The following is a 144,179-nucleotide window of genomic DNA, read 5'->3' as shown; positions in this document are numbered from 1 at the left end:
CAGAAATTACGAGGGAGTCGTTGAAACCAACAGATCTCTGCTGCTTCAACGAGGACTCTCGGTTGCGAGGGGAGTCGCTCGCCTTGAACAAGGACAAGCGATTATCCTGCTAACAAACTTCACTTCGAAATACCAACATCTCAGCCGGGGCACCTCACTCGCTTCCCTAGAGGACACCGCAGAGGTCAGTAATGCTCTGACCCTCTCCGATACAAGCTCGACAATTTCCGTGACGGAAGAGGCTGCTCCCGCATTCGATGTAAACCCTGCTTTGTCTTGGGAAAAACAGGACCGACTACAACACCTACTTCAACGCTATTACGGCTCTTTCTCGTCCTCTTCGAAAATCCGGCAAACCCCGATTGCGAGACATCGAATCATAACTAACGAGGACGCACGCCCCCTCCGACAATCTCCTTATCGAGTTTCATTCAAGGAGCGCGAGGCAATTCAACATCAAGTTAAAGAGATGCTCTCCGACGACATTATTCAACCCTCGAAAAGCCCTTGGGCGTCGCCTGTCGTTCTTGTGGAGAAAAACGATGGCACCCTCAGGTTCTGCGTTGATTATCGCCGGCTAAACAAGATCACTAAGAAGAACGTGTATCCTTTGCCCCGAATCGACGACACTCTAGACCGATTAAGCCACGCGAAATACTTCTCTTCGATGGACCTCAAGACGGGATATTGGCAGATCGAGATCGACGAGAGGGATCGGGAGAAAACAGCCTTCATAACCCCCGACGGGCTGTATGAGTTTAAACTCATGCCCTTCGGCCTCTGCTCAGCGCCAGCAACGTTTCAAAGAGTTATGGACACTGTGTTGGCAGAGCTCAAATGGCAGACCTGCCTCGTATATCTCGATGATGTTGTCGTGTTCTCCACGCACTTCGATGAGCACCTACGGAGACTGGAAACGGTACTCGAAGCAATTAAGTCTTCAGGACTAACACTTAAGACGGAGAAGTGCCACTTCGCTTACGAGGAACTAAAATTTCTCGGACACATCGTTAGCGGAAGTGGAGTTCATCCGGATCCCCAGAAAACTGCAGCTATTGCACGCTTCCCGCAGCCAGCCGACAAAAAAGCTGTTCGTAGGTTTCTAGGCATTTTCGCTTATTACAGACGTTTTGTCAAGGGCTTTTCTCAACTTGCCGAGCCCCTCATGCGCTTGACGCACGATGATGTACCGTTTACCTGGGAGTCAGAGCAAGCAGACGCATTCCGGGAGCTTCAGCAGCGCCTACAGTCGGCCCCGTTACTGGCCCACTACGACGAGAACGCCGAAACAGCAGTTCATACCGACGCCAGCTCTGTAGGCCTCGGCGCCGTTCTTGTTCAACACCAGAACGGACTTGAGCAAGTTATCGCATACGCCAGCCGCGCTTTGTCAAAAGCCGAGAAAAACTACTCCATGACTGAAAGGGAATGCCTGGCCATCGTATGGGCGATTTCCAAATTTCGGCCTTACCTATATGGCAAGCTTTTCAAGGTAATCACTGATCACCACTCTTTGTGTTGGCTCGCCAGTTTAAAGGACCCCTCTGGACGCCTCGCACGCTGGAGCTTGAGGTTGCAGGAGTTTGACTTCATAGTCCTACACAAGTCGGGACGCAAACACTCCGACGCCGACTGCCTTTCGCGTGCACCTGTTGACCCACCACCAGAAAACACGGACGACGAAGACACGTTTCTATGTGCGATTGGTGCTAGTACCTTCGCTCAGCAACAACGAGCTGATCCAGACCTAAATAAGCTGATCGACTACATCGAAGGCAAAACCACCATAGTCCCAAGAGTCTTCAAGCGCGGCGTATCCACATTTTGTCTGCGAAACGACATGCTCGTAAAAAAGAATTTCGCCCCTAACAAGGCGCAGTACCTACTCGTGGTCCCCACAGCCCTCCGCGACGAAATCCTTCAAGCGGCGCATGACGAGCCAACATCGGGACATGTGGGATTTACGCGTACCCTCGGCAGGATCCATGAACGCTACTTCTGGCCACGCCTCGCTACCAACGTCGCTCACTACGTACGCACTTGCCGAGAATGCCAACGCCGAAAAGCGCCGCCTACAAGACCTTCAGGACTGTTGAAGCCCATAGAGCCGCCCATGCAGCCCTTCCAACAAGTAGGAATGGATTAGCTGGGTCCTTTTCCTACTTCTGCTACCGGTAACAAATGAATTATCGTGGCTACCGACTACCTAACCCGCTTCGCTGAAACACAGGCCCTTCCCAGCGGCACCTGTATGGAGGTAGCACGATTCTTCGTGCATGCGATCCTCCTGCGACATGGTGCTCCCGAGGTCGTCATCACAGATCGAGGAACAGCCTTCACGGCCGAGCTCATGCAAGCCATTCTGCACTTCAGCCAAACCGCTCACCGCCGGACAACTGCCTACCACCCCCAAACAAATGGCTTGACTGAGCGCCTCAACAGGACCCTCGCAGACATGCTATCAATGTATGTGGACGTCGAACATACAACGTGGGACGAAATTTTACCTTATGTTACTTTCGCGTACAACACGGCAACGCAAGAGACGACAGGAATGACGCCATTCAGTCTCGTATACGGAAGAGCGGCCAAAAGTACACTAGACGCCATGTTACCGTACGTTCAAGACGACGTCCATCCCGACGACGTGGATGCGTTCCTCCAACGTGCAGAAGAGGCCCGTCAGCTAGCAAATATCCGAATTGAAGACCAGCAACAACGCGACGCCCGACGCTACAACCTTCGACGAAATGACGCACAATACCAACCTGGCGACCAAGTTTGGGTATGGACCCCCATTTGCCAACGAGGTCGCAGCGAGAAACTCCTCCGTCGCTACTTCGGCCCGTACAAGGTCGTCCGCCGTCTTGGACAATTAACCTACGAGGTCGAATGCCCCAAGAAAACTCGCCATCACGGCGACGCCATTCACACCCAGAAGTTGTTCATGTAGTCCGCCTCAAACCATACTATGCCAGATAGACGTTGAAAGAACATATGTGCCCGTCTATTTCCGCGAAGATTTACCTCCACGCATCGGGTCGCTGCTTCCTTTAAAGGGGGGAAAATGCCACAGCTAATGGCGAATTCGGGTGGTCAGTCGCCGGCAACTTATTTTGCCGGAAAACCGGCAATAGTGTTCGCGTGGTCAGTTTCCGGCCGGCGCGCACCGTTCGAGTGGTGGTTCTCCAGCAAGCACCGGCAACTTTCCGGCGCTTTTTCCGCCCGAGCTCCAAACGGCCGGGCGAGCAGGCGCCAGACTGTATCCGGTGTCGTCACTTCCGAAATGGGAGAGAAGGTCAGTGAGAAAAAATGGACGAAAAAACGAAACTGATCTTAAGTCACTTCTGCAGCCACTACTCGAGTCAATCGAAGGCGTTGGGAAATAGGTGGCGACCTCGCTAGCGCTGTCGCGCGTGCAAGAGGCGAAGTAAACTGCCACCGTCTGGCGTTTGGTGTTCGGGTGGTGAGGGTCACGTGGTGTGCCGCCGGCGCGTCTCTGGTTGCCGGTTCCGCCGGCTCGGTCTCGCCGGCGATTGACCACTCGAATTCGCCATAAAAAACACCTCGATGTTCGCGCATGGCAGCGCGCCTCGGTTCTTTTCGGTTCTGCACGAGGCTCGCGCCTGGCGCTCTCTCGTGCCCCGCGCAATCTCGAAGAGCTGCCAGCAGATCGACCGGACCGGCCTTTCACCTTTTTCTCTTTGATCCTGCTTTGCAGTACGCTCATTAAACCCTTCTTGGGTCCTACCACTGCCAACGTCTCCTTCGCCTACGTGACAATATATTTTCTCTAACACAGTGTATCGAAATAGTGCAAAAAGAAAACAGACAGCTCTGGCTGGCATTTCTGGATATCAAGGGTGTCTATGACAATGTGAACCAAAGGAACCTGTGGAACATAGTGGAGAGCTTAAACCTAGATAAAGGACTAACAGCAATGTTTAGGAACATTTACAAAGATGATAAGGTGGTTATAACATGGGAAGGAAAGGCAACAGGTAAAATAGAAATAAGACGAGGCCTTAGGCAAGGGTGCCCGTTATCGCATTTGCTGTTTATGTTGTATCTGAGAGGATTGGAGGATAGACTAGAGAAGAGTGGGCTTAGATTCGACCTTTCGTACAGTAAGCTAGGCCGAAAAATTAAGCAATCCTTACCGGAATGGATCTATGCGGATGATATCGTACTAGTGGCTAACAACAGAACAGAGTTTCAGGAAATAATGAGCATCTGTGGTAGGGAAAGAGAGGAATTAGGTTTAGAATTCAGTAGTGAAAAATCAGTAGTCTTGATTTTTAACGATGATGAAGTTGAGAGGCTGAAATATACAGAATATTACAGTTGAGAGAGCTAGTAAATACAAGTATCCAGGAGTATGGATATGTGATGGTGCAGAATATCTCAGTGAGCATGAAAACTATATAATAGGTAAGGGCAAGAGAAATGCACCTGTAATGAAAAATAGAGCACTTTGGAATTACCACACGTATGAGGTGGGGAGAGAGAGAGAGAGTAAACATTTATTCGCACCGAACAATTCGTCCTGGGTCATTTTCTTTACCACTCATCGCTCAGCACGTTCTTGACGCGCTGAACTAAGAGCGGCCAAAGGAGGAGTTCGGTCCCTGCAGGGGTCATAGTGCCCGGCTTGACTTTGGGAAACGCAGTGCTATGCATGAAATCCGAAGTGCATGCAAGACTAGAAATAAAACAGCGCGGAGTAGGTAGGTTGGCTTCGAGGGCACATTGCAAAGCGCCAAACCAGGCAGTACAAGGAGAATGGGATGGGCGTCATTTGAGAGCAGGGAAGCGGTGAGCAAGATAGAATTTGAGGATAGGTTGAGGCACATGGATGGGGAGCAATGGGCACGAAAGGTTTTAAGCTATTTATACATGAGGAGTATAGACACAAAATGAAGACAGCGCACTAGGAAATTAAGAGGAAAGGTTTTAGGTTATGGTGGAGTTTCGGAAGAGCAGGTCTCAGTTAAGAAGAAAGTAAAGGCCACAGAAAGAGATCGGTGGCTAGAAGGAATGCAGACAAAGACGGCTCTGGAAAGTTATAGATTAAACAAGACGGTTATTGCCAAAGAAAGTATTTATGACAATTCCAGGGGAAGCTCATTGTTGTTTGAGGCGAGGACGGGTGTTCTGCGAACCAGAACATACAGAGCGAAGTACCAGGAAATGGGTACGGTGTGCACTGCTTGTGAAGAGGAAGACAAAACGGCTGAGCACTTGATGCTCTACTGTAAAGGGCTTCACCCTACCGAAGACAATATAGATTGAATGAAGTCATTGGGTTTTAGAGACAGCGAAGGAAGAGCGGAATTCAAGACACTAGAGATTACTAAGCAAAGATTAAGTGAATGGTGGCAGAAAGCAAGAGAAAACTAGGTATTTTCTTATTAACTGACGGCAAGGGGGATTTATAGCCTCCCTTTATTTGCAGTGCGGAGTGAATATAGTTTTTACATTTAAATACTCTAAGCTTAAATGGTAAAACAAAATGGCTGCGTGGCCTAAGCCACCGCCCGATCCAAATACTCAGCCGGATTCATCCATCCATCCATCGTGCACCAGATTCGGAAAGAGGGCTTGGCATGCTCTCTTGATCAACCAGAAGCGGTGAAGGGGTGACGGAGGGGTAGGGGTTTTCGCAGGACCAATAAAGAGGTTTTCCACCACCACCACCGAAAAGAATCCCCTAGCGGTGGTAGCGAGAAACAGTTCTGATCAAGTGCATATGCTTGTATATGGTTTCAATAAGCGCGTAAAAGTGAAGTGCAGTAACTCTTTGTGGTTGAAAATAGGGTGCACGTGATGTTTCGATCATGATCATGCAGAAAGATGTAGAAACAACTGCATCTCCACGTGGTGAATGATGTTGATTGGGGCGAAGCTCTAGTGGTGCTTGTCTGCGTAGACGCTGAAGCCGCAGCATGCCGAGCCTTTCGTTCATTTTCATCCATGTCACGCCGCGGTCAAATGCTCGAATGCGTATATAACCAGGTTCCATACCACACATTCTCTTTCTGACATGGATGAAAACGAACGAAAGGCTCGGCATGCTGCGGCTCACCGTCTACGCACACAAGCACCACCAGAGCTTCGCCCTGATCAACATCATTCACCACGTGAAAATGCGGTTGTTGCTTTTTTTTTGCCCTACACGAGCACGGGAGCACGTGCTCAGGTGCTCGTGACCCGACGGCGGACGGACATACGGACATGACTAGCCCCTGTATCCACATGACGGACCAAATTGCTGCTTTGGTCCGCGGGCCGCGCATCACGTGATCTTACGTCACCGGTTTTCGAAGTCCGCCGGCGGTCCGCGGCCCGCGCTTCTGAGAAATGCCAAGCGACTTTTCTCGCCCGGACCTTCGTGGCGGACCGCGGCGTTTTTAGTATAATTGAAGCGCTAAGCCTGGCAACAAGCTGACTTTTGTTGTTTGGATTAGAATCCAAATCCAAAGTCGTTTTCTTTTGGCGCCAACTGTTGAAGAAGAAGAAGACGAACCTTTTGTTGTGCGACGATGCAACGTTTTACTTCATCGCGCTCATGGAGCAATTCCCCGCTCCGTGGGACAATAATCGCGACGACTACTCAGATAATCATCTAAAGGTGTCCCCCATGCAATAGTCAACACCAGGGCCACCGTGGCCAAACGTCTTTTTCGTTCAACCTCCATCTTGGCTCCTTACAAATAGCCTCAAAGCAGCTCGCTGCATGCGTTTGGCGGAGCTGTGAGGTCGAGGGTTAGATCGACCCGTTCGCTCTGTCGTCTGCTCTTTTGGTCCGCCGTGTGGATGCTCATTGCAGCCGGGCGGCCCGCGGGCCGCGCCTCACGTGATCAATCGGTCCGCGGCCCGGTCCGTCGTGTGGATACACCTTTAAGGAGCTTCGCCCCTAAAAACGAATAGACCGCTCGACTCTGTTTTGCTCAGACAGAGTGTGACAGCTCTGACGGCAGATTCCCGGCCCTCGGCGCAAGGATTATGTCGACCGTTCTGCTAGTCGCACTCTTCCACCATGATTTTGGATGAGCGCGATTGAAACATCACGTGTGCCATATTTTCAGTCACCGAGAGTTACTCCGACACACTTATCAGGTTTGTTTCTCGCGACTACTGCCAGGGTATTATTTCCTGCTTCTGGTTGGTCACATTTGAATTTCTGAAGACGCCCTGGAACACGCCCAGCCCGCTTTCGGCCAAAGGCGCCTCCTCATTTGTCTCCTATACTTCCCAACGAATGGCCAAACTCTCTACATATACGGCTCTGGCTGGGGGCACATATAACCTCTACTTCTTCCGAGTCACACATCTTGCCCCTACAGTTTACATTAGTTCAGATTTTCACCTAATGTTTCCCTTTATGCAGGTGTACTCGTACACGTCTGGGTGGTGAAAGCGTTAAATCTTGACTTTTTCGTTTGTCAAACTTTAACAGATTAACAGGTTAAAAATTTAATCGCGATTAAATCATTATTTGATTGATCGGTAGCTTATTAGATCTAGTTATAGATCTAATAACCTACCGACCTAGTTATAACGGAACGTAGAAAAACATAAAAAAACGCCCCTGTGTGAGTGGACATTGCCTCGTTCAGCAGTCTGAAGAACAATAGCCGGGCTGGAGTGAACAGGCGCGATCTCTTACGGCCTTTGCACCGGGAGTAGTTGCTCCCTGTGGCGGCAGCTTGGTGGGGGGGGGGGGGGGGGGGGGGGGGTAGGGGCGATGCTGTAACCCTACCGCTCCTACAGCGCTTTAATTCCTTCTGAGAGGCACGTCCTCCTCACCGTGTCGTCCTCTATGCTCCGGGGTAGAGTTCGATAAGTTTCTAAAGATTAGCAAACCACATAATGTCCCCCTGGGAGTATAACTCAATCGCACAAACCGCGTAAGTGTAGCTTTCACGGCTTCTTTTAAAACAAATCTGCAAGAATAAAAAAAAAACACCTGGTATATTGTTGTTTTCTACAAATAACCTCCAAACGTGACTTCTCATCTGTATAAGAAAAAGAGCAATTGAATATTAAGTATGTACCAACTTTTATTAATTTTTACATGAGCTGCGCTTTACGGCACTCCTGATTTCGCTAAACTTAATTCCCAGGGAAAGCAGGATTATCGACATTCGTTTAACGAGTGTCGATGAAACGTTAATGTCGACAAAACGTCTGTCCATGAAACGTGTATCCACGAGAAGGTGGCCGTGGAACGTGTTATCACGAAACGCAGGGAGAATAAAAAAAATCTGTATTCTACCTGCAGTTCTGACATGATTTTAGAATTTCGGAGATAGACGCGGCCTCATTCTGCCGGGAGATAGACACGGCCTAATTCTAGAGGTAATCTGGAAGAGTACCTTTAGGAAAACGATCAATTGTCGCGAAATAGGTTGCAGTGCACTTACGTTGACGAGACGGGACTTGAAAGGTGTAATCCGGGATGCATGTCGACACGGCCACGGCAGAACCACCACTCAAACACGAAAACGAGAAGGAAGGTGTCCGTGAAGTTTCAACACGATATATCACAAGCTGTCATTTGTACAACCGAACATAAACGCATCACAATATATTCTTGAACTTCTTTGAAGAAATTGCTTGCAGAAGCAGAAGTCCGCAGCAGCCCCGCAGTACGAACAGACGCCAAATAGCTCCGGCACAACGCGTTCCGAGATTGCCAACAACTAATGCGTCATCCGTCAAACCACGTAACCACGCGCCTTCTACCACGCTTTCAGCTAATGGAGAGAGAAAAAAGGAGAGAAGGATAGGCCAAAACCTGAGTGGACAAACAAACAGCTTATCTTATGGGGCATCAACGACCACAACGAGCGGATTTGTCACTTGTACCCAAGGTTGCTAGTGCAGTGAATGCTATGTGTGGCCTTGGGCTCCAGGCAGGTGCCGTGTTCTGCTTTATCACCAGCTTCTAGACTGTAGTCACGTGACCCTAACCGGAGACATGATTAGCCTCAAACATGCATAGAGTCTACTCTGCTGTCAATACCCAGTGAACACACAGCTCTCTGAAGTCCAGCTTTTGAACTTCCAAAGAAGCTATCCAGCTCGAAAGTGACCCAAAACGATGCGTGTTTGAAGATACTGTTTTACGCTGTATAACCCACATTATAATTTTAAATGAAAAAAATAGGCACGACTATTTTTGCGCACGATTTCCACAAATAAATAGATAAATAAAGATGTATTTTTACTAATAAATTTAAAATTATGTGTAGACTGTCAGGCTCGCATTTTAAATTAAAATTTTTTTTCCGAAAGAGTTACACATAAAAGACACCCCGGACAGCACATCTTCCGACTTTCAACACACGATGAATCGCAGCGCTCACAAACGGAAGGTTGCGACGTTGCGCGAACGGTTTTTGAAAGATGCTGCGTAGGGTACTCCGGGCGCAACGGCTTCGCAGCCGGTCGAAGGGAAAAGGATTCGGGACGACGAAGTAGCGTCTTGTATCTTCGGTAAGCTGACGCTTCGTGTTTCCCCGCTCAATTTAGCAGGAAAACATGAACAAAATTAGTTGCACCGCAAGATTTAGCGGGAACATTGACGTCACGTGACATACGTACCAATTCAATTTCTCGCTAAATTTAGCGGGGCGGTTACACCGACGGCGACGCCAACACCGGTTAACTCGGAAACGGGTGCCTAAGAGCTGCGATCTAAAATCCATTTATTGATTAACTCGCTTTCCGATCATATGCACTTCTTCATATTGTCACACGTCGAGCATACAACCAAATTTCATGTCTTACAATCTTCAAAATGCGCGATTGATTAATTGGTCCAAATACCTGGAATAACTTCACACTAAGGATGTTAACAATAGTTAACCAATTACATGAGATTCATGCAATATAGATCAATCAACTAGTGTCTTGGCGAGTACATATTACTTTTAGCTTGCACAACCGAAACGGGCCCATACATCATTATCACGGGCTATATTTGCACGCGTATATGGCGATATATGGCCATATTTAGGCACTTATATGGCCACATCTGGCAGTAGTTGCAAACTTATAGGGCAGAATATGGCCGTATTTGCTCCTGTATATGGCGGAATATGGCCATATTTGACTGCTTATATTGCCATGTATGGCCATATATAAAATATATCAGGGCCATATCTGACCTTTTCGCACGGGTGCAGGACGTGAGGCCGGCTGCATTCAGGGACTTATGCGGAACACGTCCTTCTCTTCGTCTCCTTAATAGACAGGTTTGTATAGACAAGCATTTATTATTGTAAGCCGAAACTTATTTCTATCGGCTTCCTACAGTAAGTGTAATTCAGGCAAGTATAATTGCACACATTTTTAATCGCAGTGGTCGTGGAACAGTGGTTCAGGATGGCTCAGGGGGCGTTGGGAATGGTTGTGTGGTCGCACCCCTTCGCGGCTAAAGAAGTCCCATTGCTCCTCCGCGAAAGTGAAGGCCACAAGAAAAACGCTCTCTAGCCCGGTAATGGAAGAACATGTCGGGACAGCACTGAGCATTTCGCTTCATTTTATTTTACAACACTCATTGCGGGGTCTGCCAAAAACGAAAGGAAAGCGCAAACAAACTCTACGAGTTGTGGTCCTGGGCCGGCTTGCTATACTTCGTCTCACCTTAGCACGGACTAACTGTGAAGGCAAGCGCGAGAGGCTTGACTGCCTGGATTGGAGCACTCGCTGGACGAGCGCCCGTGCAGCCGCCGAGGCTTCAACCAAAGCAACTATAGCTCAAGTTTTTAGCATGCCCGGCAAACAATATTTCATGCTAAGGTGAGACGAAGTGTAAGGAGTATTCACTGGGCGCCATATTTCTGGGTGATGTCTAGAGCGCATGTTCTGAACGAGCCCACATTAATAGGCTGCTAAGACCGGCAATCTTGAGGGTGCGGAATGCACGTTACAAAAGAACTGTGGATGCTCGTCATCAGCACGCGCTCAGCAGTCGTGCACACAGCTATGGCCACCAGTGAATACTTCCTATAGAACAGCGTATCAGCTGAGAATGAGTCAAAGAAAGCAGTGCAAACGGTGGGGCGCGCGACTGTCTTAAGACGCGGCTTCGGTCCCGCTCAGCTCGAGCGCGGGTTCTGGCATTGCTTTCTTTCCTACAGTCTCAGGTGAGACGATGTTTCTAGCAAGTCGGACCTGGCTGCTTTAATTAGCTGCAAAGGACAAGAGCCATGGTGTGTGTAAACCGCAAAGTAGAAGCTTGAAGTTGTTACATTATTAAACCAACACTATGAAAGTTGATCGTCTCAAATTATTCCTATTCGAATAAATTAAAGAAAAATTAATTTAAAGAAAGACGACCTAGTGAGGGTTTCGCACATGTGCAACGCTTTTGATAGAGCATTTAACGAAAAGGGGATGGGGTTTATTAGACCGTTTTCCTGAGCCTCAGATTTGAGCCACGATGACTGGCCTTACTATGAGGACCAATCACTGCGGTTTGCATATCATACTCTCCATGAGTTGTCTACGAGTAGAGTGACGTTAAAACTGAAAATCTCAAATCCCTGCACGATGGCGAACGAAACAGAACCAGCGCGGTTGGAACGTTGAAACCTTAAAAAAATGTTTGTTAAAAATCTTGGATTGCAGGAAACCCCTTTGGTCGCCACCAGCATATGGAATTCAATATTTGCACCTTTCGTGGTGTCAGAACATGGCGGGCAGCATTGAATAGCTTATTTATAGGCACTAGTGGCTCTAATAGGCACTAGGTGTTTTAGAGAACTTGCTCGCGACTCTTGTGAAGCGCTTCTCGTTGTTTTTGTGGTTTTTTTCTTGTTCTTTTTAATTGTAAGATTAAAGGGGTCATGAAACGATTTTCCTACTTCCTCCTTAGCTGTAATCTTCAACTCAAATGCGAATTGTAAAATCACGTCGTCGTGACATTCTTCAGCACTGGTGCGATGACTCCTAGCTTCCGCCGTGCTTTTTATGCACGCCATAGAACTTGTCATTCGCCAGTGACAATAAGCTCCTTCAGGGCGCTCATTGGCCACGTACGCGAATCCAAATATTTGTTGACGGATTTATTGTTGACGAGCGCATACGTCCGAGTGACGCAGTTCTCGTGTCCAATGCGTGAGCTGGGCTCGGCTGACGTCAGGTTGGCATCGCTGACGCCCTTTGGGAACCGCGGATGTATCATAGTGAAAAGGCGGAGAGCTTTCGAAGGAAAGAAGGCACAAAATAGTCCGCTATATTTTCAAATGTTCGCACTGAAAAGCTGGCTTCTTACTATCTACCCTCTTTCTTTTGGCCAACTAAACGATATGCGATTAGTAAAGCCCCAATTTAATATCATATATCCCAGCCAGAACGGCGTCACGCGCTTCTCCCCGAGCTGCTGGGAAAACTCCCTCCTCAGTAATAATACACCCGGTAAACTGTCCGCGTTGAAGTCGAAGCTCCACGCATTGGCGACATTCGCACCTAGTAAAGAAATCGTACGCGTGTATATTCAACTAGAGGTACACACTTCGCGCGGTGCCGGTGCTTGACGTTTGCGCGAGCGATGTCTTCAGCCACGAAAAGGGAGCAACGGCTCGGCGACGTCTTCGTGCAAATCGGCTTGGTGGCCGGGCGTGTCGTACGGGATGAATACCAATTGTTTTGAGCAGTCACAAATTTCTCTTTTAAAGGCAGACAGATATCGCCAGTACCGCGAACGACAGTTCTGAAATAGAGGTCCCACGCCCGTCGTCCGCTGCCATCGCCGTCCCCGCGAGTCCCACGATACGCGAAACGACGCACGCACAGAATGCTTCCGGTTCTCCGTGCAACTTTTTTTGTTTTCAATCAACGTATTTGCAGCTTTTTAGAAGCCACAAAAAATTGTTTTCATATTTTTTTTGTTTTGTTTTTAATATTGATCGTGTGCCTTCAGTGACCAACGACTTTGATTAAACTTGGTGGTCGCGTCGAGACCTTAGAAAGCGGCCCGTGACCACGGAAAAGAGAGTGAGCGAGACTCGAACCGGCCAGTTCTTGATCGGCGGTTTTCGGGCGGAAAGAAACCAATTGTCGAGCCGCAAAATGTGTTCTGGGTAGTTAAGCTCTCTTATGTCACGTACAACTAAAAACCTCGGCGAGCATAAATACCCTGTCAGTGTCCCCTTAAAGGAGGACCAGCAGAAATATTCTTCCGCCTGGCGGAAAGTCCTCCTCGCCCTCTTTCTTTCTTGTATTGCAGCACGGCGAAGAGAGGGGAAAGGTCCCCTTTTGCGCCGGCTTCTTCTGAGAGGATAAGCCGAGAAAATCCCCATTCTGAGCGACGGGCGATGGGTGCAACAGCAGCGACCTCGTGAGTTAGAGGTAGCTTCAGCTCCTATCGCGTAATCTGCCCCATTTTTTGGCGCTCACCAAGCCTAGCTCCTCGGGTGTCGGTTTTACGGAGCTGCAAGGCTGCGCCCGCGCAGTCACCGAACTGCCGCTTTCGAAGGACTTTAGTTTAGCCCGTGGCAAAGTAAACGCATACTTGAGAGCTGTGATGCATCCCGGCACCCATTGAAGGAACGTTTCATAGATATTTTCGGTTGATCAAGGAGCTCAAAACACATGCGCGAGAAGTGGTGACTTGAATATGTAAGGATGACTCACATCTTCACAAAACATTCCATCTTCAAGAAAAAACGGCTTATCACGCTCAAACCTGCCTCAAATTGGGATCGATGGAAAAGAAAACGATGTACCAGGCGCGGGCATCTTCTAGAAGGTCTCTGTTTTCTAGGAGCGAGCACAAATTATTGAAGAACTTTAGGAGACTATGTTTTCAGGCCACGCTATATTTAGCGGGAGCTCGCGCTGCCACTTCGATGCATTCTCTGAAGCGCGTGCCTGAAGTGGCAGCGGGCCTTTGAAAACGATTCACTAAAATGTCCTGTTGTGTGCCTAACTCGCAGAACATGATGGCCAGCAAAATGTATGAAATTCATATTTACACATTCCCAACAAGCACCTGAGGTGAGAGGGCATCAAGGGTGGATGTCAATTTTAGAAAGTTTTAGTGGGTCGCTTTTAGCCACTTAGATAACCGTATATGGTCCGTACCCCACAACGAAATGTAAGCTAGACTCGCTGTTTACATTCTTCATCGAGTGCGGCTATGGAGCGAAAAGACAATATTAAAACCCTTTTTGACAAGTCTAGCGTGTCGTGTTATGGTTCAACGTTGCTTGTATCGGTACCATAGCACGGACCGCCACTTCGAAGTATTTGCGGTGTCTCAAGGAAACTAAGACAAAAGCAGACAACTTTTTTTTAACGCGACACAGAATTGTATTTAACATTGTAAAAAAACTTTATGGTACCCTACGCTACGCAGTTAGCACAAACTATCACCGGTGTTTCCCACTTTTTTTTGTTAGAAGAGAACGATGTTTAGGAAACTGTTAATGCGAGTATCCAACCTAAGCGGTAGATTTTAGTGCGAGTCGATACATTGCTGGGGAAAATAGCAAAAAGCGCGATGTCGTGTTTGCGCTAACAGTGTCGCGTAATGTACGCATACCGCTGCACAGTCAACGCTAACGGAGTGAATCGGTAAATTTAGTGGCCCCCCAAAAAGTGGTGTTATTTTGTTTTATTTTTATGTTTGAAAAGTTGTTATCTTTAAACAAGCAATTCGGTAAAGAGTGCTTCCGTTGGGCACCAACTTACGAGGCATCAATTTGTTCTTATACACTAAATTCTGCATGGCCCTTGCGTAAAAATGTCAATATTGTGTTTCGTGCTAGCTGTGTCACGCACAGTAAGAAAACAAGTTCATTGCTCGAACATTTAAACAAGGCCTTTCTTACGCTTTCTTACGCCAAATAGACGTTTTGTGAGTGCGCTCTATTACTGGTGGTTCATAAAATAATCTACGTTGTTCATTTAGAGGAAGGAAGTGGTGGTGAGGGGAGGGGGAATTGAATACAAAAGACAACTCAGGGAACCTTGATCTTTGTAAATATTTCGCTCAACCTATAATCCTGAGCTAATTAAATCACTTTTGCTTTGTCTGTTTTAGAACTTGTTAACAGTCGCGCAAAAGGCCAAGATGAGCGAAAAGTCAGATGCCCCTGTTTATTTGAGCAAGAAGCTTATTTATGCGAGATAGAACTGAAAAAGCGTACGTGTGTAACCGTAGCAATCTCCGACCAAGCCTGAACCTCACTTTTTCGCCATTTCATCGAAAGCCGTTTCACCGAATGAATGGACACTTCATCGAACGCCGTTTCATCGAACGCCGTTTTATCGAATCGCCAAGGGCCGTTTCATCGAACTTCTCAGTTATGGCTCTGTACCGAGTTTTGGGGCATAACAGTGCCTTATAGATGTTTCACCTTGCATTTGTTAAGACTAAGGTAGTCACTTGAGAAATTGTTTTGAAGGTGGTGTCAAATTACTAAAAATAAAAGCAATTGGCATAAAAAGAAATAAAAACAATTGGGTATGCGACTCACTGAAAAGCCTTACTCATGTACATACATGGCTGAAACCACGACGCTGCAAATCAAGGACAGACACTTAAAACATTTTTAAGCGTCTGTGCTTTCTGTTTTTGCCTCATTTTTAATTGTTTCATGTGACATGGAGAGGGGTCATTGTTTCATGGAGGCTTTCTTCTCGAAGCAGGATATGTTCACGATGGAACTTATCTCGCCACTGCACCCAGTAATATAAAAACAGAAAAGAAAAAAAAAAAAAAGAGAGAATGAGATGAAGTTGTGTATAAAAATTAAAGTAAATTCCAAAGTATTACAGACTGTAACATTGTTCGATGAAAAGGCGTTCGATGAAACGGCTTCTATGAAACGGCGTTCGATGAAACGGCGTTCGATGAAACGGCTTCGATGAAACGGCATTCGATGAAACGGCATTCGATGAAACGGCGTTCGGTGAAATGTCCGGACGCACTTGTAGCGGTACGCGTGCATTACGTGGCACTTTTAGCCCGAACGCGACATCGGCGCTTTTTACTATTTCTGCCCAGCAACATGCATTGTCTAGCACTGAGCTCTGCCACTTAGGTTGGATAGTTGCATTGACAGTTTTCTAAATATCATTTATTTCTAAAAAAACAAAATCAGAAAGACCGGCAATAGTTTGTCCGTGCTAACTAAAATGTGTTTGCACAGACAAATTACAAACGCGTATTATGTTAAAAAAAGGCTACAGTTGATTTTTTATTTTTCATTTTTATTGCCTCAGAAATAATTTAAAGTGGCAGCACGTGCTATAGCGCCGATTTAAGCAACGTTGAACTATAACATCAGACGCTTCGATAGCCGCACTCGATCAAGAATGCTCAAAGAAAGGTTATAGCTTATAAATTGTTGTAGGGTGCGGTTATCCAAGAGCTAAAGACGATCCACTAGAACTTTTTAGTATCGACACACACCATAGCTGTCTTCTCACCTCATGTGGTTGCTGGGATGCGTAAATATAAATGTCACATACATTCGTTGGCCATCATATAGTGTGAGTTACGCACACAATGTTTGTGCTCGCTGCTAGAAAACAGAGACCTTCTAGAAGATGCCCGCGCCTGGTACATCGTTCTCTTCTCCATCGATCCCAATTTGAGGCAGGTTTGAGCGTGATAAGCCGTTTTTTTCAAGATGGAACGTTTTGTGAAGATGTGAGTCATCCTTACATATTCAAGTCACCACTTCTCGCGCATGTGTTTTGAGCTCCTTGATCAACCGAAAATATCTATGAAACGTTCCTTCAATGGGTGCGGGGATGCATCGCAGCTCTCAAGTATGCGTTTACTTTGCCACGGGCTAAACTAAAGACCTTCGACAGCGGAAATTCGGTGACTGCGCGGGCGCAGCCTTGCAGCTCCGTAAAACCTACACCCGAGGGGCTAGGCTTGGTGAGGGTCAAAAAATGGGGCAGATTACGCGATAGGAGCTGAAGCTACCTCTAAGTCACGAGGTCGCTGCTGCCGCACCGATCGCCCGTCGCTCAGAATGGGGATTTTCTCGGCTTATCCTCTCAGAAGAAGCCGGCGCAAAAGGAGACCTTTCCCCTCGCCTCGCCGTGCTACAATACAAGAAGAAAGAGGGCGAGGAGGACTTTCCGCCAGGCGGAAGAATATTTCTGCTGGTCCTCCTTTAAGAAAAACACGTATAAACGGAACTAGACGAGTCCTTCATCTATTCGATAAAAAAATAAGAACGAGTCTTATAATTAGAATGCAATTATATGCAAAGGTGCAAGCGAGCTGGACAAGAATGAGGAAAACAATCCCTGGAGAAGGGGAACAAGAGGGACAAAAGACAAACACAAATCTCCAAACACAGCTAGGTGATTGGTGCGCGACCGAAAAAATCCGCCTGGTCCGGGTATCGAACCCGGGACCTCTCCAACACAGGTGGAGCGCTCTACCAATTGAGCTAACCAGGGGCTAGACATCAGTAGAGCAAACGGGTCTTATCAGCTGCCACCAGTCTAACACCAACAAGGGTGAAGCTTGCAATTTAAGGTTATAATTAGAATGCAATTATATGCAAAGGTGCAAGCGAGCTGGACAAGAATGAGGAAAATAATCCCTGGAGAAGGGGAACAAGAGGGACAAAGGACAAACACAAATCTCCAAACACAGCTAGGTGACTGGTGCGCGACCGAAAAAATCCGCCTGGTCCGGGTATCGAACCCGGGACCTCTCCAACACCAGTCACCTCGCTGTGTTTGGAGATTTGTGTTTGTCCTTTGTCCCTCTTGTTCCCCTTCTCCAGGGATTATTTTGCTCAAGAACGAGTCTTGGATGCATTACAAGTCTAGAAACTTGAAATGCATAGAGGTATGTCTTTGCAAATATCAAAACTTGCACTTTTTGCTTTCTTATTGTGCGTTAAGTTTTGAAACATGCGTATCATATTTTGCACTAAAAAAGTGATGATGAATTGGCGATTTATTTGCAAAAAGAACGAAATACGTAACACGCGCACAGATGCGACATTTGCACCGCAAACAGGAGCGTTAGCACAGCTGTGACCGGTATTATGGTTGGGGCCGTGGGACCACCGCCTTAACAGCTCGGCTGTTAAAAGCCACACACACACCAATTGCAAAATAAAATGACCTCTTCAAGCAATACTGGACGGCGAGCCGCATGTCCAACTTGGACACTTCAACGACTTTGCCACGAGAACAGTGTTGGGGACCGAAGAAGACCCTGGAGTCGTGGTTAATCGGCGTGTTACACAGACTGCGACGCCATACCGGACGTTTACGAGGTTATATGCTATAGTGACTGACTGGCCTTTCGTCTTATTTCTCAGCGCATACTCCGGATGTTACTCATATAGGCGACGGAATTAACGAAATGTCCGTCTTCTTGTTGTGTAGTATAGTTGCAGAAGAAAAAAAGGTAATTTTCATGTGAAATAGGGCCCGATAAGGTGACGCTGCCGTCGCTGTATGAGGATTCATACAGGGCTGCTCGGTTGTTTTTGCTTGTGTTTTTTCCATTTTATTTCGCATATAAACATTAAAATACGGCGACTGCGTACAAGTCACTGCCTGGCACGGGTAAGTTAATTGTTTGCGAAAAATAGCGACCTATTATTTTTCGCCGAGGCAAGTTAATTGTTTGCGAAAACTTCTATTCCGTTCAAAATTCCGCGCAGGACCCCTTTAATTTGGTAGACGTAGAACGCAATGGCTGCAGTAAGCTAATTAAAGCGACAGAGAATGGGACATCACAGTTCTCTACATGGAGGGCTCTTCTTTGATGCTTTGTCACGTGCCCTGCTACGGTGCCCTGGTCGGTTCGCTGTATCCCTGTCGTTAACGTTTAGGATGCTAGACTGAGAAAAAGTTGGCATGGAGGAACCACGCGGAAGCTCCGCGTATTTTCTCCTCTCCGCACTCGCGATGCACCCACTTCAAGTTGACATGAAAAAAAGAAAAGATATGGCACTCGAATGCTTTACTACAGATCCAAATTATGCTACGGTGATAACGTTCGGCCTCGGAGAACTTCCACACCATACATAGAAGTACTACCTGCACAACCAAGCTTCAACTGAAGGTATTTCTATTTGATAAGTCAAAGATAGAGACAGGGCTGTTATAGTTACTTTAAAAATTTACCTAAGATACAGTCACAGGTACTCATACAAAAATGCACCAAGGTACTCACTTAAAAATGTACCTAGGTACAGGTACAGTTACTTCAAAGATACTTCCTTTATATCTCTCCCTCAAATTTGTCAATATATTGGAAGCAAAGCTTTTTATACTAAGGATACACACAAAAACGAATTCGATACACTTTATTGGTGTCAATGCGATGTGCACATCGGAGTTGAGTCCTCACGTGCCTTATTCCCATACTTCAATTGGTTCATCGAGGCCACAGCTTCCACTGTTGAACATGTCACGCCGAAAGTGCTGAAACTCGCTGGTGGACATTCTTGCCCTCAGGGCCGGTGCTGACGTTGGCGGACCCAGAAGACGTCGGCCGCATGAAGAAACGCACGAGTCGAGTTGAATATGCACCTAACCTTCGCAACGACGAGCGAAAGGCTTCTAGCTTCCTCGATTTTTTTTTTTTTTTTTTTGTAGTTGTTGTCCTTTTTGTTAGTCGGAAGAAAAATAAGCTTTTCTCTTCTTTCGGAAATTTTTCAGTTTTGATAACTGCAAAATTTGAGTCCGATTTATTGAGTGGAAACTCTATTATATACGTCGATATTACACTGCTTTATGATTGTAATTATAATTTATTTTCAATTATATTTCATATTGTATTTATGGCAGAAGAGAGCCACCAGCAGGTCAAGATACAGGCAACAGAAACTGCGCACATCTTTCAAGTTATCTCCTCCCTTGTATAGCTATCAGAGGAGCTTCAAACATGCAATGAAGTCGATGTCGGTTTGAGATGAACGAAGCTTCGGAACTCCATAAACAAAGTTCCGAAGTTATTCGATAAATTAGTGTCGCTAGAACGGCACCGCTAATTCACCGTTCGCTCAAATGAACACCGCCATTTGCTAAAGTGTCGTTTTATGAAACATTATGGGCGGGGCTTTGTTTTCTAAAACGTCGTTCGATGAAGTCAGTGCCTCCCAGGTCGTACACAACTCAACGTTAATCACAGCACAAGGAAGTGTGTTAACACTCCAATATTTATAGTTTCTGCCATTTTGACGAAGGGAATAGAAAAATACCTGTAAAAAGTAAGTTCATTTAGTTACAAGTTACTGGAAAGTGTAGCTAAGATGCAGATACAGAAACCAAGAAATGAAAGTACCTAGGTTTGCACCTCAGGTACAACAAAAGTACCTAGATATCAATTTCTAGTTACTTGCGCCTAGATACTTTACAACGCTGGATGGAGGCATGCCTTTATTCATGCTTTCTGTTTTATTTCCAACCTCCACCGCAAGCCGATAGGTACACAAACGGGCTGGTGTTCCCATCGAACGAGGTCGTTTTAACAACCATATTTGATACATATTTCAAATGGTTCCCATCTTTGTGGTGCTTCCATCGCATCCTGTGGAAACGGGTTGCCATATCTGGCCACCATTTCATCATAAACAATTTTGAGCAGTTCGAAGCGTCTGAATGTGTAGCGGTATCCCCCTTGGTTTATAGAACAGCTGAGGTACCTTCCGGTGTCGTCTCCAACGGCATCCATGTCCAACCCGTCGAAGATAATGCACTTATCATGGGGCCACATGTCAAGCAGTTCCCTTACCTGCAGAATATTTTCCGGGTGTAAGAGATTTATGAATTTAACCTTATTCATTCACATATACAGAGTGGCGTTTGTTACATCTTTATCACAGCGAGTGAGCAAATTCAACAAAGGTGTTTAGTGTAGACTCATATCTTACATTAGCACAACACATTTGTAACATACTCCGGTCTCTCGCTGGGAGAACAAATATAAGGAGTGCCAGGATAATTCACCTGGAACTTTAAATGGGTCACTATCTGCTAGAATTTATACACTACAGCAAAGTGAATTAGGCGCGTCTGGCTACAATCTGCGTGAGCCAGCTCTAGCCACACGCTCTCACAGCACAAAAGAGGGAATAGCTCACAAGCGCTGCCCTTTCAGCCACCCGACAAACGTTAGCTTAAACCCAGCAACCTTTTAAAAAGAAGACTATCTGAGGTGAACGTGACTTTTGCTTGCACTTTAAAAAAAAATACAATTTTCATGCAAGTTTAAGCCACTTAACCAGTGCTTGAAAAAAATTTCTACAAATTCTGTTCAACTTTGATCCTTTTCGCTCTGAAATCGGTTTGCGTCATTATATGGCAAGAAAGTGCCTTTCCGGATTGAGGAACCAAGCTCTCGCGAGTACTATACTTAAATACTGCCCTTAGTAGAGCTTTGTATCAGAACATTAGCTATGTATTTATTTTGTATGCATAGGCAATTGTCATTTGTGGTATTTTTTTAGTTACTTCTTTTTCACGGACGTTTTTATGTATAAAAGAAAACAACCTTATCTAGTCCTTAAAGATTCACAAAGAACTTGTCAGTCTCCAAAACGTTTCTTCTTTGAGCTATCTTCGACTCTGACTTCATCTCCTTTGCTGAGGACAGCATGGTTTGAATATGTAGCACAATATACAGCAAGAGGGTTATATTTGAACCAAACGATATTTTAAATCACTATAATTTGACTCTACGTTGTGCAGGAAGCATTTGTACGGCGGCAGCCGCAATAGGTGAGGTATCGCAGCGGACTCCGCGTGTTTTTTGCGGTAGAGTTGTGACGTCATTACTTTAGGTGACATCATGGCGTATCGAGACGTAGCAATGTCACGCTACGTCAAAGTGTCACTTGTGAGGTCACAGTCTTGGGAGACCTTGTGGTGTCGCGTGACGCTGCAGTATTATGTGGCATCGCATTATCATGAAATGTCATGGTATCATGTTACGTCTCGTGGCACCATGATACGATTTCATGGTATGCGTCCGAAGTATGGGATCCCCAGCAGACTTGTGTCGTTACAGAACGTGAAGACGTTCAGTTTCTGGCGACCCGTACAATGTATTTAGATTTGAGCCTTACTAGATCGTTAACAACATTAAGCCGTAAAAACAACCTTCAGCCATTAGAGCATGGCAGAACATACCAGCGACTTAAGCGCTTCTATCAGTTCTCTAATCAACTTCTCAGAGTCGACAAATCGAACTATCCTCAGATAGTTCGAACTTACCACGCCTTCACCGTTCGAAACTAGAAACTGCAGTTGGTGCACGCAGAAATTTAATCGACCTTTTCTTGCAGTCATTGAATCAGCGATTAAGTTTCTTGGTGTTATTGTTTTTTGTTTTTTTTAGTAATTAGTCAGATGAAGAGAGTTCAAAAGTGTCGTATGACATGTCATAGTGAATATTGGAAACGTGCGACAAGACAGTGACGTCATGTGCGGTGCGACTCGTAGCAGAGCCATTTTGAATGGACGCCACGCTTAGCAGCCGACCTCATTTTCTAGTCAATGTCGACTTTTATTTATTTATTATTTATTTATTTGAAATACTGTGGACCTGTCGGTCAGGAGGGAAAAAAACAACATACAGAAAATAAGTAACTTAGTCATGCACTCACCGTGTGAAGCGAGCGCAGGTAGGTTGCAGCTACCCACGCATGCACAAAATATACATTTCCACATGCAAAACTTAAGCAAACAATTCATTCAGTTGTGCTTCAAATAATTCAGGACTACAACAATTGACAACTTGCTCTGGCAGGGTGTTCCACTCAATAATAGTCCGACTAGAGAAAGAGTATTTAGATACATCATTTCTGTACTGGTAGGGTGCAATTGCTTTTGTATTGTTCGTTCTTTTGGAGCGTGATGTTGAAGGTAAAATGTACACTTCAGGATTAATCTTTGTCAAGCCATTAGCCACCGCGTATAATTCCTTTAGTCTACACACTTTCCTTCTTTCCTCTAAACAATCAAGCAGAACTTCATTTCTTATTGCCGTAACGGACTCTGTGCGCCTATGCTCAGAAAAAACAAACCGAAGTGCCACATTCTGTATCCATTCAATTTCCGCAACCTGCTGCTTCCTGTATGAATCCCATACGCACCCCGCGTATTCCCGAAATTAGACGTACATAACATTTATACGCAGCTAATCGAACATCTCTATTTGCGTGTCTAAGATGCCTTCTAAGAAAGCCTAACTTCTGATAAGCCTTGGCGCATACGTAATCCACGTGACTATTCCAGCGCAGGGTATTTGTTGGAACTTTCGCGAGGACGGCATCGGATTCCCTCTGCGGGAAGGATGCACGCGAGGAGCGAGCTGAACCTCACACCACGGCTTGTCTCGGCGGAGACGATTTACGATCGCGCGCGGGGGTCGAGATGTAAACTTCGTACCCGCAGCGGCCGGATGCAGCCGCGAAGATCAACAGCTGGGAAAGTGGAGACGGACAGAACGAAAGCTGGAACGCTACCGATCGGAGAACGAGAAAGTGGCTCGTCTGTTTGGAACGTGTGTAGTGTGTGTAGTTTAAAATAAAAGTGTTGGGGTTTGTTGAGACTGATCGATATCTCGGAACGCCAAGAAGCAACAATTCCCTCAACAAAATAATTGGTGCCGAAACCCGGAAAAAGAGACTACTGCACTGCAAATGAAGCCGACGAGCAACGTGTGATCGAATCGCCAGCAGACAGGGAAGAGAACGTAACGACTCTACGAGCGAAATCTGGTAATCAACGGCAACATCTACGATAGACCGACACAAGCGAGCAACACTGCAAGCCAGGACTCAACGGCAATGGACGTCCTCAAGAAAAAACGAAAAACGCATTGAACGCAAGTAACGAGGCTCCTCAGCGAGGTACAGGATTTATTACAATCAGCTACGCCGACCGTCGACGATCTCGATATATTGATCGAACGTCTAAGCCTCGCTCGAGACCAACTCAACCACGTAGATGCCGCGATCGAGTCGTTGATTTCCGAGAAAGAAGCAGAAGCGGAATTCACGCAAATGATAGATTATTCTGACAAGATCGTCACGTGCCTAGCGAAGCTCAAAAGGAAATTGAAAAGCCCGGAGGACAGCCAGCGAACGAGCGGGCAACCGAACGAAGAGCGGGAAGCAAGAAAGGTGACATCCAAAATCAAGCTTCTCAAATTAGAGCTCATCAAGTTTAACGGACACCGAAGAAATTGGCAGCCCTTCTGGGAGCAATTTCAGACCGCCATCCATGAAAATCCCGAACTATCGTCCTCAGAAAAATTCAACTACTTGAGGTCAGCCCTGACTGGTGATGGAGCAGCCGCTATCGCAGGACTTCACCCAACCGCTGAATGCTACGCCCACGCCATCGAGCTCCTGCAGCAGCGGTTCGGGAACCAGGCGGAGCTGATCCAGGACCATATGACAGGGCTCATGGATATCAATCAGGTGCCGTCATCGCGCAGCGTCAGAGCTCCGCGGCGGGTCTACGACAGCGTTCAGGCTCACATCCGGGGCCTTCGGGCGTTGGGTGTGACGGATCAGTCATACTGTGCCATGCTCTACCCGGTTCTGCTTCGTGCGCTTCCGGACGACATGAGGCTGGAGTTCAACCGCAAGATGTCTTCGGGGAACGCCGAAAACGCCACCGCCGGGGGAACATCAGCAACCGACATCGGCTCCGACTCAGCAACGGAGCAAGGACCCGTTAAGGAGGTGTGCGCGCTGCTGAACTTTCTCAAGATCGAGGTGGAGAGCCGGGAGAAAACATCCAAGGAACAACCCGAAGACGCCGGCGGTAAGCCTGCACATTGTTTCCCCATGCATGAACATCCGAAGAGGCGCCTAAACAACGCCAAGACTCGGAACGCTACCGCTACGGCCTTGCATGGCAGGATGGACAGCATGGAATGCTTTCTTCGCAAATCAAAGGCGCACAGCACACCAGACTGTAACGCGAAGATCAAACTCAAGGAAAAGAAGCGCAGGCTGAAGCCGATCGCAGGTGCTTCCGGTGCACAAAGCCGAACCACACGGCAAGAATGTGTCGCGGCACGCTCCGTTGTGACAGGTGTCGAGGAAGGCATGTATCCACTATGTGTGATCCAGATTACTTGCCGGGACGAGCTGCCAGCGGATCGGATGAAACGCGGAAGAAAGACAAGACGCCTCTCAACCTGCATGTGAGCGAGAAGGGCAACAAACCGGCTGTCCTGCAAACGGTTACCGCGTGGGTGGAAAGCAAGAACAGAAGAAAGTTGGCCCGCATTCTCTTCGACAGCGGTAGTCAGCGCTCCTTCATTACAGAGGAGCTGTCGAGGGGTCTTGGTTGCAAGCTTCTCGGAACGGAGGTTCTCACCGTCGGAGTGTTCGGTGGCAAGACTAGCGAACAAACTTACCGTAGAGTACAAGTAGTTTTGAGTAATCGTCTAACCGGCCAGACATACGAGATAGACGCCCTCGAGACGCGTTCTATCTGCGAACAAGAACTTCCAGGCCCGGATGAAGACATCCTGGTGAATATGGAGGAGCTCGGACTAACGGTTGGTGACGACCTGAACGGACTCGAATGCAACGGAGTAGGAATCCTCTTAGGATCGGAGCACTACTGGGGATGCGTTACGGGAAGAGTCCGTCGACTGAGCGAGAACCTGACGGCAGTGGAGACCGCCTTTGGTTGGGCAGTACATGAACGCTCCCAGGCGACTGCAGCTGTTGTCAACTGTTCTCAAGTGATCGTCCTCAGAGCTGCCGTGAGCGACCAGGAGAACACGGCTGTCCTGAGAAGATTTTGGGAGCTTGAGAGTATGGTACTTGTGGACGCAGAGGTCCAGGATCACTCCGATAGCGACATCATGCAGCCCTTTGAGAGAGGCATCACCAAATCTGATCGAAGATACGAAGTCAGCCTCCCTTGGAAACCTGATGTAAAGCTTGATTGCAACCGAGAGATGGCTTGGAAGAGACTCGAAAGCCAACGAAAGAGGCTAAGCAAGAATCCTGAGCTCATGCAGAGATACGATCAGGCAGTCCGGCTTTACGTCGAGAACGGAATGGCTGAGAGGGTCGAGAGAGACAATAACTCGGGTGAACGGGTGTACTACATGCCCCACCAGGCTGTTCTGCGAGAAGGCAGCAGTACGACGAAGATAAGAATCGTTTTCGACGCGTCTTCGCACGGATTGAACTGCAAGTCACTAAACGACAACCTGGAGAGCGGTCCGAACCTGAACCCAGACCTTGTTAGCCTGCTTCTCAACTTCAGGCAACACCCGGTGGCACTGGTTGCGGACGTCGAAAAGGCCTTCCTTCAAATTGGAGTAAACCCGGAGGATCGCAATGCTCTGCGGTTCCTCTGGTACAAAGAACTTCCTCAACCGAACCAAACAACTCCGGAGGTGGAAGTCTGGCGTATGACGAGGGTCATTTTCGGAGCCTCGTCCAGCCCCTTTCTGTTGGCCGCGACCCTACGACATCATATCAGAGAAATGGAGAGCGTATTCCCCAAGACAGCAGAGCGACTGGGTAGATCGGTCTACGTTGACGACCTCTTGACGGGCGCGGAAAGTGAAGAGGACGCCCGGACATTCTGCAACGAGGCGATCGAGATATTTGGAGCAGCGGGGATGAAGCTCCATAAGTGGGGCTCCAATAGCGCAGCCCTGTCGAAAATGCTTGAAGACAAGGGTCCCGATGAGAGACCATTGGAACAACAGACGGGTGTGTTGAAGGTACTCGGTCTGACGTGGAAGCCGAATGAAGACAGCCTTTCCTTTTCGGCAGAACACGTGATTGAGTTTGCCCGCCAACGAAGAAACACCAAGCGTTTCGTGCTCCAGACGACAGCACGACTGTATGACCCCCTTGGTTTCCTCTCCCCCTTCGTGGTGCGAGCCAAGATCTTGTTTCAGGAAATCTGGAAGCTGAATCTGCGCTGGGATGATATACTGCCGGAAGAACTGATGAGTGACTGGAACAACTGGTGCGACGAGCTCACCACACTTCAGCAAATTAACGTGCCCAGATTCTACGACAGCGAACTGAAGGGCAACGTTGTACATCGAACGTTGCACGTATTCTCGGATGCCAGCACCTCCGCATACGGATCGATGATCTTCATCTGCTCAACGGATGACCACGGAGAAACGACCGCGACACTCTTACTGGCTAAGTGCCGCGTGTCGCCCCTGAAGGAAATCTGCCTTGCTAGATTAGAGCTCATGGCATGCTTGATTGGATCGAGGCTGTTTAAGTACGTAAGGACACACCTGGAAATCAAAGTGGATGAAGTCCACTTCTGGACGGATTCCATGATCGCTCTGCATTGGATTAGGGGAGAGCCATCCAGGTGGAAGACGTTCGTGAAAAATAGAGTACAAGAAATTCAAGCAAACAGCGAGAAGGCAATGTGGCACCACTGCCCGGGGAAGGAAAATCCTGCCGACCTGATGACATGAGGGTTGTCCGCGGATCGACTGCTGTCTGCACCGCTCTGGTGGAACGGGCCAACTTGGTTGCTACTGCCCGCGACAGAGTGGCCTGGGGAGAGTGACGAGGAGCTTTCCCACGACGGGCTCGAGGAGAGGACTACAAGAGCAGAGCTCTTCGAGGTAACTGCAACTGTACCGGAAGAGTTGCTGGATATCTCAAGGTTCAGCTCGGCCTTGAAACTCCACAGAACAACGGCCTGGATTTTACGGTTCATCTATAAATTCAGATCGTCAGAAAAAAGGATGGGACCACTGACCGCCGAGGAGATCCACGTAGCGCAAACACACTGGATAACGAGAGCACAAAGACCAGCGTTTTCCTCCGATATTGATTGTGCAGCAAAGAGAATGTCGCCCCCACCTGGGTCGCTCTTGCGTGACTTTCGCACTTTCATCGATGAAGAGGGATTGCTGAGGATCAGCGGTCGACTCCAGTCATCGAACCTGACGCAAGAAGAACGCCACCCCATTGTACTGCCTAAGGAGCATCGATACTCAACGTTGCTGACTATCGACGCCCATCGCCAGGTACTGCACGCGGGAGACAGGGACACTCTCGTGCAGATGCGCGAGAAGTACTGGATCCTCCGCGGAAGACAGCTGGTAAAGAAAGTAGTGCGTGCGTGTGTGACCTGCCAGCGACTCAACGCGACTCCTGCAAGTGCTCCAACGGGACCCTTACCGGCGGATCGTACAACGCGAGCGGACCCGTTTGAAGTAGTGGGCACAGACTTTGCGGGACCCCTGTATGTTAAGGCGAACGACCTCACCAGCAAATGTTACGTCTTGTTGTTTACATGTGCGGTTACCCGAGCGGTACATTTAGAGTTAGTGACAGACATGTCGACAAAGAGCTTTCTGTATGCCTTTCGCAGATTTGTGTCGCGGAGAGGGGTATGCCGCGTCATTTATTCGGATAACACTTTGAAATTTAAACGGGCCTCAAAAGAACTAAGGGAACTGTGGAAGACACTCCGACACCCTGATGTGATTCAGCATTTTGCCAATGCTGGCATAGAGTGGCGATTTATTGTCGAACGAGCGCCATGGTGGGGAGGTTTTTATGAGAGGCTCGTGCGCTCAGTGAAGGTGTCATTGGAGAAGGTGATCGGAAAGAAATGCCTCGGCGCAGATGAATTGGCCACGGTTCTCACCGAAATTGAAGCCGTGGTGAATTCGAGACCATTGACCCTTGTATACAACGAGGTGGGAGAGGGCGACCCTCTCATGCCTGCGAGCTTTCTAATCGGTAGACGGCTGACGGCGCTGCCGGCGGCCGGGGGAGAGCCGCTCGCTTCGACACCGGAGACACTTCGCGGTCTGTGGCGAAAGCGAAAACGGATCCTAAATTTATTTTGGGGGACGTGGGGGGCGGAATACCTCCGAGAACTGAGGTCTGCTTATGCTAGTCACCAAAAGCAGCCCCCTCCGCCCCGAGTGGGCCAGTTGGTCCTTTTGAAAGAGCCACTTCCACGACTGCTTTGGAAGCTTGGAAAGGTTGAGAAGGTATTTCATGGACGCGATGCAAGGGTTCGTTCATGCGAGATTCGCGTACATCGCGGTACAGTATTGCGAAGGCCAGTGCAACTAATCTACCCCTTAGAAATGACGGAACTCTAGAATGTGCTCGCGCCCATTCGGTGGGGAGTGTGTTGGAGCTTTCGCGAGGACGGCATCGGATTCCCTCTGCGGGGAGGATGCACGCGAGGAGCGAGCTGAACCTCATACCACGGCTTGTCTCGGCGGAGACGATTTACGATCGCACGCGGGGGTCGAGATGTAAACTTCGTACCCGCAGCGGCCGGATGCAGCCGCGAAGATCAACAGCTGGGAAAGTGGAGACGGACAGAACGAAAGCTGGAACGCTACCGATCGGAGAACGAGAAAGTGGCTCATCTGCTTGGAACGTGTGTGTAGTATGTGTAGTTTAAAATAAAAGTGTTGGGGTTTGTTGAGACTGATCGATATCTCGGAACGCCAAGAAGCAACAATTCCCTCAACAGCATTAGCTAAAACAACTCCTAAATACCTAAATTCTTCTACTTTATTGAGTTCGATTACGCCTATAAAATAGCGGAAGTCTGAGACCTTTTTTTTATTTGTAATACAGCAACAGACAGTTCTATCAAAAGTAATTACCATACCCCAATTCTTACTCCACGACAAGATGTCTTCCAGGGACTGGTTGAGAATTTCCTGGTCTTGAACTAAAGCCACTTTGGAAAAGACCATGCAGTTGTATGCAAACAATTTAACTTGAACCGAAGGAGGGAAATTTGTTGCTATATCATTTATATAAATTAAGAATAAAAGGGGCCCTAAGATTGATCCTTGGGGTACTCCTGAGTAAACGGCTAACGGAGGAGAGTAAACTTTATTACAGCTAACATACTGCATTCTTCCTTCTAAATAAAAATGTATCCAAGATACCAAAACCTGATTTAATCCCAACAAGTTTAATTTGTGCACTAATTTGTCATGGGTTACCCGGTCAAATGGTTTAGAGTAATCCATAAATATTACGTCAAACTGACTTCGTTCGTTTATTGCTGATGCAAACTCAAGTGTGCACTCTATATGTTGCGTAACTGCCGAAAGACCCTGCCGAAACCCCTGCTGGTGTTCATACAGTAAGTTATTTTCCCCTAAGTATTTATTTATATGTTTTGAAATTATGTGTTCCAAAAATTTGCAGCATGTCGTTGTTAAGGATAGGGGGGGATAATTTTGAATGTCCATCTTGTTTCCGGACTTGTAAATGGGCACAATTTTCCCACAAAGCCAGTCTTCTGGTAACTTGCTCTGAAGAAGGGACGCTTGAAAAATTAAATATAAATACCGCGAAACCCACTCTGCATATCTTCTCAGGAATGCATCGGGGATATTGTCTGGTCCGGATGTTTTCTTATCGTTTATATTCAAGAGTAAATTAAAAATACCACTTTCAGACAAAACCAACTCTGACATTGGTGAGTCGTTGGGTACGAAGACAGGGTCTACCTGTGGGTCACGTAACACCGTAAAGACAGACTGGAAGTATTTGTTGAATTCTTCCGCAATCGCAGAAGGACAAGAGACAACTTCATTATTGAATAACACTTGCGCAAGTTCTTCCTTCGGAGTCGAAAATAAACGCCAAAAGTTCTGTGGGGATTCCCTCAATAACCGTGAGAACACATTACCACAGTAGCTTTCCTTTGCTTGCGTCACAAGATCCTTTAACTGTCGTCCCAAATTTGCATAGATCTCAGAGGTGTTTCTAGTTTGTTTTGTCTTCGGCGTTTTATCTTTCGTTTTAGTTGCAAAAATTTCTCTCGTTATCCAAGGATGCCTTCTTTGTGCTCTCACTTTCCTTGAAGGAACAGAACGACATATACAGTGGGATACAATATTTTTAAACTTTCTCCGCAGCTCGTTGACATCAGATAGATGACTGAAATGATCAAAATGCTCTTCTAAGCAGTCAAATGGCCTAAGTTGCTCTTGCGCCATAAAACCCTTCTAAGTAGTCAAGAACAGACACATCATCCGCGTTTTGGAAATCGGGAACTAAATATTCGGGACGGGTGTTTTGGGATGTTTTTTTCGAGAGTTCGGTGAAAATGCCAAAATCTTATGATCTGACACTCCATCTATGATATCAATCTCGTCCATTTCAACCATACTGCTAACAAGAAATAAGTCTAATTTTGCTTGACCAGTATTTGTTTCTCGGGTCGGACCGATCACTAACTGTCTCAGGTTTAAACAAAGCAATATCAAGAAGCAGTACTGAGGACAGTACCTTAATTTTACCCACTCGGCTAGTTGTCCAATTAATACCGGACAGGTTAAAGTCCCCTCTCAAATAATTTTTGCTTTGTCAGTAAATTGCAGAGCTATGTAGTCGTATAAATTTTCTAAACACTTTGGCGCGGTATTTGGGGGCCTATAAACGGCACCTATAATAAATGTATGTCCGTCGATTGTTACTTTACACCATAATACCTCACCGTTGATAAGGCAATTTACTGGAACCAAATCTACCTTGTCTTTAAAAATGATAGCCACCGCCCCGCCTCTTGATCCTGTCTTTCCGAATCATTTTGTATGGAGGTGGGACAATTTCATTGTCCCCAATACCATTTTGCAGCCATGTCTCCGTAATAACAACAATGTGAGGGTCATGAAACAACAAAATCATTTCTAGTACGTCTACTTTATTTAATATACTTCTAGCATTGAAGCTCAATATCTTAAATAATTTCAGCGGGTGCTTACTAAATGAGTTGTGGCGTCACTTATTGTTAGGGTGAGCTTGTTGTTTGTTTGCCTTACACATCTACCCATTGATATCATCTCACAAAAGAAATATTGTCGCCCATCTTTATCCTATCATGAATTAGAAAAACATTTCTTCGTTATCACGGTGCCGCTTGCTGCATTCCCACAATTTCTTGCGCCTTTGAAGTGTCATCCAGGAATAGTCGTGTTCCATTGTTATCTTACTCCCTTTCAGTAGTCTGCGTTTCTTTAGAAGATTATCTTTTTCTGCGGAATCCAAGAATTTAACGATGACAGGTCGATCCCTGTTCGTTTTTCGTCCAACGCGATGCAAGCGTTCGACAGCGTTAACACGAATTCCAAGCGTTTCTTCAAAAACACCATCTAGCAACTTTGATTTTAACGTATCTGGCATTTCATTGTTGTCTTCCAAATCCCAGAAACCATAAAGTTATTGCGGCGGCTATAATCTTTTAGACTGCGAAGCTTCCTCTGACACTCAAAAAGGTCTTGCATTGACGAGATGCCTTGTTGACGACCTACGACTTGATCTTTAACCTCGTTTGTGTCTTGGACTATTACTTCAATCTGTTCAACTCTTTTAGCTAAGCCGTAGAACTTGCTTTCAAACTGTTGCTGGCGAGTTTTTATTACTACCGAGATCATTTATAATCACGTTTTGTGTAACCAGAATAGCTTTCACCATTGCCTCCATCGTAAGTGGGGTATCAGTGCCCCCCTCATCAGGTCCCGGATTCGATTCAATGTCCCCGCATAACAATAGGTCAAAAGTGACATCAATACACTCCTGCAACAACAACACACACTTCCTTGCCTGAGCACAGCGCCAAATAAAACGTATGAGGCAACAGTCGGCTCCAACGTTTTTCACACAAGACTCGGCGATTGAGAACGCATTCCTTTGATGCTCTGATGAAAACCGCCGCCATCATCTCTTTCCTATGTCTACTGAATACGCGCAAGCGAGCCGATAGCGTTATTTGAGAATAAAAGAAGCGAAATATACTTCTTTTTCAGATTTTATCATTTTGTGTCACTGGGAAAGTGTCGGCCCGTTGTGATTTGCGACGCGTCGAACGCACACAGGCTTCGTATAGGCATTTTCGAGCGCAAAGAAAACGAAAAACATGAAGGTGCGTCGTAGTCGTGGCCGCTTACAATTGCAGGGAATACGCTTTGAATTCGAGATCAGAGAAACTCTCGCAGGTTAAATGACGTAAGAACAAACACAGAGCAGCGTTGGACTTGAATCATTTTCGAGTATCAAGGTGCCGAAAGCTTTTAAGGCTGGTTTATACATTTACGTGCCAGTGCGTTCTGACGGACAGAACCAGCTTTTAAGCCGCTTATGACCGCCATCCTCGCTGCTGCGCAGCCTGTCGTAAGCAGTCACAAGAGGCTTAAAAACAGGTGGTGTCGGTATCGCAAGCGTGTGGATCAGCTTTTACTGAGGATCGAGATCGGGAAGCGCGGCGGTGAGAAGGCGGGGAGGTGGCCAAGCCGCTGCGGGTCAAGGCCATAGGGGGTAGAGGCCTGAGTGGGCAGACGTATAATGTCTGTAATCTGTCTACAACTTGTGTTGTCACAGCCTAAAAAAAAAGTTGTTCTTCGATTTCCGCACGATGACGTCGTACAAGTGTCACGCTGTCGACGGCCGCGATCCTGGCGGCGTCTCAGCAGCAGTGATGAGTGTGGCAGGTGCCTGTACTTCTGAAGGTCACTTTCCTGCATGCATCCTTGGGGTACCCCAAGGATGCTACCTTGGGGTACCCCAAGGTAGCTTTCTGGCAGCACTTCAACGACCGGTCGCCAGGATCACGACAACCCACAACATGGCACACCGGGTTTCGTGACGTCATTTTTTGCTCCTTCGGGAGCACTTTCGATGCACGGGTGAAACGGGACGCTGAGGGAGTCGCGTTCGAGGCGCCGTACTTTATCTGCCGAAGCGGATCGGCGCGCTTTCTGTAGGCGCAGCAAGCTCCCAATACATATCTGTAGGGCAATCTATGGGCTTTGGAAATGTTGAGCTTTTATCAGAACAATTTGTTAATATTCATGTACGTGTTGTGTTAATATATTGTTCCGTTCTTTTTTCTTTTACCCTTTGAGATATTTTTTACGTATACCTCGGATGTGGGAATATTCTTACAAACTTGTATGGCATACTCTTGCCTTAGCACTTAAAGAGCCACCTAAACTAAAAAGAAAACATTTTTATTTATCTTCGGAGATTTATCGCCACCTGGTACAGTGGCGAATCGAGCGTTTTTTAAATATATAATCCTCAAGAGCGCGGTGGCTTATACTATGTTGGTGTCTACGCAAAAAGCGCAAAAGATAGAGGCCAGGGTGATCGGGAGGAGAGAATAGCCGCATATGACGCAGATTGTTTCATTCCACGGGTTTTCTTTTCTTCTTAACCTCTCCATTCTTGGTGCACCTACCTAAATTTGCTGGTAACGTGTAGCTTTATAGAGACGTTTCTCGTATACCGAGATTTTGCTATTCACACACCGGCGAAACAAGTGTACATCTCAGTACCAGCACCACATACGACGCTGGTGCTTGAAGGCATTACAAAATAATGCTCTTATCTTGAAATACGCAAGAAGAGCAATATCATAATAAGACATATGTGGAGATAAACATATGGTTGATTTGAATGCATGCATAGTGCCAAAGACACTCATATTGAGAGGAACGCTTCCACTACGATGAAGCTCTATAGCGATCTTGGCGCGAGTGGTTCAAAATACCCCTCCGAAGCTTCGGAGATTTGAATAGACCGAAATGAAAATTGCCATGGCAACATGACTGATCAAGTAATCACTTCGTGAGGTGTTTTTTTTTTTTTTTTTTTTTTGTGTGGTGTCATTATCTGTTTGCGTCCTTCTAGAAGCGGGGAATGCAATGGCGCTAATTTGCCAACATCCAGCGACTTAACCTGCAACTATAGTTAAGAGCGACGTCAAAGCTACATGAACGCACATGTACATGCTCTGACGAACCCTCTCATTACAAGCCTCCCTGTTTGGCCACTTGGCAGGGGCGCTAAATGCACGATGCTCGATTTTATAGCGTTTACTACACTTGCACTTCAAGCGAAACAGAGTTTACACATGCTGCGACCTTGCGGAAGGCTTTACCTATTTATTTTTAAACCCCTCAACGAGTTATCCAGACGGAGGCTCCGCACGATTTCCGGAGCAGGAGGTTTTGTTGCTATAGTGGTTGAAGAAGTAGAGCAATGGAGGGCACTCAGCTATGGTGCCCACATGCGTGTGTGTATGAAGGCACTCTACACTTCGCAGTGAGCGATTGCCAGAGTGTGCCTCGTATGTTTTGCATGAAAACCTGCCCTAGAAAACCTAGTTTGTATCAGCTTCATAACGCCAAAATCATTTTGTATAATATTTAATATAATGTTCCGGAGATAACTCGGGATAAGTGGATGCCAATATATACGCTGCATGACGCGAAGGAAAGGCAAATGTCTTTAGTAAGAGCTTGAATAAGAAGGTATACACGAGTATCTGCCGTTACTGGGATGATGCGGTGTAAAGCCCCTTGATAAAGACGATTTTTCACAAATATCGCCGACCATCTTTGTGGAAACACGCAAGACAAGTGCCGCGAGCGGGTGCTCCACCTCCACTTCCTTTTAATTGCCGCTTATTTCAGTGCTGCGCCGCCATTCGCTTGCAATGGGCGCTCGAGACATGGGCATTGTGCTCTGGCGCATTTGACGCTACCTGCAAGACAAATGCAAACACCTCGAAGAGATTTAGTACGGTGTTGTTCAACGTTCGCGGATGCATGGTTTTGTAGCAACGAAGATTCCAGTAACAATGCTGAAGATTCGAGCCTGAAAGTCATCGAGTCGTCACCTCTTCTACTGCAGTCTGAATGCGTCTGTTGTCTTGCGAATACTAGTTGCGGTGAGCGCAGAAAGAGAAAGCAGACGTGGAGCATAAAATGTGTATTTGGTAAGGAACATCTGTACAACGTTTTTTAGTACATTCGTTTGGGGCTGAAGCTTTATACTGTACGATTTCGAGTGACAGCGACCAGTCTCTGTCGTTCGTTGTTTCATTTGATGTGGCCGTGCATCATTCCCCTAAAAAAACTCAGAGAGTCTCAGTAGATGTCGGCCAAGTACATTTCTGTATCAACATAATCCAGAGTCTTTCAATCAAATTGAATTCCATTCAGGTACAACTTTTTAATCGCAAATTTAACTCTTCGCATACCGTATACACGAGATTAGTTTTCAAGCCGGTAGCTGCATACCACAGTTCTTGAACTTTCAAGGCAGGTTCACACATTTACGTTGGTCGCGTGCGCAGCGACCAAAACGACAGAAATGACCAGAACACCGGGACTTAACAGAAAACATTTTTGACGGACATCCGTCTGGTTAGGAATGATTTAAAAATGAAACTTTGAACTCTAAATTCGCTTTAATAAAGCAAAGGTCCCGACGCTTTGGGGCCACTTCGGCCCCTTCATCAGGGACGACTGTTTCTGTCCCGCGGAACGGCCTGCTCACGAACCTGAAAACCCCCGGGTGCCTAGCAAAGATTCAGACGATTGCTTCACAAAGCTATCGTTTGCATTGTTTGCCACGTTCCACATGTGGAAAAGATGTCCCGGTATTTTTGTCGTTACTGTTGTTTCGGTCGCTCTGAACGACACCAACCCCACTGTCTGAACCAGACTTTATAGCTACGAAAAAATCAAACTTCCAACACCGAAAAGCAAACGTATTGAAATGTCTCACGAATGAGCTAATCGTAAAGGCTGAACCGCATGTAGGTGATTTAGCGAGTGACGAGACTGTGTTAAGAGCGACGAGACACAGCAGTCATGTCGGCTTGTGGAGAAAATAGAATCACACTTCATTGTCTTTCATGTACACTCGGTCTGGTAGTGGCAAGCGGCACAATGCCACGAAAGCGGCACGTGGTGACGACACCATCTACATCTTCCCTTCCCATAACAAGTTGTTAGTTCTAAATAAAAGGTTAATTCATACAGTACCTGTACAAATCAGGACTCGGCAGAAATGCGGGCTTTCTCTGGTCTCGGAAAACGCGCGGGCATTTGTCGCCGTCTTGAGCTTCTCCTGAGCTCAGGCACGGGCTGCGGCGGCTCGGTGAAGGCCCTGAGACCGACGGAGGTAAAACAACAGCTGCTCGAAGGTGCTCTCGCATACGGCACAATGTTTCCTTGTTGTTTGTACGAACATTGTAGGAACGAGGGGTTCACGCTCGCCCTACTACAACGGCTGGAGCCTTTGCGCATGAATGCGTGTCGTACACAGACACCGGCGTGGCAGTCTTCAAGTCTGGCAGTAGATTATTTGTCCTGTTGTGGTATTTGCGCTGGAGGTCTCTAATCTCCCGCGGTCGGTCTTGTACCTCTCTGGGGGGAAGGGTGCTGGGCATCAAGTTGTTTGATGGTACTGGCAGCACCGTCCTTGTCTGCCTTTTTATGAGTCACTGGACTGGAGACTTTGGACGGTCGTCCCTCGGTCTGTTCTTTTGTTCTAGCAAAGCGCTGAGAAACTCTGGAAACTTAAAGGAAAACTTGTTCAGGAGTTTTTTTTTTATTCTTGTACAGCGCGCACGGCCATTCCGTTTGACTTTGGATAATACAGACTTGAAGTAACATGCGTGATTCCGTATTTACTTACAAAGTCTTGGAATTGATGGCTGCTGTGATGTGATCCATTGTCGCTGCATAATTTAACTGGCAGCCCGTGAGCGGCGAAGACTTCCAGGCAGGCTGTGATGGCCGCAGTCGCTGTTGTCTGTCGAAGCACCTTGACTTTAAAAAAGAATGAATAAAAATCAACCACAACTAAGAAACCTTGACAGTTGTGATGAAACAAGTCAGTAGCTACAACTTGCCATCGCAGACTGGGGATGTCGTGGTTAAGCATAGGGAGTTTTGCCTTTCTCGGCTTGAACTTTTGGCCGGTGCTACAGGTCTTCGCCAACTCTTCAATGTCGCTATTGCATGATGCCTGGCCAGTGCACCACGCTTCTGGCCCTTGCCTTCATCTTCTCAGCGCCCCATTACCGGCATGCTGAGTGACTCAATATCTCGCGTCTTTTTCCCGCTGGAATGATCAACTTGTTACTTTTAAAAACCATGCGGTCTGTCCTGCACATGTAGTTCGTCTCGGTAGTCCCAGTAGCAGCGAACCTGTTGGTCTTGGGAAACTGAGCTTTTTTACTTCTGGCCAACAGTAGCTTGCGAACTGCTGTAGTTGTGCCATCGCCGGGTTCTTGTTAGTTTCCTGCGCAATGTACGCCAGCCGCTGATCAGATAGAGGCACATAGTCGAGAAATTTTACGTTAAAATGTTCAGATTCTTCCTGGAGTTGTGTTTTGCTTGGAAACCGCGACAAGGCATAGGCAAGAAAAAGCTCCTTTCCTGGCTTGTACGTGACGTTTATCGGGTATTTCTGTAGGTTTACCCGCATTCTTTGCAAGCGGAGAGGATACTGGTAGTGTGGATTTCTGAAAATAGACTCAAAAGGTCTGTGATCTGACTGGACGATTACTTCTGGCTGACCGAAGATATAATCTTAAAATTTCGTGCATCCATGCACGATAGCAAGCCTTTCTTTCTCGATCTGCGCGTATCGCGGTTGGGTCTCGGTGAGCGAACCTGACGAATACGCTACTGGCTGTCCGTCTTGAAGAATCACCACATCTACACATGTCTGACTGGCCTCTACTGGGAGAGTCACCGGCTTGTTTTTGTTATGACAGGCTGGCACTGGAGCGTGCCTGAGCGATTCTCGCAGTGTTTCCAAAGACAACTGTTTCCGTTCCGTCCAAATAAAAGCGGTATCACTTTTAGCAGCTCTCGCCGCGGAGCGGTAACTGTCGACATGTTTGGTATAAAGCGTGCCACAAAATAACCATTTCAAGAAAGATTTGCATCGGTTTACTGTTTTTGGCTACGGTATTCCCATGATGTCTTAAAGTCGCCCGGGATCTAAGCTTAGCCCTTCGCCGGTGATGACGTGGCCAACGTACCGGACTTGCTCCTGCAGGAACTGGCACTTTTTGTTGTTAAGTTTAAGGCTGTGGTCCTGGCAGCGCTCAAGTACTTTTCTCAAATTGTCGCAATGCTCCTTCTTGGTTTGGCCCTATTCATGAATATCATTCATTACTACGGAGACAACTAGAAGCCCGTCCAGCACTCTATGCATCGCCCACTGGAAGACTTCTGGCGCTGTCAATATGCCAAAAGGCATATGAATGGGCCGGTATCTGCCGTAAGGTGTACTCATTGTGCAAATCCTGGAGCTCTTTTCGTCCAACTTGATTTGCCAAAACCCAGATGCCGCATCGAGTGTTAAAAAGTACCTTGCTCCACTGAGGCTGGGTGCAACGTCTTCCAACGTCAGCATCGGGTAGTGCTTTCTGAGGAGGGTTTAGTTGAGGTCTGATGGGTCTAAACATGTTATTACCTTTTCATTTTTGGCAACAACGACCATGTAACTTGATAACTCAGTGGGTTCTGTTACCTTGACGATGGCCCCGCGTCAGTTTCTATCTGTTGTTGTTCACCTTTTACCCGGTCTTGAAGGGCGACTGAAGCTCCTCTTGCCGGTTTGATCACCCCGTGCGATTCCGGCTTCAGTTTCGTGTGGTATACCAAACCTTAAAGCTGGCCTAGTCCATGGAAGATGCCTTCATAAGGCCGAGCTGCTATGTACAGTTGGTCACTGTCTTCAAGTGCTGCTACGCGGATGATATCTGAGGCGTTCGGCTGTCCCACCGCTCAATGTAACTTGGACGCCTTGTTCCGTCACGAAGAATTGAGCTTCGCAAGATTTCTCGTCCTTCTGCAGCCTTAGAAAAATCATCTCGGAAGCCTCATTCGTGTGCCCAAAGGACGTTTTCAAAACCACGACGCACGGTTGTGCTCGTTTGGTCGCGACCTTTCCAACCTGATCCTTTGAGATGACACAGCCGTTGGGCCCCGTGCCGAGCTTGCACATCACAGGCGTTCCCTCAATCTCGGCGGTGAGCAACCAGCGGTGTTCTCTTCAGATGCCGTCTACAGTCAGAGTCTGCAATCAGTAGTCTTCATCTTCGTGAGCTTCCAGCTGACGAAGATCTTTCTTCGTGTGATTTCCGCTTATTTTTGGTACTTGGACGCTTGTGTGCATATTGGTACTTGGACGCTTGGAAGTTTGGACGCTTGGACGCTTTTTGGTACTGGACGCTTGGAAGTTTGTGTGCATATTGTACTTTAATGCTTCATGTGCTTCGAATCGAGGTATTTTTTCTTCACAGACTCTCTTCCACAACAGACAACTTGCTATATCTTCGCCAGTTGCAGTGGAACCTTGGCCGTTCCCAAACGCGATCGGCCTTGCACCTTACACAACGCTGGTCCCCACATCAGCAACACGATGACAAAAAAATGAAAGCCGTTGGCAACTCCCTGTAACTCCGAATTAGAGCGCAACTCTTGAGGAGGAGGAGGGAGGGGTACTGAGGGGAGGGTATAGACCTCCTCCCTCCTCCTCATCTCCTTATCCCGCCTGCTACTCCTCCCTCTAAGCGGCGTCGCCGTCGGCGTAGCCGTGAGGTCACGTGACCTCACGGGGGTCATGTGACCGCACGGTTAAGCCGACGGCGACGGCGACGCCGCTCAAGCCGGAAACGGGTGCCTAAGAGCTGGGCTCTAAAAACAATAAACCAGTTTATTGTTCATCTCACCATTAAAAAAGTGCGAGATTTATAGTTATTAGTCTATTTTCCCATGTTATATTACTATCGCTTGGTTTCTTTCGCAGCTACAAAGCGTGCAGCCCAAGCGTTGCTGAGTGACCTGTCAGTACTGAGAAGGGGGGGGGGGGGGGGGGGGGGGGGGGGGGAAGGGAGTCGATATTGGTCAAATGATCTCCATCAAAACACGCGAATAATGGAAGTAGAGGATAGCACACAATCTAGAGGCATCAGTCCGAAGGAAAACCTACAATTTTTCACACTAGCAATTGTTCTGCGTCACGAAAAGCTCCAGTCAAACCACAGTAGTACACGCCGAGCAGCGCCGACGACGAGGCTGACGGGGGCACGTTCCTAGAGCTCAGAACAGCAGCGCTACGGTGTCGTCTACGCGCAAAATCTTCACGGGGCGGCCGCCGCTCTTGCCACTGCAACTCTCAAGAACACTGTAGCCTGGGTGCATCGCGGCAGCGGTGGCACGTAGCCAAACGAGCTGGTGATATAGGTCTATTATGCTTTTTATTAAGGACGGTTCACACATACAGCGGAGCGCTAAGTTAGCGCTACGTGAGCGCTCGAAGGAGCGCTCATGTGGCGTTTTCTCGAGCGCGTGATGGAGCGCTCATCTCGCGCTTCAGAAGCGCTTTGTTAGCGCTACAGAAGCGTTTTGTTAGCGCTCTCAAGCTCCTTGTGCCGTGCTTGCTGCTGCGGAACAGCGCGTGCTTGACGATTCCTTTGTTGTTGTGTTTCCTTTGCCATTGAAAGAAGAGGAAGTAAAAGAGCCGCTCTCCAAGCAAAGGGTCGGGCAGGCGATCCAGAGTCATGAATTTTGATCGACAAATTGATTGGGTACGACCTCATCGCTTTCTATTCGATATGCGCGACCCTGGTTTCAAAGACATGCAGGTAAAAATAATCGCCTTCGCTTTGTGTCTCGGTCCCTCAGCCTGGTTCGCCGGGTATTCGTCGGTATCTCGGTGGCTTAAAATTTCGCGTACCCAGAAGTCTCTTCTGGGCGTTAAAGGGTAACTGCAAAGAAACAAAAATTGTATTTTTAAACAGCCTAATTGGGACAAGCATGTCACAAAACAATTTTTCCACCCAAAACAAATTTTTTTTACAGCAATATTTATTGCGCGAGGCTGATTTTAGTTTGCGGCTATTTCGTCCGTTTTAAATCGCGCCCCACTAAGTTGGTATTCTACGTCACGTAGTGGCCGCTATACGTCACGGAGTGACGTATAACAGCCACTCCGTGCGCGTCGAAAGAGCGGGAGTTTCAAATGTGGAGAAGTTGTTACTCCGACTAAATTACCTCCTACGGCGTAAATATTGCTAGAAAAAAAAAAAAAAAAAAAAAGATTTGTTTTGTGACATGCTTGTCCCAATTAGGCTGTATAAAAAAAATGTTTTTTCTTTGCAGTTACCCTTTAAGCCGTCCACACACATATGCACTAATCGCTTATGTAAGAGCATTTGTCGCATTTCTATCTCAGCATCCCACATGTCCGCCATGGTGCTGCTGATGCACATCCAACCACAGGAACCGAAACCGCAGTGCACGCGCTAATCCGGAGCACCGCGGTACAAGAGGCGCTACTGAAGCGCAAACAAGGCGCTATTAAAGCGCTATTCATGCGCTATATTAGAACGAAGTCACGCGCTAGGAAGCACCACATGAGCGCTCCTTCAAGCGCTCACGTAGCGCTAACTTAGCGCTCCGCTGTATGCGTGAACAGGCCTTTTGCTGGACGCTGCTTAAACGTCGAAAACGTACAAAATAGTGCAGTTATTTTAATGTTCTTTTTGTATTCCGCCAGAATTTTCGTTCACGAGCCACGCGCACCTGGGCAACACTGAAAACTAGTCGCTTGCTCCCGTTGCTTTCAGGCGGTTTGCCTCGTCGCGCGACCGACCGAGCAACAACTGGTCCTCGTCGCCAACGCTTGTCTAGTCCCTAGCCAAATCGCAAACATTCGGTTTATACTTAATAATAATACCAGTAAAAAAGTAGAAAAAAAAAGCAACCTACGCGGTTTTAGAGGAGTCACTTGCGGAGAGTCCTACTTCCGACCGCCGCGATCTTTTTTTTTTTTTAAAGGTATGACGTCACAGATGCCGATTTCATTCGAAAACACGTCACGTACTGCGCATGCCCGCGTGGCTGGCTTAGTTTCGGTTTCGTTTTTTTAGTTCTAGAAAATAAAAGTACGCAGCTTCGGAGTAAAACACTAATTGGTCAGTACACAGACACCCAAATCAATCGCCACCCGTGAAAAATATAACTGCCGTTTTTGGCCTTTCGGTGGCCAAAAACCTGTGGCCGACAGTAGTGTGAAATGAATGACAAAAACTAAACGTAGGATGTCAGTGTCTTCATAGTGACATGCCACGGTGTCATGTAATGACATGGTATCACGTGATCTCAAAATGACCCCTGCAGCATCATGGTGTTACTTGATGTCAGTTTCACGTGGCGTCAGTCTCACGTAACATCACTTGATGTAACGTTACGTCACAGTGCCTCGAGAAACCACAACGACACGCGCCACTCTGACGTCAGCCCATGACGTAACTGTTTACACGAAAAAGAGGCACGATTCGCTTTTCGCAGTACGGGAATTTTTATGTGCCCCTGCATCGGTGGTCGGAACGCGTGGCTAGCATATTTCATGACAGAAGAATTTGGTCTCCCCGTCGGTTACAAGAAAGACCGCGGCAAATAACCGTACTGCACCGAACTTGCGGATTGGCCAATGCGTGAAAGGTGTTCAGTGTCTCGGCTTCGTGACATCCTTTAGTACTCATAAGCTAGTGATATAGGTTCGCTAATTTGAAATTTGAGGAATGGTGAAGAGCGTATATGCGCAGAGTGACCGTGTGCAGTCTGTGTGCAGTCTGTGCACAGCGAAGCGCGCAGCGACTCTGTTGTAGCTGTAGCTCACCTGAACAAGGAACAGTGAACTTTTTAGCGAGTTTGCCGGCGACGTGCGTGCTACGAATGGCTGTTTCTCATCCAGATGAATAAACCGTGAAATATACGATGTTAAAACTTACCTTTTCTCTGAAGTGGTCTCTGTCTTCGAAGTACACACGGGTGTAGTTATCCGTGTAAAACTGCGTTTTAGACTGTCTGTCATAGCCGTGCCTTTTGAACATTTCGAGGAAGGTTCTATTGCACAGCTGCAAGATATCAGTCAAATTTATTGTTTGTGTGTGCATCTTGGTTTCAAACTCCGTTCGTTGTTTCAGTCATATTTTGTTTAAATTCGCGCGATTTATTTATTTATATGAAGAGCCTTAGTTCGATGAAACGTAACGACGCTAAAGAACGAAGATAATAATACGCAATTATTAGTGTGGCTAAGAGAGTTATGGATCTGATTAGCACTTTTTAAATAGTCCGATGTCACCAAGCGCTTGCGGCATCTGTGACGCCACCGTGAATTTAGTTCATAGGAGGCAGGCGGCAGTGCACGAGACGGATCTTGCTGCTTCGTGCTCTGGACGAGGAGATCTCCTACGAGGTCATCGCTCGGTCAAAAATACTAAAGTTCCCGGCATGAATCGCAGCAGCGGTGGCGTGGTCAAACTGGGTGGTGAGATCGGTCTTTCGTTAATTAACGACAGGTGCGATGGAAGCCTGAAGGTGGTTTCATTCCAGAGAAGTTTTATGATCCAATTAAAAGGAAAGTAAATTAGTATTACACGCTTAGACCCCACTTCGTACTGTTGGTGGACACGTGGGGATATATAAAATGGTGAAATAAAAAAGCAGTTATCTACGCTCAGGTTAGCGTGGTGCATTTTATAGAAAAGAATGCCGAAATCGCTGCTGCCGCTTCGCTGATTCTCAACAAAATGTAGCGTTTAGCGCAGGGGTTCCGAAGGATCGGAATTCCAAACTCGCAACGGTCAGCGCACCGCTGTCTTCGGAGAGCCCGTCTGTTCACCCGGTCGTCGGCGGTTTCGGTAGCAGCCACCAGTTTCCCTTAATCGCCGCGTACACGAGCCGCATGATGTCGTCTGCGAAGGGCCAATCTCCCCTTCCGGGTGTCGGCTCTTTCTCGCAAACGGCGTCGTCGCTGGTCCCCGGTTTTACGTTGTCGCGAATGTTGTGCATACTGGGGAAACGAAACCCTATATGCCTTTGCCATCGTAAGAGGAGTGCGCGTCAACAGCGACGCGTCCTTGGAAGCGTGCAAGAAGACTCTTTGCGTTTGACGTAAGAAGTAAAGTGCGCGTAGCAAGGGAACGAACGGGGTGAAAGAGCACGGCGGGAAATGCGCCGCGACCTCACGAAAACAGTCCAGTCTAGTCTATGCCCACACCAGAACCGTCCAGACGAAAAACGGCTGCATGCACCGGGGCAACAAAAGTTGACGTATTTTTCCCAAATAAATTCATTAACATGCAGCCTTACGGGGAAACCAGGCTTGGCAGAATATCTGTACTTCGTGGAGGTTACGCTTTCCGCACGGGATTATGTACCCGTTCCATGGATTAACAGCGAGCAGGACAGGTCTATGAGCAAGAGGCCGTGCCAGCACACATGGCGTGCAAACGCGCTCCCTGCCCAAACGTTATGAACTGGCGAATTCTAAAAAATAATATCTTAGACAAAAAAAAAATATTGTTGAGCCCTAACATAATACGAAAGTACTCCTCCTTTTTCAGAAATCAATATTCAATGTAACAGAGCAGAGGACGCGCGTGCTCACCACAAGTACCGGCATGACCGAGCCTCTTGCTTGAAATAGCGCATGTTTCTCCAAGGTCCATAGATCGTAAAATCTCTCGTGTCTTTCATTACGCAACCTTAAGCCGGGGTCGCATTCCTCATAGATCGTACGATAGACAGTCTGCAAACATGATATCCGTGGTTCGAATGCCGCGCGCCAAGTTTTCGAAGCACGGATCTCACGGCGACTCGCCATCGAATCTGTATGCAGGCTGTCTTCTGTATGATGTACTAGCAGTGCGACCCCGGCTTGAAGGTCTCATTTGTAGTCCGCCATTTTGAAAGCGTTGAAGCGCAGTGGTCGACCTCAGGTACGCTACGTTGGCTGCGTTACGCCGGCTTACAATTCGTCACTTCTATAGCGGAGCTTGCTCGACGTCAGTGCACTGTGCCTGGAGCGTGCGCAGAATGTTCCAGTAAACTCGCGCCGACAGTGTCGTCAACTTTGCGAAGCTGGATGCGGCCGCGCCGCTTTTAGAGTTGCAGCTTTAGCACCGTTGCGCAGGTCTAGAGAGCGGACTCGCAATACATCTTGGCCTGGCGACCAAAAGCGGGGCCGGTTCGAAATATCTGTGAGTGCGTCAACGGTCGCCGGTCGCGTTCGGGCCAGCCCCAGCCACTCACATAAAAACCTCATGTCGAGCACGCGCGCGCGTGCACGCAAACATGTTAAAGTGGTTGTGGAGTACATAGCGAAGACATCGCTGCGCTCCAGGCGCGGCTTTCATTGATCATCGAGTGCAGGGCCAAAATTTACAGGTCATCACGTGCGTACGCTGCAACAGCGTACAGTGCACGCTCGCACGCGCACACGGTACGTCGAAAAGGCACTCAGGAAGAATGCACCCCAGCATTACCTTAACAATAAAAATATCGTGATCCCACGTAAGTATATGGCGGTTTTAGGTATATGCACTTATTTTTATAAAATTTACTTTTTGCTAAACGTTTCGAGCCGAGTTTATGGTGAGCAATAATATGAGTGACCTTTACTCTGCGAGACCGCAATATATTTCAAGCTCAGTGTTAGACGTTAGTGTACACAGCGTGTACATTAATGCTTCAACACCATCTTAAACGGTCCGCAAATTCTGGATTTTCAACGTATTATTTTGTAATTTGTTACTGTTGCTGCTAAGCAATAAACTGTTGGTATAAAAAAGATCAATGAACAAAACCACCTTGAAAAAAAAAAAAAAAGAAGAATCTCTTTCGGGCAAAGTATGCGGCGGCATTTGCTGACGGTGACAAAAAAAGGCGCTCACCGACTTGTTGCTGTCGACAAATAGCGCAACGTAAAGTACGAAAGGATGCGGTATACATCGCTCGATCATCTCCGTACAAGAAATGCGGGGAGACGCGCGCTAGGCGACCGAAAGGTTTGGGTATGATGTAACGACCGGTCGGAGGTTTTTCATGTTTCCTCGCGTTTCGATACATCTTCGGGAAAAACGAACGTGATATTCTGACGCGGCGCTGTTGACGCGCACTCTTCTTACGATGACAGGGGGCGTAAGCACACGATTTGGAGTCCCCAGTATATGCACAACGTAGGTGACAACGGAAAACCGAGGCGCAGACCTACGTTGTCACCCCTGGGCTAAATGCTTAGGCATATTTCATTGAGAATAGGGCATATCAGCAACAGCGATTTCGGCATCGTCGTTTCTTTAAAAACAAAAAAAAATATTGGGTTGTGTTTATTTTTATACAGCCTAGAACTTGGCCTGCGTCGACGGGCGACGAGTTTCCCAGCTGTAGATGAGCAATTGAGCCAGTGCAGTACAACCGCTAGCCTGGGGTTCTTTCACTTGCACCACGCAGTAGTGATCACGAACGCACGCCGGTACGACGCTCATCCAGATCGAAACGGGCAGGGGTGGGGATTGAACCCAGGATCCCTGAGTTCTGCAGCGCGAGCTTTCGCTCCACGTGCTCCGAGCTGGTGTGCCCTAACCACCTCGGCCATCGATCCCCCCTTTCTTTTTTTCAGCGAGGCAAGTTTAGGCGGTTATATTTCCACTCAACGCTGCCACCACACTGCCGAACATCTGTTGTGATCACAACGCGGAGTTGAGAAACCGATTTTTATGGAGCTTCTTAGGTGGGTTCGGAGTGTTAGTACAGGTGCTGAATATATTTGACTCTTACCTCGTGGCGAGGTATTCTTGTTATGTACTTTTTGTTTTGCCAAAGTAGGTGCACAGCTGCAGAAACGGAGAAGCAGAGAGGTCTGCCGTCCACCGCCTTCTTGTACTCTGGGAAGGTTCTCAATATTGACTTCTGCATGAAGAGAGGCGCCAAAGCAGGTTTCTATATAAAAAAAATAAAACCCTCTTTACACGCCGTAATGGGGCCGTCTGCTGATTTTCACTAAACCGCGGAGTGAAAAGTACAGTGAAATGACACGATACAAAGAGTAGGGAGGCCTTCGAGTTGTTCCTCTTCAAGAATGAAGTCTCTGGATCCTAGGAAAGTACCTCTATTGCCTTCCTCGTCTACAAAATATTTGATCGGCTTACCAAGAATGGAGAGGTTAAGGAGAAACTGATTGTTTCGTGAACCTAAATGGCGACCCCACGGAGAGCTTTGCGCTACTTTTCCCATAATCCAATGACTTTACTCAAGAACAACAAAGAAGCCCTTCGCTTTTATCGCCACCAGCGCGAGCGATTCCTGACTCCGATACCACCTCGGCTCCTCGTTGACTTCGAGGGTGCACTTTCAACTGAAGCAGGACCAAAAACAGCGTGCGCGTACATGCGGCCTGACCGTCTGGGACAGATTCTGCGCTTCTTGTTCGGTTAAAAAAGGTTGGGTATTATTTAATTTTTTTTTTTTTGCTACTCTTATGCAGTGTTTTTATATGTATATCTCGGTAAGCTGACTGTGAAGTATATACGGCCGCGATGTGATAATCTAAGTACTGCGAATTCCACGTACTCACGCAACGCACAGTGTCGTATCTCAGGCTCTCTTTTTAGTTCGACATATTTCTTCTTTTTCCAAAGGATGTCGTTACTTTCCCGTATGGAGGGGCTTTAATTTTAGGAAGTCGCCTCATCACGGGTCACGTGGTCATTAAAAAAGGCGAACCGCAGTCTGGCGACTTCTAAGGTGCTCAGATGTTGGTATTGCTTCCCTTATTTTCGGTATGGCCAACTCAAGACAGATAAACTTAGCCATTCGAAAGCGCGAGAAGAATTTCGTTTTTCGATTTCTGACTTCTCGAATATTATATTTTGACAACGCTTCAGATCCGGCTCAAGATGATGATCTTCCAATGGTAGATTTGTGGCAGCGTTGGTACCGTGAACGGCTTGCAGCTACGTCCCGACTACTTTGCCAAGGTCAGCGGATCTTTGCGGGAGTCCGCAGCAGCGCGCCACTTCAGTTTTTTTTCCTCGGCGCTGCGCATGAGCGGCGAGGTCGCCCGACACCCGAGCCTGGTACGGTCGGTCGGTCGGTTGTTTACGCGCGGGGGTGACGGGCGATAGGTGCATCTCGTACGCTCCTACATCGAATGGGTCAGGTGGGAACAGGCGAGACAGGAGTGCGACAAACGCGCTGCCATCCCTGGTCCTTCGAGGGAAGACGACCAAGAGAACAACAGAAATCCCGAAAAAGAAAGCAGCTGCAGGGTTAGCCCTGTTCATTTTGCCGTGGTGGATTATTTATCTTTGTACAATGCGCGCCTCCATGCAATAAAACCAAATCAGTCAAGGAACGCGGAGTTCTTTCTTTCTATTTGTTATATATACATAATGCGCTTGGGTTGCTTCTGATGCTAAACAGCAACTGTAGTGATTAGACGTCGGAACACTCGATTGACTTCACCAGATCAAACGCATTCAAGTTCAAGCGCCGTTTCCGGTGTTTCGTTTCAATAATAGAAATCCATCGAGCGAATGCCGATTTAGAGTTGTTGCACGAAGTGCGTATTCTCTTCCTTCGGGGATTTCGAAAACCGATCCGGACCTAGAAGGGGAATTATCCTTGAGCTGAGAATGTGCGAAAGAAAGCCTCTACCAAGAGCGGGGCGGGCGAGCGCTTGAGATTCGACTTCACTCACAACTCCACCCGTGCGCTAAGTTTGGCAGCGCTGGCTTTAAAACAGTCCTGGCTATGACTTGACTCGGGGCCACGGCTGCTTGTCCACACCTACTAAACATGTATCTCACTTCGTGGACTCCACTAAGCTTCTAGGAAGTCGGCTACAGTGTCCCGCGCTCGAGACCTTCGATTAAAAAACCACACATCCAGTCGTGATAATGAAGCTCGGGCTCCACACAATCCTCGTCGAAAGTCAAGAAAATCATCGTTAGCTGGACTTTGTCTCTACACGTTTCAAGGCCGTCTCGTCTGTCCACTGGGGAACGCCGAAAGGTAGCTATTGTCCAGCTGTTTTTGCAACCCACCATGTTCTCAATAGGATTAGGGGGAGAGTGCCAATCAGCTTTCCATTTATTTATGTCGTTTAGATTTCCAGTCGAGTTATGCGTGCAGACGCCTGCCACGTCCGCCTCCCTGCAATAAAAAAATCAGTTTATTAAAATAAAAATGAACGCTGCTCTGTAGTCACTGGAAGCTTGAGCAACACAGGGTGTGTCATACCAAGTACATGCAACCTACTTCGTGATTGGTTCTTGGGCGTTTTTTGTCGGCAAATTCCGTCATGTCATTGGCTGAGGATCAATAATGAGATGCATGAGTGTCGCTACGCTCTGCGTTTCGTAAGCTTGCAGTAACTCTCACAGGAGGAGCGTTTAACAGAACAGTCATTAACGACAGGGCGTAGAGTGAACGAAGAAACATAAGTATAAACAACCTTTAGAAAAACCATTGCGATGCTCAGAAACAAAAACTATGCCAGTGAAAATCAGAGCTCAGAAGACATCATATCCTGTGAGCCACGCATGTAAAATAACGTCACTTCAAAGTTTTGTCTGTTTTATCTGTCCAGTTTTAATCCACTCAGATGGCTTTTTTTTACGTTGAATGCGTTTAAGGTTTGAGAGTCTCGAAGTAGGTATGACAGAATTCCACTAAACGCACAAAAGAGCGTTACGAAATGTGTGACGCACATATTAAAGAAAAATAACATATATACAAAAGTGTTCAAAATTCATGGAGTCATAAAGCTAGAAGACAGGACGAAAGTTCGGACGTCTCTCAGCGCAAACGGCAGTCAGTACCTGAGGATTCAAATCCCGGCGCTTTACTCGTGTGCCAAGAGGAAGACTTGTTAACCAAAGGTTGCTTAGTTTCATGCCAAGTGCAGAAGCATGAGTAACCACGTCGCCATATTGCACGACCACATCACTTTATTTCATGCCACGACAAAAAGCTAGTGAGGTTCCAATATTTTTTATGAGAGTGAGGAAAGTAGCAGAAGCAACACCCTCCGTGTATTTTGTTTTTTTATCCCCAGGTTTAAGATAGATCAAATTGTTTAGGAGTACTATACCAACATTTTTATTCACGCGTTCAAAGACATTCCTTTACTTATGATGAATCTAAATAACAATCGAAGAAGTGGTGTAATTATGTGTGACTAAGGAATGTCTTTGAACGCGTGAATAAAACAAACAGTGCATTAAACTCATCTAGCATAAAGTTTCGCCGAACGTGGTCTTTCACTGTAATAGTTAGAACGGGACGTCTCGGATTCTTAGACTGCTTAAATTCGTTTTTCTTTTCCATCAGGTGACAATAGCTACGAAGAAAACGATGCATCACAGTTGGCGGCATCCCATTCTGCAACCTGGAAAAGTGCATCGTATACGACATAATAATAAAGCAAACACTTATCACATATAACCCTAACCTCACCCCCCCCCCCCCCACACACACACACACACCACCAAAAACAAATATCACGTTTGCGTTTCGACAGCTTAAGTTCCATCTGCTTTTGAGGTACGGCGACACTGGTTGACGCTGTAGATGATAATTTCGCCGTCGCACTACGACTACTAGCCTGCCAAGAAAACGCGTGGTGCTCCGCTTCAATGATTCTGCAGTGCCAGTACCAACGCCTGCCGAACTCAAATCTGTCGTAATTAAATGCAAGTGCTCTCGCGTTCAATGTGAGCTGAAACGGTGGTGCATGCTTCCTCGGCGCGCCCGTCAGTGTTTTAGAGATGTGTGGTTCAAACGTTACTGTATCTCTCACAAACGTCTGCAGAGCCGAAAAAGGCATGGTGGGCGCGAGCACGTGCTTTGGAAAGTGCCTCTGCGCGAGTTCTCGTGCCAACGAAGCAATCTGCGTAGTTAGGCTCACACGCCCGTACATTTTTTCTGCACTGCAGACACTTTTGAGATGAATAGGTAGGAATGGAATGCCCAGCTGGAGCTACCATACTTCGAGCTCGGATAAATTGAGAAGATAGACCTTCTGAAGACTGCGGACGCAAAAAGGACGGATCGGAAGCCTCAGGTCTGGAGAGCGCCTTTAGAGCGCGCGACACTACCGGGTGTCCTAAATAGCGGCCAGGCTCTTTAAATCGACCGCAAAATTCGGATTCTTAACCTATCGCGCTACGATTTTGCGCAGCGTTGCCCACTGATGGTGCATTTGCTTCCTAAACTTTGCAAAGAGCGAGCTTACCCGAGGAAAAAGTAAAGAAAGAAAAAGACTTAACTCCTATGGAAACGCAGCGAAGCCACCGGTCTTCAAACAATAGGGCGCCCTATTGTTTGAAGTTCGGTAGCTTCGCTGCATTTTTATAGGAGTTAATACTTTTTCTTATTTTACTTTTTTCTCGAGTAAATTTGCTCTTTGCCAATTTTACAAAACAAAAATGCGCCATCTACGGGCATCGTTGCACAAACTCGTAGTGCGATAGGTTAAGAAACCGAATTTGGAGTCGACTTAAAGAGCCTGGCCACTATTTGGGACACCCCGTAGAACGCCGACGTGAGAGCGCGCGACACGAGGGCGCTGAGGCAGTAGAGCGCTAGACACTAGAGCGTATGTCACGAGAGCGCGTGATCAGTTGAGCGCGCGACATGAGAGCGCACCCCAGTTTTGCGAGGGGGCCAGCTTGGCTCGACCACCTTCACGTGAGCTCCCGTCTTTTTACTTCTTTCGACAAAATCTCTGAAGGTTTTATATCAATCAATTCGCACAAAACAAAGCGCAAACGCGTAGAAAAAAAACACGAGATAAATTTTAAGACCCGGTCGCGGATTGGGGACCCGGGGATGGTTTAGAAGAGAAACTTAAGACGCCGGCCATATCCAACATGGCCCCCCATCGACGTGATGCTCCAGGGAGCCCAAGACGCCTTCGCCCCCGACCGCTGCGTCTTCGAGGCGCCCACGCTCCAGCGACTCCCATGGATACAAAACGGAATGGTTCAGGGGAGGCTACCGAGCTCAAGACCACCAACCATCGGCATCCCGTCATTGAAAGCATTGAATCGGGAGCGCCGGCGGTCAGGACGGCCCCAACGGTCGACGAGATTCAGGCCGGGACCATTGCCGGCCTCCCAAGGTGCCTGGAGGGAGGCCACGCCCACGCGCCCCCAACTCGGCCGACGTCACCCATTTCGGAAGACGGAGAGAGAGAATACGCGCCTCCTGCGGTTCCCCCTTCACCCCCCGGCCGTGCCCCGGACTCACCGGGAGCGTCCTCGACTCAGCGAGAGGCTTCTTCCGTCTCGCGCCCCATCCCCATGCCCGTGGAGAGGGTAATGAACGAGACACCCGAGTTAAGCACCAACAACGGCGAAACAACGGGGGTGAACGTGCCGACATCGAACAGCTTCGAGTGCCTTAGGGGGAACAATCCCGACGGGGAGCCTAGCGTCGGAACAGCAGCACCGACCAGTCATGATCCGCCAGGTGAGCGCCGTCCATGCGGGGTTGCGCCTGCCGAATTCCTCACCCAGGATGGCTACACACTGGTCACATACCGATCGGAGAGAAAACTCAAAAAGCCAACAGACCAAATCGATAAACTCTACACCGTGCTTTTTCATCCCTCGCTAGAAAGTCGCCCATTCGAAGCAACACAACGGAGAAAAATTTCTAAAGAAATCAGAAGCGCTTTCAGCAAGACGGCCGTCACAAACATCCGACTAAATCCTTCTAAAAACATCCTAGCGGTTGACACACCCTACATTGAAGCCAGAGACAGGCTTCTGCTCGTCCGCAACCTGGTCCGAATTCCGGTGCGCTCTTTCCCAGCTACGCCGACAAACGCCTCCATGGGAACAGTGCATGGCATGGCCGGCGAACACTCTCTACAGGTGATTCGGACTATGGTGGAGGCAAAAGGGACCATCCTGGACATCGCCCGTAAGGGAAAAGGCACATCAATCTTCGTCTTTTTTGAGGGCCCAAGTATGCCTGACCACGTCACTCTGGGCCCGCGGTGGTACAGGGTTTATCCGGCTAAAGAACAAAAAACGACTCAAAGGGATCGCCATCACGACCGGCAGACCTCCATGGAGATGCCCCCACTCACATCAACATCAATATCGGAACCGCCACAAGCAGAAAGCAACCCATGGAGAGGCAGACCTACCTTTGCGCGTGTACTCCATGCAGGTCAGGAAACACCGAGCCGGAACGCAGAGCTCTCTGTGGGCCAAAAACCCACCACCCCCACTCGGTGCCACGGTGCAGCTGTGTCGCAACGCAGGGGAGAGAGATCCTCCTCGAGACACGGGGGCACCTGGATCCGTGGAGACATGGGTACTCGGGGGCCCCTATCATCGTCAAACTGCGGCCGCAATCGTCCACTCATGCGGTGCAGCCGAGGAGATGGCGGGATGCCCAGACGAGATATGCGCTGCCGATCCGTGCCGTCACCCAGTGAGCGGTCCCAATTGCGGAGAGCGATGACTGGAGGTCGGCATATCGAGCCCTTTGGTTTGCCGGAATCATCCTCCCGCGGTGCATTTTGGCCTGCACGGAGCGAGCCTCCTTTTGGTGACATCGATATGCGACGGACGGGGGCAGTAAGTTGGCCACCGCTTGTTTCGCTGCTCCAAGAAGAACACCAGAGGGAAGAAAAACGTCTTTACACAGACGGGTCCGCCTCCAACGCGTCTGAGAGAAGCCGGAGCGGGAATGACAACAGCAGTAGGCATCCCACGGAACCAACCAGCCTCCCCTGCAAAACAGCTAGTGGGACTCACCCAACCCTCCCGCATACTTCTCTGGCAGCCGACCCCAACCAGCCTCGGCTCCCGGTCTCCCCAAATGATCGCGACCGTCCCCCTCCCAGTTCGCCTGAGGCGCACGCTGCTGCTCCTCCTCCTCTCTTCTCTACTCTTTCGAGAGGGCATGCGACACCAGCGCGGTGCATGTGCGGACACTCGGGGAATTCCGCGGAGGGGCTGAATGACTTCCACCAAAAGTGTGTAGCGACGGAAATGATCCTTCATCACACCTTCACTCCACTGGTTAAAGAACTGCTCTCAAGTCTGCTCGAGGCTAATCCACAAATGAAGGGAACATCCGACGAAAACCGAACCCCACAGGAAAATACTAGTACTGCCCGACAACTATCAGACACTCAATCATCACAGCCACATTTCCGAGGGACAGAGGAGTTCCCGCTCCTGCCTTCTCGGCGGGAGACGTCTACAACCGCCGATACCGAAGACTTGGTGTCGCCCGTGCGGAGAAATATCAACCGCGATCGACCTCTGCACCAAGACATAGACACACGCATAGACCAGCTGGAAGGCGAGATGCGCGAAGTAAAGCGCTACTTGAAGACCATCCTTGACAGACTCCCACAACCCAACCATGGCCAAGACAAGTAAAGGTTGCATTGTGTGGCAGTGGAATTGTCGAAGCTTGGCTCCGAAGAGGGGACACCTTCACCAGTACCTACAATCCCTACCACCAGAACGCAGACCAGACGTTTTGGCCATACAAGAAACGTGGAAGGCCATCACCATTCCGGGATACCAAGCCTTTAATCACACCAACTCATCAGGGGTCGTACGAGTCACCACGCTAGTGCGACGGAACCTACCAGCACAACTTCATTCAACCGGCATCGAAAACATCGAGCACACCTTCATCGAAATCTTGGCGGGCAAGAAGAAGAGCCATCGCAGCACGTTCATCCTCAATGTATACAGTCCTCCGAAGGCACGACACTCGTTTCACCAGCTCCTGCGCGCCGCCATAGTTAGGCCAAGGGAAAAGCTCTGCTCATCGTTGGAGACTTTAACCCACCACACATGTCATGGGGCTATCCGCGGGACAGCGCTAAGGGTCGGCAGCTTTGGCAGGACATTGCCACCCTGGGACTGGACCTACTTACAGACCCGATGCAGCCAACTCGGAAAGCCACGGGCGGATACAAAGACACATCACCAGACCTCACACTCGGTCACTGCTTGGACGCAGAATGGCACAACACCCTGGAAACTCTGGGCAGTGACCACTATATCCTCAACATCCTCCTGAGACGCGGCCCTACGAAGCCCATGGGAAGGCCTCTGCGAGTGGTCGAGTGGGACACTTTCAGGCAGGAGCTTGACGAAGTGGACCGAGACGGTGAGATCAAGGACCTGGATCAGTGGACCGCAGGCATCAGAGAAGTTGAAGCCTCAGCCACAAGAAACATTCCCGAGGAAGCAAATCTGACCGCGGCGGACAGTCGGCTCCTGCACCTATGGGAAATGAAGACAAACCTTGAGGCACGCTTAAGGCGAAAGAAAGGAAATCGTCGGCTACGCAAGCGAATCGCAACATTGTACAAGACCATCGAGAGTCACGCCACCTATCTCACAACTAAGCAATGGGAAGACACCTGCAACGAGTTTGAAGGAGCTCCCAACACTCCAAAGACGTGGAACATCCTTCGACATCTCCTCGACCCCGGACAAAGCCGAACCACAGTCCGAAATCAGATGGAGTGTATCCTGAACTCATTCAAGGGAGATGGAAACGAGCTTGTTCAAGAAGTACAAAACAAGTATATCGGACGAGCTCCGCCAACACCTGCGATGGAATACACGGGCCAGCCAAACCTTACGCTAGACGAAGAATTCCGACCCTTCGAAGTCATGGCTGCGATACGAGAGCTCAAGACCCGCTCCGCTCCAGGAGCTGATGGAGTCTCCAACAAGCTACTGCGGCACTTGGATGACAGAGAGATTGACCGGCTAACATCATACTTCAACGTCTGCTGGCAAAAAGGAGAAACCCCAGAATCCTGGAGGACTGCGAAGATGGTGTTTATACCCAAGCCTGGGAAAAAACTTCAACTGGAAGTCCTGCGCCCCATTTCGCTCACGTCCTGTCTCGGGAAGGTCTTGGAGCATGTCGTACTCAATCGCCTTAACAGGTACGCAGAGGCCAACAAAGTCTTCGCGGACACGATGGTCGGGTTCAGACCCAAGCTCTCGACGCAGGACGTGATGCTCCGACTGTATCATCAGATTATGGCAAGGGAATACGCACCCAAAAGGGACACCAGAGCCATACTCGGGCTGGACATCTCCAAAGCATTCGACAATGTCAGCCACGCAGCCATCCTCCGTGGGATAAACTCCATTGATGTGGGCGAGCGCATCTTCAAATACATACAGAACTTCCTATCAAGTAGGCAGGTGCAGGTCTCGATCGGCGGTTTCCAATCTGACCTGCAAACTCTGGGCGGAGTCGGAACACCGCAAGGAGCAGTGCTCTCTCCGTTTCTCTTCAATATCGCCATGAAAAATTTACCGACGAAACTACAAGATATCCCCAACCTTCACCACAGCATATACGCAGACGATGTCACTCTGTGGATGGTAGGAGGAAGCGATGGCGCCATCCAAGACTCGCTGCAAGAAGCTATACGCATCGTGGAAGCCTACGCTAAGGAGCGCGGACTAGCCTGCTCTCAGGAAAAGTCGGAGTTACTACTCATGGCCGGCACCACGGTAAAAACTCCCTCAGGCATCATACTGCAGGTCGCAGGCAAAGACGTCCCTCGGGTCCGGCGACTTCGGATACTCGGTCTGTGGTTGCAGGAGGATGGCAAGAACACATACAGCATCGGAGTCCTCCGTAACCACGCACAGCAAGTAGGAAGACTCATAGCAAGAATCGCCGGAAAACGGTACGGGATGAAAGAGCGGAATGTCATTCGCCTTATCAAAGCCTCCGTGATTAGCCGGATTGCCTACATTGCACCCTTCCTGGACTTGACACTCACGGAGAGGGATGCCATCGATCGCATCATCCGCTGCGTATACAAGAAAGCGCTTCACCTAACACCTTCAACAGAGACGAAGCGACTCGAGAAGCTTGGGCTTCACAACACCCTCTCGGAAATCATTGAGGCACAGAGGATAGCCCACTACGAAAGGCTATCTCTGACCACAGCGGGAAGAACCATCCTCACATCTTTGGGCATCAACTACCACCCAACAGGGCACAGTACACGAGGCTGGCTTCCAAACGAGCTACGCGAGCAACTAAAGATTTCGCCTCTGCCTCGTCACATGCATCCAGTGCACGACGCAGGCAGACGCATGGCCAGAGTGAAGGCTCTGGAGAACACTCTACAGCAAGGCTACGACGACTCCGAGGTGACCTATGTCGACGCAGCCTCAGCTGACAGGGGTCGAATGACCCTTGCAGTTACGAATCGCTCCGGCCAAATCCTCACGGCAGGCAGCATGTACACCAGCAACAGTGCAGAGGCAGAGGAGGCAGCCATCGCCTTGGCCCTCACCCTCAGCACCACGAAAGTCATCGTCAGTGACTCCCAGATGGCCATCCGCCAGTACATGCGTGGTCACATCTCTGACAAAGCCCTCAAGATCGCCACTGGTCATCGTCTGATTGACCACCCAGTCCGCATACTGTGGTCTCCAGCCCATGCGTCACTCCCAGGCAACGAGAGGGCTCATAGTGCAGCCTGCGCTCTTACCAACCGGGCTAGCACATCAAGTGAGCACTCGACCTTCGCCACGTGGAACCACGACAACCTCTACACCTTTAAGGGGGCGCTGGACCACTACCGAGTAGAACGCCGAGCCTACCCAGAGGCTCACAGCACTCTTAACAAGGCAGAATCCACCATCCTCCGTCAAGTCCAGACGGAGACCTTCCTCAACCCGGCGCAGTTGCACTCGTGGTACCCAGATACCTACGACCCGTCTTGCAGGAACTGTGGCGAGATCGCCACACTCCACCATATACTCTGGGGGTGTCCGGAGCTGCTTCTTCATTCGAAGAATAAGGAGTTCATCAAGCAAGCCAGGCAACCAGGCGCCTGGGAATCCTTTCTGCGGGATCCTGACCCCACGACTCAGAAAATTCTAGTCCAGCTGGCCTCGGACGCCGCCGGGAACATCGCGTCTCGTCTGTCGACCGAGGGGATCGCTTCGTCAAGGGTCTCTCCCTAAGAGAGACTCGGTTGACGCGGGGATCTAACAGTCTTGGACCCAATAAAGTCTACCTCACCTCACCTCACCACCCCAGTTTTGCGAACACCGCAAGGTGTGGGCCGTACCCGCCGCTCTATAGGCAGAAAAAAAAATTGTGCGACTCATGGGATCGGAGCATTGGTGATTTTTGATTGTATAAATATGCGTTGAATAAAAAAATAAAAACGGGTACGACTCTTTCTAGCCAATTCTTTGCTGACATCGGAGAGAAAAGGGGGCCGGGGAGTGTGGTGGGGCACATAGGTAGCGGGATTGTCTGCAGTTGGATGGAACAGCGTGAAGAACAGAACTTCTTCACGGTCCTGTGGTGTGCCTCTCGGATATACCATAAACTATCTTGACAGGCATTTGGACACCGAGCTACTTGCTGCCTATATAGACGTCCCTCACATAATTAGTATTGTAACGTCCATGACCGTAATGAACAAAGCTCGACGCTAAAAAACTATCAGTAGAAAACTCATCGAAGGAAAGCTCTGGACAATTTTATCGGATGCAGAGCTTTCCAGCCTTTCGACGAATACCGGAAAACCTTTCCTGCAAAACTGTGAAATATATCTAAGATTTTGTTTCCCAAATCCTAACTCGTTGACGCGTCGGGTACGGTGAGGACGTCACCTTCTGTTGTTGATAGAGCACAACCTAAAGGCAATGCCCTTTTTGCATGTCTCAGAAAAGAGCTTACAAATAAAAATACTTGTTTATCGCTTTGGTGGCGAGGCTACGGTGCTTTACAAAACCGTAGCCTCGCCACCCTTGTTCTTAGAAAGCAGTCCAATCTGCTAGGGCCAAACGAGAATGCTTTGATTCAAAAATATACAAATACCAAGATTTCAGAAATATATGAATATCGACGAAAAACCGCCGCACAAACAGAAATAAAAGTTCGAACACAAACGTTTTAGACAGCACTACACACCGAACTTCTACACAAGGATAGTGCCGCGGGTAGTAAATTTAAAAGTTTGATTGTAGTATTCGTAGGTCAACCTTTTCCGACAAAGACGTCTACAGAGACAGAGCACCAATGCGTCATTCAAGATCAACGCTACCAGATTCCGAGAAGCACATAGGAGATGATGCCGGCCGCACCGGACGCTGTCGGCCTCGCCCCAGCGCTCTATCCCTCTGTTACGCTGACATCAACGCATATTTCATTTCATTGTCAGCACAGGTTCCCAGGTTAAGCGTTTAGTACAATTGTCATTGGTGACAATATATGAATGCTCGGCGTATGATACTTGCCACGAGAGTTCCTTTCCCGAAATTGTTCTAGACAACACTAAAATACGGGAAGCACGTTACATATGTTGCTTCTTTCCTTTTTAACGTTTTAAAATAATTTGAAATAAACGTTAGTGTTGTCGGTGGTGAGCTTTATCAACTCAAATCAAATAACTAATGAAGCTAGGTCAGCTGCAAAGTTTTTTTTCTGCGGAAATGGACGCTATAGATATTCTTTTGTTTTTCTTTCTGCGGTCAGCTTTCTGTAACAGTTGCGGGTTTGGCACACGCAAACATTTCGTCGACTCATTCGCTATGTCCTTGCTGAATACCGCGACGTAAATTCCCACCAATTTCACATAAAACACGCGATGTCCGTACAAGTGGTAGGTCGGGTCGGGCCACCGTGGGTCGGGCCACTCGCGAGGGACTGGTTGTGCGCTCACGTGACGGGCGCTCTAAAGACACGCTGCGCTCTCGAGTCGCGCGCTCTAACGTCGCGGCGCTCCCGTGTCGCGCGCGCTAACGTCGCGGCGCTTTACTGCCGGCGCTCTAATGTCGGCGCTCTTGTGTCCTGCGCTCTAGTGTTGTACAGCCCTTTAGGTCATATTGATCGTGATATAGTACGAAGGACGTCCAAAACGTTATCGGCCTGACAAAGAAGGAATGCGAGCACAGACATCAGACTTTATTGTAGCATATGGGTACTTCCTAGGATTCCCGACAGCAAAAAAGGTGCATGATCACACTACGGTTTTCCTGTGGCAGACACGTATACATCTGGCAATCCGCGCAGTCAAGGTAAACGGGAGAAAGTGAAGACCCATTCGATGGTTCAATATTTGTCTCCAGCGGCGTAGACTCCCCATTTTCCCTGGGGGGAGGGGGGGGGGGGGGTGCACGTTACCTTTTTGCCAGAACTGGAGATCGAAGCTAGTGAAAGCACGCTGGGATTCCATTTCCCATGTACTTTGTCCATGAAGGCGACGTGGGAGTTATTTTGTTTAAAATAACGCCACGTCGTTTTAAACACCCACTTCATGGCACGTAAACAGCGTCTCCCCGGGGGGCCGGGGGGGGGGGGGGGGGGGGTTCTGCTTACTCCTTAGATCTCACCAGGGGAGGCACAAGCCCCGATGCCCCCCTCCCCCCTCCCTTGAAGTCTACGCCTATGTTTGTCTCAGAAAGGCCCGACTCCGGCCGGCCATCTTCAAGAACCTGTTGGCGACGTAGGCACAGGATCCCCCTTCCTACAACACTGTGGAGAAGTGGCCGCAAAATTTAATCGAGGATGAGAGATCTTTGAAGACAACCCCTGCCTTGGCAGAGCTGCGGAAGTGAACGTGCAAGACAACATCGAGCGCGTGCTCGATGAGCTAATGGCCGACCACCCAGTAAAAATCTGAACCAATGCACAGGTCACAGGCATCTCCAGAAACCACAGTTTAGTGCATCTTCACCCAACATTTTGACACGCACAAGATATCTGCCAGATGGGTTCCAAGATTGCTCTCGTGTGAACAGGAACGCACCCGCTACACCACATCTACGAACAATCTTGAGCTGCTGATAGCAGATACCTCAGGCTTTTGTGCCTAAGTTTTTACTGTGAAAGAAAAATTGGTTCACCACGATCAACGTGACAGCAAAGCCCATTCCTGACAGTGGAAACACTCCTCCTTTACCCCGCCGAAGAAGGCTCGGTCTGTTCTATTAATAGGTAACGGCATGGCAATGGTTTTCTGAGATTCGGAAGGTGTGCTGCTCAGCGATCTCCTTCAGAAAGGGCAACCCTGGATTCATCGCTTGCGGTATTCCATCAAGGCCAAACATCGCGGTATGTTGTGGAAGGGGGTGCTATTCTATTGGGACACTGCGCTCCAGCACCTCACTGCTGTGGCCAGTGGTGTAGCCACGGGGAGAGCTTATGGGGCGTCAGCCCCAGTCACCTCACCACCCCTCCCCCCCCCCTCCCCCCCCCCCCCCCCCCCCCGAAATAATTCCTGGCTACGCCACTAGCTGTGGCGATGGCTGCCATCCCCTTCTGCGGGTTGTATTTTCTAGTAATGTATCCACCGCACTTCTGAGATCTCGCCTCATGAGACTATTTTTTCCTCCCACAGGTGAGAAAGAAATTTTCTTATCTTCGCTTTTGCGGTAATGATGACCTCAATGATGCTCTGACCCGCCTTTTGGAGCACCAAACTTCCGACTTTTTTTGAAGGGAATAAAGGCACTGGAGTATAATTGGATGAAGTGTTTGCACCCCAGAAAAGACTATGTCAAAAAGTAGCATAAGTTCATTCAGCTCTGCCGCCTTCTTCTGGGTCAGGCCAAGAACTTTTGGGACACCCTTCGTACTTTTTGTTAAACCGGTACGAAAACGTTTTGCAAACTAAGCATATACGTTTACGCGCCAAAATAATCTTCATGAGATATAAACTGTATGGTGTACTTTTGTGAAATGTACCGTAATACACGTTAATGATGCTCTGCTGGAGCTCACTCAAGACGTTCCAGTACGTCCTTTAGCAAAGACACCAGGCGTTACTCAGCAGCAGCCAAAATACCTGCCTTTTAGACCTTCGTATTATATATTTGACGATTTGCCCTAGTAAAAAAAAATCATTTGTATGAGAAATTTCTTATGTCCCATAAACACATATGAATCATAAAAGATATATAAGAACATATAAGAGCATATAAGAACAATATAAGAATTATATAAGACATATAAGAACCCCAAAAGAAACTTATAAGAAACTTCACACTAGTTTCTTATATGGTGCTTGTATGTTCTCATATATCTTATATAGTTCTTATATAGCTCTTATATGGTTCTTATACGGTTCTTATATGTTCTTATATATCTTGTGTGATTCATATGTGTTTATTGGACGCCCAAATGTCTCATACAAATTAGAATTTTCAGTAGGGTGCTTGTCGTGCAAACTGAATGGCCTTAGCTGCATATTCGGCAAGTGGAGTTCAGTTTCCCCAAACACTCCAGCATGCAGAAACGTGAGCGACGGCCGAGTAGGGCAGAGGCACTTTGCATATCGGGTTCTTCAGAAACCCATAGGCCCCACATGACTACGACCTTCCAACAACTCTGCCTGCAGACTCTAATAGCATAATAAAGTCGAGTTATCTTGACGAAACTATCTGAATATGACGTCTTTAATTTTATTCGAACGCCACGCTTTCATTCACCCATGGTTCCATACATATAAATTCTCATCTTTTTTTCTTTTGCAACAAAACCTCATCTTCATTACACCTCCTTTCACACTATGCCCGATCACAGCAAACTCTACTGTCTTTGTGTTTTTTGTATCAGCGCTTCAACCAATCACGAACCTTGAATGCGGCCTGAACCTGCGCATATTTCTGTGCGCGATAGGCTTTAGCTGCTTGATTGTCTCCGTCGGTTCGTAGTGTATGCTGTGGTCGAACTTAGGGGGAAGCTAAAACACTTTTCAAAAAGCCGAGTTAGGGGCGGACTTCTACGCCGAGACCAAGTCGTCTGCTTCTTGCGCAGGGGGTTGCGGTGACGTCACAACGACGCTGAGCACTGATTGGCTTTAATCATAAGGTTGCTGGGAATACCCGGATGCTAGATGCATCGAGGTCTAACCATTTTTTTTTTTTTTGTTAGGCATTATGATTTTGGTGTTCTGACATCATCTCAACCCCTGTGCAAGAAGCAGAAGAACGTGCGCTCCGCGTAGCTTTCTGTCCGGTGAATTGCGTTATCGCACTTATATGGGGCAAATTAAGTAAACATAAACCACATTTATCTTGAAAAAGAAATAAGACGAGCAGTGATTGCAGCCGGGACGTCGTCGATGGCATCCACGAGCCAGCTTAGGGGCGAGTAATGCCCCTGACAGACGGGCTAATTTAGTGCACATCTACCAAGTGCACTTCAGCTCATCGAATGTCTCTTCAAGTGTTTCCGTGCCACACGGTAAAATTAGTGTCTCTTGGAAAGCGTAAATGCCTCCGCAATACTTCTTTTAATAAAGACACGTTACGAGACAACGTTTAGCAAATCACAATATTTATGGCGATTGGAAGATACTGATCGATCACCACAACTTAAGAGAAAGAAAAAAAAATAACCGCATCTCCACGTGGTGAATGATATTGATTGGGGCGAAGCTCTGGTGGTGCTAAGGATGCTGATTTTGTTCATAGGTAGTGCTGATTTTTTTTTTATTGCTCATAGGTAGCGCTGAGTTCCGGGTAGCGTTTCGACTTCTTTATTGCAGCTTTATGGTCGGTGAAATGCAGCGCCCTCTCCTGTATAGACGTTGAGCGGCTACATGCAACCTTTCATCCATGACATCCCCAGCTCTTGAGTTACAACCACATCTCAGAGCCCCCTACTCGTCCCGCAGTCATGGCCGAGTGGTTAAAGCGATGGACTAGAAATCCATTGGGGTCTCCACGCACGGGTTTGAATCCTGTCGACTGTGCAAACATTTTTTTTTAATTTTTTTAAGAAGACAGTTGGGATGGCAATCGATATGAGCACGGACGCCGGACAAGGCTAGACCCTTGTCCGGCCCTTCGCCCTTAAAAGACAAAGAACAAGAAGCAAACCCACTTAAAGCCGAGTGTTGTCTTGAGGAGGAAGCCGTGTGGCACACTACCAAAATGACAATACAGGCGAAGTGCACTCCGATGAAGTGCACTAAATTAGCCCGCTTGACCGGGGTAAAGGGTACCCCGTTGACCACGTCACTTTTGCTAGCTGTTCTCACCGCTCTCCTACTTTCGCCGATCCGCAACGGGTGAGCCTATGTCGCATTTAGAATTGGCTACTACGAAGCTCCTGCTAATGAGATCGAAAGAAAACTTATGACACATAATTTTTAAGGTGTCTGCGTTACAACTTTTACAGTTTGCTCGAATTTAAAGGGTAACTGCAAAGAAAAAAAAAGTGTTTTCTTAAACAGCCTAAATGGGACAAGCATGTCACAAAACAAATGTTCCGAGAAAAAAAAATTTTTTTTTGCAATATTTACGTCACACGACGTAATTTAGTCGGAGCCAGAACAGCTCCACATATGAAACTCCCGCTATTTCGAGAGGAGGAGGAGAACTACGCCCCGCCCCTCACTCTTGGATTTGCTCTTTTTTGTTGACTTGGCTGCTGAGTTGAACGACGCAGCGTCTCGACTTCCGGTAAGATCTGGCAACAACGCACTCTAAAAATGGCGCCGGTATTGTTTTGGTTTGACGGTACACGAAAAGCTGCGGGGTTTGCGAGCACATAGTGAAGACGTGACCGGGGAAGTGCCCCTCTGATGTTCCCGGAAGACGGAAAGTATCATTCGTAATCGTCGTGTGTGCTTTGAAAGCGAAGGGAGTCACAGGGTTCACGAGAGTGCAACCACAAGCCAACGTTCACGACAGCGCTGCGTTGACTTCGGCGATCTCGTTCTGTTTGGTGCAACACGGCGATGCGACAAAGAACTGAAACGTTCGTGGTGTGTGTGGTGCAGTGTGGTGCAGTGCAGACACACAACACGGAGCGCAAATTGGCTGTTGGGGGGTTGAGGTTAAACGGGTTCAGTCCCGTCGTCGTCAGCTGATCCAGTCAAACTGGTTCGGGAGGACGCAGCAAGCGTCTTTAAAAGTAAATCTTCCTTCGTTCCGTTTCAAAATGTGGAAGTATCCCGACGCATACTGTGAGTAAAAAGCTGCGGGCGTTTTCAACAAAATTACGTCGTTTTAAAATCTGCCGTTTTTATGCTTCGTGTCTGCGTTTGCACAGCGACGTGTTGCGCTCATCGTGCGGTGTGAATAAATTTGGGCAAGATTTCCTACCTGCCCACAGATGCATGAACTGAGACCATTTTTTACGTAGTGAACATAGTGCTTTTTTTGTTGTTGTTGTTGTTGTTATTATGGGAAGAGGCGTTGGGCATTTATTACGGTACAATCACTTGAAAGTTCAGGAATTGGGGAGGGCGAGCAAGCTTTCTGCACTTTGTTTCTTTGCTCTCCGGCACTGCCCCTAGTTTCAAGTTTCAGTAGACATACCTACTAGCAGGTACAAACTGCTCTAAAGCAGGTAAAAGACTGGGAAGTCGGGACGGTGCGGACTCCGTGTTTCGCGCTTTTCGCAAGGTGACTGGGTAAGTGCTTTTGCAAGGTATGCAGAATATGCAACCGATTTTGTTATGCCCGTCGTTTGCGTCTCTCCAGCAAAACGAATACGATAATCTAAAAAGCCGCGATCACAAGCCAAGATTTACGATAACAGTAGATATTCATTCAAACAATTTGCGTAATATGGTTCGAAAGCCGAGAAAAAAAAAGTCTGTCGTCTAACGCAGAATTCGAACGTCCGAGGGCTTCTGCGGACAGCTATTACGTAATCACCTGGCTGTGCCAGGTTTTTTACGTAACAGCTGTGTCTCGTCGCAGATGTTCGATGCCCACGGGGAACCCGGTGCGAATCTCGACGGCCTCCGGAGCGATATGACAAGAACGTAACTGGACACGTCGGTCGCTACGCGAACGCTCGATTGCCTCCAGCCAAATAGCATTCCTTTCGGGGCGACATGGCTGCTGGAAGGCTCGCTGTCAGGATCACTCATCTGACATCTCCGAAAAGTCAGCATTTGCACGCGCAAGCGCAAAAAAAAAAAACACGTTAAGCAAGCAAAGAGGAAAACGAAAGAACCGCGCTATGAAAGCCAAACCCCGCATCGCTTCCTATCACTAACACCTGCGACAGCTGCTAGACACACACTACTTCACTTCAAGAAGTCTCACTCAAGCACCTGGGTCAGCACGAAACACTGATCACTTGGGCGAAACGATTAGTCGAGGTAGGCGAGACAGGCGGTAGCGGAGACTTCGGCGGCCATGAAAGAATGGCGAAGCTTTTGTTTGTTATGGTATGAGTCCAAACGGAAGTGCCCGTCTTGTAAACCTTTTGTAAAGAATGATAACTCTCATCACATGGGTTATTCCTTAAACGTAAAAATATGCCGCTCAAAAGGAAATCGCACCATATAACAAAGGTTTAAAAACCAAGATCTAAGCTGTCAATCGAACACTTAGCCAATGAGAAGTATAGCTGCCGATTGGGATTCAACGTCACGGAATCCCAACTTCGTGGCGCGCGATTTAAAACGGGCGAATTAGCCGCAAACTAAAATCAGTCTCACGCAATAAATATCGCTGCAAAAAAATAATTTCCTCGCGGAAAAATAGTTTTTTGACATGCTTGTCCCAATTAGGCTGTCTAAAAAAAAACTTTTTTTTTCTTTGCAGTTACCCTCTAAGGGCCTCCTCAGCTCCTCTTTAATGCGAAACGCATACGGAAGTGACCTCGGTAACGGGATGAGTATTACGTTTGTTATTTTGTAGTTTCCCGGTCACGAAGCAAGTATTACAAGAATAAATAAGCAAAAGTTCGTTATGCTAACTGTTCTCTTTAAAAAAAGTGAGGTTGAAGTTTAAGTGATTAAAATGTTTTTTTTTTTTTCTTTTGGTGTTCTATTCCTAGTAGCACTCTTCTTTCGGCCAAAATTTGGTGTTTGTCTGATTTAGGGCTCTAAAAAAAGTACCGCCAAATGTGACATTCTTTCACTTGAGTCTCTTGTCCTTAAATTGCAAACGAGTGCCGAAGTTATACTTTACTGCCTGTTTGTTTTTCTGTCATCGGGCATTCTCGTGTCAAAACTGCCAGACAAATGGCGCAATTATGCTTCACTACTGGTAGTTACGTTCATAGTACGTTACATATTTGGCTCAACTTTGGCAGTTTGGCAATTACATGGCGAATCATAAAAGCCATAAAAAAGTAAAAGAAGAGACCTTGGCACTAGGAGTAAGGCCGAGTGAGGCCGATAGAATTGCCAAACTGGGACCATGTTAAAGTCCGTGTATACACTTGCGTTTCCTTATGACCTAGTGCCTTAAAGCTTTTAAAATCTCTTAGGAGAAGTGAACATACTGACACGCTGGCGCCAACTATCAGCTGACCCCGGGACTTCTTTTAGCTACAACGAAGATTTTTGCCAGATTTTCGGGAACAGATGTACGTACTATCTTCGAGAAACAGTTATTTGTAACATTGTAAAAAGTTTTTTAGGCCATAAAAAAAAATGATGCGCGAAAAGAATAAGAAATGTGCAGATACTAAAAGTGGTCGACGGCTACCAGACAGATGACGCTAGTTTGTTCTCTCGCCATATCATATTTTCGGAGGTCTTAAGGCACACGGTCCTAAGGAGTCGCAAATGTGTGCACGGGTCTATTGAAGAAGCCTTTTTCTGGAGTACTGCCTGGGAGCCACAGAAATACGTCCCAAGGCACTCCGCCAAGCTCTCACCCGAGGACGGCTCGAACACGATGGGGAGGGTTCCTCCAAGGCCAAACGGCGACGCTGTGCATGTAGGTGAAGTTTTTCGGCAGAATAGCATCAAGGCGCCCGTTCGTAATCTCGGTTTTGAATGACTGCAAAAGTCGGGACGTAAAGCAGTTCAGTTGCAAACCCGGGCGACAAGGACAAACCAGAAACGCCTGAGAGACAAATTGCGCCGGGCGTCATTAGCGGTACCACGCGAACTGTGTATATCACCAATCTAAAAACAATGACTATACCAGAAAAAAAAATGTTTGGTCAACTGGAGGGAAGGGGGCATTCGAGTAACTCTGTGCGGAGCCGAGTATCGCAACGGTTTAAATTTTTTTAAAATTAAAGTACTGCGGGAGAAGCGACCGTCGCTCCTGTAGGAGACCCGACGGTGGCGACATGAGGCGGCGGTTCGCCGCTACTGCACCGGCGGCCCCGCGCATGCGCCGTCGTGCTTCTCCCGAGCGTTTTTGGTCGTTCTGCATTCTGCATGCTTGTGCAAGGCCGTTCAGGTCGAAACAGCGCTTGCGTCATAGAATGGCCATATAACACATGTGTAAGCGGCACACGCAATGTTCGAACGTTCAAAAAGCTTCCTGCTCGTCAGTCTTCAGCGTAAGATCTACATTTCCCTAACTCACACCAAAAGTATATACAAGGCGTCACAAAAAAAAAAATTTACAGAGCTTTTTTTTTTTTTTTTTTTTTTTTTTTTTATTGCAAAAATAAACTAGGAATTGCTGAAAGCTCATCCTCCGCCCAAAAGTAGCGTTAGAGGTCACACCCAGATGCCAAGGTTTCAGCCCGATCCGATACCTTATTCATAAGTTATGTGAATTTCTGAAAAGTTCTGTGCGAAAATGGAGCCCATTTTTGCCCGTTCTCGGTTTCTAGTGCCATAGAACCCCATGTATTCGAAAACTTTGCCGGCCACCATTTTCCCATTTAACTTTTCAGAAAATCACCTATAGCTTTTGAATAATAAGGTATCGGATCGGGCTGAAACTTAGGTATTTCGTTGTGACCTCTATGCTACCTTTGGGCGGAAAATTAGCGTTCGGCGATGCCTATTGTCTGTTTCATACTTAGAGTGCAACGCTGTCAACGCTAGTGGCTCGAGTGTGGGGCTTGATCTCGTTGATCATTTCCACGAGTTCTCGCGTAAACAAAACCATCGATGAAGCCACGCGCTCGCGCCAGTAGCTTTGACAGCGTTGCACGCTAAGTAATAAACAGAGTATAGTTTATTTTTTCAATAAAATAAAACGTATAATTTTTTTTTTTTTTTTTTTTGACATCTGTCTCGTATTAAATTAGGCGCTCCGCAAGGCCGCTTCACCGCAAACACTGTGGTCAAATTTGCCGCACGTGACCCATCCTCCGTCAATGAGGAGCTGGTGACGAAAAGTAAAGGAAGGCTATACCCCGGCTCTGTCATGCTGTGTTTTTCGCCATCCCTAAAGAATGCCAGAGTAGGGCGCTCATTCGGCAAGAGTGGTGCGTTAGCATTGGACTGGAGCTTCTGCTCCATTAGTAAGAACACGACTCACGGCAGAACGCTGACACAGCAGTCCTGTCTAATCTCAGCCCTACAGTCGCCTCTTTGAGTGACGCTGGAAAATGCAGCACTAACCTCCCAATTCAAGAAGTCTCCTTTCTTTAGATCATCACCTTTCCTCTCATAAGGGGGTGCACTTATGAATCATGAATCAACTTTATCTTATATCGGCTCCTTTAATATAACGTTTTCTTACTTTTTCCCTTGTAAACTGAAGGAAGCGACATAGCTACCTTAGATGTTTCCTTTCAGATTTCAAGATGGCGACATTTTGGGCTCTTGGCGATGTTTTACACGTCGCTGATTACTGGAATAGTGTGCAGGAATAGGGGCAGTAGAGTAAGTGAACTGCGCGTTTAATGGCTGTCACCACCAGCGGCAAAAGAATTCGACCGCGTTGCTTGCGTCAAGCCTTCAGCGCGGCCGCTGAGGGTATGGTGGGGCAGTGCACATCATTCTCGTGTCAAGTTGGTTTTGGGGGCTCCGTTGCATGAGTTAGTGAGATTTGAATTTGTGAATCGAATCAGCGGATTCAAAGAAACGTCTGACCTGAAGCGAAATTGCGAAGGAGTTTGATCTTGCTGTTATACTATGTACACCGAATCAACGGTAAGTTCAGGAATGCCAAACTTTAACCAAGACAGTCAGCTTCCTTGAGGTAGGGGGCTGTAGTCCTGGTCCGGATGGTGACGACCGATGATGGTGTTCGCCCGATGGAAGCCCCCGGGAAGTCGAATATAAAAAAGTAAAAGCTGTTCGATCCCACTGAACACATTACGGCGTTGGTTGGCTTTACAGTGGCGAGTGTGGCCACGTTGATTACGAAACAAAACAACATATGAACTCAACAGTGAGTTAAAATCCCAAAATTAACCCCATACCTTTGTCCCTAGCCTTTCAAAACCAAAATGAACCCAAACCCCGAGAATCCTCTCTGCCCTCCTTTTGTAGACTCTCTGGGGCCTCCTTTCCCCCCAGGGACCGACCAATCCCTCCAAATTCCACCACTCCCACGAGGTACACTGTTGCCCAATGGTCGGCGAGCTGTCAGCCTGGCGCTCCAACCGCCAAAACCAAATTCCTTCTCGAATCATTGCATGCATTTTTTCTAGTCTGGCTGCATGGCGCTAACAGCTAAGCTATTACATCGGACAAAAAGCGACAATTTGTCACAAGCAGCTCCAAACGCGAGTCTTTTTCAAGAAACCAAGAAAAAAAAAAAAGAAGCTGTCATTCCATTAATAAAGGTACCATTGTTGACTGCGGACAAACCAGATGTAGACTGTGGATGAGCGGTAAAAGCCTCGCCGCGTTGAAGATCATTAGGCGTAAAAAGTATTGGACGCCTTCCGACGTCGAAGGATTGCGTGTGTGATTTTTTTTTTTCACTCCGTGTTCTCCGACCACTTCCACAACACCGGTGAAGTTAATGCGAGGAGTCAATGCTGTTCACCGAATGTCGCCGTTTTCAACTCAGAAGATGCTCATGCCAGGTAAGCTGGTGGCAAACGTGACAGGACCATGCAAACAAGATGCAGAAACGAATAGAAACAAAGTGCGAAAGCATTCAACGAGCTTCCTGATGAACACAACCTCACAATGAGCTTGCAAGAAAAACAATGATGTAAGTCTCGAGCTCTTTTCAGCATTAACTGCGTAGGAAAGACAACAATGAACGGAATACGTTGAATTGCTTGCATACACCTAAGAAAGCCATCTTTATATTGCAATCCCGCCCCAACGACGTATAAAAGTGTTAATAATAAAATATAAACAAGTATTAGGTCAATTTATTTTTATTTAAACTGTTCTGCTATTTTTTTATTTGGTAGACAGTTTTTTCTTATCGAGTATCTTTTAACTCGTTTAACCTCTTGATTGGAACTTTAGGCCCACGTTCGATCTCTAGACTCACGTTGAGCGAGTCAAATTCAGGAGATTCAATTTTAACTGTCAACTCATCTTCACCTTTAAAACGCAGCTTACATTGGCTTCACAAATATATTCCGGTACTTGTGATGACATAGTGCAGTGTTACGATATCGTAGTACAAAAACCTCATTCGAGGACTCGAAACACCACCTTATAGCAAACGTTTTTTTTTAAATCTCACCCAAAAACAAAACAAAGAAAAACTTGAGCGGATATTAATGTGACTATCCGCCCTTATCTAATACCAAGTGTGTTTGAGGTAAACCAAATCCATTGTAATGACACCATTCATATATATTCCGTTTCGCTATGGGTATGAGTAGATGATAAGCTACAATAGCGAGTGCAGCGCTTTGCGGGCCCTCTATGCACACGCGCTCGTAAAATAAATGCACCATTAAAAAAATGTTTGTAGGATCGGCTTTGTTTAAACTTAGGGTAAAACAAGGTAGCCGTTGGTGAAACGTTCACAGCTCGTCGCCTTCTCAAGTTAGCCGTAGCGCCGATGCAAAAAAAAAGTGCGAGCAATTTGAGCGTTGTTGCGAGACCAATCTATATGCATGTAATGCACGGACAAAACACGCGCATTATACCCTTAAACTCGGCATTCTCAATTTCATATGTTTGGTGTCGTAAAGCACTTCAGATGTTCAAATAATTGCTAAAATACCTGTGTTGAGTGTTTGTTGAGCATGCTGAAACCAAATTGCACGATAATCTCGACACCCGTCTACTTTCATCCCTCCTTTGCTCAGCGAAGGAACCCTTTGTCTGCTCCTGAACTAAGGAAAGAATGAAATGTACTTGTAAAACGAAATGGCCCCTTTCCTTAAGTGAAGCCATTTCCTCTCCTTACGTAAGGTGAGGGAACGTAGAAAGCAAAGGCCGGTTCTTGGATTCGGAGGTAAGTCTTTTCTGCATGGGAGCTACGGGCATTCCCCGCATTTAGAGCGCACAATAAACCCAATCCAAGCATTACATTATTTGTAGCCGACCACACAACGAAAAAATGTAGCGTCAGAAAACAAAAAGAAAAAAAAAACGCCGGAAACAACATGATTTTAAAGATTAAAAGCTCCAAACAACGAAAGGACGAAGAAGAAACGCACACGACACAGACGGGCGCTAACACCTTCTAACCTTTTAAGTAATCATGAACCAACTAGCGCAAACCAAAGTCTTAATGCAGAATACAAGCCTGTTATCAGACTGACTCGCGCAGAGCTGGTCTTCAGACGCCCGCGCGGTTTCTTTATTTGGAGGGCAGGCATTCCTTTTGAACATGCCTTAGACGTGTGCGTTAAAGAAGAACAAATACTAGAAGAAAGATATTAAACGACACACATTTAATATACATGGCAACTTCCGTCAATATTTTTAAATTTGGGGTAACGACCGTTTTCAAATCCTTCAGTGTCCCTGATTACAAGTTTTTTTTCCTCCATTCTTCTCAGTTGTGTTCAGTTTTGTAAATATCGTGGCTAAAAGCAGACTTGTACGTAGTTCAACTACTCTACTCATGTTACTGTAGTTTAACTACTTTTCTGAGTAATTTAGTGACTTTCAATTACACTTTGATTGCGATAATTAGAAGTGTACTTTAATTACTTTTTCCGAGTAACATCTACTCAACTTACAAATTACTTTTGAATTTTGACGGTAGGTTTGCTGGTCAACAAACATTCCTGCATAAAAATAGAAAGGATGTTGGAAGATCAGCTAATATTTGCCAAGAGGGGGAAGCATGTGGCGTAGGCCAGAAGGGGGGAGGGGGGGAGTAGTTTGGAAGGTCTGAAATCCTCTAAAATATTTACGAGCTCCCCACAGCAAAAAACTTGATACGAGGCGCGGGGAAGAGACAGGTACGTCGCAAGTGAGGCCCAGTAAATGCGAGATTAGCGCCGAAGACTGGCATTTCTTGGTGTTCCGGTGCTCAAGGAGTCTGGCGATTTAAAGAAAGGGTCTGTCCCCGCTTCTCCCCAACGTAGGAAATCTCGCCCACTACAGGAGGCGTACAGACTGCAGCCCCACTCAAAGGAGTCAACAAAATGCAGCATCCGCTGTGAAGCCAATATGGTGTTCCTGTAGTTCGTGATGTACTTGAAGGATCGCGTGCTAAAGGGCAACGGAAAGGTGACCTCTTTGCGTTGCCTTTCCTCCCAAAACTCAGCACATGCAGGTCTTCCAAGATTCGACGATCGTTCGAGAACCTTTAAAATTCCCTAAATGTTTTTTTTTAATCCAAAAAAACAAGCTGAATTGAGAAGTACTTTAATACCCGTGCCCAGTGTTGGACAAAATAATCGATAAAAGTATTTAAGTTACTAAATACCTGAGTCATAAAGTATTTAAAGTTCTACTCAAGTTACTTTCACTGTAAAGTATCTTGAGTAGAGTACAAATACTTAGAAATGTATTTCAGTTACTTTTGAAGATACTTCCGCATTGGTTAATTTGTATCGACGTCGTTGACAACGACAATTATGCAGCTACGCCAATCTGGTTTATGAGAATGGTTTATTAGCACGCAACAACACAAAACGAAAAAAAAAAAGTATCGTAGCGCTATTTTATGCAGTCCGACTATAAAGAAAACAATATTGTCACGAATGATAAATTATGAGGCGGCGAATAACTTAAGAAACCAAACGTATAATGGGGCGCACTTGTTCCCAAAACAAGAGAGAGAAAGGCTAGCGTCGCAGGCGTCGATGTCGGCGAAACAGCAGGATCTACCGCTGGGGCGAGACTGACCCCGGACCGCTACTCGGAGCACCTTTTGTACCCGAGTGGGTTTCTGGAACATTCGGCGTAGAAAGTTCGGCGCGTAGAACAATCGTAACTCGATCAGACGACAAAATTCTCGAACTTACCAGAATGTCAAGTTGAAGAAATAAATAAAAGAAAAGTCCGCTTTCTGGTATCGAACCCGGAGCCTCCGCGCGAGAGCCAAGCGCGGTAACCATTCGGCCACGCGCTAGCTGGGTAACGCACGTGGCAATAGGGAGTTTTCGTAGATCGTTTCCACTGTCCCGCAAGGTTCTCCGCAACAAGCTACGCTAGCCGGAACTCTACAGTCAAGGCCATCGGCGCGGCGGCGCAGTAGCGGCTGCTTCGTTGCGGAGGGCTTAGCGGAACGGGAAACGCGGTCTACGAAAACTCCCTAATAGCACTAATAGATGTTACAAAACATTTCTGGGACAACAAGAAAGAGGTCGCTAAGGAGATCAGACCGTGGCGCCCTAAGCGGTTAACTTTAGAACTTGATGGATGGGGACGACAAATGCAATGGTTCAGAGCTCGGCTGACTTAACCGAACGCGGCGTCAGCGCCTTTGGGAAGGCGCCTTTGGGAAGGCGAGGGGAGAACCTTCATTGTACGAACTTTGGGCTGAAATATGAGTCACAGTCGGCAAAAAAGCGATATTTTCACGAGCTCAGTTAAAGTCACCGTAGCTAATCGGAGCTAGCAACAGGATTCGGTTGCTCGAAAGAATGTTCACGATTGCCCGTGCCAAGCCCGCCCCACTTCATACCGAAAAACTCGGAAAATGGGGGAATGTCAAAAATGTATTTAAATAATGAGTACAAGGTACTCGGAATTGTAATTAAAATAGAGTATTGAATACTCTCCATCAAAGGTATTTGCAAGATACCAAGATACTCCAAAAATTATTTAAGATACAGTATCTTGAGTAGAGTATTTGAGATAGGCACGAGTCTGCCCGCGCCACACGGGCAACTCGAATGTCATTTACAACGAATGACATTTGAGCGGGCGGCCAATCAGCGCGCGACACTCCAGGCGTAGCGCATTCTACGTGCGACAGATTGCGAGCTCATTCGCCGATCACACAAAATGTCATTCGTTGTAAATGACATTCGAGTTGCCCGTGTGGCACGGGTATAAGACAATGCTACTTAAAGTACTATTTCAAGTAGTATTAAAAACTTGTACTTTACTTGAAGTACATTATGTGAGTATGTACTTGTACTTTGCTAAAGTATTTTTGCCGGTAATTTCTGAAGAATGTAAAATTCCCGAGTAAAGTAAAATTCATAGTACATGTCCCCAATTCGGAAACAAAAAAATGGTGTATCGTGATGTGAAAACGCGCTATCCTCTTTCGAGACGTCATCTGGTCATTTCTCTGAGTGAAGCATTGGCGGCTAAAAGACTGATACAAATAAGTGCCTTATAGGTGTATTGCGCTAAATATTTCGTCGGCGAGAGTAATACAACTACTCTGTGGTGACTTACCATTATCCAATATTTGCCGTCATTTCCGAAAAAAACTGACGCTTTCCCGATTACCCCTGGAGCAATGCATACCAGTTAAAATAAAGTTAAAAACAAATGAAAGACGTTTACAACACCCTGTAACGCCGAATTAGAGCACAGCTATTGAGGAGGCGGAAGGATATTTGAGTAACTTAGACATGTCTGGCTCAAAGTTTGGTTTCGGGCATGCAGGGCGAAACCGAAACTATCTGCCGGGGAGGGGCAGCAACGCTAGCTTCGTTCGATTTACTTGCACCTCCTGCACCGGTGCAGAAAAGTGTAGGGCGGCGTACTTCCGGTCGTTTCTCAATACACATACTGGAAGTACACTGCTCTACGCCTTTGAGCACTGGTGCCGGTAAATCAAACGAAGCTACTGGGCACCAACAGTGCGGCTATGGTGCCTGGAACGCGTCTCCGACTGGTGTCATTACCACGCCCCAAAAAGTGGTCCCTCGATTTTCGTCTGATGACATCATACAAGTGTCATGCTCTCGCCGGTCGTGATCCTGGTGGTGTCTTAGCATCGGTGGTTGATGTGGCCAGACGCCTCTCCAACTTCACAGTCCACGGAAGCTTAGGTAGCCATAAGTTGGGAAGCCGCGACGACAGCGACACTCGCGTTCGGTCGTGTTTTTCGACAGCATTTCATCGACCAAGCACCAGGATCGCGATATCCGACAGCAGACCACTCCGGTTTTTGTGACGTCATTTGTTGCCACATGACGTATAAGAGAAATGGGACGCTAAACACACCAGTCGAAGACGCGCTCCAGGCACTGTAGTACGGCGGCGACGACGTCACGTGTGTGCAGCGGTACGCGGTACGAATGGCCGTTGACCTCGCCGAGCTATCAATTCGAAAAAGTAAGGTCGGCTGCTTCTCTTTTAGGCCGTCGCGTCGTACATATACAGAATATTAAAAAAAACAGTTATCGCGGATAAAGCTGGAGGCTAAAAAAATGAAAGCCGTTTAAACTCCCTGTAACGCCGAATTACAGCGAAGCTCTTGAGGAGGAGGAAGGAAGAGTGCTGAGGGTCACGTGTTCTCGGGGGGGGGGGGGGGGGGAGGTCACGTGGTTTTGGGGGGTCACGTCACCTGGGGAGGTCACGTGACCTGGGGGAGGGGTCACGTGACCCCTTCCCCGAGGTCACGTGGGGGGTCGCGTGACCTCGGCGGGGGGGGGGGGGGGGGGGGGGGGGGGGAGTCACTAGAAGAAACTTTCCCACTAGATTTAGCGGGGAAATTTTCCCGCTAAATTTAGCGGGGGGATTGGGGAAATTTACCCATAATGCACCGTGCGGTTACGCCGACGGCGACGGCGACAGCGACGCCGCTCAAGCCAGAAATCGGCGCCTAAGAGCTGCGCTTTAAAAGCAAGTTCCACGCGCCGTCTATTTGAACAAAACAAAAGAAACGACAAAAGAGCGTTTGGTGTTGGCAACTGGGTGCCGGCCATGGTAGATGTGCAAAGCGTATAGACGCTTTACAGCAGCTGTGCATGGACGCCGCCATAACTGACCTTCAGTTTTTTGTTTCCTCTTATTCCGTTTATTTCGCTTCATCATTACCATAGCAGGCCAGGTTATTGCCATATTAGATTTAACTGTGTCCTTTTCTAAAGCATCGGATTTGTAGAGGATCGTCAACCACCGTTGCAGTTGCTCGGCATCTCGGTAAGACAAGAGAAGGTCAGCAATGGCGGCTGTAATTTGGCGCGTATGTAAAGCGTCTATAGCGTGGCTGCAACGCTATATTCCTGTTTCTTGCTCGCGGAACTGAAAATCAATTGTACACGTAAGAGCGGAAGTGAATGCGGTATTAGCGTACCATTGAGCGGCATGACATTCACCCGCTGCACGGCCGTTTGAAGGGGCATGTTCCTCGAGTTGAGTGCAACGTGCACAAGAGTTAGAGCTCTTCTGGTGTAGCTGGCTACATCGCTAGGTTAACTTAAACGTGAAAAACTTGCATGTCGCGTTGTGTAGAGCGTTCGTTCTCCGCTCAGCATACGCTACTTTCTGGGGCCATTCACGACGCTATGTATTTGGCGCGTTCATGCTGTGGTGTCGTGCAGGCAGGGACAACTTGATTGCGTTGTTTCCGTACAAAACCACAAATATAAAAAAATAATATAACAGACTGGAGGCTCAGGAAAAACGCCAATACAAAAAAGAGAAACGCCGGAAGCAGCTCCCTAATTACTACTTTACACAACAGAAAAAAAGCACAGAATATGAACCAAAGCACTACACTCCGTGCCACCAGTTGCGTACAGTTCAGGTGAAGGCATGTCCACGTGAAGGGAGATAGGGCAAGCACTAGGAAGGCTAGGGACGAGGAAAGAAACAATACCTCTTGTCTAGCGTTCCTAGTGCTGTCCCTTTCTCTATTGACCTCCTCTCCCGTTCTGCCTTCCCAGTGCTCGCGCTTTCTCTCTTGTCTGGCGTATGGCGTTGCCTTCGCCTTTACTGCACAGAACTAGTGACGCGGAGTATAGTTTAGGTCGCAGCCCACTGTTGCTTCACTAGCAGCTAACCCATTGGTCCCCTGCCAAACAGCAGCTGGTGGCGTCTTTGATAACCGTGTTAGGGGAGTACGCGGCTTCATTTTAACGTAATGTTTCGGCTGTCATCATAGTTCGAGCCGCTGAAGTGATAAGAGTAATTTAATTTGGTTTAATTCTTGACCGCAGTTGTCCTTGTATAATCCACTTCAAATAACCAAGGCCTAAACACATTAAAATTTATAGTATTTATAGCAATTGTCTACTCCTCCAATCATCAGTCAAGCAATTACTTTATAACTACCGCCAGATACATCAATAAATTTCTTTAGCATAAGATACTGCGCACTTCATTTATTTTAATCTTAAATATTTTATTTTTATTTTGCGTGGATGCGCGCAGAATTAGCAAGTAGTAAACTTCATAGTGCACTTTGGAGTTTACTACTTTTTTATTCATAATTATTCTATCTTTCTTTTGGCTAAAGTATGATTGCTGGTTAAGTTACTGCTGTGACTTGAAGAACCTGCACACAATTTTAAAGAAGATACCTAGGGAAGAACCTCCAATGTCTCTTCGTCTTACCATTTACTTCTGGTGCTAATAAAATTTTAGTGTTCTGATGTATACAGCCCTGCAAAGTTACACTTCACACGTAAAGACGTAAACTTGTAAAAGTACTTGTAAAAGCGCAGACTGACAACTGTTTCTTTTTCGTTTCTTCGTCATCCTTCTTTATACCTTTGTTTTAAAGGATGAAGATTGCCTCATAATTTACGGAATTGAAAATTAATGTCTTTGCGGGCAAGTGTAGACAAGGTGTTTTAGGTGACAGATATATGCTGGAGTTTGGATGACGTGCATGTACCTGAGAAATCGTGGAAAGGACTGGGACGATTAATGTCTCTTCTGTCTTCTGTAGACAGTTGGTGTTTCTGCTATTTTGTGTTTATGTCGTTGCCACCTTGGAGCTGACTTTTGCCCTGTTGTGCTCCGAGAGTTTTTAGGCTGTTCTATTTCTTTTTGTTTTAAAGCTATTTAGGGTTCACTGATGCACGTGCCATGCCTTCCAGAAGCCACGTGAAAAGCCTCTATGATTTCGCGCTTGATCCTGTCTTGTGATCTATCTAAGATGGTTCTGGTTCTAAGAAGAACTTCGCAGCTGCATCTCGCACAGTGTGCTGCGAGGTTACCAGATGTCTGCAGCTGTCCGCAAGCGTATTTCTGCTGTCTTAGTCTCTCATTTATACATCTCCCCGTTTGTCCTATGTATTGTCTCGGGTGGTGACCAAAAACCAATAAATAAACAGGAAGAAATAAACGTTTAATGTAGCGAACTTGTGCCAAAAATAAAAGCGGTACTAAAGATAATAACAGAGCTTCGCCGGCGTCGAAGTCGGCGTAACAGCAGAGTCGAACGCTGGGGCGAGACTGACTGCAGATCAGCACGCGGAGTTTCTTATGTACGTTGGGTTCTGGCACAATAGACCTAGATTGCTCGGCGAATGGAACATTCGGAACTCGATCATACGAGAATGTTCTCGAACACACTAGAACGCAGTGTAGAAAGAACAAATGAAAGAGCATTCCACTGACTGGAATCGAACCTAGACTTTCCGCGCGGCAGTCAAGCACGGTAACCACTCGGCCACGCACGCGGTCGCTCCCCGACGAGCGTAGCAGTATGATCTTCCACACGTCAGTGGTATCTTGTATACAACTCCTTCAGTGCAGCCAACGAACTTGTGTTTGTGTTTCACCTTACACGATGCTTGACCTTTTGTGTTGTTTTCCGGTTCATTCACCTTCTTACATAAACCTTTTAGTTTAACAGGGGCCAATAAGGCCACTCTTACCTCATGTTTTCCGGCGATCTTTTTTATCCTATGCGAAAAATTGTGGATGTATGGCAGCACAACCACTGGTTTTTTTGTTGTTTTTTTTTGTCAGTAGTCATCTCATTGGTTTTACTTTTGCTTTGTGTGTTTATAAATTTTTCTGCTATGGCCACCATTATCGGTTCTGGATGACCGCTCGCTTATAGTCGGCTTATATGTATTTGTAGACCATCCGACACTCTGTAAAAACACGATTTTCTTATGGCTTGCAGACATATCCTGAGGCGACACTCCTCTTTACTATCTTTGAGTATCCCGAGTCGAACGGCAGCATTCCCTTTTCCCCCTCGTCTCATACATCCAGCACGTGTGCCTTTCCCCGAATGTCATTTTGATATCCAGAAACTGTAGGCTGCCTCTATGCGGTAATTCGAATGTGAATTCCAGTCCTCTCTGTAGTTCTCTTAACTTCTCTATGAATTTTCCGCACATCTCCTTGGTCATTTTGTACATCAGAAAGCATACCAAAAAAATCATCTATTAAAGCATTAAAAAATCATACCAAACAGTCAAAAAGAATAGTACTGCTTAAAAAGATCCCGCTGCACAACAGGGAGAACATAAGCTACAGCTTGGCAACAGCATACGTGCGTCAGTGAACCCTCAATAGCTAAAAAAATATAACTGCTTAAAAAGATCCGGCTGCACAACAGGGCGAACATCAGCTCCAGGGTGGTAGCAGCATAAACACAAACACCAGCAACACCAACTGTCTGTAAATGACAGAAAAGTAATTAATCGTCCCGGTCCTTTCCACGATTTCTCAGGTACATACGCGTCATCTAAACGCCAGCATATATCTGTCCCCTAAAACACCTTGTCTATACTTGCCCGCAAAGACATTTTTTTCGATTCCGTGAATTATCAGGCAATCTTCATCCTTCAAAACAAAGGTATGAAGAAGGAAGAAGAAGAAACGAAAAATAAACATTTGTTAGTCTTCACTTTCACAACTACGTTATGTTCTTAACCCTCTTTCATGTTATCTCATAGTTTACGTCTCTATGTGTTAAGTGTAACTTCGCAACGCACTATACCTCAGACTGAAAAACCAACTAGCTTAAATCCAAGCATTGTTAGTCTTCATTTCGAGTGCATCGGGCTTACATGTTCTTCCATCACAAGCTTTTCAACGCATTTCATGTTTTCATCAGATATATCGAGGGGGCAAAATGTAGGACACGCATTCTGACATACGCCCTAACCCACGGGGCGTCAGCGCCTGTTCTAATTTACCTGTTTGGAAGGATGGCACCAGAAGAGGCAACAGTAAGGAGGTGCTGCAAGAGTTTACCAGTAGGTTTTTTCAAGCTCAACATCAGGAGTATCTGCGACTCATCTGTTAAGCCAGCACAGGCCAAGATGATGTACAAATACTTTCTGAATATAGCGGAAAATTAGGGTGACAGTCAGTGGAAGTCATGTTTCAACCATATGCTGAGAAAGGAAAAAAGGACGAATAACGGAAATGAAAGGATAATCAATATGATCAACCTGACAATTCCAAAAGTGACCTCCGAGACATTAGGGTAGGGTCCCAATTACACAGTACAGCCGAAGGCAAACATGGCACGTGACGTTGCAAGGAAAGTTCCGGAAGGAGAGAGCGAGAGAGGAGTGCTTAGATGAGGGCATGCAGGAGGTTTCCGACAGACGAGAAATTGCCGGGCAAGCAGGCTTGAACACCAACAACACGTTACTACGGCTCAGAAGAAACAACTGCCGCCTCCTGCTGGCTGACAAGGCAGGAGAATTTGTCATCTTGGAACGAGGGACGTACGAAATTAAAGCGCAAGAATCCCTGGAAAAAAAGTTCAAGGTACGGAAGGACATGAACGAAAGAAGTAGGAAAAACGGAAGAGGACAAGTAGCACGACAGGGTGAAAAATTAGTCTTCAACTCAATCGCAAAAAAAAGTTAAAGAAAGCCAGGAACCATGTTCAAATCCATTATTTACGGTAAAGACGCACAAGGAAGACAGCCCATTCAGTGTGATAGTGGAAGAATAAAGAGCCTGGCAGCTTGTGATCGCTAAGGAACTGCAGAAACACCTCTTACATCTCCAAGTATACGATCCGTTCTTAGTACGCAACTCAGAAGACGTGATCAAATTTTTTAAAGTAATACAGCCCATCACCGCCTTTTCAGTGGACGTAAAAGACATATATTACAAAATCCCACAAGAAGAAGCACTAGAGGAAGTGGAAGAATGCATCGACACATACGGTACATTAAAGTTTCAAAATCACAGTGGGATTGGCACAAAGGATTTCATGCGTCGCATACGAAACTACGAACCTATTTATGCTCCCTACACGTCATGCTAGACGGGAAAGTACACTAACAGAGAGAAGGCATAGGCATACGTTCATGCAGAGCACCAGCATTATCCGACATATACCTCGCACGAGGCAATAAGACATTACATCAGTTGTTTTTCCAGGAGAATGGAGTAGTGAGGTGTTTCAGATACGTAGATGATTTTTTCGTATGCTTTCCGATGAACAAAATGACAAAGGAGATGTGCACAAAAATCATGGAGAAGTTCAAGGACGTACACAGAAAACTGGAATTCACATTCGATTTACCGGATAGAGGCAGCTTACAATTTTTGGATATCAACATGCCATTCAGGGAAAGAGACACGTGCTGGATGTATAAGACGAGAGGGGAAAAGGGTATACTGCCGTACGACTCAGGATACTCAACATAAGTAAAGAGGAGCGTCGCCTCAGGATGTGTCTTCAAGCCATCATAAAATCGTGTTTCCACAGAGTTCCAGATAGCCTACAAATACAGAGAAGCCGACTGCAAGCAAGCGGTCATTCAGAACCACTAATGGTGGCCATAGCAAAAAAAGGCATAAACACACTCACAGGCACAGGTAAAACCTAGGAGAAGACTACTGACAAAACAAACAGCGGTTGTGCTGCCATAGATCTACAATGTTTTCCATGTGATGAAAAAGATAACAGAAAAGCATGAAGTAAGAGTGGCCTAATCTGTCCCTTTTAAACTAGAAGGTTTATGCAAGAAGGTGAATGAACCGGAAAACAACACAAAGGTCAAGCATCGTGTAAGGTGAAACACAACCACAAGTTCGTTGACTGCACTGAAGGAGTTGTATACAAGATACCACTGACGTGTGGAAGATCATACATAAGACAAACGGGGAGACGTATAAATGACAGACTAAGAGAGCACAAATACGCTTTCGTGCAGCTGCAGGCATATGCTAACCTCGCAGCACACTGTGCAAGAGCAGCTGAGAAGCTCTCCTTGGAACCAAAACCCTCTTAGATAGATTACAAGACAAAACCAAGCGCGAAATCATGAAAGCTTTCGACATGGCTTCCGAAAGTCATGACACGTGCATCAGTGAACCCTCAATAGCTTTAGAACAAAAAGAAATAGAACTGCTTAGAAAGATCCCGCAGCACAACAGGGTGAACATCAGCTCCAGTGTGGCAACAGGATAAACACAAATAGCAGCAACACCAACTGTCCACAAATGACAGAAGATACATTAGTCGTCCCAGTCCTTTCCACAATTTCTCAGGTACATGTCCGTCATCTAAACTTCAGCATATATCTGTCCCCTAAAATACCTGGTCTACACTTGCCCGCAAAGACATGAATTTTCAATTCTGTGAATTATTAAGCAATCTTCATCTTTTAAAACAAGGAAGAAGAAACGAAAAATAAACACTTGCTAGTTTGCGCTTCCACAAGTACGTCATCCTGTTAGCTGTCTTTCATATCATTTCATAGTTTAGCCTTTATGAGTTAAGTGTAACTTCGCAGCGCAGTATACCTCAGAATGACAAACCAGCAAGCCCAAATACAAGTATTGTTGGAAATGTTATTGATAGGGAATTATAAGCATCACTGACATCAAAGGCTATATTTGGCTCAGGAATAATATTTTTCGAAAGTTAGAGCTTTGGGGATCTGAACATATTTTCTTAATTAAATGCTTTTTATTTGCCTCAGATTTGCTGCAGTGATAGGAATTTTGTATGGCCGAATAAAACAATTGAATATTCGCCAGTTGTTAGTCCGACTGACATGCTACCTTTTTTTTTTTCCACAGCTCTTTATTTTGTTTACTCTGTATTTTATGTGTCTTTCAATTGTGTGTGCTTAACCCAGTAAGATTTCGAGCTGCTGCTTAGCACAAGAGAAAAATAAGCATTGATTGATTGATTGATTGATTGATAACCAGCAAAATAAAATATTACAATATGACAGCTTTTAGCCCCAGTCGAACTGTTATTATAAAGCAGGCTAAAACAAATAAAGAGATTCTTGGGTTTCATCCAATACGAGACTCACAACCATATATTACATATAACACTGTAGTGTTTGCAATATATACATTCAAGATTGCTCCTTTGGTTTGAAAATGTAATATTGAACGGTGTACAGACCGAGTGACAGAATATTGAAGAGCTCTACTGTGTTTTTTTTAAATTATTATTTAGACTGATTACCAAGAATTGTTAAGGCTGATGTACCACCGGGTATCCTATAAACTCTATAACCAATTGTCGCATGGAAGTCGCTTATATAAAATAAATAATAATAATAATAATAATAATAATAATAATGTTCTCCACCAAAACAATCCTATATCTTCCCTTACGTGCACAAGAGGAAGGAATAAAAAATCATGAAGGGAAAGGCAAACAGAAAAGTGTAGCTTAATGAGCTCACCTTTGTATTTAGGTTAAACCTGCCGTAGATCTCATCTGCCAATTCATCCCTCAGGTAATTGTTGAGGATGGCAAAACCGTCATACCACTGGACGATGTCGGTCTTGTTGAGATATTTTCTCATTGCGTGGGCGTACCACCACCAGTTGGCGTGATTAAAAATTATTCTGTATACATACTGCCCCCATAGTCCCACGTAATGGGTGGACTCTTCAATATCGTGCATTTCTTCTGCCGTTCGTTGATTTAATGTAGTGACATTATCTGAAACGAGATACAACCTATTCAAACATGGGTCGGGTAGTGCTCAGTTCGTTACATCAAATCTGAGATACAGGCTATAACTTAGGCCTAGAATTAAAAAGAGCTGGTGGACGCTGCTCCGTATGCCGAACCAACGCACCATTGTTCACGGTTCAATTTCACAAGTCAAGATTTCTTTTTCTTTTTTTGTTATTGGACAGACTGCTTACATAACACAAATTAATTCGAAAACTATTATAATACTACGTTTCGGCGTAAACTCCGGTTGCAAAAGTACTACAGAGTGTTGAGGACAGCATCTGATCGTGTTGATTCGAGCGACGTAGCCTTTCTGTGTCGAACATCTTCGATCTGACCAGGGACACTAGCACGATACATCACAATTCGCTGGCGGGTAGCCACGTGAAAACTAACTTTTTATCGCGCGCACATTTTTCTAAAGCTAAACACAACTTACACACAAAAGCTGACTTGATGAAAAAGGCGCCGATAGGATATTTCTCGAAACGAAATACATATTTCTTTTTTGTATTCGGGTGTTTGCACATAAATTAAGAGATTAAAGATTTGCTCATTAAACTAGGTTAAGTAGACAGGCACACCACACACACACACAAAAAAGATGGACTGTGTCGGCAGGAGGGTGAAGAATGTCGTGATAGTTAAACACGCGTACCGTGCCGCAATATATTGTGCCAGCCTTTACAACGTTTGTCGAGTCACTCTTAGAGTGAGTTAGCCGAAAAACTGAAATACCCTATGTAAAGCGCGATTCTTAATTTTCTTTGATTGGAAACATTTAAAAGAAAATATGGCGGTGTACTGCCACGCGCGGTGGCCGTAATTGCTATTCGCTTTTTTTTTTTTGGCTCTACGAACATAAGATAGAAAGTTCACTAACACAATCACGAGGAATTAACTAAATGTTCGCTAACTTCTTAGTGTATGGATTATGGGTCGCGTCACAATTGCAGTATATACGACAGTTATTACTGGAAGCGACGGTCACTGATAGCAAAAGAAAATCGGGGCTTGGCTTATTATGTTGACATTTTTGAGACTTTGGGTCACTGAAAGCGCAAAAAGTATGGAAGACGTTTACAAATCTCTGTAACGCGAAAATAGAGCGCAGCTCTCGAGGAACAGGAGGGGAGGGTACGCAAGGGTGGGTGTGTACCTCCTCCTCCTCCCTGCCCACTCCTCCTCCCCTCATTTTCCGCCTCCTTCATCCCCTCGTCTCCGCTCTGCCTCCTATTCACTTTCCCCGGTAGATTTAGCGGGGAAAATGACGTAGCATGAATTGGCGTCCCGTAACCTATGAAAAAATTCAGTTTCTCCGCTAGATTTAGCGGTCAAATTCAGTTTATCCGCTAGATTTGGTGGGAAAATTGACTTCGCGTGACGTGAACAACAATTCGATCCCCCCTACGTGACCTCAACACGAATTCAATGTCCCGCTAAATTTAGCAGGGAATTCAAATTGTGTTGAGGTCACGTAGCGGGGAATTGAATTGGTGTTGGGGGTCACGTGACGTCCATTCTTCATCTAAATCTAGCGGAGAAACTGAATTCCCCGTTAAATCTAGCGGGGAGTTGAATTCGTGTTGAGGTCACGTGACGTCAATTTTTCCGCTAAATTTAGCGCGGTTACGCCGACGCCGACGCCGCGAAACACGGAAACGGGCGCCTATGAGCTGGGCTCTAAATAGTCCAACCAAACTCGATGTTTTTTGGCTAGTCGAAGTACATGGCCCTAAATTGACAAATAGGTGTCAGAATTAAGCTTCACTGCTGGTTGTTCGGCTGATACGTGGCAACATTGTGCCTAAATTTCCGAGCAAGTTCTGTACTACATTTCAGCTTAGCTCCAAGCGAAGCCGGTGCTGCAAGCACGAATTCGCTGTCTTGAACTGCGCCTTCATCTCACGAGCGCGCGTGCATGGCAGACCAGCGAAGCTCGATTAAAGTATAGAGTAAGGCTTCACTGCTGGTTGTTCGGTTCATACGTGGCATTTTTGGCTCGTGTCTCGCACATTGGCACTTATTTGGCGAACCAGAAAAAAAACTAAGTATAAACGTAAAAAAAAAAAAAAAAAAAAAGTTATTCGGCCCTAACTAGCGTTTTGGAGCAAAACGCTATTATCCCCAAGTTAGACGCCTAGGATTTCCAAACTTGGACCACGTTGGGCGTTTTTCTGACTTGCCGCCATGTTTTCACAAAGCTCCTAACAGCCGAGTTGTGCAATGGAGCTTAGCACTCACGGCATAAAATCTCACTGTAGAATATATCAAACGCGTTAAATATTCACGACGATTACATGAATATTATGGGTGTCGCATCATTACTTTTTCCTGAATGCTCTTTTTGCATTTGCATATAGTGAAATGGTACTTGAGCACCAGAGTGATGAAGCAGTAGTGCATGTACATGCTGTTCTTCTCGACGACGAAGTTATATTATTGATGTCTTAAAATGCCCTGTGTGCCTGATATCTGAACCATCTGAATTTCCGTACCACAAAAGTCGTTTTCCGAACTAACTTTGTGAAGCGGAGAGTGAATATAATAATCTGACTATTCCCCTGGCAGCTACAACAAACAAGACCAAAAAAAACCTGGAAGAAGACAGGCGGTTCAGTGGAGAAAAGAAAGTCGTATACTGTAAAGAACCAAAACGAATATGTAAAACGGTTCTGGACCACGAGGGTTTCAACGAGGCCCATCGGTAGTTTTGAAGGCCTGCAACTACGCGTCTCAAATCCCCCCCAAGCTGATGACGCCACCGTGAAGTCTTCGAGTTCCGAGCCCACCTGTGAATCTCAACTGCCACCTCACTACCGATAAACGTTTACAGTAAATGAGTTGTATAAGCGAACTCTAAAGGGTGAGTTTTTATGCAACTTTAAAAGTGCTTCCTTATTTCTTTTTTTTCTTTTCTTTCCATATAAATTCTAATATTTATGTCAATATTATGTGGCATTAAAATGGTTGACTGGCATTCATTTTTTGCCCTTCACGCTTGCAAATCTGTCCCAATCACTACGGTAGTAAACAATGAGGCAGCAAAAACAAACACATGTGTCACATTCCGAATGACCGTTAACCTGCTGTTTGTTGAGAGAACCTATGTAATGTTTTTAAAAAGAAGCCGAAGAGGCTCTTAAAAAAAAAGTTAGAGGTGAATTTTAGAGAATTTTTATCCCGTGAATTTGAATATAACGTTCGTTTTCCCCGTAGATGTGACTAACCATGAGAGAACACGAAAAACGTCCGACCAGTTGTTACTTCATACGCAGATTTTTCGGCCGCCAAGCGCGTGTCGCTCGTGTGGGCAGTGAGTGCAATAGACCGATCTCACTAGGTGTTCGGCACATGCGTGTCCTCGCCATAACTTTAGTTCCCCGGAAGGCACACCGCCGTGCGAGCGAGGGTTCGTGCCTTCTCGTGCTCTACACCCGCAGAGTTCCAGAGAGGTTGTCGCACCTGAATAACGACGAAAGTTCCATCGATGCTTTCCGGCAGCGGTAGCGTAGTCAAACCGGCTCTTGAGATCGGTCTATAGGGAGTATTCACTGGCGGCCATAGCTGTGTGCACGACTGCTGAGCGCGAGCTGTCGGCGAGCTTCCACAGTTGTTTTGCCACGTCCATCATAAACCGGAGACACGGAAAAATAAAAAACGGACAAAACAACAACAAGCCTCAACAAACTACAAGTCTCAAGTCTCTGTTGAGACTTGTTGTTGTTTTGTCCGTTTTTTTTTTTTATTTTTTCGTGTCTCCGGTTTATGATGGAAGTTCTTCACCAGCTCGCCTGTGCTTTTACCCTTTCTTCTCTTTTTTGCCACGCGCATTCCACACCATCAAGATTGCTGGCCTTAGCAGCCTATTAATGTGAGCTCGTTGTGAGCATGCGCTCTAAACATTGCCCTTAACTATGGCGTCCAGTGAATACTTCCTATTGCATGCTTGCCAGGTATATTCCCTAGCACTGATACCAGTCCTGAAGTCCTTTTTTTAACCTTTTTTTGAATATAGCAAAAATTGCGTGCATGGTTTTGAGAAGCGCTGAAGATTCGCGAATGCGGAGATTCCAAAAACTCTTAATATGACGTCACGATCCGGGAAGGAGGGGCAACAGCGGCACTTCGAAAATTATTTTTTACAGCCTCCGTGCACCAAAGTGAAAAAAATTACAATATAATGATCCTAGAGACCAAATAAAGAAGATTTAAGTGAATGGCACCAAATACAAAATCTCTCCAATTTCACCTTAAATAGGTCTTTGGATATTTTTCACGCCATTATGTCAACTGAAATCAGACAGAGCAAATTAGCCGCACCATAGCCTCCCATAGAGGGGGAAAGCCTGCGTCTTCCGCGCCAAAACCGGCCACCAAACAGGGAGAGAGAGGACGACAACACGTCACAGAAAAATGCTACGAGCGGTGGCACCCTCACAAACCCGCGGGCGCTTTCCGAAACTAATTTTTCCTTTTTTTATATGTATTGCTTGAGCGTCATTTTTCCCCGTCTACAACTTACCCTACTTTCCCAGTCCCTCTGCGCATCCTCAGTCATGCACCTACACCCACTGCAAGTGGGGGGTAAGCCACAGAGAGCAACCAAATACTCTTTTACGAGATGACATTCATTTCCGCTCCTTGGCGAAGGCAGTGCGCCTACAGGACCGATTGCGTCCGAGCCAGGGGCGGATGCAGGTATTTCTAGAGGTGTTCGTCAGCGTATCATATGTTTAGGACCTACCCCCCCCCCCCCTCCCTGCCCCTGTTTCCAAGCCCTAAATTTTAACAAATGCAGAGTTCAAGAAGGGCGGTTATGTCATCCTGACCCCTCCTCTGAATCCGCCACTGGTCCGAGCGAACGCGTTCGCATCGCATGCGCATGCGCAGCCCACGCACCAAGATACCGGATCCGCCAAGACAGCAGAAACGGCTGTCCTTGCTGTCTCGAAGGCTGTCTTCGCCAAAGATGGTGGCACCCACCCCTCTCAATTTAATGCTGAGAACCCTGAGTCTGCGTTCGTCCAGCCGTTATAACTACAGTAAAGCTGCCGGCGCCAAGGCCATTAAACTTTCTATGGGTAAATTGTATTCCTTGTTAAAGTATTTAAAAAAATTATAGTGGAAGTGTTTTTTTTTTTTTTTTTTTCCTTTTCTTTTCCTTTAAAATACAGAATGGGGTGGTTCTTCATACGCCAGTTAGCAATCCTGAGTGACGCTGCCTTCAGAAGAACATCTTCTCGACCGCGGCTCCTCCTCTCTCTTGTACCGCGCCCTGAAGGTTTATTGTTCTGGTGTTTTACGTCTCCAGTCTATCTCACAAGCTGCGCGCGGCTTTACCAAAGGTGCAGAGGTGAGAGTATAACGTAAGAAGTTGCAGAGGAGGGGAAGGAGGAACTTCCCTCTTACCCGGCCGTTCTTTTGTGTACAACCACGTCGCTTTTCTCTCTCAAAGAGATGAACCCGCCGCTCAATTTTCTTTTTACAAAAGCGGCTTTCACTTTTATTTTTTCCGTGACTTCCAGGGTACTGCGCGCGACTAGTAAGATAGATTGTTGCTTAAAGACCGACAACCAGTTCGCGCTTCCCACATTTCCCCCGCTTTCTCCTCTCCCCTTTCTACCCTGTCCACCGTTGCCTGTTTCCTCCTCCTTCATGACGAGAAGGATCTTCTGCCTTGCAGAATCTCGGGTCTGGTCGTCAGCCTTTAAGAGAACGAATAGAGAATTCTTCACTCCGGGAACTTTCCTTGGCCCTTGCTTAGGCATTAGAAATTTGATAGCATAAGGCAAACGCTACTAATTCGAGTAACACATGCTAAGACATTCCCCTAACATGACGCGTGACGGAACTAAAATAAGGTACAATACAAATGCCAGAAACTTTAAGAAAATAATTTAGGGCCCAAATTGAAAACAAAAATTGGACAGTCGAATCAGCCAAATCAAAAAATATATATATGTTAAATTAAAGACAAATAGTAACGCGTGACTTCCAGTAAATTAGGGTTAGTTGGCATAGGGAATTAGGTTTAAAAAACTGTAAAAATAAAGAATTTTGAAATCAGAGACGAGGTTCTTTTTTTCTGACTTCAAAAAGAATTATGTAAACTAACGAATACGCTTGCAAAAATATGAACCCGGATTTGGGGGGGGGGGGGGGGGGGGGGGGGGGGGGCTCAATGCAGCATTCGGCCTCTTGCAGGCATGCCACTAAATCATGAACCACTTTTTTTGGAAAGAAACATAAGGTTGAAATACATACTTTCGTCTTCAAACATGGTATCTGTAAAAAACAAAAACATTTCCAGTTGGAGACAGATCCAGCAAATACATTTGTTTTGTCTTTTTTTTTTTAATACAGATTCGCTAGGTTTTATCAAACACAAATTTATCGCCGAATTATGCACTCAACGAGTACGCTTAAAAAACTATTTGATAGACATTACCTAGAGAGGAAATCTTTGTGTTCCCGTGTCATAATTCTAGCGCCAATTTCAGAAAATTTGTGCTGAATTATGATGTTGACCAGATGCCCGTCTAGATATAGCACTCAATTTTTTTTAACTCTTATGTTTTGAAAGAATTTTATATCTACAAGTTGAGCTTCACCAAAACGGCATCAGACAAAGCGATTCAAATTTAATTTGGTTTTATTGTTTGCTTGCCCTTCGCATGTTTGGCAGATAAGTCTATATAAAACTAACGAACTAGGAAATGTAATTTTTTATATTTATTTATGACAGGGAGCGCTACTATAATAATCCTTTTTTTTTCTTTTGTAATGTATCTATCGCACTCAAATCATGTGCCAAGTAGGAAGGACTATACGTATACAGAGTGTTTCCGGTTTAACTTGTGCAAGGATTTCAAATAAGCTGCCGTACTCTGCGCTTGTTGAGCCAGCTCATGCTCTTCACAATTTTATTGAGCAAGTCGGGACATTTTTGTTTTGCGATTGGCAACTGGCGCATTAACAAACACATTATTTCGCTTACTTCTCAAATATTATTTTTGTGAGTAAAAGCTTCAAACAAGTTTACAGAGGATAATGAGAAAAGTCCAATCATGTCGTTTCCATCGAAGTTGCCTCCATATGTGTAAATCTTTTAATCTATAAGAACCAACGCGCGATTTAAAAATGTTCCACGTGACTAAGGCCGCTAGCATCGCAGTTCACTAGCGGGTAGTCACGTAATCTTTTTTTTGCGTTTTTTTTTTTCAATTTTCTAAATATTTAGTCACAGAAAGGCTACCTTAAAGGAAACGGCACAATTATATCTTTCTCAACTGGCTCTACAATTTGACATTTATTTATTTATTCATTTATTTATGTATTGATTTACAATACCCTCAGGGCCATGCGGCGCTAGAGAGGGGAGTGGGTGTTAAGTACAATGTTTGATACTGCTTCTCCGAATCTGATGGGGTCCTGAATGGTGACGATGTCTTCGGGAAGGTCATCCCAGTCCACAATTCCATCAGGAAGAGAGGTGTGCTGATGTGCTGTGGAAAAACACTTTGGCCGGGCCATTTTATGGCAGTGATCGAGTCTGGAGGAAAGATAAGCCGGTGGGGAAAGAAGAGACTGATTTAGAAATGGTGAAAAAAAAAACTTTATGCAGAAAGCAAAGACAGAATATTTTTCGACGGGCGAAAAGCAATGGGAGAGAGATTTTATTTAATGAGGGAGACACTGGAAAAACTGAAGTAATCAGACTGAATAAAACGCGCAGCACTGCTTTGAACATATTCAATGTAGTCTGTTAATGTAGCATGATGAGGGTGCCAGATTGAAGATGCGAATTCTAGTTTAGACCGGACTAGGGCAAGATAGAGGAGCCGTTTTAGTTGAGAAGGGGCGGACCTGAAATTGCGACGAAGGAAACCTAAGCTTTTGTTACCGGAACTCACAACTGAATTAACATGGTTTTCCCAGGATAGGTTTGAAGTTCGAAGAACGCCGAGGTATTTATACATATCCGTGGGTTGAAGAGGGATGCCACTGAGGAAATGAACAAGAGAGGTTTGAAAGAGGAACAAGAGAACCGCATGCATTTACATTTGCTGACGTTAAGCATGAAGCCAGTTAGTACACCAGCTCTAAACTAGGTCGTGGTCATTTTGTAGGGTTAAAGAGTCATGAGGGGATGCTATTTTTCGGTAAAAGACAGTCGTCGGCAAATAGGCACATGAGTGAAGATATCGGAAGAGGAAGATCGTTGATGTAGATTATTAAAAGTAGCGGACAAAGCACCGTTCCCTGAGGCAAGCCAGATGTTACGGGGGAAAAAGCAGATGAACAATCATTAACATAAACAAACTGATGACGCTGAGAGAAAAAAGATTCAATCCAGGAGAGAACGTTATTATCGAGGTTTAATGAAGATAGTTTTAGAAGCAGTTTGTTATACGGAACTTTGTCAAATGCTTTAGCGAAGTCGAGAAATAGAGCGTCAGTGGGGTAGTTAGAATCAAGGTTTACGAACAGGTCGCTGGTGAAGCAGAGAAGTTGGGTTTCGCAGGAGTAGTTTCGACGCAAGCTGTGCTGCGCTTTGTCAAAGAAGGAGATAGAATCAAGGTGAATAGATAGTTGCTTGTGGATTACGTGCACGAGTATTTTAGAAGGTACAGAAGTTAGAGATATTGGCCTATAGTTTATATGAGAAGATCTATCACCGCCTTTGTGGACCGGGATGACCTTGCCGATTCTCCAATCCTCAGGAACCGCCGCCGTATCTAATGATTGCTGAAAATATTTTGTTAGAAATAGGCTTGAGGAATATTTAGTGCTTTGTAAGACCTTAGAATTTATGCCCTGGACACCACATAGAAGAGGACATAATCAATGACTTGGTGGTACTAACAATACCTCGGTAATCAGTACAAATTGGATTCATAGGTAAAACATTGCTAGTAATAGGTGAGGACAGTGTTAAGGGATGGCAGGCGGTGAATTGGGAGGAAAATAAATGATTGAGAACTGTGGCACACAGATTGATCTCCGATAATGTTCTCAGAATCATCAATAAGCCCTAGTGGGGAGTATGGTGCATGATTTACAACATTCCAAAGTTGGCGCGGGTTGTTTAGTAGCTTAGATGGAAGGGTATCCTGGTGGAATATACGCTTCTGCTGCTCTAATATAATTTTATACTTGGTGGCACATTTATGACATCTAGACCAGGATAAAGCAGTGTCTTGTTTTTTGGCTACTCGATGATTTGCGCAGCAGTATCACATATATATATATATATATATATATAAACGAATATGTGCAGATGAATGAACCGTACTTAATCCAATGAATCAAAGAATCAAAGTTTTCAGGAACCCGCCGAAAGCCAAAAATTGGCGGAGCCAGTATTTGAACTCTGGGCCTCCCAATGTCCGGTCGGGTGTGCTAACCTCTACACCACTCCACTTTGGCTTCCTGGCGTTTCCTACCTGTCTTATTAATGCACAAGAAACGAAATGTATCGAATCGGAGGTGTTCTGGAAACACACGCCGCCGCGTGGAACGCGGTACGACGCTTAGTGTCACGTGGTACGTGCTCGTTTGTGCTCCAGAAATCCTCCCAGTGTTTGTCTCGCCCCGTGTACATGTAGTAGTATTCTTTGTTTATGAGCTTTAGAGACACGGTATCATCATCTGCGAGAATCAAGAGCAACGTTATTGAATATACAACACGGGCACTTCACACCATCGTACGTGGTCTCCGAGGAGGATATAAACGAATATGTGCAGATGAATGAACCGTACTTAATCCAATTAATGAAAGAAACAAAGTTTTCAGCAGGGTTGGGCAGAAATACTCAAAAATGTATTTGGAAATACAAATACTGGGATACTTTAAAATAGAAGCTAAAATACTGATACTGAAATATATCTGTAAAAGTGTATCGCGATACGTATCGGAAATACATTCTAAATAGTGGCAAAAAGTATATGGAAATACAAATACAGGAATACATTTTAGGGAGGCCAAAAATACAAATACAGAAATACTGATACTGCAATACATTTTCACATTTATTTGAGACCAAATTAGATGAAGCTTGAAGTTGGAAGTGGAAGTTTTTGATCCTGAAATTACTTTCCCGTAGGCTTGGCACTTTGCCTTGAAGGTAGTGATTTCGGACGACGAGGTGTCTTCAGTGGGCTGAGAAAAACGTTCCATCAAGGACTGACCGTGGTCCCTTCCCTGACATCCTGTCTGTCTGACGAGGGATGCGAAAAGACTTCGACCTCTAAATAAATTTTTCTGTCATCCTAAATCCCCATCATCACGCCCCTGTCAACTAAGGACACCCCTATCAACATTTATCACATGACGTCACGGTGGAATAAACTAGTATTCTTTTTCTGTAGGTGTGGCCTTGAAACATGGAACTTTAACACGCTGCCGTATGAAAGGACAATACATACTTTCGTTGTCGGTTACCTCTTTGAAGATCGTGCAGGATTTTCGAGAATGGTGAGGACCACCTGAAGCATCCTGGAACACATGTCTTATCTTCTGTTACGGTTGAAAAAACAATACGGTGGCATCCTTGTTGTGAAGATCCTTCCCTTCTGACCCTCCACCACCGACGCATGGATTGCAGTCATCAAGTTCGCCTTCCATATTCCCAATAGAGACCTCGTGGATTGCGACCTGATATTGCCGCAGAGGTGAGCTCTCCGAGAAACAGCGCGCTCGAGACGAGTCGCAGGTGTACGAAGTCTGGGTCGGCACAGCGAAGCCACGTCTGACCTCTTTCCTAGTTTCGGATCACCGGAAGCAGCGGGTCACTTTCACGTCGGCTGATAACGTACCCTTGAGCCGTGCAATATTATGGGCGCAGCCGCAGACGCATTCGAATATCTGTTGAACTTCACTGCGCGAGTCATCCTACTATTTTAAGTCAACCACCGCCAGGCTCGTGCTGCAACGGACTGTGACTTAGCTTTGCCGAATGGGTTTACTGTGTACGCTAAGGCAAGAGAGACGGTTAGCAGCGGGCTTTGGATGCCGGGTAAACAATGACTCAAGAAACCCTACCTAAGGACCTGCGGCGCAAGATGCTCTGACTCCACTCCTGGCACACCACCTGGTTCGAGTCCCCGACCGCACAACAGTTCTCAGAAGAGAAAAGAGCACGCATAGCAAAATAGTTTTGGAGAATCGGAAGGAACCTTCGTTCAGCATGGTACCGATACCCCAGCATCTCCTTGACCCTGGTGCCCTCAAAAGTAAAAAAAAAAAGTGTTCGGTTTTTTTTTTCGGGGGGGGGGGGGGGGGGGGAGGAGTATTTCTCAAGAAATGTAACGAAACACATTTCACCCTGATTGTATCGCGATACAAAGAAACATTCAAAATGTATTTCGATACAGAAATACAGATACTGCTGAAAAAAATGTATCGCGATACAGAAATACAGATACGAAATGTATTCCTGAAATACTATCGCGATACATTTGTATCGCGATACTGCCCAACCCTGGTTTTCAGGAACCCGCCGAAAGCCAAAAAAACGGCGGAGCCAGGATTTGAACTCTGGGCCTCCCCAATGTCCGGTCGGGTGTGCTAACCTCTGCAACTACTCCACCTTGGTCTTTCTGGCGTTTCCTACCTGTCTTATTAATGCACAAGAAACGAAATGTATCCAATCGGAGGTGTTCCGGAAACACACGCCGCCGTGTGGAACGCGGTACGACGCTTAGTGTCACGTGGTACGTGCTCGTTTGTGCTCCAGAAATCCTTCCCACTCTTTGTCTCGTCCGGTGTATTATATATATATATATATATATATATATATATATATATATATATATATATATATATATATATATATATATATATATATATATATATATATACTATATATATATATATATATATATATATATATATACATATATATATACATAATATATATATATATATATATATATATATATATATTATATATATATATATATATTATATATATATATATATATATATATATATTATATATATATATATATATATATATATATATATATATATATATATATATATATATATATATATAATATATATATATATATATACTATATATATATATATATATATATATATATATATATATATATATATATATATATATATATATATATATATATATATATATATATATATATCTGGTGTGTGCCTGTCCGCCAGGGCTTGCTCACATATTCTGAATATGTTTTGGACACGAGAGCTCCGTCAGTGTTAGGCGCGGAGTCGGATCCAACCACGCGCTTTGTGAGCATGGACTGATGGATGGATGGACGTTAATGGCTTCACTCTTTGAAATGGGCGGTGGCTTGCACCACCTAGCCTGAAGCGTGTTTCACATAGAGCGATTTTGGCCCTAGAGCGGCGCGATTTCTGCCGTCGCGGTGCTCGTGCCGCTCAACCGCTGGTGCTGGCCAGAGTGCCACGACAGAAGAAATCGCGCCGCTCTAGGGCCAAAACCGCTGCATGTGAAACACGCTTAAGTCTAAAAGCAATGATGACGGCCAATATTGCTCGATGGACTTTTGGAAAGGGTCTATTTGGGCGGGGGAGCAAGACGCGTGATGCTATTCTACACGAAGAGTGAACATAGGCAGTACGGTCTCACGTAAGTCGCGTGCCTCGCTCTGACGCCGCGATTGGCCCACCGAAGGCGCAGCTTTCCCCCTCTGCCAAGTTAGGCTAAAACGGAACATAGTGGTCGCAAAGAGGGAGGGGTTTATATTGGTGTTCATACAATTTCCTTCAAGATTGGAGTTAGTCTTAACAAACTCTTAGTGCTTGAGGGACCGCGTGGTGTCTGGGCTGATAACACCTGATGCTTGAAATGGCGATCTTGTTACTCGATAAAGATTTTTCCGTTAAAAGAGATTAATTTCTATATTATTCTTACACAATGGATTGTCCTCGAAGACAAAGTTTTGCGGATAATCCCTCTGATTAGGGGTGTGCATGCGAAGGTGCACGTAGTCTGTGCATAACACCGGTTTCATTGGTGGTCGCCTGAGGTAGTCGTATGAGCAGATCAGCGTGAAGTTACCTGCAAGGGGCACAGATTTTATTAGAAAAAGAAAAGATTATCCTAAGCATGAAAGACAGGTATGCATTTTACTTCGCAAGCGCTACTTCTTCAACAGATCTCCAAAGTTGTGACAATCTGTACTTTTAGACAACTGCTCCTGCTACATACATGTTCATCGTTACAGAATAAGACATTTAAGAGACGAATAAAATACGTGTTACCCTTACCTGGGGCTACAGAACTCTCCTAGAATTCTGGAGCTGTGAAGTGTCCTACATTTTTGTTGGTGCCTTCTTTTTTTAATATGTGCTTTGATTTGCAGCTTGCGAATTTTATGCCTTTATAGCCTGTCTATATAAATAATAAGAAATTTCTAACAATATTAAAAACTTTAAAATGAAGTTTGCAGCAGGCGTTGCTGATGACAATGAAAAGTAAAAACAGATGATTTCTAACCTTATCCCATGCAAACGTTTCTCTCAGTCGCTCAGAAAAGGGGGCGCTACCGGGACTGCAAGGTGGCGGTTGCATAAAACTGGCGATGATCATAATGTCCATTGCTTTTTTTCCTTGTCCTTAACGCAAATTTTTTGAACACGCTAATAACTCTCAAATAACTTTCTAGATTGTAATTAATTTTTTTAACACGTCCCATTATGGTTTTCAAAAGTTTGTTTATTATGTGAAATTAAACAGTTTACCTTTACTTATAATATGCATTTCACCCTTTTTGACCGGAGTTCCAGCACCGAGTTTTCTTTCTTCATTTCCGAACATCCATTGCTGAACCTCCCTACGCCCTTCTTTATATACGTCCTAGCATTAAACATACATTCAAACTTCCTCGCCTAGATAGAATCCTTTTCATCTAATAGACTGCAACTTGCCTGCTCCAACAGAACTGCTACTCCATCCCAAATTGTTAGCTCCGATGTCTTAAAATGATTAGTGCTGAGTCCACTTCTATTGTTTATTTATGTTAACGAGCTTTCTAGCCGTATGTTCCCTTCTATTGACCCTTTTGCTGACGACTACGTTATTTACAAAAGAAAAAACTCGTACGCGTTGTTGACATTCTTACCCTTTAGAACGATATTACCCATGTTGCCAAATTGTACGATAGCTTCCATTTAGAATATGAAAATGCCACTTATGCGATACATTGCTACTCGTTATAGATTCAAGCGCTTCAAGAGCGCGTGATGATACTATCAAAGAAATTGCGGGTGAGCTTTGTTTAGGGTGCCAAAGATCCGGTCAAAGCTAGGCCTCCTCCTCCCCCAAACCGGCGAAAAGACGTACTACCTCGTCTCTTTTTCATTTTTTTTTTCATTTTTATGGTGTAGTTGGCGAAGGTATTTTTTATAGATTTAAAAACTCTAAGATTTATATGTATAAAACAAATTAACAATTGCATTGATCAAATATGATTTTACGAAAATTGTAAACGCACTGCGGCATTGAAATCACAATATAATAACTCAGAGACTTCTATTATTTTTTATTACTCTCAATATGGCGGTTTTCCGCGGTTGTTCTGAGGACGTTAAGAAAGATGCGGTTGACTGTGAAATCAGCCACAGGTCGGAGGAGTTGATTTTTTTTTTTTTTTTCGGTGCGTGATAACTTTTCTGATTACGATCGGGCGAATGTGATCAGGAAGTTTGAGCTGTCAAATCGCTCACTGGAGTTTGAAACATGCAATTTGCCTATTTATTTATTAATTAAAAAAATGGTGGACACCCACTAGACAGAGCACTGTTGAAAAAAAGAAAGGAACTGTAACTAAAAAGAAACACGCCATCTGCAAGCAGAGAGAAACAGGTGCAGCTGAACAGCGAAGACGGCGCCCAGTGATCGAGTGCCCCCTTTTGCTCTGCGTTACTAATTCGTTTCGGAGTTTCGAATCTATCTTTTTTATTATTTTATTCTCCGCAAACAGGCCGCTCCAGAGCCTAATATCTTAGGACGGGGACTGTTTCCAGTCATTTGCGAATATACAATTCGATGCTAGGGGTTTCAGCGGCCCTTTAGACAAAACAAAAAACAGATGTGCTTTTTTGGACGATGTTTACTTTTATGGCCTGCAAAAACATAATAATGCTAGTTTTTTTTTAATTTCAGCAGTTTTGGAGGAAAAAGAGCACCTTAGAAATATATTAGAAAATTATTACTATCAGGTGGTCGTTATTCTCAAATTAACAGTGAATGGGAGCAACCCTTTGGCATAATATTGAGACTGGACTTACCAAGTAGTGGGGAAAAAAAGAATCAGCGCATCGGGTTTTTGTAAACGTCTTGTTACTTTTCTTTCGTACATAATGTGGGCGGACATATACAAGCTGTTCTGGAGCTCAATTTCATGCATGGCATGCACTCATGTAACACAAGAGGCCATTCTGGCATCATTTCTGTTGAGCACCTTTGTTCTCCAGAACACCATTCACACCATCGACTTTGGCTTTCCCGGTAAGAACAAGTAGGAATAATCCACAGCAGGGTGAAATAACGTCACGCGCAAGTCATATGCGTTTACTCCAAATTTGACTACCCCTACACTCTTCATGACGCAATACGTCAATTGTACAACTGGAATTTGTGTAAAACGTGAATCGAGGTCGACGAACTTACGTGGAGGCTTCGGTCGTTGGTCTACGCGGAAACCAAAGAAACATTATTAATTACCATTACTTCATTTATGTAAGTTTAATTAGATAAAATGAGAAGGCATTATTTCTTGTTTTGCACGCCGTTCCAAGTAAGTATATATTCCAACACGCCAAACTGCATCTCAATCTTACGCTGCACTGATGCTGATGTACGGGAGTAAAAGACAAATGCATCAAAGAAGCAATTTGTCCAATGCAACAAGCGGTCCCTGTTCGGTAAAAATGAAATCACAAACGCGCCGATGGCTTTTTTTGTTATATTTATTTTCTGAGCGAAGCATAAATGCATGTACTCACCGAACCGTTCTCGGAAGCTATTAAATTATTTTAAGGAGACGCGTGCGTCTTTGCTAAACTATACCTATGCCTTTAATAAACATTTGTAGCCGACCACCAATTTGGAAACGTTAAGATATAAACAACATCATATTTCTAACGGAGTTCGATCATGGTAAAACAAAATCATTCTTTAAAGAGTTGCCAAATATCTATTAGACGGCGGTCAGAAATGTATTGGGGTCTTCTAAAATGCAGATAAAGACTTTTTCTTCTTTTTTTTTTTTTTCAAGCGCCGCGAAGAGGCGTTTTCGGCAATTTATGTTTCCGCAAACTTCCGGTCAAATGAGGACAAACGGTCCCTATCAGAGTACATCTGTCAACGTTCATGAAGTATTTTATGACCCTTCTCCGGGTGACCGGCAAACGGACCGGTTAGCAAAAGATTTGTTGGGTATTTTTTTTTTTTTAAGGCGACCGATTCCCTCTTTTATTTTTTCTTTATTGAAAAACATAAGGACGTAGATAAACGCCTAACTTGATGATTTCATAACTTAATTTTCTCACTAATCTTGTCATCAAAACAGGTTTAGAGAGCCTGCCAAAACGGAGCAACCAAAGTTTTATGAGATTCAAGAGGAGGCTTGTGTTTGTAAACATGTTAAGTACGAATATTTTTCTTATAAAGAAATATGGCCACTGAACTGGATATAGTTGAGCTTAATTTTCTAGTTCTGGATGTTGCGGATTGTGACAATCAATTAAGCCAATCATACTGGAAGCGTGTAAAAAGATAATGGCGCCACTCTGCGGCTCCAACCAGTGCCACTTCGCATAGACATCCTGTGTAGCGGAGTACCATACTTTCTAATAAATAACAGCTTGCCTGAGCACAATGCTGTGCAATACATTCGGAGCCACAGTCGGCGTTAAGTTTCTTTTTTTTTTTATTTTTTTTTTATTAATGATCTGGAAATTTAGAAAGCAGATCCCCTCCGAGCGTTGGAAATAACAACCCTTATAATATAAATCCCAGTAGGTCAACTCCATTCAGCAGCAAACGAAGAGCAATACACGAACAATATAATTATCGTGTAAATTTTCGCAATTACTGACGGTGGTGAATGCCGTCTCGTGTTAATTTCCTCACCTTCCAACACAGAATCGATTCGTAAAAACATATTCCAGCGCGGATTTAAAACAAAAAAACTGGCGATACGTTGTTTCTGTTGACGCTTACCACTGTGTGGGACTCAATTGAACCCGAGCTCCGAGCGACTCTAGCGGGACGAATGACCCCAGTACACACACACCGCAACGCTGAACGCGAATACGCTTTCGAATTTCAAGGGCCACGCCCTTTACTCTGATGATGATGTGATGCTTTTTTAGTTTTTTTGCTCGATCCCCTAATGATCATCCTGGTGATATCCCACACAACCTGGTGATGGTTAGGGGGAGAAAATTGGAAGTTCTTCACCAACTCGCCTGTGTTTTTATTTACCCTTTCTTTGAGGAATCATACGTTTATCTTTCAAGACTTAGGCTAGGTGGCACAAGTGACCGCCCGTTACAAAGGGTATAGCCATTAACGTCCATCCAACCATTCATTTATCCATCCAGGCAAATGACCGCGGGAATGCGCAGGCGCGGTCAAGGCGCTTCAGGCTAACCAGATGAGGTCAGAGAATGCACAGCTTTTTCACTGCTCGACGTAACGCGGACACTGTCTATGCGGTGCCGCTACGAAACAGATGAAGAGGCGGAGCGCCGCCAAGACGACGATCACGGTGACGACGCACTTTTAGTGCTGCTTAATCGGCTCCATTCGATTGTAGCGTCGGCTGAGTCCGGACTTGACGTGAAATGAAGCATTCAACTCACTGACGTCACGACATTGCAGTGGCGCTGTTGTCGGTACAGCGAATGCGCAGAAGCTTGTGGGAGACGAGGATGGAAAACGACGGAACGGAGGGCACGTGAATGGCAGTCAACTGAAGAGGCACGAGGTTGCGCCAGGCTGGGGTTGGGGAGGAACGATGGAGCCGTTGTGGCTGGTCTGGTCCATGGCGATCCTCGGAGCGATCCACCAGCGAGGTTCTGACCGGGAGCGGAAGGAACGGTGAGCCCTGGCCATACCGGCCTGGTCCATGACGATTCCGGGCTGGTTCCGCAGCGAGACTCCGACTATGATAGCCCGGGACAGCCAGCCTCTGCAGCGCTGGCGTGAGAAGGACGATCCGTAGGCCTAGACACGGACTCCGACTGCGAGCTCTGAATGACGGCCAACAACCAGAGTCGGCGGGCCCGGAGTGCCGGCTCTCGAGAACGGGCAACCGGGATGTACAGTAAACCCATTCGTTGTCTTTTCGTCGTGTTGTGTCTCTCCCTGAGCGAAGCACAGACCAATCGAGCGGCGATTATAATAGATCGACACCACACAAAGAATACGACAAATGGCGCATCCAACGTGGGGCCGGGTCGCTATGCCTCTACTTCTAGTCGTCCCTAGGGAGTCCCATGGATTCGTTTAACGGGTTGTTCACTAACGCTAACAATGCGCGTTAACACAAAGTCTGATGGAATGTTGGCGACTTGTCTCACAGCAGAGCTCAGTAGGTGTATCCTCGTGTCGAGTATCGGAAGGACTCGAAAGACTAGGTTTCGGACGCGCTCTCTCTTGAGTATTCAAGAATAGCGGTTGGGAGGAGGTGATGCAACCGGGAGGTTAACGAGCGGTGCGGGTAAGATGTAAGTAAGTCGTTTTCGGAGGAAGAGGAAAGGCACCGCATGTTCGCTGGAAGGTAGGATAACGACTCGCAGGAGGAAAAACAGCCAGGCACAGGTCGGCATCTTAGGTCGCCCCCACTCACCCTCACCCTTGGGGCCAGCCTCACCTAAGCCCCCCCCTCACCCTCACCCTCAGGGCCACCCTCACCTAAGCCCCTCCCTCACCCTCACCCTCAGGGCCACCCTCACCTAAGCCCCTCCCTCACACTCACCCTCGCAGCTGCACTCACCTCCAGCCCCTCACTCACCCTCATCCTAACAGTCACACTCGCCTTCAGCCCTTCACTTACCCTCACTGAACCTCACAGCCCTCATCCCCCTCGGGAGAGCGCCTTTAGAGCGCGCGACACTAGAGCGCCTACGTTAGAGCGGGCAACACGAGGGCGCTGTGACAGTAGCGCGCTTCACACTAGAGCGCACGTCACGAGAGCGCACCCCATTTGAGCGAACACCGCAAAATGTGTGATGTACACGCGGTTCCACATACAGAACAAAATTGTGAGACTCATCGGATTGAAGCAGTGGTGATTATTGATTGATTGAATATGTCTTTAATAAAAAATAAGAATAAAACTGGTACGATCGACTCTTTGTAACCAATTGTTTACTGACATCGGAGGGAAAAGGGGGCAGGGGATCGGGCTGGGGCATATAGGTACCGGGAACGTTTCCAGTTGAGTGGGAGCAGCGAGTCTAAGATTTTTTCACAGTGCTGCGGTGCACCTCTCGCATATACTATAAATAGTTAACTTTTTGGTATGTTTTGTCTATTCTTGACAGGCATTTGGGCTCCGATCTATTTGGTGGCGATTTAGACGTCCCTCGCATCAGTCTAAATGGTATTCTGACGTCAATGTCCGTAATGAAGAAAGCTCACCGCTAAAAATACATCAGGAAAAAACTCGTCGAAGGAAAGCTCAGCGGAATATTATCGGATGCAGATATTTCCAGTCTTTTGACGGATACAGGAAAACCTCCCCTGCAAATCTGCGACATACAAAATCAAAGAACTAATAAACTAGGTCAGCTGCAATGTTGTTGTTTTTTTCTGCGAAATCGCACGCTACAGATATTTTTTTTTTTTTTTTTGCTGTTAGCTTTTTGTAAGACTTCTTAGTTTCTCACACGCAAAACTTTTGCTGACTCATTTCGCAATGTCATTGCTAAATTTCGCGGCATGAATCCCTGCCGATTCTACATAAAACACGCGACGCCCGAACAAGAAGTCGATCCGGTCGGGCCACTCGCCCTGGACCGGTTGTGCGCTCTCGTGACGGACGTTCTAAGGACACGCGAGCTAATATCGCTGCGCCCTCCAGTCGCGCGCGCTAACGTCAGGCGCTCTTGTGTCGTGCGCTCCAGTGTTGTACAGGCACTCCCCTCACGCACTCATGGCCAGAGTGTCGAACCGAAATTTTTATCGGTTCGGTTCCGGTTCGGGTTCACGGCTTTCGGTTCGGTTCCGGTTTAGTTCCGGGGAGCAAAAAATAACGGTTCAAACCGGTTCGAACCGGTTCGAACCGGTTTGAACCGCTAAATTGAGAATATCTTTTTCGCGTTGTTCTGGCAATATACACTATTTACGCCGCAAAACGATATTGTTTCTTCGATCGTCCGTGCAATTTAATTTTGTTTTTAGGTGCCAAAATATGAAATTCAGTTATTTAATTTCGACGCAAGAGTAGAAACAAATCTACAGGGTGTCACAAAAGAAAATTTTCACGGTCTTTTTTCACCGCAAAAATAAACTAGGCATCGTCGAACGCTCATTCTCCGCTCAAAGGTGGAGCTAGAGGTCACAACCAGATGCCAAAGTTTCAGCCCGATCCGATAACTTGGTCAAAAGTTATAAGTGATTTTTTCAAAATTTCAATGGGAAAATAGAGCGCATTTTTTCCCGTTTTGGGTTTGTGGTACCATAGAGCCCCATGTATTCGAAAACTCTGTCGGCCGCCATTTTCCCATTCAAAGTTTCAGAAAATCACTTATAACTTTTGATTAAGTTATCGAATCGGGCTGAAACTTTGGCACTTGGTTGTGGCCTCTAGCGCTACCTTTGGGCGGAGAATAAGCGTTGGGCGATGCCTAGTTTATTTTTGTGGTAAAAAAGACCGTGTAAATTTTCTTTTGTGACACCCTGTACATTAACATACATAACGTCGTGTTCATACGACTCCACATCCCTTTGTTTACCAGTAACATATATTTTACCTGAATCAAAATGTTTAAGTACAACAGTAAAGAGTTTAGCCATGGTTGGTACATATACCTGTAAATAGATCAGCTTCTAATTTAGAACTATACTGTATATTATTGTGCTTTCTTTGTGTTTAAGTAAAATTCTAAAGTTCAAGCTTATCTATTTACACGGTATAAAATGTTGTCGCAAAGTGTGGTAGGTCGCCTAAAATACCCGTGATTGGTACTACTTTGTGTCGCAGTGTTAGAAATGAAATCGTGGTTGTGTCCTTAAACTAAGGAATGAATTACATCACATAAAATTATGAAATGAGCACCTCGGTGCTCATGCTAATTATGAAATAAGGTTTACGAAATACACTTCACAATATATATATGTATATGATGACGACACAACTGAACTAAAAGCAATTACATTTTCAGAATGTAACAAAAGTTTAAAGATAATTCCTTTCAGTGTATTTTTTATAGAAACACCGAACGGCAATCCAAATGCTAGTTGTTCTAACCAAACATTCTTTACACTCAGCACCGCATGCATGCCACTAATCATGCAGCAAGAAGTAATCACAATTGTTCACTCTAATCTATACGCACCTTGGCACTCAGATCAAATCCGGCCCAAAATAGCGCTTGTCCAAGTGAACATTTTCTTATGCAGAATAAGCGGCATAGCCTGGCTGTTGAGGTTTGTTCTTGACAAGATGCCGGTCAATTTAGTTTGCAAATGAGCATCACTTTTGCTAACTGATGATTTTAACTCGATAGCGTTAAGGAGCTCATGTCGCAGAAAAGCCGATGTCGGTGGCGTGACTGGAAAATCTTGATTGGTCGATAGGTTCATGACGTCAGAGCTGCATACCCTCGCGCAAGAATTTCGAGCAACCCACTATGCTCACGTGAAATCACGCGTGGAATGAGTGATTAAAACATGACATGTAATGCGAGATAAAGGTCGCCGTATGTCTCAAATGATTTCACTTTTGAAAGTAATTATTTTGCCTTAAAGAAAAAAATTAAGAATTTTTGTGGGATTCGAACTATACGACCCTTCAGTTGCGAGACAGACGCTTTTCGCTAGGAACGGCGCGAGCGTCTGGCACGACAAAAACGTGCTTTTTGGTAAGAGCGTTTTTGCAAGCAAAGTAGTTTCCGGGGTCACGCTTTTTGGTCTGCGCCAAAGATGCAGGGAAGAGGAACCTTTACAACACAGTATGTTTTTAAAGCTCCCCCGCTTCCCCTCTTCCCCCCCCCCCCCCCCCCACACACACACATACACCCACGAACTTCTTTATACAGCGGAGCTGTTAGGGGCTAGTTTCCCCAGTGTCGTGTCGGTCAGAAAACAAATGATGACACTAAACTCTGGACAGCTACCGCCATCTATTAAGGACGACGGCAACCAGATAAGCGGCTTGCTGGTTGTCTGGTTGCCGCCGTCGTGCATAGATGGCGGCAACCTCTCCAGCCTTTCCACTCTGGCTTGCCGGCTTGCGGCCGGCCATTACTTCATTTACACCATAGTACATGCAGCTTCGCTAGTCTTCCTTCTTCACCAGAGTGAAAAGGCTGAAAGTATTCCCGAGGAATTGCCTCCTCCATTGGTGTGTGTTAATTTGACGATTTTATTTGACACTTGTTAACCGCAACCCTTTATTGCTTTTATTTTGCACCCCGTGAAGTTTAGATCGGTGATAAAACGACATCGGGTTGGAATGTTCATGACTTTTCCGAGGCGTACTGGTCCTCTGGCCCAAGCATACTCGCACAGGGCCGCCACTAATTCAGAAGCTTCCTTGTCGCGGTGAAATTGCGAAGATTAAATGAGACTATTTGTTTTAGTCTTGCCTTCCCAAGGATTGATGTCGCAATTGTGGGGTCAAAACCACCCGCCTGACGACAGTCGAGCGCGGCTCATGGATTAGACAGGAGGACTGTGTGAGCACCGTACATCGGCTCGTAACAATCAATGCCTCGGTGGACACTCTGGCAGTGGCTCTTGTCCAACCACTGCGGTGATGAGAATAGCCGAACTCTAACAGTGCCTGGAACTGAGCATGTGTTTTCTTCCTTAAAACGCCAGCGCAGGGGTATGATTAACGTTGGCGGCATAAGATAGGCACCAGGCCACATGGCCGCTTCTGGCTCCGAGTTGAGGGGATGAACGATGCTCATATTTCTCGAATTTTTTTGGCGACTGCCATTGCCTAGAAAAAAATAGCAAAGCCAGGTTCAATCAGTTATTAACGTTAGGGAGTGATCCTGGGTAGTATTTAGTAATGTATAGGAATCTTTTTATAGCTCCTTTAAGCAAAGTACAGAGGAAGTCGAAACTTGTGCAATAACTTAAGAACGACGCTCGTGTGAGAGTTACAGCGACTGCCAAGTTCGGCTGTCTCTCTGAGGTCACTAAAATATCTTTTTTTTTTTGTATTCTTTCCGTACACAGGTGTAGTTCTATGTCACGTCATATTAATAAGTCGCATTTAGTAATTTCAGTACTTCTATTCTCACGAACATCTTTCGGATTCAGTTCAGCAACAACGAAAAATATTTGGGTGCCTCAATAACGTAAAATGGGTCTTGCAACATTTCTCCTTATACTTTCAATAAATACTGTTAAGAAGTAACCCCTAACGTTGATAGCTTGCGGAAACATCCATTAGTTTTCCCCTAATAGCACATGCAGAAAAATAAAGGAAAGATACAGCTGTTCGATATCTCCTCAACTCGGAATTCAAACAAGCGGCCACGTGATCTGATACCACCAGTGTTCATCACAGTCATGCTCTAGGCGGCTAGGGTTTGAAAAGCAAAAGCTTGAGCTGAGCCTCAGATATTGTTAGAGTTGGGCTATTATCATATGTAATTGACATGAGCCGTTACCCGAATGTTTGGCGGTGCTGATTGTCATGAACCCGAGCACTCCACTGGGGGTTTTGAAAATCGCTTACGTTATGGTGTCACGTGACTCTCGGTGCGAAATCGTGATATCATGTTACGTCATGCTGTCAACAATGTTAATACATCAAGTGACTTCCTCAAATTAAATCGAGGTGACGCGGTGAGTCACGTGACATCACGAGGTCACGTCACAACATGTATTGACACCGTGGCGTCACGTGACAACGTGACACATGGTTAATTATAGTGCCATGAAAACCCACAACTTACCATACTTTTCAATTCTGTATATCACGATTTGATCCATAGATAGAAATACAGCCGCCAATTTTTCATTCCCATGTGTTCATTTTGTGATACTAACAAAAAAGAAAAAAAAAAGAAATATTACATTGAACCGTTTTGAACCGGTTACCGTTATATTTTTTTTCGGTTCGGTTCCGGTTCAGTTCCAATATGGCGGCGAAGATTTCGGTTCGGTTCAGTTCCGGTTCGGCTAAAAATAACGGTTCTGTTCCGGTTTTCGGTTCGGTTCGGTTCCGGTTCGACACCCTGCTCATGGCCCTCACGCCCCTCACGCACTTACCGCCCTCACGCCCCTCACGCCACTCACGCACTCACCGACCTCACGCCCCTCACGGCCCTCACGCACTCATACCCCTCACGCCCTTGACGCACTCACCGCCCTCACGCACTAATACCCCTCACGCCCCTCACGCCACTTACGCCCACACCTCCCTCACGCCCCTCACTCACTCACTGTCCTCACAGCCCTCCACGGCTCTCACTCACCTTCACACTCATGAATTTTCCTGGATCAGAAACTCACTCAACCTCACCTCACCTGTTAAGATGAGGGTGAGTGAGGGCCCTCATGAGTGAGGTTGCCGAGGTATGCAGCCAAGACTCGGCGCAAATTTAGGATTTGTTTTGATTCGAATTTAGAATTTAGGTTTTAAGACGAGAATACGGATTTTGAATTTAGGCTTGCGGTGATGCGGTGATCAGGTAAGCGCTGATGGAGGTCCAGGGTGCAGATGTATTTCTGTCCGCGGGTGTCGGAAGAATCGCAGGAACAGCAGTTGACACCGGGAGTGCCCGCAGACGAGCTACTGAGCACGATGATTCGTATCTGCTCGGCCAGGACAGTCACTTCGCGTTATCCCGACAATTGACGAAGGGCAGAGGAACGACTGTCCTTTCAGGGGGGTCGTTCTTAGAAAGCTATGGAGGCAATTTACAGTACGCTTTTCCGATTTCACTCTGGCCAGTCGTGGCAGCGACAGCAAGACTTTTAATAAGTTATGTCGGGTCATAACCGGGCCATGGATGAGCCGGTGGACATTTAGGTGGGCTTGTAGCTGTCTAGCTTGCCTTGAGGTGCAAACGGTTCATGCAGGCTTGCTCGCTGATCTGCCTCTCCCTCCGAGGACCGATGAGTCCTTAAAGCCCGTATGCACGGGGACTGAACGGGACGATGACGCGTACGTCGGTTCGCACACGGTTAACGCAACCGCTGCGGAGGGCGGGTATGGTATGGCCATCCCGCCGCGGGCTTTGGACCCCTTCGCTTGCTTAACAGTTTGACTGGGTTTACGCCATCGTTACCTAGTCCTGAGAGAAACTTACACTCTGAGCAACACAGCTAGTGGTTTTGCCACATCGCTTGCTCCGACGAGGTGAGAAGGCCCGAGCGAAGTAAAGACGCGAGCGTCGTATCTTACTTCTAGGTTTACTCGGCGAGATACAAACAAGGAGTCTGGCCCGGTTCGCATCACTGACTGGAAGGGATACTACCGTCGCGATAGGGAAGCGATAAGTGATTAGCATGAGGTTTCGGTAGTACACATGAAGTCCCCAGTTCCTGGCGACCCGGGAGCGAGCTCCGGACTGCGAACTCGCCGACTTAGCTGCACGGTACACGAACCTGTCGGCAAGCGATTTTGCAGTAGAGGCTATGGCCACTGCCACAATCTGCGGCAGAGTATTTGTTCGTTGTGTGTTGTTTTAACACTTTGTTCTGCGCAGAATGGCTCCTTGGAAAGACGGCCATAGACGGTGTCACCCAGGACGTCCACCGGGAGGAAACATGGGCCCATCCGTTTTCCCAAGTGCTCAAGGTGGCTGACACTTGTTCGGCCTGACGAACTGATCAAGCGAGCAGTTCTACGCCCGCTGCGACCTCCAAGCGGAGCGTGGCAGGTCCGTCCGCGTCGGGGCGACCAGCTTAGAGCAGGCCCCCTGCTACATCGTGGTGAATGGAACAGCGAGCGATGGACAGGTCGACATCGTCTGCCGGCTTTCCCAGAAGAGCCAGCTGAGGCCGTCACAAAGAAAGACCAACGCCGGGGGTCTCACCACCACCTACGCAGCTTTCGGACGCTGCAGCGTGCCCACTCCGGCAACACCAACAGCCGCCGCCTCTCCGACACCTCACACGGCCCCATTCTCAGGCTGGGGAGCATTCACCTGCCTCCCCAGCCTACCGACGTGGTAGAACTCCTCCCTGAGGCCCATGAAATCCCGTGTACCGGAAGTCCTCCGAAGTCCGGGCCTTGAGGGGGGGGGGGGGGGGGGGGGGGGAGTGCGCGAGACGAGGGTGGAAAACGACGGGGCGGAGGGCGCGTAAAAGGCGGTCGGCCGAAGAGACACGAGCTGGCGCCACACAGAGCGTGCTGCGCGAAGCTGGGACCGGGCAGGAACCATGGAGCCGTTCTGGCTGGTCTGGCCCATGGCGATCCCCGGAGTGGTCCACCAGCGAGGTCCTCACCAGGACCGGAGGGAACGGTTAGCCTTGGCCATACCGGCCTGGGCCATGACGATTCCGGAGTGGTTCCGCAGCGAGACTCGAGCTATGATAGCCCGGTACAGCTAGCCTACGCAGCGCTGGCGTGGGAAGGAAAATCCGCAGGCCTGGACACGGACTGCAACTGCGAGCTCTGAATTACGGGCGACAACCAGGGTCGGCGGGCCCGGAGAACCGGCTCTCGAGGACGGGCAACCGGGAAATACGGTAGACCCATTCGCTGTTTTCTCATTGTATTGTGACACTCCTTGGGAGACGAGCGAAGCACAGACCGATCGGGCGGTGATTATTATTTCAGCGAGAATCCCACAAAAAGTACCACAAGTTTCACTCCTCAAGATTTTGGTTTCTGCGCACGCGCAGTGAGCACACTTGGTGGGGGCAAAGCGGGTTTGTTTGTAAACACTGTGGTGGTGTATACGGAGAGCAAGTTCGTCTGCTTCTTCGCAGGGGTTCTGGTGACTACAAAACGCCGAGCTCTGGTTGGCTCTCATTGAAGGATAGTGAGTAGACCTCAAAGCAAGCTGCCTTGATTTTTACCACTATCCTTCAATCAGACCCAATCAGAGATCGACAGTATGACATCACCACAAACCCTGCAAAATAAGCAGGCGAACTTGCGTTCTGCTTAGAAGGCTTCTTGCCTTTTTCTAATCGGTACCCTCCAAACAAGAGCGCGGGCGTGTGTGCTTCAGTTTATATATATATATAAAAAGAACTCCTCACGAGAAGCATCTCATAACCGTAACGCCTCTACGGAGCAAAAAAAACGACAAATTCCGCGCGGCGGCGATCACTCGCCGGCGTCCCTATACGAAAATGTCCTATGGTCGTCTATAGAAAATTATATGGCAGGCTATCACCCTCTATGGCCTTCTACGGTCGTCTTTAGAAATCCGTAAATACAGCTACAGCCAGCTAAAAAAAAATCTTTGGCCCCGTGTCTAAAGGCAGGGAACCAATAAATTTTCTTTACCCGCCTATAGAACATTCTATGGCCCTGAGTCTAAAGACCCCCAAAAAGAAAAATAGATTACACTGGCATCGAACACTGCAATCAAGCAATAGCTGGAGTGCAATCTTCAGCAAAAGTGTCCTGAATGTCATCACTGCACTCTCAACTTGATTTATGAAACTTATTAAAATTAAATATTAAATTTTAGTTAATTAGCCTAATGATCTACATTTGCTTTTTTCAGGGTGTTGAATTAAGAGATGGGGGCTATTCCAAGAGACAATTCAAATAAAGTATTAAGTACGAGTAATATTTGCTCCGCCTCTCCATGTTTATGCGACAAATGACGGCAGTCACCGGCCAAGTCGGATTCAAAAACAAGACAGCCATATATAGAGGTAGCGCGAACTTAGCGTACATAGAGAGGCGTATGGGTCCGGTGTCGGGGTGCTTTGTTGATTTTGTGTGGGGGTTGTTCTGCTTGTGTTCTGTGTGTTTTGTGTGTTCAGTGATGCATATGTATCTACCATAGCGTTCAGAAGCCGGGGGAACTTGAAAAGAACATATTTTTTTAGAGTGTGCTGGCTAAAAAGAGCCATAAGAAAACCTATACAGCCTTTTTTAGCTGGCCGTATAAATGGCTAAAGACACCGAAGGAAAAACCATAGGCAGCTATAGCATGCTGGCTATAGCGAGCCAGCCATTAGAAAAGCTTAAGAGCGCTATGGCTGGACAGTGATAGGGCCATAGACAAAGCTAAAGAAGCCTATAAAGACGACCATAAAAAATGCTAGGCAGCCATAGAAAATTCTTTAGCCAATTGGGCCAGATAGCTAAAGCCGACCATACAAAAAATTTTCTATAGCCGACCATAGGACATTTTTGTATGGGTGGAATCATAGCAGTGGCTGTTGGGCCGTGTGCGAGGCGAGAGTGTCGCCGGGCGAAGTTCGTCGTTTTTTCTCAGCATTTTCGCTTCCTGAAAACGGCCTTAACTCTAGCTCTATTGCTCCAGCTCAAGCTCTAGCAATCTATCTCCATTGCACGTCTCCGCAAGTTGTGTTTGCTACTTGTCGCAGTTAAAATCAGGTCTTAGTTAAGATGGCTGACTGCACAAATGGTTCTGCCGCACGCACCGCAAAATACCACCGGCTTTTTTCCGTATTCCAAGTTTATATACGTAGAGCTGTATATGCAGCCTGTTGCACAACCTGGCCGTGCACCCTTGCAATGCAATCTTTTGTAAAACATTAAGGCGCTCTCGGCGGTCATCTTGGATGGCTACAAAACGGTTTTCAATTTATCTAAGAAATTTATACATGCATACGCAAGAGTACTTTCGCTAACATATTACCTCTGTTCTTTTGGATTCTAGGTAAAACACTGAAAATCACGGGTTAATTAGTTAACTAGATGATAACCTAGTAAAAATTGCTGCGTTTTTTCTGGTATTTTTTCAACGTTAAAGGGGCGATGTAACCATTTCTATCCTTCGCGTACATTCCACTTAGAATGACTCCCTGACGTTTGTAACCTATAAAAAACGCGTTAGTTTTTCTTCTCGTGTAATGTTAATCGAAAAAACAAAACAAATACATAAAAAAGCAGCGTTTTTGTTTTCTTTTATTCGCAGTCAAAATAGCCGGCCACGTGATCTGGAGCCGATTATAGGCCATCAACATTTATCATAGACAAACTGGGGTTGGCAAAGCACAATACACGGGCTGAGTTCCAGGCATTCTTGGAGTTCGGAAATAGCTGAGCGGCGTTTGGCAACTTCCGGTTCCTTAGGAAATTTTGTTTCACTGTTGACAAATGACGAAAATGAGATGCAAGCCCGTGCAAGCATGATTCTGAAACCTCCATACTGTAGTTTTCCAAAGCATGCTAACACAAGCTTGCAGATCATTGTCGTCGTTTGTCAACAGCTAAACAAAATTTCCTAAATAATTATAAGTTGCCAAACGCCGACCAACTACTGCCGTCATTAAAGCAGTTGGGTGCAAGCCACTACCCGAATGCTTGTCAAGGTATTGATTATCGCGAGCCCAAATAGGGTGCTCACGCTATGGTCGGATCCAATACATGAGCCGCATTCAAATATTGTCACCGGAGGGCACTGCAACCTCCAAACTACGTAATCCAAATTTGCGTAAAAAATTATCAAAAGAAAAATCGCTTTTATTTTTCTTAGTTCGTACCACAAGAAAGAGGTTTGTCGCTCAATGACATCGCCTACCAGTAAACTTAGGTCCCACTAGTGCAAGTAAGCTCGTGTAAAGTGAAAACATTCTAACTGATAATCGTTGCCCGGAACCTTTAAAGTTAAAAGGGTGATAGTTGTAAACCGTATTTCAGTACTATAATAAAAAAAGTAGACTATTGATTCATGAACAATTTTGTTTTGAAATGTCTTTATATATATATATATATACCACTGTTTTTTTATGACGACTAAAAGTGTACAAGAGAGTACACCTTACTTCGAAGCTCAGGCCGAAACGTGGATTCCAGTCAAAGTTTAGAAGTAATCGAAAATATGATGATGATGATGATTGAACCGTACTTCATCGAATAAATCAATGTCTTACGAAATCCCCAAAATCCAAAATAAACGGCGGAGTCAGGATTCGAACTCTGGGCCTCCCAATGTCCGGTCGGGTATGCTAACCACTACAGCGCTAACCACTACACCACTCCATGTTTGCTTTTTAACGATTCCTATTTGTCTTATTAATGCAGAATAAACGAAATGTATACAATTTGAGGTGTTCTGGAAGCACACGCCGCCGTGTGGTGCGCGGTGCGACGCTTTCTGGCATATAGTACATGCTCGTTCTGCTCCAGAAATACTCAGACTCTTTGTCTCGTCATGTGTACATGTACTATTCTTGTTTGTGAGCTTAAGAAACACGTAACCATCACCATCTGCGAGAATCAAGATCCACATTTTTAATTATATCAAGGGCATTTTTCATCATCGAACGGCGGTCTCCGAAGTATAAATAATCAAAAATATGATGAGCAAGCAAACGAGTAATTGTACCACTGCCTATTTTCGCACATCTACGCCCTTTGTTTTTTACTAAAATACAAAGTAAGCGGTGTAAAAGTGTCCTCCTTTTAGGATCAATATTAGTGATTATTGAAGAGCGCGTGGGAATATTTACGGCGATGGTTATCTAATTTAAACATTACCCCATGACGCAAATCGCTTGCCCTTGAGTCCCCAAGAAAACAGGGGATAGGTTAGCAAAATTACTCTTGAATAAATATTTCTAGGCCTATTTCGATAAAAATAAAAATATTTTTGTACTTATTCTAGATTATCCCCAAGGTAAAGAAGCCCTAATCATTATTCTTATACTGCCCTACAAATTGACTAGCTCAATCATCCATTGAAGAGCGCCTCCATTTCTTTGCCTGATTGGCTTCTAGAATTTATGGCTTCTATGTGTCCGCTGGTGTAAAGTATATGCTGGGCACGTCGGCTTCTATTTTGGGTCGATGATTACTGACCGCCAGTAAATGACCACATAATCTTGAACCAGCCATATACAAAATCCTCCAAGGGAGAAACAAAAAGCAAGCGGAAACTCAACAGTATATGCGAAGAACCCAACTCACACATGTCCGTGGTGGTGGACGGAGTCGTCGTTGTGGGCCTCGGTGTGGTCGTCGTTGTTGTAGTGGTTGTCGTTGTAGTGGTTGTCGTCGTAGTGGTTGTCGTCGTAGTGGTTGTCGTCGTAGTGGTTGTGCTAGTTCGTCTTGTGGTCGGTGTCGTTCGTATTGTTTGTCTAGTAGTGGTTGGCCTCCTCGTAGTCGTAGTGGTAGTCGTCCTCCTTGGCGTAGTTGGTCTACGTGTACTCGTAGTCGTTCTTCTGGGGGTTGTACGTCTCGTAGTTGTCGTTCTTCTGGTTGTGCTAGTACTTCTTGTGGTCGGTGTCGTTCGTATTGTTTGTCTAGTAGTGGTCGGCCTCCTCGTAGTCGTTGTAGTGGCAGTCGTCCTCCTTGGCGTAGTTGTTCTACGTGTACTCGTAGTCGTTCTTCTGGAGGTTGTACGTCTCGTAGTTGTCGTTCTTCTGGGTGTGGTAGTTGTTCTTGGCAATGGGGTGGTTCTCTGAGTCCGTCTTGTCGTGGTTCGAGTCGAGATCGTCATGGTACGGGTTACAGTGGAGGTGGGACGCGGTGTCGTAAGGGGTGACCTGGATTTCTTTGTTGTCCTTGTGCCGGTGCTAGAAGACTCTGTATGAAAACACAGAATCAAATATAACTTTATCTTTCGGCAGTACAAAGACAATCTACCATGCCCTTATTGTGTTATTTAAAAGAGGGCCGGCTGCCGCATCACAGAATAGATTTGGGTAGTGCACAAATTAAGAGAGCGAAAGTGCCTTTGACTTGCTAAGAGGACACTGGTCATTGCAGTTTCTGTATTAAAGCCCCTATAAAAACTACAAAGCTATAAATCCCCTATAAAAACATCATTTTTATTCAATTTTCACTAACAAACCTACTGGTTACCTTCGTCAAAGGAATCAGTAGTTGATTTGAATTTTGAAAAAAGCTAAATAATACAATACTGAATCGTCTTTATGTTGCCCCAAAAATTAAGTCTATCGACATTTTTTATTCAATTTGACGATCGAAGTAACCACAAACCGGTTCCAAATATAACGTTCCTACTCCACCCTGCCATTGTCAAGCGGTCAGCCCGTTAGCATGAGTCAGCACGACAAGACAAATTGAGATGGAACATTTACATGACGTCGTGTAAAGTAAATTCCATAGCTCCCTGTGCCCCTTTCAAGGCCTTTTCTGAGAGCTCTTCATGGTTATTTTTTCATCAGTCTGCATACTTGCAGGCTTGAGTACCCTTAAGCTGAGACTCCAGTCAAACGTACAAGCGCGAGGTAGCTCGCACTCTTCACTTTGAGACATGCATTCCTAGCGCGAGCGCTCGTTCTTCGGAAGAACGCTTCAAAGTAGTGACCTCGAGCTCTCGTGCTTGTGGCACTGGCTTTAAGCTTTAAGGGTGAACAGAGTATATAGTTTGCGTTTAACTGTTTTTTTTTTATTTACATTTGTTTGATTGTCATACGGCGTTGCTTGCCTTTATATTAGCAGCTAAAATATTGGTTTACACAGCACCGTCTTTTTTTTTTTTTTCTTTTTACATATAAGTAGCTTTCTGTGTTTTCGGATGTTATTTTTCGTCAAATCCGGAGTGTGTTTTTTGGAATTTATTTTTTGCCAACGATTCGGAGTTCATGGGAGTTTATATTTGTTTGATTCCCAATTCTCCGAAATTCTGAGTTTAATTTCGCAGTGTTTTCTATTAAAATTAATATATAAATAACAACCGAATGTAAGCGTATGCTATATAAAAAAAAATAAAACGCGCTTGTACCGATTGAAAATTTTCAGTTGACTTTAGCGTTGGGGATATTGTCATTGTCAACACCAGTCTTTCCCACGACAAAAGTCGCACATAATTGTTGCTTCGATAAGCGTCGATACCTCAACCTCAATAAGCTCCTGGACGTAGTCGCTAGGAAGCTCGTAGTCATCCCACCCTATTCGATCAATGCAGCCCGCGGCCGTGCGACGTGGAGTGGTTAAGAATGTAATGGAAAGGTTTCAACCGCCACTCTTCTTTATTTCGTACAATTTCTATGGTCCACACCTTTCACTGTTACAAAAACATACTCCGTCCTTCCTCTAAATCACAAACAGCATGGCCCAAACTGGAAGCAAAAAAGGTTGGCCTCTGTCGTGACCCGAATGCGCAATTACCTGTTTCCCTTCATCAACCTTCACAAGACAAGCGGTATCACCCCTTTTGATAACGGTCCGAGATTGGGAAGATAATTACGGTGGAATTTTCCCGGGACCATTAAAGGGGCGGTGCAACGATATCCAATCGGAATGTTTTTTTTTCACTTTACACGAGCTTACTGGCACTAGTGGGACTCAAGAATACTCGCACGCAACGCCACTGGCCAAAAAACTCCTTTGTTGCGGTGTAATTTCAAGGACAAAACCGAGTGTTTTCATTCAACCTCTCCTTCGCAAAACCTGATGGCGTAGCTGGGCGGTAGCAGTACCGCCCAGTGACGATATTTGAATCCGGCTCATAGATTGGAGCCGAGCATGGCGTGGACACTCGACTTGGGCTTGTGATAATTGATAGCTCGAGACGCATTCGGGTAGTGTCCTGTGTCCAATCGCTGCAATGGCGACAACAGCCGAACCATAACAATGTCTGGAACTCAGCGCGTGTCCTGTGCCTTGCCAACCCCAGCGCATGCCTATGATCAACATTGGCGGCATATAATCGGCTCCAGATCACGTGGCGGCTTGTTCTGGCTGCGAGTTGAGGGGAAGAAGTCTGCTCGTTTTTCTTTATTTTTTTTCTGTGACTTCGATTTGCGTGTGGTGAAAAACGAACGGGTATTTCACAGGTCAATTACGTAAGGGATTTGTTCTAAGCGGTATTTGCGCAAAATACAAAAATCGTTGCATCACCCCTTTAAACCTGCGCTGCTCACATTGGTAAAAGAAGAAAAAGTATTTTACTTTTTTTTTTTTTTGGTGGGGAGGGGGGGGGGGGGCATTGTCACATAAAACTTGGAAGTTTATCGGATAAGTCCAAATTGACCAAAATTTTACCGGCGGGGGTTCTTCGGAGTTTTTCGGATTTATCCGAAAACGCGGAACTTTACGTATAAGTCACCGAAATATTCGTATCTCCAATGTCGCGTGCCAGGTTAACTCCTTGAACTGGTAGTGTCCTCGACTACTCGCTATTTCTCGCGTGAGGTGAAGCCGGTGAGCTAATTTGCTCCGGTGAGCAAATTAGCCCCCAACCACTTCCGGTTTTCAACTAGAACCCGGTTTTCGTTGTATTTGCGCAATTAAACACACACACTTTCTTCTGGAAATGTCCACTTATCGCTCTCTCAAACTTAAGTCACTCTTATGATAAAAGAATGGTAAGTAAAGAATTAAGGAATATGGGTGTACTGGGCGTGTGCCTGGGCTACCCAATAAAGGGCGCCACTGGGTATGTTGCCAAAGAAAGAGTACGAAAACGAAAATCACAAGCAGGGCGTAATGGCTATGCTCTGTTCACCCTTAAGCTAGGACTGCAGCCAAAGATTTAAGACCGAGCTAGCCTTCCCTCCTGGCTATGAGACGTTCACTTCTAGCTCTAGTGCTTGGGGCCTTTTCTGCGGTCTCAGCTTAAGTGCGAACTCAATGCCTTAAAACCGCATTCAATTTTTTTTTTTTTTTTAATGGCCGTTGATTTGTTTTACTTTTTTGGTTCAACCCACCAATACACATGGCTGAACTTGTAACCTAGATACTATAGAAACATGCGTTTTGCGAAGGTTTTGAATTTCCAGTTTTGGTTCGCACCGTCCTCCGAGCGAGATATCTCTGACGAAAGGACTGAAGCACTCGCGCCACGGAGGTTTGTCGTTTGCGAAGAGGAACTTTATCTCTGGATATTGCGAGAAGGTTTGATCGTGTGCAGTGATTTCTGTAAAAACTCGCCCCGTATACCCGCCTATTACCACGATGGTGTCTTGAACGCGTACCTCCGCTGGTGTGTTTACAGCGCCCCGAAGAAGTGGTCCCTCGATTTCCACTGGACGACGTCCTCAGGAGTGCCATACTGTCGCCAGCCGCGATTCTGGCTGGGTCAAAGCAGCGCTGGTGGATGTGACAGACATCCATCACCGCTGCTGTGGTCTGCCCACTGTCCCTCCAGCAGAGCCAATCACAGCTCAGTGTCGTTCTGACGTCAAAAGAAGCAGACGAAGTTGCGCCCCGCATAGGATGCTAAACGTACCATACGGAGACCCGTTCCAGGTACCGTACAGGCGCCAAAGAAATGCGAGACACGCTCTGTTTTCTAGGCCGCCTGCTCGAGCTGCAAATATGCGTGTCTTTGACGTCATGCCGTTGAAAAATCCGAAAACATTGCAATGACATATTTTGCGAAGCCGCTTTCTCAATAGATCTTTTGAATCAAAAAAGACAGTGTATCCTTCTTTAAATACCAAAGTGTGGGTATTCAGTAATTGTAGTTCGTTTGGGTAGCTAAAAAATCGACGGATTTACCTTTTTAATGTGCAGAACATTCAAATGAGCTCCTTGCGTAAAAATGTTTGTCCACTTTTTTTTTTCTTTCTGACAATAACGAAGTGCGTTTTGTTGCACAGAATTTTTGCTTTGATGCAATTTTCTACCTTAACGCCATTCTAGATCACTTTATTTTTTTGCATATCTAGCGGAATTAAGTACGGTCGTCGTTATGGCACAACAAATAGTTTGATTAATTCGAGAGGAAGGACATTGTGGCCTCCCGTGCCTACTGGTGTTCAATGCGTCTAGCATATTATTTGTAAATGTTACGACGCGGAAAGCACTAATACTGACAACGCTCAGTTTCTCCGGTGTTTATTTTTTTCTTTTCTTTATTGTATACTAGTGTTTTTTATACCTTTGAATTGAATCCTGACAAATTTAAAGCACTTTCTGCAGCTTGAATTGGGGTGCATACAGGCTCAACAGGATAGTTTTTGAACGCATGCGCAGAGGTTTTATTTGTAGATTATCAACCACCTCCTTTTTTTTTCTCTATTTGCTCAAAAATGAATTACAGAGTTTCTACTATCATGCGACAACTAAGATGCTATTTCTTTTCAATAAAACGTTATCAGTACATTTGTGTCGTAGTAAGACTTTTGCTAATCAAAGAAGTCAAATTTGACCTTCTTTGTATATTTTGCTTTTACTGATAATGTAGCACTCGATTGTGAAAGAACTGGTTTGTTATTAGCGACACAAATTTCATTTCAAAGTTGCACTCACCTGCTGTTGTAGCAGTTGTGCGTGCACTGGCTGCGGTGGGAAGGTACATGGCATCTTCGTCTCCTGAAACAAGGCATCTACTCTTTGAGAAACAATTTCAAGAGCTAACTGACGCTTTACCAGATAGCCTAACTTGGCACAAACGTGGCAAACATAGGGGTCTAACATATGGGCCTAATACGATTTTGTTCCAAGACGTTAGTTATAGCCAGAGTGTACATTTCTTTGTTGTTCTAAATGGCTCTTCACCGGCTCGCGACGTTATTTCAGAAGTGACAGACTTCAACCAAAGGCGGCACGTATGAACCAAAGAGCCAGCGGTGAAGTCTAATTCAGGCGCTTGTTTGGCACTTTAGGCCCAAATATTTCGAGATTCCAGCCAAACTATACTCGCAGTGAAACACAACCTTAGCGCTTGTTGGGCAAATTGTGGTTAAGATAACAAAAGTCTGGTCAAAGAAGTGCAATGGTGGCTATACCTTGCAAAGTTTATTCCGATTTTTAAATCCCTAAACTTCCACACAAAAACTAAGTCTTGGCCTAAATAAATGTTCTGCCTCCATGGTAAGGTTCATATTATAATTGGCTTTCTTTTAGAGTTCTTGTTGGTACCTATAAAAAAATTGATGCTTTTTGTAATTTAATTACAATACTTCTGTACCCCATGCAATAAGTCCAATATAGCTCTCGAAGAGGCTTGTGCTTCTGGTCTCTGCAAGGGACCTTGACCTCAACTTGGTTTTCCCGACAACAGAACCTATAAATGTATGGTAGGTCTCCATCTTACTAATAAAAACTACCACCAAAACAATTAGTTTGATGGAACGCGGTCATGTAATGCGCCAACCCGGACAGTACATTTTGATGCTTGGAAACATGCGTCGAGAGGTTCTTCTGCCAAGTTTATTCTATCACGGTTCTTGAACAAGAGTTTGTCAAAACTTCATCTTTTTACTTTGTTTATATACAAAACCAGCGTCTTATTTTAATTTTATTTTTCTAAATATACATAAATATCTATTTTGAGCCGCGTTAACTTTTGTTAAACGCATTCATTGTTGGCGTCCTTCGTCAGCGAATTTATTCCATACGAGAACTGCAAATTTTCTATTTCACGATACATTAAACTCATGTGAAAACCACCCGCTGAGATAATATTAGGATGCAGTTTATCACTCAAAATCTGTTGTATATTTGAAATAAACGGAAAACAATCTGTTTTTTAGCGTCCATCGGAAAATGGCACTACGAATACAAGCCTCAGTTCACTCGATCATCTGTTTTGGAGCCCGACATTCAAAATGTCAGAAGCGTTGTTCTAATTTTTTGCAGGAGCAAAATTACATTTTGAACTTTAAAAAGATAAAATGTCTTGCTAAAAATACTTTTGGTGAAGGTACAAGCTTTACATGTTGAGACGCCAATTTTTCTGATAGATTTCACAGTCAGCCACCCAAATCACTACTTCCTACATATTGAAGTATGTTGGACCCTTGAAGGGATGCTGAACCGAAATCTGGATTCCACAAAACGAGCGGAAAAAGCGTGCAACAAATTCCACGAACACCAAAACATCACTCATACAGCAATATCTCGAACGATGACCGTATTTTTTAAAAAATAAAAGGAGGTGCATTTGACAGAAATGTTTACGTCATGTTTCTCCGAGAAGGAGAGGGAACGGCCTCGCGTCTTCTCCACTTCGCCGCCTTGAAGGGGCGAAGCGAAAAGAGGAGGAAACGAGATATCTTCACGTCACGCGCCTCGTCGGCCTGGTTCAATCTGGACCTCTTTTTCCAAAAATACGGCCGTCCATTCGAGATATCGCCTTACGAGTAGTGTTGTAGGGATTGTAGCGCCCCGCTTACATCTCCTGCATTGTTTTTTTCTTGTTTGTTTTGTCTTTTTTTAAATCCAAAATTCGGTTCACCATCCCTTTAAAAGTTCCCTCTAATGAGATTCGAGCTTCTGTCCTATTTATGCTTTCACATCACTAGTGGCTAGGGCTATTCCGAGAACAAGTATTAACCACGAAAAATTAGGTCATCATATTTTATTTCGGCCAGGCAAAAACAGCCCGGTGGCGACAAATTGTATTAAAAACGCGCGACCAATGTTATCACCGGTAACAATTTTGTGAATGGCAATCGGCAAAAAGCGTCAGAAGTCTTCTTTTTTTTTAATATCCAGGCTAAATAACGTCCACATCTTCGTAAATCATCGTTATTCTTCCAAGAAAACGTTTTTAATGAGCGAAAACGATAGAAAATTCAGAAAACTATATCCCAAATGTGCAGAAACAAGAAAGGAAAACAAGACGCAAGAGCAAGAAAAAACAAACCAGCCGGCGCCACGCATGCGCAAAAGAGTTACGAGCTGATTGAGCCCTGCCCAGCTATCCTTCTCGCGGGCGCCTCGTCGTCCCATCGGGAATACGCGTCTCGGTTTAATGGGCGTGTGTGCGCGGCGCTTATTCTTGCGGTTTAAATCTACCGTGCCTCGTGTGCTGTTCTCTTCGTTCAATGTGCCGCCTCCGCATATGCGTGTTGGTGTCCACAACGTCCGCACACTCGATTCGGCGAGTTCAGTACGTGGGCGGTTCTACGCGAGAGATTCTGCGGAGGCCTAACGAGTCGGAAGCGTATTCACGCCAGTCAAAGTTCGAAACTCGATGACGGGCCAAAGGTAGAGTTCATTAGATTTTAGGACGACTTTGTGTATGAAGTATGTAGGATCATGTGCTCGTCGTATCTCGCCGGCAGCCGTTCCCGCTCGAAACAACACATGCCAAATGCAGGAAAGGTGTGCAATGAAAAGAAAGTTGAAGCCCGAATGTCTGTTTGGAGCACGCTGCAATTTTGAACACGTAAATAGCGTAATTTAGGGATCACCCGCTTCCTTCGATGTTATTGGGAAATCAACGTGACAGGCTTCTGCGAAACGCGATTCCAACGACTCCATCGAAGCCGGCCGGTGGATACTTTGACAGACGCGACGTTGGGATATATTTTTCTTTTCTTTATTCGCAGGTTGTTTTGTTACATTTGGTAAAAAAAAAAATGAATGCTTATTTACATTTGTTTCGAACCTAACACGGTGCAACTCACTGCACAAAATCGCTGTTTTGATCTCACCGCGCTGGATTTCATGACGGAGAGCGGCTAAGTGGATGTCGATCGAACATCGCTCTACGCCTGAGCGCGTTGGGTTCGCCGACGCAGAAGTATAAACAGCCCAGGTCCATCGGTAACGCAGATGGTGCTCGGAGGCTGAACTTACCACCATGCGAGGGGCTTTAGCGACGAGGCCGACGATTTACGATGATGCGTGCTCGTCCTCTGCGCGGCAACCATGAGCTATAGCCTAACCCGCAACCCCTTTGCCAGCCGCTTCGCTCCAACCCTCCAATCATTGAATTGTTTTCCGACTGTGTCACGGAGCAAAAATGGTTTGCTCCTTTTTGTAATTTTAATTCGCTTATAACTTCTTAACTAATCCGAATGGCCGAAAAAAAATGTTTTTTCCTTCGTGTGTTTACGTTGCATGAGGTCCATCGCAGCGCCAATTTCAAAACAGTTAAAAATCGTTAAAGGGTCCCTTGAAGAGTGTAAATCCACCGCACCAGAGTCTTACACGCATGGCTGCGCCCCTGCAGCACCCTCATTTTAACATAATTCACTTTTTATTTTTTTTAATCGCATACTAGGGTGGAGGTTGCATTGTACACCCTCAAATTTTGAAGCATGTAAAAGAAAACTTAGAATACAGATAAAGGGAGGCTGACACCCTTTTTTAAATGTGTTCGCCGCATTGACACTTGCTTTGGCGAAGTTGTATTAGCAAAGATCTCGAATAAAAAAATTATTTCCTCTACGAATGCTTTTTACTTTTGGACACATTCTCCGAACATAAACATATTACGCATTCCGCGCGATATTAATTGCGGACGCGGTGCACCTGTAAATGTGTCTTTGAATAGGCCATTTTCAAAATATCTGCGCCATCGGCTGTTCGTCATTGCTTGATCACGCACTCTAAGCACGTATTGGACGCGAATATTACGTCATCGTTCGGCGTGGACTTGGCTCAGCTCCCAATGGACACAAGCGTTGCGTCAGCTTTCGGCGAGGATTCGGATTCAATCACGAGCGTCATGCCCCCCCCCCCCCCCCCCTCCACCCAAAAAAAAAAATGGCGACAATAATTTTGTTTGATGGAATTTTGAAAAGGGTATATAAGGCGTCGAGCGTGATTCATTGCGTCTGTGTTGACTGTCGTTTTCTTTGTGAGAATTGTACGAGGTTAATGGTTTGTAAATTTCAGCCCGTAAAAATAATATCCCTAATATTTTGCTCAGATCGCACGCGTCTTATTTTTCGTGCATTCCCCAGTACCCTAGGGGTGTTGGAGTAACACTATTAGGACGTTAGTTATATTACAAGTTGTTTTAATATCCTTTAGGCTGTAAGTCTTAGTGTGTATGAAATTATTTTTTTTTTGTTTCTCGCTTTAGTGTTGGATTTTATTGTTTCATCTGAAATGTCACAATCCTACGTTGACTTGTCTATTATATTAACCTTTCAACGCAAGTTGCGAATAAGTGTATTTTATTCGCTTTAAAATGGCAGGGCGAGATCAAGGTTCCAGTAGTTAAACCTTTTGTATTTACTAAATGCTTTCATTAACTTAACTACAGGTATTATGTGACAATCACAGAAACAATATCTCCAGAGAAATCAGACGTGTCAACTGATCTTTAAATGTCCACGTTAACAGTCAAAAGATTTGTGTCTGGAAACTCTTAACTCACCTTTTTCAGTCGTGTGATCTTCGGTTTCTACAAAAAAAGGAGTACCCATGATCTTTATTTATACATTCCGGAATGAAATCAAAAGCCAGTCTACGTATGTATGACCTATTTCGTGTGATAATTAGTCTTTCCATATTCATTGAGAGCTTGAGAAACGCTAGGCGTGGGGAGTGCCGAGCATGTTAATATTGACACGCAGTCATTGACTGATTCATTCCCAATCATTGATTGGCTCGCAGTTACTGAATAATAATAACATGCTCGGGGCGTGGAGAGACACGAGCTTGTTATTAATGATTTGAAGTCAATGAGATAGTGGTATTAGCTGACAAGAAAGTCAAGGAACAACTAAGAAAGCAAGAAACGTAAGCATATTAGGCAACACTTTTTTCTTAAGCTGGCGATGAGTATAATGCCCGTTCACGACATGATTGTGCCAAAAATTATATGTTGGTGTGCGGTATTTGAATATTTGTCGCCAGATTTCAACGGCTGCCGAAATAATATTTGATAATAAAGAATGGTCTTGGAAAAACTGCTCTTGCAGCGCGAACGGATTTTTATTTTTACAACACGGCATTCGCGCATGCGTCATTTTACGGCCAACACCACCAGGTTGATGACGCGTCACAATATCCTTTGATATCTTAGCACCCAAAGGATTTCGTGGCACCCTTCCATGGCTCCTATTTCTGTAAAGTCGTAACCAGGACCTGTCTCGCCGTGATGGCACATGTTTTGAATCCGACTGCTTCTCATCATTTGCAAACAAGTGAGGTGATTTGTGAAAAAAAGAAGTGTTACTATGTTCTGTCGTCACTGACGGAATTATAATGACAGGGTGGTCTTTCATTTGTGCCTCCAGCACTCCATTTATTTCTTCGGTTACCCATCGGCGTCTAACGACTTCTGAATGTGCACGTGTAGTCAAAGCACGTACTACGTATGGCAACAAGCGCGTGCAGGTTGCTGCGAATTCAAATGAGACGCTCTACCCTTCTCGTCCACTCAGTGACTATAGTCACCGTATGCATGGCATGCATTGACGTCACATTCTTTCTCGCGGTGGTGACCTTACTGCTCAGCGCGTACCGCCTAGAACTTTGTCCCCGGTCCACCGAATTTGTTTCTTCCATGCAAAAACAAGTAGGAATCCCCACCAGCATGGTGTCATGACGTCAGTCCAAGCCATGAATAGTGAAATGGATAGGAGGACGTGTTGGTACATGTTTAACTTGTGGAGCGCCTAAAAAACGAGGACACGAGGAAGACGAGGCAGGACCAATAGTGCCCTAGCACCTGCTGGCGCTGCGGAACCCAGGGATCCTGGGTTCAATCCCCACCCCTGCTCGTTTCGATCTCGATGAGCATCTTACCGGCGCGCGGTCGTGTGATCACTACTGCGCGGTGCGCGTTAAGAACCCCCAGGCTAGCGGTTGCACTGCACTGGCTAAATTTCTCATCTACAGCTGGGAGACTCGTCGCCCGTTAAGGTAGACCAAGTTCGAGGCTGTATAAACATACACACACCCCAACTGTTTTTGCCCTAACACCTAACGTTATTTCCGGAGAAGCTACCATGTAGCCTGCATAAACTTCAGTGTCAATACGCCATCTGCGGACCTGCCAGTGGCATCACCTACTATGTTCTCTATTCACATGTACGTAAGCGATTCTCTTTTAGCGTTTTTTTTTTATACTGGCAAAACACCGGAGCAAGCAGACGACGTAGTCGACGAATAAACTCCGGAAGTACGACAGGGAACGTACTCTGTACGCTAAAACCAAAGTTTACCCAGTTTTTTTTTTTTTTTCGCTTTTTTTTGGTCTATTCGGTCTATTTCACTCGCAGACGAGTCGACTTCTCTAGCACCGGGTCGTCTGAATTCTGAATAAAGACCAGCATCATAAACATTCAGCACCAGCCGATGACCCAGTATGTCCTCGACAACTTCGAGTGGTTCAGCCGTTCGTGACACGAAACAACTCAGGCACACAGGTATACACAGCCTCCGCTTATGAAAAGGCATAGCGGACATAGGAGAAAATCAGACGAATGTCACCAACATGACAGGCAGCAGCGTTGCATCAGGCTCTCATGCATGAACCCTACATTGATGTAAAACACCCTTAAACTTGACTTCTTTTTTTTTTTTTTCGTTGCAGAAAGCAAAAGAAACCCGACTGAAGTAGTCACAATGAGCGCTTGTACAACCTTGCACACCGCAGACCCACACCTTTTGTATGCGAACGTCGCCAAAAGCCACATTAATTACGTTTTTCAAAAATCAAGTTTGAAATATGCACTTACGGAGAGCGACGCCGGCAAATAAGAGAAGAAGTATGATCATGATAATACAAAGGCAAAAGATGGTTCCCAGGACAAGGTTGACCGTCGAGTCCGAATAACCCTCGTCCTCCTTGCTGCAATCGAATCAAAAATAATCATTAAATGTTTTGTTACCTGTGATATGTAAAACACCTACGAGTGTGTATAACGTTACACACCCGCGAGGATTATCTTCCCTGTGTCGACTATCTATTTGAAGTACGAGTCGACAAATTTTGGTCAACGACACACTTCAGTAAAATTCTTGAAATAGCCAATTTATTGTCAAAATACTTTTTTTTCGCCAAGTGTACGCTATCATGAACGTCGCACGCGTTAGAATCCGTTCACGTTCAAACAGTGAGTAGAGACAGTGGCAGCATGGCTCTGCGTCCACAAATTCGACCTACTCGCTCGTGTTCGACTCCTCCTCTCCCTCGTGTTCTCTCCAAACACTCGCTAACAGATTGATAAGAACAGGGCGTGCATTTGGCACACCCGGGGCCAGATTCACGAAACGACCTTACGACAAAAGGGGTGCGCACGACAAAACCTAGGAGAAAATCTGTACTCAGGAAGTGAAATTATCACAAGTTTTGCGTATGTTACGATAGAATCTTACGTGAGCTTCGTCGGCGTCCTGCGCACTTTTCGCGATTGACTCCAATTGGTCGACAACGTCGCTCGCTTACGTCGTCGCGATGACCCACGGACATTTATTTTTCTACGTCCACTTTGCGCGCGTCCCAACCTCAAACATGCGAGAGAAAAGAAAAGAGTACTCGAAAAGGAACGCCGCGGAGAGGAACGCTGGAACCACAGCTGCACGGGGAAAGCTACTACTGCAGTGACCCCACCGACCGTGCGACCGCCAAGAGCTATCTAAAAGCACTAGGCCTCGCAGTGCACTCCGACTCAACGTTGCTCCGGGACCGACGTCGCTAGATAAGGCTGTCTTTCCACGACCGGCTGCCTTGCTGAATGGACTATGGCAGCGCGACCTTTGTGGATCCTTCCCGTACGAATAGTTTAAAGCCAGACCTTTATTATGGGTCTAGCATAAGTCAGTCTCTTCCCATTTTCGTCCACTTTCTTTCAGAGAAAGCGGTGGCGAAGGTTTTCGTCAAAACGGAACTTCTTCGTCGAATTATATCTCTCTCTCTCTCTCTCTCTCTCTGCGTGTATGTGTGGGTGCGTGTGCTCTTGTGTGCGTTTGCGTGTGTGTGTGTGTGTGCTATACAACTCAAATAAACGTCATGTGGATTGCCCTCGCAACATGGGTACGTACAAGTGTTTTTTTGTTGTTGTTTTTTGTAATATGTCCCATTTATTGCGACATGACGGTACGCCTACACCTGTTGAGTTAGAGGAGCGTTGGGTAACTACGCTATGCCGGTACAACCTTCATCTGTCAAGCGTCCGGTACGAATCGAGTTGTGATTGTAGCCAGCTGGGTATATATAATTTGAAAGGACGATTGCCGAACCGGTTACCAAGACGCGATCCAGCCTCGCGGTGCCAGAGCGGTTTCGTTTCCAATGTGAAACTGTGTGTACGTGGCTGTTAGTGACACTCGTTGTTGTTCAAACGTATCTTTCTGGACGTCGGCTCCTTCGAGCATCTCCGAGGTCACGAAAAACGCTTCGGTGATTTATTTTCCTGTGCACCATTTTGCAAGGCTGTGAGGGCCGTCTTCTAATAGCAACGATGATATTTCCGCTAACTTCTAGGCGATTGAGTTTACAGCAGTCGACCAAGGTGGTTATCTCCTCTTCAGCAGAGCCGAAAATAGGGCCAGTTTTAATTGACATTTCGTAGTGACGACTTCACAGCGCACGGGCACGATCCCCAAGCAAGCGTTGCCCGAAAGGCCACCTACGTTTGTTGTGGTACAAAATCCACGTTTTCCGATCACGACGAGCTCTCCGATCGGCTGTTCGTGTTGCCGAAGACACTGCCGCCACAGCAACAGCCCACTCTCGCGGTGATCGGGAGCTTGAGCGACAACGGAAGTTCACGTTTTCCCGTGCGAGAACGTCGCTCTGCTCCTCTTAGTGAAGGAAGCGATCGTGAACGACGATTTCTTCACTCATTATATGACGCCCGTAACTTACGAACCTGTAAGCTAAGTTGTCGTAGCCTAAGAACCTTTTCGTGAATCTGGCCGAGTTTTGGCTACGAGCGCGTGGATTCGAGTTGCACGAGATTCGGAAGCATTTTGGGAGGTGGGAATTTAGCTCGCGCTAGAGGTGGGAAAAGTGAAGCTCCTCTCTATCGTTCTCACCTTGTCATTTAACTATAAATTTCGAACATACCACTGTTTAATAGCGTAGCGACGGGGGGGAGGGGGAGGGGACTTTGAGTCACGGGTACCGGGGGTCCCCGTCACGGGGAGGGGTGCCACCTCTGGGAACACCCGGCACCCCTTCCTCCTTTCCGCTTTACTGGTTGGTTGCGATCTCGAGGATTGAAAGGGAGGAGAGGGAGGGGGGGGGGGCGGGTTTGCTACGATAGGCATAAAGGCCCCGGGTGCCCGATGGCCTAGCTATGCCACTGCTACTGTTACGGTCTTATCCAACTAAGGAACAACCAGGCAATTTTGACCCCAAACAAAGCTAGTTAGAAGATATGTTTAAGGAGACGTCTTACAAAACGCACGTGCACATGTAACTGGCACGCGAGCGCACTTTAATGTTCCTTTTTTTATATATTGGTTGGTTGGGCATCATTTGAAGCACACAGCTCTCGCAGAAAACAGATTGATTGAAATTCATTGCGCTGCCGGCTAATACCTCAAGGAATTGACCATTTTGAAAGTTACGGGCCATCTAGTAGCTGCAGCGCCAATTATCCGAGTCCACCAATGTTCGGGCACGTGCTCTGATTGGACACGAGAGCAATGTCAGCGTTCGGCGCCAACTCGGGTCCAATCGCGCGCGTTTTGTGCCCGAGAAATTGAGACCGCCATGTTGCCCGATGGGATTTTAAAAACGGTCTGTTCTTCGCACCGTGTTCAGGAGAGACTACGCCCAAAAAAATTGACGTTTTTCAAGATCAAAATTATGCTTACCTTGCTTGGTCACTTTCTACGATAGATGATTCTATCAAGGAATCTATAAATAAACAAAATTTAAAATTCAGAAAAAACACGACCTATATCCTTGCGAAGAAATAGTTTCCTCTTCCAGGAAGTGATTATGTTTGAAGTTTCTTTTCAGATAACATGTTAAACTAATTAGGTTACTCTCTCAAAGACTCATACTTGCAGCGCCATATGAATACAGTGTTCAACGGCAGTCGTGTGAAGCGCTACAAACTTCCTATGATATATTGCTCCGTATTTGTAATAAAATTAAATAAAGACATTTATCTCGTGTACCTTCGATTATAATTTTATACCTAAACCTATACGTTACCAAAGTCATTGATTTTCAAAATGTTTAGTTTGAATGCGCTACTAAAATCATGGAAACTGGCGCTGATTGCCGCCGCTACGAGCACACGTGATAAATTAACTAAATATTTTATATCTATAACAGACTACCCTGTCGCGTATTTTCACGGTTGTGTAATTTCTTGTCGTGGCCGGTATTTTTACATGTGCAATTACCAAATAAACAAAAGGGGTTTGTTCTTAAAAAAAAAGTCTGATACTTGGGAAGTTGAAAAAAAAACATTGTTTTATTATAGACGGTGGCCACTAGTTAAGAATCCGGTTGATGCTCTGCTTCCAGCACGAGCTCCTTTCCACGATGCGCCCCCCCCCCCCCTTTCCCCCTCCCGGACGTCATCACTTGTGGATCAACGCAGCACCGTTTAGCTTCCGTCAGCCTTGGCACCAGGCGCATCGTGCAGAGTTTCACAAGGTGCGAGACGCTAGCACGAGGCGACGCCCAGATAGACGCCTCTGCCGCTTAGCGGCGTCTCTCGTTGAACTTCAGCGCGCTTGCCGCATGAGGCGGGTCGGGCGTCCACTTACGATGACGTCTTTCACAGGTCTTGTTTTCAATGTGGTATTAACTCAACGCAGAGCATTCATAACCTGCCACCGACTATGGCAATGAATGGAAACTGGCAAGAAGTCATTTGAGCGCAGGCATTAAGCATTTCTGTTTTCTTTTTTTTTTTTCTTTTTTTTTTTTCTAAGTGTATTTAGTGAAAGTGAAACAGGAAAGAATTTCTCACAGATCGTTCGTGTATAGCTTCCAGCGCGCAAACGCTTTCGAACTTGCAGTTTAGTTGGTGACCAAAAGCACTCGTTTGAACTTACACAGGCACAAATTACGCTCCAACTTCCACAAGAAATGGCCAAGGATGGAACTCCCGAGGAGAAAAGTGAAGCGTATTTTGGTTCAAAGCCCCAGACGAAGCGGAAAGGACTTAAAAATAAACGTTTCATAAAAGTTATTTGTGGACCGTCTCTTATCAGACGTCAACATTACCGTTGACAATAAAAATAAAATTGTAATACAGTGCATTGTCTCTATAAAAAACACTAATATATTTGCAGCGGCTTCTACCCCTTTTACTCTCTCTAGCTCTTAAATTAGATTACAGTCTTTTAGTATGGAGTTATTGTTGCGTTCATTGTGGTTTATATATATATATATATATATATCAGTGTGTCGAACCGAAAGAAATACGGGTTCGGTTACGGTTCAGGTTCAGGCAAATTTATTTTGTTCCGGTTCAGTTCCGGTTCGATTAATTCGATCCGCGAACCGGTTCGCGAACCGGTTCGGGGCGCTGAACCGGTTCGGAAATTATAAATGACAAATGGCTACATCAAAATAAATTACAAATAAAACATCTGAAATCAGCACATACGAAACGGGATACATCGTAGTGTAAGGCTCAGGGATTTCTACCAGGAATGGTTTCTTTATGTGCACTCAAAGGTTACCTCACCGACGTTTACGCATTCGGACTTCATCTAATTGGGTCTGACGGAGTAGCTGTAAAATCCGCGACCTCCTTACAAACCCACTTACAAGTAGAACTCGCTAACTATCCCGCCAGCTCGGCGTGTAAGCAATTGAAGGAACAGTGGGGAGAAAATACAGCTTTCTTTATTTGAACTAGCCTTCGGTAACTCAAATTAGACCCTTAAAGAAGTTTTCATTAAACAAGATACGGAATATGAAAAACACTTCACCGAACGCAACGCGAGAAGGACGTAATAGGATATTGGGTTGCCAAAGGCATGGTAGCACTTTTTTGGACGAGGACAAAAGAAAGAAAGACAAGACAGACACGAGCGCTCGTGTCTCTCTTGTCTTTCTTTCTTTTGTCCTCGTCCAAAAAAGCGCTACCATGCCTTTGGCAACCCAAGACCAATACCAACTAGCCCAGCATACAGCATTGATAAGTAATAGGATAAATATTAAAATAGAACAGTTTTCTGTCTCACAAATATGTTAGCTTCTAAGTGCCTATACAAAACCGGATGCATTATTATCAAACTCCGCAGCCTTTTCTTTTCTCATTCCGATGGAAGCAAGCTTCAAGAACTCGCGCGTTCTAGAAACGTGTTATGAAATGAGCACACAGCAGCATTTAGGATTTACGAGATTGTAGAAAAATAAAATCCCGTGACGTGATTTTTTTTTTTTTTTTTTTTTTGCACCGTCTTCAAATTTTCTTTTTTCCGTGCAAGCCGCGATTAGCGCAATACTGGTTTCTGTGTCAAGATTCATGGATGCAGCGTTTGTCAAGATTCATGGATGCAGCGTTTATATTCCTAAGACTGAGTGGAGAAGAAAAATATGTAAGCGAGGTGTATGTCAGTTGACGGCACTTAAAAAACCAATCGCACTGATAACACATTCATTGTCAACAGCGCGTGGCCCAACCGTTTTGACATGAGCCGGTAACCGTTATTTTTTTTCCGGTTCAGTTCCGGTTCGGGTTCATCGCGATAACAATATAACGGTTCGGGTTCAGTTCCGGAAAAAATACCGGTTCGGTTCCGGTTTTCGGTTCGGTTCGGTTCCGGTTCGACACCCTGGTATATATATATATATATATATATATATATATATATATATATATATATATATATATATAAATATATATATATATATATATATATATATATATATATATATATATATATATATATATATATATATATATATATATATATATAAGCATGCCCACTCCCTCATATAACACCCCCTGCGGGTCCTCGACGAAAAAGAACGGTGATGATGATAGTCACTGACAACGTAAGAAACACAAGTCTTAAGCCGGCAATAACAGGTAGGCTAACAGATACCCTTTGAAAAGCCCGTCAAGCAACATTGGTGTTCGCCATTGCTTGGACACGAAGCGCGTGATAGGTTCCGAGTCCTGGCCGAACGCTGACGTCAGCGCTCGTGTTCAATACATGCTCAGGGTGTGTGAGCAAGCAACGGTGGACTTTTGAAAGGGGTCTGTGACACCGCAAGCAATCAAATTCCAGGATTAGTCGGTAAGACGTGGAAACACCAATAACGAAGCAAGAAGCATGCACATTGTAAGCCGCCCTAAAATCATTAAAGAGGCCCTTAAAAAAACTAGCAGCCTAATTAAAACATGCGTGTCCAAAAAAACAATTTACGTGAAAAAAAAGAATTAGCGCAATATTGTCGGTGCGAGACGCGATATAGTCGGCAGTCACCTCCTTTCCGCTTGTTTTCTCTCTCGGAATTTGGGGCACGTGGAGAAGTGGATCGGCTTCACCTTCACGACCGAGATGGTCATTCCGGTATGACCATGGACTTTGCGCACAGAATTTTCAATAACTCTCTCCGTCAATATTGCCCTAAAAAGTTTTTTTTTTTTTTTTTCGCGTGAAATTTATTTTTTGACACGCGTGTCACAACTGTTTACAACGTGTATTTATTATATTTTCAGGAGCCCTGTAAGCTGTTAGTGAAGTCATATCTTTCCACGCACGAATGACAATCTAAGTTTTTAGATCATCGTACGCTGGAGAGATGGGATCGCCCGGCAGCAGGGTGCCTTCCTGTGCGCTCTTAAATAGGGTATTGCCAGGCGTCCCTTTTCCTTTCTCACCTCCTGGCCTAGAATCGTCTCTTTACACTGCCGTTCCCGCCAAAACGTAAGCAACATTGATCTTATGTGAGCCTGGAGATTCCGGCAACGATGTGCGGCTCCGTTAAAGTCAGTGACCAGCCAAGGCGGTTCTGCGAATACGCGTGTGTTTGTCGCCTTACTTTCCCGTCTTTTTTGTATATCGGCTCGTTGAGTTTCGCCCGCCCGGCGCGCGGAGAGCATCAAAGCGAGCAAAAGCATCAAAAATATTCCGGCCATTTTTGTCTTGCTTTGTTTTCTAGATTAATAAACACTGAACCTAACACTCCTGGTGTGCGGCCCGAGTGGTCGTCTACAGCCTCGTATCACCGGCGACACGTGGTCGTTCAACGGTTGTTACCGTCGGTACAGCCAAGGCATATCGGAGATTATCGCCACGTAACAAATTGAAAGATTTAAACACCGGAGTTTACCACAGTAACGAGGTAGTTCACCCGGATGTTTTGGCCACTAATATCTAAGCGTCCCATGACGGCACCTTAGGTGGACCGCAGCCGCCTTTTTAACTAAGGCCCCTTGATGTCTTTGTATTTGTCTCACAAGTAGCGTCAAATCAGTGAAATCACAAGGCCTGTGAGTCGTGCAGCCCGTTGAAGCAAATTACGGCGCAGCATAAAAATGAGCGGCTTTTGGAAGCTATGTGGCGCAGCACTCACCTGTGGCACGTGTATCACACGGTCGCACGACGATTGTTATCAATCGGTAAACTTGAAATGCCCTGGTAATACAGGGACCGTTAATCGCAGTAAAGTGTGACTGAGGTTAGACTCCGGTTAGGGGTGCCCGGAAAGCTAGGGTATAGTTTTCAGTATTTGTTAACAATGTCCGCGGTTAAGGGACGTAACGGTTTATTGAACTCTGTACAAAACCCGCTTACAATGAATCCTTGAAGTATAGCCTCTGTTGTGAGCATTAGTGTTTCTCTTCATGCAATGCATAGCCGCAGAAGAAATTAAAGGAAGATGGACGGCGTTCATTTCCTCAACCTGCAGCCGGAATAAGCGGCCATATGACATGGAGCCGATTGTATGCCGCCAATGTTTTTCATACTCAAGCGCTGGGGTTGGCAAAGCACAGGACACGCGCTGAGTTCACGATATTGCTTGAGTTTGGCAATTGTCGTCATTTCAACCATTGAACACGAGCCACTGCCTGCACAGTAGCGCCACTAACCTAGAGGGCGCCACGTGTTTGTTAAGTGGGTTATAAATAAAGCCGCCGGGAGCGAGCTGCTTCTTCTTCGTCACCGGCTCTCGGACCCTGCGTGTCGTGTTCCACTATATGGTGTCAGAAGTGGCAGTCTCGATCCCTTCGACGCCGACGGTTGCACTACGGAATGGCCAGTGAGGAGCAGAAACCTACAATGACCGCAGCCAGCAGCTTCGTCGTACAGCCGCCGCAGCCGTTCGATTTCAAGAATGCAGGTCAATGGCCGCAGTTCATCCTGCGGTTTGAAGACTATTTTTTGCTTCGGGGTTCTACAAGGCAAAGGATGAAGTGCGCACTCGGGCGTTGCTGTACCGCATGGGATCTCAAGCCCGCATTGTCTTGACGTCATTCGGGCTTGGCGAGGACGAGCTCGGAGACTACGCCAAGGTCAAGGAAAAGTTCGACAGCTACTTCGTGCACCCTGTGAACGAACTGTACAAAAGCGCGCGTTTCCACAGACGTACTCAGCAGTGCGGTGAGTCAGCAGATGCTTTTTACACGGCACTTTGCAACATGGCGAAGCGTTGTAACTACCGCCCACCGGAAGTCGAGGACCGTCTGATAAGGGACCGCTTTGTTGTCGGGCTGCTCGATACTAAGTTATCAGACCGACTCTGCCAAAACTCGAAGTTGACGCTCGAGGAAGCTCTAGTTCTGGTGCGTCAGCATGAAGATTCTGAAACAGAACGAAAACTCCGAGAGTCAGCGGTATCATCGGGGACCACTGCGCTGAACATCGATGCGGCTAAGGTGAAAAGACACCGCCCGCCGAGACAAGCGCGCGCGCAGGCAGCAAGCGAGTCAAGTCCCTCTCTCTGTGCCTACTGTGGACGGTCTCCTCATCCGCGCACGGAATGCCCCGCGAGCAAGGCTTCATGCAACCTGTGCCACAAGAAGACAAGAAGGGGCATTTTGCAGCCGTTTGCCGCTCAAAGAAAGGCAAGTTGGCATCAATTGAACTTGGTGCTGTCAGCACGGCGACCCGCCTCAGAAGCAAATTCGTCAAGGTCAAAGTCAAGGTCAACGGGCTTGCCCTGAGCTTCAAGCTGGACAGTGGTGCTGAAGTGTCCGTCATTCCAAGTACGTTTTCGGGCATCCCAGCACATCTTCAGGGTCCGGAAGGCGAGCTGACAGGCCCTGGTGGGCACGCGCTGGAAGTTCTAGGAACGTTCATGGCCAGCTTGTTATGGAAGGACAAAAGCGTGACACAAAGGCTTTACGTCGTCCGTTCTCAGACTGTGCCTCTTTTGGGGTTTCCTGCGATTTAAGCCCTTGGAGTCATGAAGTTTGTGGACCATATCCCGGAAGTTCCTCTGCGCCAAAACGGGGTAAACGTCCCAGCCGAGCTGTTTCAAGGCCTCGGGGAGCTTCACGGTGAATATACCATCAGGCTACAACCTGACGCGGCTCCATTCTCGTTGGCGGTCTCAAGGAGAATTCCGATTCCGCTGCGAGACACCGTCAAAGCAGAACTGGACAAAATGGAGAAGGACGGGGTCATCCGGCGGGTCCTCAACCCAACACCGTGGTGCGCTGGACTTGTTGTGGTCCCGAAGTCGTCGGGGGGCTACATGATGTGTGTGGACCTTACCAAGCTAAACAAAGTGGTCCTCCGGGAGCGCCACATTCTCCCTACGGTTGACCAAGTCTTGGGCCTTCTCGGCGTCGCAAAGATCTTCTCGAAGCTTGATGCTACGTCGAGCTTTCATCAAGTCAAGCTGACAGAAATTTGCCAGGAATTGACAACTTTTATAACATCCTTTGGGCGTTATTGCTTCCGCCGTCTGCCTTTTGGCATCACATCGGCGCCGGAGTATTTCCAGCGTGTGATGACTCGCATATTGGAAGGGTTCCACTACACTATCCAAAATGCTTGTTGAGTTTTTAGTGATCACGAAACGAAATCGAGTGCTCACGCAATACTCAGGTCCAGTCTGTGAGCCGCATTAAAATATCGTCACCCGGGGGACTATGCCAACTCTGTGACCTCCAATCTACTGCATAAAAGTTTGCGAAGGAGCTATTGAAGCAGACGCTCGCTTTTGTTCTTGACATTACACCGCAACAAAGAAGTTTCTTAGTCAGTGGCGTTGCGAGCGAGTATACTTGGGTCCCATTAGAGCCAGCAATCAATCAACCTATTGATTGATTGATTATACGAATTTTCTATCTCCAGAAAAAATATAGTTACCGTCTATTACACCAATTCATTAAACAGCATTCATGTACAAGATATGTTGGATGTTGGCATTATATACGCCACGTCGTTAGCTATAACTACTATATTGAAGCGAACCGATTCTCTAGGGGTCTTTTTTTCTGTGTTAAGTTTTCACATATTTGACAGCTATTGGCGCCTTGGAGGATTTTATCTTCAATAACCCTTCAGGTAATTTATTAAAAACCTTTGGTACATAAATCTTGTGGCCTCTCCGTATTTGGTATAAATAAATCGTTCAGTAAATATTCTATCCGGTTTTGACGTTCTTCATCTGGCAGTTTCTACGTAAGGTATGTTGTTCAAAAATGCTTTAATATCTGGTCTATAAAACGCAACATTTATATAGGTTTTTATGCATATAGTTTTGCACATCACTTTCTTCACTTAAGTAACCCATATTTTGGCTATCCTTTTTTGGATGGATACTATTTTTAATTGCAGCTATTTCGCAAAGTGGTCCCTAGACCGTTATTCTATATTGAAGTGTGAATTTGCCCAGTGAATTATATATCATTCTTGGTATGGACCGAGGGACGATATCTTGTATGTTATACATAAGCGCCTTTAATATCATTTTTTTTTACAAACTAAGGAAGAAACATGCCAACTGAATACCGGTACACCGCCCTTTAACCAAAGTTAAGTTTAACATCGGACAATGTTTACTGTGGTTAATGATACCCATGTACTTGAGTATTAGAAACGCCAAGTATGAAATTCATTCAGGGGTTCTTATGTTCCGAAAATTTTAGCATCATGTGTAGGAAAATCAGGATGTAATTCCGATTGTCTTCTAAGCATATTTGATTAGCTTTTAAACCTCTATTCATGTTGCAAGCAACCGCAGAAGAATATTATTGTGTGTTGCAAACCGAAAACAGGGCTGCTCTTTCTGCACAATATTACTGAGTGCAGATTAGTACCACCGAAAATTATGAACGACCTCGTCTGTTACTGCTAAGAGTTCGCATTGTCAATCCCGGGAATAAAGCCCATGCACTAGTTATTGAAGTCCTCTGAGCGGACCAATGAGAGCTCAAACAAACAGAATAAAAATTCTGGAACATAGCTCTTCATTCGTCCTCGTGAGCTTATCTGAACGTTAAAGTCTTCCTGAAAACTCACTCGTAAAAATACCTAATATTTTGGCAAAATATGAGAAAAAAAATGTTTGTTCCAGAACCTCAAATGACTACGAAGTACCGGGGACTGCTTGACTCAATAAATCATTAATAGTGCGCATGTGCATTGCTGACTTTGGCCTACTGTGACAAAACCTCTTTCCTGCTTAGTCACAAGAAACATTGCAAACCATATAGAAGTATAAGGTGTTAAAAAGGGCAAAAACTTACCCGAGGAAATCGACGACATGGTGGTGGGTCGAATCGTGGCGTAGATTCTTCTTCTTCTCGGCAAATCTAGCACTGCCCTTTGTTTCTTTGTCTTCTCCTCTGCTTAATTCTACTTCTTTCATTTTTACAAAAACTTACTCCGGAATCTACAAATACGAGGTAAAAAAATTGCTGCCCCCTCCCCCCAATAAAAAAAAATTAATAAAGAATTAAAAGAATATTTTTCTGGTGTGCTTGAAACTGAAACCATCTGACAGTACACTTATCCAGGTTGTCGCCTAAATTTATGCTTGCTAGTTATCTGAATCTTTATATGAAATCTTAGAAAACGCTTTTCGGTCCTCCACAATTGTTTGAACAGTTCGCGACAGAGCAAAACAAAATTACATGAGCTTCCTAACATCAAAACTTATGACGTGGAAGTCGCACTTTTGAATCATGACGACTGGTATTGGCGACGTGCGCGACCGAAAGCGTCGCTGTGATCGCCTTCCACGATTGGCCGAACGCTGACTATGACATCGGAAAAGGATTTATCATCGACGGAAATAAGAGGAATTAAAGAACTTCAATTTTGACGGTGTTGGCAGTGTTCCTTTGAGAGCGCAATGATTTCAAGCTTCCACCATGCTATTTACAAACACCATCGAACTTGATTTTTGCAAGGTAATGACGTCACAACGGGGAACCGTAGGAGTGCGCCACCAAAACATCTCGCCGCTAATGCTCTGTTACACCTTGTGTTGTACCGCAGCAAAGGCTATAAGCGCGAGCTCTTTGCTTTGGGGCAGATCTCGGCGGCACGAGCTCTCGTGCAGTAAGGGCAGCTGTCAACGCTATGAGCTCTCGCTTCCAGCCTTCGCTGTGGTACAACATAAGGTGAAACGGAGTATAGGAAGTATTCACTGGCGGCCATAGCTGTGTGCGCGACTGCTGAGCGCGTGGTGATGGCGAGCTTCCACAGTTCTTTTGTAACGTGCATTCCGCACCCTTAAGATTGCCGGTCTTAGCAGCCTATTAATGTGGGTTCGTTCTGAGCATGCGCTCTAAACAGCACCCACAAACATGGCGCCCAGTGAATACTCCTTATAGTTGCGTGTAGCACCAAGATGGCGGCGCCCACAACAATATCGGTGAACACAATGCCGATACTCTAACCGTAACTCATTTAGTGGCTCTAGCCGGAATGCAGATCGAAAGTAAAAAAAAATATAAAAAACAGGTTTTAGTAGACCGTTTTTCTTCAGCGCAAGAGCATTTCGAGCGCATTCGAAAAATTCGCGTGCGCAGCCCCGCAAGTAGACGCTTATAGACGCTTTACACACGCGCCAGATTACAGACGACATTGCCGACCTTCTACAAGGTGAAACAAGGAGACGGTAGGCTCTTTAAATCGACCGGAAAATTCGGTTTCTTAACCTATCGCGCTACGACTTTGTGCAGCGTTGCCCACAGATGGTGCATTTTTTTTTGTAAAATTTGCAAAGAGCGAACTTACCTGAGGAAAAAGTAAAGAAAGAAAAAGGCTTAGCTCCTATTTTAAACACAGCAAAGCTACCGGTCTTCAAACAACACAGCGCCGTTTCGCACGGGACACAAGAGATGGCGCAACGAACGCCGCCAACGAACGAGAATACGGCGCCGAGAGCCAGCGTCGCCAGCGTCTTTAGCAGACAATCTTTTCGACTCAAGCGACGCGCGTTCCGCAGGCGGCGACAGTCGCAGAAACAAAAAAGACAGGCGCGGTAACAGCAAGGAACTGCAGTTCCTTGTCTGCAAAAGGGCCGGCTCTCGGCGTCGTCTGCTCATTCGTTGGCGGCAGTTGGCGTCGCGACCGCTTGCGCCATCTCTTGTCTCCCGTGCGAAACGGCGCCGTGTTGTTTGAAGACCGGTGGCTTCGCTGTGTTTCCATAGGAGCTAAGCCTTTTTCTTTCTTTACTTTTTCCTCAAGTAAATTCGCTCTTTGCAAATTTTACAAAAAAAATTCACCATCTGTGGGCAACGCTGCACAAAGTCGTAGCGCGATAGGTTAAGAAACCAAATTTTCCAGTCGATTTAGAGAGCCTACCGTCTCCTTGTTTCACCCAGTATTGTCTTACCGAGATATCAAACCACTGAAGCGGGCTTTGTCGAGCCTCCACAAAGGCAAATGCTGGGGAAAAAGACACCGTCGTATCTAAAATGCCAGTAACCTGTCCTCCTGTGGTAATGATGGAGCTGAGCGAAAACAAAAACTGAAGGGCGGTTATGGCGGCGCCCACGCACAGCTGCTGTAAAGCGTCTATAGTAATAGTAACAAAAAAAAACAACTAAACATTAGCAGCAAGAGTGGAAGATGGGGTATTCACACGACACAGAAATCCCGAAGATCTCTCCCCGGCGCGCGCGCATCACGAGACGAATAGAGAGAGAGAGAGAGAGAATATCTTTATTAAAACAGAGAGTTTAGTCTGAGCTTTGCGCTCTAACAGGCTTCTCTGTGGTAGGGAAGGGGAGGGGGGCTTTTGCACATCACATAACCTGACGTTTTTGTCGCGGGATGCGCGTACCGTGGAGAAATCCCTGAGATTGTTCCCTCGTGTGAATACCTTTTTAAGGTAGTAAAAACGAAAGCGAGAATAATAAACATAAAAGAAGTGTGCGCATGCACCCCAAATAATATTAAGCTATAAAATATAAATATAATCGTTCCCATTTGAGGGCGAGCGAAGCCGAAGTTAGAAGCACGAGCATGTCGCTCTAAACGGTACTTGCACTGCATGAGCGCGCGTGCTGGGCAGGGACGCTGAAAGACCGGCGCTCGCTCTTGTAGCTTCTGCTGCACTCGAGTTAAAAGTGAAACGAAGTACCACGGCCACTCGATTAGGACTCCCCTTGGGAGCGGCCTGCCGTATGCCTCACTCCGCCGGTGAGAGCGATAGTTCTACTTTACCCCGCAGCGCCAGCCGTGGCACTCGTTATCGGTGAGAAATAGGGTGCCTGCATGTCTGTCTGTCTCAGGGTGAAGACATCCATTGTTGCACTGAATGTGCCAGCGCGTGACGCTCTCGCGCACTCGGTGCATGACTTGGGCGGTAAAATGGCGTCTATGCATTAGCCAAAGCTACGCGCTCGAGCTGAGTGACACCGGATTGCGCGCACTTCAAAAGGCATGAAAAACAA

At 46.0% G+C, this 144,179-nt stretch overlaps 1 protein-coding gene across 1 annotated transcript; it reads right to left on the bottom strand.

The window, feature by feature from the left end:
- Positions 1–68,262: 68,262 nt before the first annotated feature.
- LOC115317848 (cell wall protein DAN4-like) lies at positions 68,263–132,244 on the bottom strand. Its single transcript, XM_042294811.1, has 9 exons — positions 132,208–132,244; positions 129,120–129,232; positions 126,809–126,835; positions 121,999–122,061; positions 116,743–117,360; positions 98,388–98,534; positions 91,732–91,752; positions 85,184–85,446; positions 68,263–68,391 (listed from the first exon to the last, which is right to left on the bottom strand). The coding sequence occupies exons 2-9, from the start codon at positions 129,157–129,159 to the stop codon at positions 68,263–68,265; spliced, it is 1,308 nt and encodes a 435-aa protein (XP_042150745.1). The 5' UTR covers positions 129,160–129,232; positions 132,208–132,244.
- Positions 132,245–144,179: the final 11,935 nt, after the last annotated feature.

This window comes from Ixodes scapularis, unplaced genomic scaffold, assembly GCF_016920785.2.
Source record: "Ixodes scapularis isolate PalLabHiFi unplaced genomic scaffold, ASM1692078v2 PGA_scaffold6__148_contigs__length_123643588, whole genome shotgun sequence".
Lineage (NCBI taxonomy): Eukaryota > Metazoa > Arthropoda > Arachnida > Ixodida > Ixodidae > Ixodes > Ixodes scapularis.
This window is presented reverse-complemented; position numbering and strand designations above follow the sequence as displayed.

What these genes read in the sequence shown, in the direction of transcription:
- LOC115317848 (XM_042294811.1), bottom strand. Translation starts at nt 129,159, where the DNA reads ATGATCATACTTCTTCTCTTATTTGCCGGCGTCGCTCTCC. An exon ending in ATTTGCCGGCGTCGCTCTCC is followed by an intron (nt 126,836 to 129,119) that starts GTAAGTGCATAT and finishes CTTTTTTTGTAG; the next exon opens with AAACCGAAGATCACACGACT. An exon ending in CTTCGAGGACAATCCATTGT is followed by an intron (nt 91,753 to 98,387) that starts GTAAGAATAATA and finishes TGTTTTTTACAG; the next exon opens with ATACCATGTTTGAAGACGAA.